The 144,179-nt window shown below is 35.0% G+C and overlaps 1 protein-coding gene across 5 annotated transcripts; it reads right to left on the bottom strand.

The window, feature by feature from the left end:
• Window positions 1-15,228: 15,228 nt before the first annotated feature.
• LOC129894134 (fatty acid amide hydrolase-like) lies at window positions 15,229-91,683 on the bottom strand. Of its 5 annotated transcripts, XM_055969669.1 has the most exons (20): window positions 91,455-91,682; window positions 89,028-89,137; window positions 88,788-88,848; window positions 86,425-86,585; window positions 78,064-78,193; window positions 70,089-70,166; window positions 58,820-58,967; window positions 58,458-58,570; window positions 53,448-53,523; window positions 53,208-53,279; window positions 53,057-53,108; window positions 52,848-52,919; window positions 52,698-52,778; window positions 52,412-52,515; window positions 52,164-52,256; window positions 43,195-43,263; window positions 42,488-42,552; window positions 16,010-16,071; window positions 15,679-15,774; window positions 15,229-15,493 (listed from the first exon to the last, which is right to left on the bottom strand). In XM_055969669.1, exons 1-20 carry the CDS (start codon window positions 91,552-91,554, stop codon window positions 15,434-15,436), a joined length of 1,803 nt encoding a protein of 600 aa, XP_055825644.1. In that variant the 5' UTR covers window positions 91,555-91,682; the 3' UTR covers window positions 15,229-15,433. The 5 variants fall into 5 exon arrangements, with proteins under 5 accessions (XP_055825644.1, XP_055825648.1, XP_055825646.1 ...); XM_055969673.1 differs by lacking the exons at window positions 88,788-88,848; window positions 91,455-91,682 and having other exon boundaries at window positions 89,028-89,115; XM_055969671.1 differs by lacking the exons at window positions 15,229-15,493; window positions 16,010-16,071 and having other exon boundaries at window positions 15,684-15,774.
• Window positions 91,684-144,179: the final 52,496 nt, after the last annotated feature.

Raw genomic sequence — 144,179 nt, forward strand, 5'->3', positions numbered from 1 at the left:
AAATCTGATCTAGGCTTTGGAAATTTGTTTTCATATCTACTAGCGTTTTCCTTATCAAGTCTTTCCCAAGTAAAAGCAACACAAAATAATTTCAAAAAGTTTTTATGTTGCAGAATTGTCACATTCTTTCTGATGGAACTATTCAACCCATATTCAAATCTCCTACACTTATCTTTTTCCTCTTTAATAATACCGCCAGCATAACGAAAAAGTATTAGAAACTTTTGTTGACTCGGCAATAGATATGCCTCATTGTCTTAATTTTAAAAACTCCTTTTTCTTAGCATTACAATACTCAGGTGGGACATAATTCATATGAAATTCCTTAACAAAATCATCCCAAGTAAGATTTGAAGGTTTTGCCTTGTAATTCATAACACTTACCCACCATTCTTAAGCATGTTTTTTGTAATAGTGAGATGGCATACTTAAATTTGATAAATATGAACACTCTAACTACTTAAATACCCTCTTCATGAGCTCCAGCCATTGTTCAGCATCACTGAGATCAATAGTACCTTCAAACTCAACTCAATCCATTTTCCATATTTTCTCAAAGTTTATCCCGTTGGGATCATGCATCATTTCAGCCATGTGGTAGAAGAATTCAACCATTTATTGAAATGGAGGATTCATAACCTGAGTACTATGGCTCATGTAAGGATGTGGTCTAGCTCTTACACCTAGATGGTTTTCCACTTCAAATCCACTGGCATGGGAAACATATTGATCTGAGAGATGCTCTCCAACCCCTTATAGGGCATAAAATTGGGCATTAGAGTTACCTGAACCTTCACGATTAGCTTTCATAGGTCTATCAGAAGAAGAGGACATAACTTAATTCCTACAAAAGAGAAGATCACATTGTAGTAGGAATATTTACATGATGTATATGCACTCTATATCAAATAAAATAATATTAACCGTGTAACTGAGTGAATAATAAAATCCAAAACCTTCTCAAAAGAAACAAGTACACAATCAATTCACAACAAAATTCTTAGAACCACCAACCTAGTCTCTAATACTAACATTTGTGGTGGCCCTCTTGGGAGAATGCCACTTCTTAAAAAGAAAACTTATATAATACTTGTCAAATTTATAAGGAGATTAACATAAGACATATTGATCATAATATAGTAGTGAAATTAGGCCCATTCAAAATAGTTAAAGGTATAAAATTGTATCATTTAAAAATTTATTTGATCTCACATTTAAACAAGTAAAGATTTCCAAGTTATGGCGGATGAAATTTTCAAAATAATTTAAGAAAATACTTTATGAGATTTCTATGTATAATTCATAAATATTAGATAATAGATAGATTAATAAATAATTAGGAACAAAGGGATTTTTTTAGTGAATGTATCACAAGCTTACTCCTATCCACGTTATAAAATATTTTTAAGCTTACGAGTACCGAAGTTAACTGGTTCATGCTTCCTACAAACATCCAAAAACAAACAGTAAATTTAGTACATAGTAAGACTTGGGCTTACACACCCCAAAACAATAAAATATGTCACCAAATTTAAGTTACAAACCATGGTTCATGATCAAACTAGATTACAAAATTACATATACATGTACAACCCATGAATCAAATACATGTCTCAAAACTACTACTAAATTTAGATGCCTATATGTAAATATCTTTCTTAAAGCTCCCAAAAACACTATCTCCATTGGACAACTTCAAGCATCCCCTCGAACATTCCCTATGATAGAAACAACTATCGCTAAGCATAAACCTTAGCGGTGTAAAAACTATACATTTTGAGCTATCAGATTTTCCAATTCACCTTTCTCAAGTCATGGACAGCATAATTGAAACATATATAAATTAATCTAGTAAAAAAAATATATCAAGAGTATTAAATTCAGTATTTAAAGATTCAAGTGTCAAAAAGCTCATAAAACCATATTTACTAGAGATTAAATAACAAGTTTCGCCCAATATGTATGTTAAGCCATCACAGGAAACATAATCAAGTATCAAGAAGGACTAAAGCCCTGTATCAAGAAGGGTTAAGACCGAATAATCAAGAGAACCAAGAACCATATTGAAAATACATTTCTAGTTCATACTTAAATTGTATGACTTCCATACTTAAAACGAACAAACAATCAAGAGTCAAGATGGAAAAAGATACAAATCAAGAGGCATTTCAATAGTGATTAAGTCAAAGCCACAAGAAAGACAAAGTCCCTATCACCACCCGATTCCTACAGTTATGATGACACCTACTATAACTCACTAGTAGGTAATCCTACATGTATCTCGAAAAAGAAAGTAATATGATTTAAGGGTAGAAATGAAACAATAATAAAACAATAACAGGAATAACATGAATAAGCGAAAGCACATAGAATATATACAATAAAACATGAAGATCCCACCCAGAACCTGGAAGTCACAAGTACAGAGCTACTACAAAATATATACAATTTCCAAAAGTGGACAACAAAAATAAAGACTTGTCTCATAAAGAAAAAGATAGTCAACTATATACTGATGGAGGCAGGAAGATCCCAAAACGCCAAGTGCTCACCTTTACCTCTGATGTAGACTGCAATTGTCCTAAATCAGCACTAGTAACTAGTGCTCAGACCTACATCACAAAAACAGATGCAGAATATAGTAAGAGTATCAAAAAATAAGTACCCAGTAGGCATCATAGGCCGATTGAGCTTGAATAGTCAAAGTAATAAGGAAAGTTAGAATCTAGGAAAATAACAAAGTTGATAGAAAGTAAATGAGATGCACATGAGTGTACGGAACTAAAAGACTAGGTACAACTAACTACACCTAACTAGCCCCCACAAGCCCAGAAGGTACACGCATGCACAAGTTTAATTAAAAAATCAAGCGGACCCTCATAAGCCTGATGGATACACAGAATAATTAAACTACTAAGAATATGCAGTGGTGAGTCCAGAACTGGAAAAGAAAACCTCGAACCGGGGATAGCCTCCTAGTAAATAATAGTAACAACCCTGCTAAAAAGTCCAGCGCCTGGACCTCAAACTGCAGATGCGTCTCAAAGGGAAAATCAATAGTAGTCTCCAAATGATCAAGTAATGACAGCCCAGCTAAGAAGTCCAATTTCTGAACTTCGAACTGTGGATGTGTCTCAAAGGGGCAATAGTTCAAATCCAGGTGGATCATCTCTATAGAGGATAAGAGGGCAGCATGACTAGACCTTGAATCTGCGAGAATAGTGGTTGTCAAATGATATCATGTCATCGTAAAACCACCATGGATTGGCATCCACTCATAGTCAATCAACCAAGCACTCCAAGCTCGATCTAAACTCAATCCTGAATCATCGAGCTAAGCCTAAAAGCTAAATTTATCCACGTATGGGCTGTAAGAAGGGAGAGAGTGGTAGAAAGTCGCTAAAGTTGAGGCAACTCCTAATCTAAGGCTCAAACTATCAGACCCAAGTCTGCTATTCTAGTCTACAGTAAGCTAAACCGTCCGAATCAACGTATGAGTAAAAGTAAAGGCTAAAGGATCCAATTATCGTAAGTCTATGGAAAATACTAGTAGAATCCTAGACTAAGTCCAACATACTCAATAACATCATAAAATATCAATTATGAAGCCACAAGTCATGGATGATCAAAATAAGATAGGCAGCATGCTCACAAATACCCGAGACTACCCAGAAGCAGTCTAAAACTGGATTTCTCTACTAATAGGCATGATCAAGCACCTAACCTACCCAAATTCTAAGAAACCTTCATGTTTTCACATAAAAAAACTCAATATAAGGAGAGGGAAGTCATAGCCTAACTGTAGGATGATCACGCACACTCCAAAATTAAGGTATCAAAGATTTCCTTTTTAGAACGGCCTCTGAATATTGTCATGCTATCAAAAATAGGTTCACAACATCAATATGGTCTTTTATACGTTAAAAATTACTAAAAATAGAGACGGATTAATTTTGGAATCTAAAATGGGAATGTGGGACGTGTGCCAGAGTTTTCAAAATTGAATTTGTAAAAGGGTCCTAAATAGTCCCCCAAATTTGTGTCCCAAAATGGTACACAATTCGGGGATCGGGACAGCCCAAAAATGACACGAGCAAAATAACACCATTTAAAGCTTCAAACTAAAACATAGAAGCAGCTAAATTACTGAAATTACCTCCACCAAAGTCTCCCCGCCACATTCCGACCATCACCCACATAGCCACAAAGTTTTTGAACCCATAGGACTTTGCATCAAAAAAATGGACTTAAAACGAGGGAGAAATCAACTTGGAAAATTTTAAACAATGGTTTGTTCGCGTCTAGTTTTTAAATAAAAGACTAGGAATAATGACCTTCGCGAACACGGCTAAGGAGCCTACGAACGAAAGAAGAGAAGCCTAGACGTCCACAAACTTGGCCCAAGGACCGCAAAAGTGGAAGCCAGCTGCCTAGCCCTCCATGAATGCCTGGGTCTCCTCAATTGTGAAGACAAATTCACTTGGCCTTCACGAATATGGCCTTTTGTCCTTGAACCCGAAGGGAAAATTACCTTGCACCACCAACTGCTGCAACTTTGAGTTTTGACATTGTCTAAGTCTCCGATGAGATGCTCAGAATTCATTTGAATTCTTTTGCACACAAATGGGATATGCTACACTACTAAATATGACATTATAGACTCAACGATGCAGTCAAAATTTTCATATGATGTCATTTTGACAAAAAGTGGGTCCCAAACCTAAGTGTTGTGTTTAGCCAGTTCATCAATGGACCTCGAGATTAGATCAAAATCCTCAAAAAGTGCACAAAATATTATTCTAGACCAAACTTGACATTCGATAGATAACTAAGCTAAATAAATTTTCATCCAATCACATTTTTCTAAGAATGTTGACCAAAGTCAACCTTAGGCTAAATTTCTAAGGTTAAAATACCTAATGGTCTAAACTCGCATCAAAATCCTGGGACTCATACAGACCATGCTACTAGCCTAAAAAGACCATTGATGAGCTTATGGAATCGTCAGAATTCCATTCTGAGGTTCTTTACTTGACGTTTTAACCAAAATTAACTTTTCAAGTTTCAAAAGCTCTAAAATAGGAAAACGAGCATGAATACCAAACGAACGACCAAGCAATCAAATAGTCAGTACCAGCAATTCATAAATAACTTGTAATCTCTATAGAAATTCTCTAAACAATAAAAAAATGCACTATCATAAAAATGACCTAGAGGGTCACTACAGTCCCAACAAGAATGCAAGGTGATCAAGCAATCTGTACAAGTTGGTGAATTAAGCACGTGTCTTGCAAGTCCCAAAGAATACGAACATGATAATACAACATGACAAGAAGTAACCAACATACCAATATAGCCTTTCAAATATACCCAACTGGTAACAAGAGTACAACCACAAGTTTATACACAAATCTCAACCTTTTAGCATAAAAATAGTCCAACACAACTTCAAGAGTTCAAACCGTAGATCAACCAATGTATTAAATTCCTCAACTCGTACACGAGTATAAAAAATCTTGAAATAATATTATCATCAAAAGTAAGCATGCCCTATGTAAATAATACTATGCTACCAAAATAGTAAATCTTGCTAGCCCTAGTACCTCATATCGTAACTTAGTTTTAAAAATGTGAACAGCCAAACTGGACTTTATATCCTTCATGAAAGATGTAGGTATATGTGGTAAGGTTGCAAACAGTATCGAATCACCAAAAAATATGTTTCCTATGGGTCGTCAACCTTCCGACGGGTCATAGAGACCTCTTGTCCTAGCAACATTTCAAACGTTAGAATCTCTGAGCCTCTGATCACTTCCTATGAGTCAACTCTACAGATCATAGAAAATTCTATGGTCCATAGGTCCTCTTTATAGAGTTATCGGACACTTGGTGAAATTTTATTCCTTGAGACTCCTTTCTACGAGCTTTTCCTATGGCTCATCAATGTCTCTATGGGTCATCAACTTCAACTGGCTCAAACTTTAAAAAATTTCCAAGTGTTGGGCTTCCTACGGCTGCCTTCTTATGGCCTATAGAAATTCCTATGGTCAGTAGGTTGGCTTGTAGGAACCTGCACCAGGAATTTTCTGCACCTTTTTCATGCATCATTTTCTTTTGTTTTGCTTTCGAATTTCTGGAATCTTACATATGAGGAGAGATATTATGGACTATATGTCCCCTTTCTTATGTTGTCAGCAGGTGAAGGCCAAGCATTTGAGTCGTGGTGGTGAGTTTCAGAGATTAACCATTCTAGAGTGGAAATAAGAGCGCATCACCATGGACTTCATTATAGGTTAGCCTCGGGTTTCTAGAGGTGTGACAGTGTCTCAGTCTATCATGACCCGACCTAAGACCTAGTCATAACATGGCGATTAGAATTCCAAGGACTCCAACCAAGCCTCTTAGCATAACATTTATGAGCATACATAAGGAAATTAAGCGATAAAGCTAAACCAAGATACGAAAGTAAAATCTCAAATAGAACATAAGTCTCAAAACGAGAAAATGACAACATAGACTCCTTTCTATCTAACATGCCTCTACTACTAGATGGGGGCATAATACAATCTCCTAGATCATCCAATATAAAAAGTAAAAGATGTCATAAACTCATAAGAGATAAAATGTCTCATCCTTGGAATATGAGGACTCACCAGTAGCATGAAAGTGCGAACTCTAGCCACAAGCAGGATGAGGATGAATGTGATCATCGGTCCCTGCATAATGATATAATATAGGCAAAAATTATCCCTTTATTATATGGAATACACTAAGTATATGAGAATATGCATAAACAATAAACATAAGACATAATCAATATGAATCATAAGAAGCAAGATCAATATTTTTAAAACATGAGTGAAATCATAAAAATATTAAAATATTTATCTCATTGGTGAATGCATTAAAAGAATCTCATAATCATCATAAGAACTCATACTCAACTGAAACTGCGTGGGATAGGACCTTTAACTGACATATAAGACCATGCAAGCTAATACATGGAATGCGATGACTCTTGCATTGAGACAAGAGAGGCTACCTTGCCAGAGCATACTACATTAACTAACTCTTTTAACTGGGCTATGTGGATCCAATAGCTTTGCCATATTGTCATATGTAAACCTACACGGCCAACGTAGTTTGCGACTAAAAGTTGCTACTAGGATTCCCTTGGATAACTAACTGCGTTACCAAATTGAACCTCACCTAAAAGTCCTCTTGGTGCTTAGTCAATATCCCAATAGAACTCATAAAATATGATCAAAACACCATAGGGAAAGATAATAACTAACATCAACCTATTTTTGTAAAACATCATAAGAATAGCTCATTTAGCATCATTATAGTAAAAGCATAGGATTAACTCATCTATCGTATAACTCATGCAATGTGGGTGTAGGCCTTCCATCATTATATATATTTAATCATAAAAATCTTTAGGGACTTAGATTGCCCTATCTTTAAATTTGCTTGAAACATGATAGAGTCATCATCCATGAGCTTCTTTGCATAAAACAACTTTAATTCATAGCATAAAGCTTTCATAGAATATAACTTAAAAATTATGATCATATCTCATAAATCATACTTGAAATCATGCAAGATAATGTGAATTATGCATAATTAGGCTAATAGCATTGAAATATATCATAATAAATAAGACTCAATGCAAATCATGAAATTGGGGATTTTAGATTAAAAAAATCATCAAGAAATTAGACGAAAAACTTTGGGATTCCATGGGTGAAAGGTACCTATGGATGAAGTCCCACATACCTTGACCTTGATGATAAGAATGGAATCTTAACCTTGCATAAAACCTTTGAGTTGCTTGAGGAAGAAGAAGACCTTAGAGAGAAAACTTGGGAAAGAAGGTTTTATGATTTTGGGAATTATGGAGAGAATGAGAGGGTTAAAAGACTTTAGGGTAGTTAATGGGTAGAATCTAGTCAAAATATCCATCCATATTTATTGATGAAAGTATAGGGAATGACCAAAATACCCTTCATTAAAACTGAATCCAGATTCCAAAATGGGCCATTACCATAGACCGTGGTAGATAATACGGTTCGTGGTCCCCTCCTTGGTAAGGGCCTTAGGATTTTCTAAAAGGGGTTTTGGGAGGTTTCCCAACACAAGACCCACCATGGCCTATTAAGGGAACCATGGTCTGTGGTGTTCTTTCGCGGTGCTAGACTTACATTTGAACTTTTGGGGGTTGGCAGGAGAGTTTTAAAACTTCCTGCATGGAGACCTTCATGGTCCGTAGAGGTCACTATGGTCTGTGGAGGTTACTATGGTCCATGATACAAGGGCGTGGTGCAGGGTCTACAGGAGGGGATCACCACGGAGGCTATTAAGGTTTGTGGACTGCACCACATATCGTGGTGGCCTATCATGTTCCTTACATCAGGAAAACACTTGGTTGGGCAGGTACCACAGTAGCCTTTCACATCTCGTGGTCCTCTTCATGGCCTATATTAGGTCTCATGAAGACCGCCTGGTACCCAAGAGCTATGTTTTCTAAAATTTCATCTTTTGTTTCTCGTTTTTCGACTTTCCAACTTCTGGGATCTTACAATATCTCCCCCTTGGGAACATTCATCCTCGAATGGGAATCAAGATAGTATGAATAGAATAGAAAAGGAGCATAACAACCCAACATGAAAACAAAACATCTCAATAATGCATAAAATATGAAATCTTTAATATCAAGCTAAAACATGACTTTAAAACTCATTTCATGAACATAAATGCATATGAAACCATTAGAACACATGATTTGGGCTGATCGAACCATGAAAGGACTAAATACCTCAACTAGGCACGAAAGGAAGAAGATGAGGATATTGGGACATCATATCTGCTTTGTCTTCCCATGAAGCTCCCTCAACCTCTTGGTTCCTCCATAACACCTTACCTGAAGTTATTTCTTTGTTTCTCAACTTTCTAACTTTTCGGTCGAAGATCTGAATTGGAACATCCTCATATGAAAGACTCTCTTTAACTTCAATGTTGTCCAATGGCATAATGGAGTTAGGATCACCAATAAATTTCCTCAACAAGGACTCGTGGAACATCGGATGTACTAATGTCAAATAAGAAGGCAAATTCAACTCATAATCCACCTTACAAATCCACCTTAAAATCTTCTATAGGCAAACATAGCAAGGACTTAGCTTCCCTCTCTTACCAAAATGCATCACACCCTTCATAGGTGAAATTTTTTTAAGTAAACTCAATCATTAACCTCAAATTTAAGTTCCCTTTTTCTCACATCCGAATAGGACTTTTGTCAGCCTTAGGTTGTCTTCAATCTTTCTCTAATGAGTCTAACCTTTTCCATAGCCTCAAATACCAAGTCGGATCCTATTAAAGCAGCTTCACCTACTTAAAACCAACTGATAGGGGATACACCGCCTACCATAAAAGCCTCAAATGGAGTCATCTCAATACTAGAATTATAACTATAATTACAATTAAACTCTATTAATGGCAAAAGATCATCCCAATTTCCTTTAAAATTAATAACACATGCTCTCAACATATCCTTTAATGTCTGCATGGTTTGCTCATCCTGACCATCCATTTTTAGGTGAAAAGTTGTATTAAGCTTCATTTAAGTACCAAGACCCTTTTGAATGGATCTCCAAAAATAATATGTAAACTGAGTACCTCGATCCAAAATTATAGACAATGGAACAGCATGTAGCTTAACCAATTCTCGGATATACAATCTAGCATAGTCCTCAGCTGAATATGAAGTCTTAACGAAAAGAAAATAAGCCGACTTGGTTATTCAGTCAACAATCACCCAAATAGAGTCATGTTGCCTACGAGTACGAGGCAAACCAGTAACAAAGTCCATATTCAAGGCTTCCCACTTTTAAGTAGGAATCTCAATGTCTTGAACCAAACTTTTTGGTTTTAGGTGCTCAACTTTCACTTTTTGATAATTAGGACACTTAGCCATGAATTCTGCAATATCCTTTTTCATACCATTCCACCAATACACTACCCTCAAATCTTGATACATCTTTGTGGAACTAGGATGAATAAAATACTGCAAACTATGAGCTTCAAAAAATATCATATCTTTCAAGCCTTCAACATTCGGAATACACAATCGGCCTTGATATATCAAAATACCATATCCCCCTTGGGAGAAAGCCTCGATGGCTTTTTCGGCAACCACTTTCTTAAATTCAACCAAAGAGGGATCACTATCTTGCTTTGTCTTTACATCCACCACAAAATATGATTCGGAAACATTTTGTACAATAAAACCACCACTCTCGGAATCAACCAATCGAAAACTCAAATAGGCTAATCTATGCACATCCCGAACTAGCTCTTTCTTCTCATCCTCAATATGAGAAACAATGTCCATGGACAACCTACTAAGAGCATTAGCAACCATATTTGTCTTACCCAGATGGTATAGTACACTCATATCATAATCTTTCAGCAACTCAAGCCGTCTCCTTTGTTGAAGGTTCAAGTCTTTTTAAGTGAACACATATTATAAAATCTTGTGATCGATAAAAACATCCACATAAAAACCATACAAGTAGTGTCACCACAATTTCAAAGCAAATACCACCAACACTAACTCCAAGATATGAGTTGGGTAATTTTTCTCATGTGCCTTCAGTTGCCTTGAAGCATAAGCTATCACCTTATTATTTTGCATTAGAACACAACCAAGACCAACTCATGAATCATCACAATACACAATGAACCCATCCAAACCTTTCGATAATATCAACACTGGAGCGGAGGTAAGCCTATCCTTCAATTCTTGGAAGCTTTTCTCACATGCCTTAGACCATTGGAACTTTACCTTCTTTTGAGTCAAAGTAGTCAAGGGTGATGCAATGGAAGAGAAACCTTCCACAAACTATCTATAATAATTGGCTAAGCCCAAGAAACTCTAAATATCGTAAGGAGACAACGATTTAGGCCAATTCTTAACCGCTTCGGTCTTCTTTGGATCAACCATAATTTCTTCTCCAGAAATAATATGACCAAGGAAACAAATTGACCTTAACCAAAATTCACATTTGCTAAACTTTGCAATAATTGACGGTCCTTGAGAATTTGCAACACAATCCTCAAATAATCTGCGTGCTCTTTCTTATTTTGAGAATAGATCAAAATATCATCAATGAAGACAATCACAAATATATCCAAGTATTGCTTGAATACCATGTTCATCAAGTCCATAAAAGCTGCAGGGGTATTCGTTAGTCCAAAAGACATAACCAAAAACTCAAAGTGACTATACCAAGTTCTAAAATCCATCTTCGCAATGTCACATTCCCTTATTCGGAGTTGATGATAACCTGATTGAAGATCAATCTTTAAAAAGTAGCTTGCTCCTTGAAGTTGATCGAACAAGTCTTCAATCCTTAGAATAAGATACTTATTCTTAACTATGACTTTGTTCAATTGTCGATAATTAATACACATACAAAGAGAACCATTCTTCTTCCGACAAAGAGAACCAGAGCACTTCATGGAGAGATACTTGGTCTAATGAAACTCTTATCTAGCAAATTCTTCAACTGATCCTTTAACTCTTTTAATTCTGCCGGAGCCATGCAGTAGGAGAAATAGAGATAGGCTGAGTATGGGGAAGGAGATCGATACTGAAGTCTATATCCCTTTTGAGAAAAATACCTGGGAGATCTTTGGGGAAAACTTTTGGAAACTCATTAACAACTGAAACTGACTCAATAGTAGGAGTTTTGGAATTAGTATCTCTAACCCGAACTAGATGATAAATGCAACCTTTGGAAATCATTTTCCGATCTTTAAAACATGAGAAGAATTGACCCTTAACCACTGAATTACTACATTTTCATTCTAGGACTGGCACATTTGAAAACTAAAACTTAACCACACGGGTTCTACAACATATATAGGCATAACATGCATGAAGCCAATCTATATCGAGAATAACATCAAAGTCGGTCATATCAAGCTCTACAAGATCAATGGAGGTGACCTTATAAAAAATTAAAACTAGACAATTTTTATAGACTCTTTTAGCCACAATTGAATCACTAATGGGGTATAGACCGAAAAAGGCTCTAGCAAGATCTCGAGACTAACAATAAATATTATAGCAAGATAAGGAGTAACAAATGATAGAGTCGCACTCGGATCTAATAATGCATAAAAATCTAAGTCAAAGACTTTCAACATACCAGTCACAACATCGGGGGAATCCTCTAACTCCTAACAAGTTTAGAGGGCATAAAATTTGTCTTGGCGCTGACTTCCACCTGAAGTAGTAGCACGCTGATCCAGATGACCGATAGCCTGAGTCTGAACTTGGGGTCTATCCCCACTTCTACAATCCCTTGTATTATGACCAGGATTTCCACACTTGTAGCACACATCTAATCCCGCTAAGCACTCTTCCTTATGATTTTTCCCACATTTCTTACATGGAGGAATAACTTGACCACCCGGAGCTCCACCTTGTACCTCGGGATTTGGCACCTTGTCCTTCTCAAATTTTGGAGCTGGAGTATTTGAAGAACCTTGACCTTGAAACTTTTGGCCTTATCAGAAATGACTATCTCCACCTCCGGATTTGTTGTGAGAAAACCAACCTTCATACCGATCCCTTTTAGACTCCCTTGCACTCATCTCCTTAAGATTTTCTCCTTCAATTTGTTCCGCATAAGTCATGAGTCTAGAGATGTCCATCTCCTTGATAAGCATATCGATTCAGCATTCTTTCATAACCAAGTCTGATACTCTAGAAATAAACTTTCTCATTCAGGCACGGGAGTCGGCTATCAAGGATAGAGCATACTTGGACAACTTTGTGAATTTGAGGGCATACTCCCGTACACTCATGTTTCCTTTCTTGAGGTTGATAAATTACAACACCTTCGCTTCCCTTAACTCAAATGGGAAGAAATGATCAAGAAATGCATTTGTAAAGAACTGTTTGAAAGCATTTGTTTTGCACCTTTACTATCATGTATTGTTTTCCAAAATAAAAGTAAGTTTTTCAAATAATTATGTTATCCCTTTAAGAAGAGTTTTTAGGGAATATTTAATATTCCAAATGCATTATTTTCACAGTAAAGCATGATTAGTTTTAAAGAAAGCATAAACAGTTTTATAAAGAAGTTTCAGTTAGTTAAAGAGAAAGTTTAATATGATTACAAAGAAGTACTTTTGATTATTAACTCAATACAGATAGTAATATGAGCTTTATTACATGTTTTTGGAATGGTATTGAGTATCGATTTTGGCAAGGTAATCGAAACCCCATAAGATGCGCTGCTAGCGTAGGATAGAATCGTGTCGTTGATTCAAGCAACTCCTCAAATGGACCCTAGTAAGGGCTTAGATATTGATCCATAAATTCAGTTCGTCCTTTACCCTAGCAAAGTATTGGATGGCTCTACTAATGTGGTCAAGACATTGTATCATCAAGATGCTCATAGTAATGGTTGTCCATTAAAGAACTCCCCAGGAAAAGTAAAGTATACTATTTTTTGTATTTTATATTATCGCATTATCTCAACTGTAAAGCTTTACTATTTTTATTACACATATATGTTTTACTTTCAGTTGAGTTACTTTCAATTTCCTTTCAGCATACATATTCAGTATAGCCCATTGTTTCATTCATCCATATTATATACCGTACATTCTATGTACCGACATCATTCGACGTTGCATATTTTAATGATGTAGATACAGGTGTTCAGGATTGACATCAGGTGCTTCGTTGAAATCTTCATTCCATCAGCTTTTGGTGAGACGTCATTGCTTTCAGAGGGCTTCGATTATTTATGTCTTAAGTTTTAGTGGAATTTTAATGCCTTATTGAGGTAGTCGTACGTCTTGTCCCAACGCCTATCTTTAGTTAGTAGAGGCTTCATAGACAGGATAATGAATCAGTTAAGTTTGATATTTCAGATGTTTTAAACTTTATTATCTATACTGAGATTTATTTCAGACTTTGCATGAGGTATCTTTAATAATTTTAAATGCTCGTTTTTATAAAGCTTTCATATATATAGTTAGTCTTTTGCTCAGTAGTCAACCAAGCCAGGGGTTCACTTGATACCAACAATAGTTTTCGAGTGTCAGCCATACCTAGGAGGCTTGGGGTGTGACAACCAACTAGTGGTACCAACAGCTTCTTGCAAAGTCCCAACAGACTCCACTTGGGTGCTCGGGATTGGTAGTGATACCCATGCACACAAATGAACTATGTTATCCCACCAAATTCGACATTTTAGACTCAATGGAGAAGTCGAAACTTCCATTGAAGGTCATCTCAACAAGAAGTGGGTCCCACACCCAAGGATCTTCTTTAGCCATAAGCCATAAGATTGCTCGAAATGAGTCTAAAAGCCTCGGAACCCTAACCAGGGGTTCTTCTAAACCAAAGTCGATGTTCCGGAGCTAACAAAATCGTTAAAATTACATTATGAGGTCCTTTTTTAAAAGTTTTGACCAAAGCCAACCATTCGAACTTCAAAAGCTCCAAAATACATAAACTTGTACAAAATCAAACGAACAATCAGGTGATCGAACTATCAATCCAGTAAGTCATAAATGACTTAGACCGTTATAGGAAAGCTCTAAACGCCAAAAATACACAAAATATGGAAAATATTACCTAATGGGTGATTACATTATTATGGTTGAAACAGGTGGGGATCCCCAAAAGCAATAACTATTGATATCCAATGAAATATGCCCACTTTTCCACGATTGTATCTATAAAATCTTCACTTGATTACACACAATTTAATGATTAATCTCTATAAATACGATTATTCATCACCGCTCGGTCACTACTCTTCATAAATTCAAATCACCTAAAGAAGAGAATCAATAAGAAACTGTTTCTCTTTTATTTGATCAATTATGTTTCTTTAATTATCTGCATTTTTATTCATATTACTTTGTTCTCACTCTATACACACTATCGATGGATTAATATTATATGGATTGATTACTTTGCTTGTGACCTTATTCTGAATAATTTAACTGATTAACTTAATTAAAAAAAACTTAGGCTTAACAATGAAAATCATTGATAATATTTACCCTTTTGAGTATATAAAAATCTAATTTTAGTTGAGGTTGTGTCAAAAGCATAATTCACTTTTTGGGTCATGATGAGAAATGAAGAAGAGATATAGAGCTAAAAAGTATAAAATAAGTTATAAATTTCTAATATCGGGGAGGAAAAAACAACTTCTTATACTTAACTTAATAAAGCATGCATATGGGAGATCGAGGCGAGTCGTAAGGGATAGTTTAGACCATTATTTAAGATGCATAGATCCTATATATAGTATTAACTAGACAAAACGCTAATTGCGTGAATCCAGTGGACCAATTCCCAACTGTATGCCTTGAAAATCAAATTAACTGAATTCAATTAGTTGCCCAACAGATCCCAGAAAACCTCTGGTTTTTTGTATTCTGAAATACATAATGCCTGAAAAACAAGATAAAAAGGATATGATATGACCAATAAATTAAATCAGAACTAGATGAAGAAAAAAAATAAAAAGGAGTGACAACTGAAATTGAATATTAAAAATGAGGGGAAAAAAATACTTACGCAAGTTAGTTAAAAGAAGAATAAATTAAATATGATGAGGGATTCAAATGTTCACTTACTTGCATGGCAAAAGCTAGATGAATCAATAAGGATTCATCCCATGGCTTCCCAATAAATTGAAGACCAATAGGCAAATTGTACTTATCATACCCAACCTACCCAAAAACAAAAACATCAATGAATATTAATAGTTAATTTAAATCAAATAATTAATTTAATTTTAATAGTTAAAAATTAAATCAAGACAAAGTGATAAATGTGTGCATCCAAAACATATCTTGCATTCGCATAAATAAATTCTAATCATTTGAAAATTTTCAATAATTAATGAATTAAGTCCCTAATCAAAAAGAAAAAAAGAAAAAAAAAAGTAGAAATTGAAGAGCATACTGGTATAGTAATAGCAGGCAATCCCAAAAAGTTTCCTGCTATCTGGTATCGAACTAGTGCAGCTGAAACAATGAGGCATATATAATCAAGTTTTTTGCTAAAACAACTTGACAATAACAAAGGGCAGGCACAAATGATAACTATTTATGAATAATACAGAAAATTTTAATCAATAATTAAAGTTACATTTTATATAAGTAGAGTTCTTGTGACCCCTCTAAACTTGATAAGTTTTAGTGGATACACGTGTAAATTATTTTGATCTTGATTATCCCTTTGAACTTGGTAGTTTAATAGTAAGACAAAAGAGTATGAATATACTCTCTTTTTGGCGCACATAATTTCCATAACTTTTTGGTTCTACATCTATCTTGTCTGTTGATGTTTTTATTCTCTTTTCATTTCCTAGACCAAGATTGAATCTCCTATTTATTTGTTCTCTTCAATTTGCTTCTTTTTTATAATTATTTTTTTCTTTTATCCTTCTTTCTAGTCAAAACTTTTTCATGTTTAAACCTTTTTTTTCCTCTCACAATCATTTAACTTTTTTCGCTAAGTAATTTGTCTTCCTTGTTTTATGTATGATTTTGATATGATAGCCAATATATAAGCATAATTTCAATTATTTTTATTGAAAATCCAATGACATACATTTTTATTTTTTCTATGATATAAAGGTGTGAAGAAGTGGAATGATCAACGTATTATGGTCATTTTTTAAAAAAACTGCATTGCTTATACTTATGCTTTAAGCTTCAAAGCTTGGCCACAAATTCTGAATAACAAAAAATTCAAGTCCTTTTTTCAATAATATGTCAATCGTGTCCCAAGTGATGTAATATCTCAAATGGACCCACATTTTTCCACTGCAGCTCTCCTTAAATGCTTGTGTCAGTATTCATCCCTTTTCATGGGGTGAAATTTTTTGTATTGTTTATTTAAATGTGCGCAAAAAAAAGATAGAATTAATTTTATTTGCACATTTAAATACCTAAATAATAATTATTGTAATAGAATAACAAACAAAGATATTATCAATATTTGGAAGGTATTCAATTGCACATTGAAAATTTTCATATATTTAGAGATAATTTAAAGTATAAATTAGCATCTATAGAAAGTATTTATAAAAAATGAGATTTGTAATTCAAAAATAAGGCAGATTATACATTACAATAAATAAAACTTAGTAGCGTAACTTTTTTTACACTAAAAATATATATGAAAAGCTCATTTAGTATGTATTGTTTCTACTTAATTAATTTTTCATGAGTAATTTTCAGTTATTAATAAATTGTCTTAGAATTTATCTTTTATAATTTTTAGATCATTTTAGTATGAAAATTAACATATGATATATCTCTATATAAAAATTAAGTACTTCATAGAATTACTATAATTGATTTCACATCAATTTTTGTTAATATCTTTTGGTTTTCTTTATTGGAGTAGTACATTGTTTCATTATGTATGCAAACTCGTTTAGAAACTTTATTTACTGATTGTACTTAATTATTTTCTTGATTTTGTTGTGCATAAGAGTCCGTTTGGATTGGCTTACAAGTTGTTGATAAGCTGTTTTCAGTTTTTTGAATGTTTGATTGATCAACTTAAAGTCATTTTATGTTTAAAATAAGTCCAAAAAAATAATTGAGGCTACCCAACTTTTTTTTTTACTTATAATTGTTTTAAATAAGTTGAGTCAAAACAGATACTAAGAAAAGAAGTAAAGCAAGAGTTTTTTAAATCTTTTATCAATTTATAAAGAATAATGTAGTTCGTTCTAACTTTCATCAAGTAGGTAATTATTTTCACTGATTAAACACTAGCAATATAAATTTACGTGTATTAAAGATTATTTTACTGATAGGTTGATACACTGTTTGCTTCGTCTAATTCTATAAAATTTGTTAATATTAATGACATGTATCGTTGTAATCTATTTTTTTATGGAATTTTCAGATACACTATGAGAAGAATACCATTGAAATTAATTATTTAATTTGATGTATTTTTTTAATTAAAATTAATTTGATGTATGTTTCATACATAATATTTAAATGAGAGTCAAAACACATAAGGAGTCATTTGATACGAGGTATAAGAGGAGATAATATATGTATTAACTTAGATATTATTTAATCCCTTATTTGGTAATGTTTTCTATTTATGTATAACTAATACATGTTATATATATATAGTAAATCACGACATTAACAAGACAGGGGTACGTACAATGTAGAATTATCAATCTTCAACTCTATTTCAATTCCAACACACCCTATTTTGTACTATTTTTATTCATTTAATACTACGAACTAAATAATTGATAAGAAATAATGGAAGCATAACTAATCTCAATATTACCAATTCCAATAATACGAAAATACTATATTTACTTCTATTCTTATACACCCTATCAAACAAACTCAGAATGTTTTAATGTTAATTGTGGTAACATAGAAAAGTTATGAGTTATTGTTTAATTTTATAAAAATAGAAAAGATAATTTATTATGAATTGTGATCCCCATTATATTTTCTATCATGCTTAGCTGAAAATATTAGTGATCAATTTATTTTTTACAAAAATAAAAATAAAAATTGAACAGTTATAATATTAAGATTACAATATTGGGCCCATAAATAGATCTTTTCACATCTAGTAATAAATAAAATTTTCAATTTATGTTTGGTCTTGCACAAGTCTTGCAATTTAGTTCATTGTTAACAAAAATATGAAAATAACAAGGGAAAACAAAACATGAATATAACGATTTTATTGGACTTAATAAATTTTGATGATGGACAAAGCGAATTGGGCCGAACTAAATGGATTGTACTAAATTAGAGCATGAAGCAAGTGAAAAAAAAACACCTAAATAAGTGACATGGTCCAATTTTGAATCCAATCAAGACAAGACTACTGAAGAAAGGAGGACTCTGATGAAGCATAGAAGTACGAGATAAGTTGTACTCAGAGTTGAATTCCAAAGATCACAACTACAACTACGATCTTATTGTTCGGTCTTTGTGACCAACAGACATTCTATCATGTTCAAATGCATATGTGAAGATCTCTTATTGAAATAAAGTTACCCACTTACACTAAGAGCTAAATGAAGAACTCAAATAAATAAGCAAGAGCTTATTTGATAAAGGTTTTTGACATATTATTCAAGTGCTGCCTCATACAAAGAATCAAATTGAGGAACATGTTTCATGCTTAGGTGTTTTACTGTCTTTAGGTAAAGAATTTTTATGTTAGAGTTGTGATCGAGTTGTACCTATTTCAGCTTTCCTAGAAGCAATTGCTTAGATATAAACAGTAGAGGAATTTATCTTCAAGTTAATGGAAACTTGAAAGTGACACAACAATTTATGTAGGTTGTTGTAGAAGGAATTAGAGTTGGTTCCTACATTTCAATTCTTGTAACCTGTATTATGTTGAGACTCACTTGTTGCAGTGAATTTGAGATAAATCTTATAAAGGTGTAGGTCATAGTTTTTTTACCCTTGCAAGTCGGGTGTTTTTCATATAAAAATATTATGTTATTACTTTACTACACTTATAATTCTACAAGTTAGTAGTACGGAACATATAAAGTTACCCGGTCCATCACTTAGGCATAAATCATGCATAACCCAATACACCTCCTTTCTGTTATTAGGATGAGCACAATATCAATTAATATCATAGTGGGTTATCTTTGAAAGGCAAACACCTTAAGAAAATATGAAGATGAGTGGTGCAACTCTAATTAGACACTGTGATGATCAATCCACGACTATGCCTCCATTTCTCAAAGGAAAATACTTCATCTGGTGGAAAGCTCTCATGAAAGACTTCTTGTAAGTTGAAGACTATGAACTATGGGATAGGGTTACTGATGGACCAAATATGCCCATGAAGAAAGACACGGAAGAAAATGATGTATGAAAAGAAAGAATTGAATTCACTCTTGAGGATCTTATTGCACTTGAGAAAAATACCAAGGCCAAAAATATTTTTGTATGTGGTCTAGGACCAAATGAAAGCAAAACAAATTTATAGCTACACTACAGCTAAGCATATTTGGGATGCACTAGTGAATGCTCGTGATGAACCAGTCAAATAAGAAGTCCAGAGTTGTGATGATATTTACTGAGTATGAGACATTCAAAAAGAAGCTGGTGAATCAATGAAAGACATGATCACTAGACTGACATCCATTGTTCATGAGTTAGTGTCTCTCGGAAAGACGATCACCACGGAGGATTTAGTTAACAAAATGTTAATAACTCTTTGATATGTGAAATTAATTGTCATCAGGAAAATCAAAGATTTAGCAACCATGGCGCTGGATAAACTAAATAGAAACCTAAAAAAACTTATGAAATGAATATGAAAAACTTCAAGATAGATGAAAAAAAAAGTATCTAGATCTAAAATCCAGATGCAGTGATGGTTCTGATCTTTATGATGATGAAATGGCATTCATCACAAGAAACTAAAAGAGGTTTCTAAAGAAAGGTAAATGACAAGGAAAAAAGGTTCAAATTGGCATACATAAGTTCTCTAAAACAAAAAAATTGATCACATGATAAAGAACTGCCCATTCTGGAAAATTGAATGTTTTCTCAAGGCATATGACTGGGGATAAATAAAACTTTATTTCACTAAGCTTCATGAAAGGAAACAATGTGGCCTTTGAAAATGATAAATAGTATAGGTAAGATTGGAAAATCAGGGGAGCAAGCACTATAAGAAGTATAACATATAGATGATTAAAGAAAAAATTGCTTAGTGTATCCTAGATGTGTGATAAGGGGGAACAAGGTAACATTTACTTCTACAGGTGGCTAAATCAAAAAGCTTGACACCGGAGAAAGTATGTTAACTGTCAAAAGGTATAAAATGAATATAGAGAAAACATAATAGGAATTCATGTTCTATGTTATTATATTCACGCCCCTATAAAACTCATGTGTTATGTCATTCTATGATCTATGATCTCATGTTCCATGTTATGTCCTCCATGTCTAAATAAAATCATGATACGTTATGTCCATGTAAAGTCCAAATGTATCATGTTACTTGTTTTCACGGTTACCTTCCTCTATGAAATTTCCAAATCCCTTACGATTATGATGAACTTGATAGGAGATGAAGATATAGACTATTCGGTGCGTTGTAAGGCTTATGATAAGGTTATATCTATCCATTTAAGAGTTCCCAATATCCCATGTTAAGCATTCAAGAATGAATGACCATAACAGGGAGATAGGGTAAGACCTCGTATGTTCAGACTATGCATTGGACCATTCATCACCCAAAATTTGATTAGCAAAAGGCTTATGTATTGAAATATACAGAGATGTAACCACATCTCGCTCATGCATGCCGCATCTCATTTCGCACAACAATCACTCTTGCTAGACATTCTGCTTCAAGTTGGTGAAGGTCCATGCGGTCGCATCTAGTATGTTGTGAAAGTCTAGACCTTTCTTAAGAATTTAGAGTGTATAAGGTGTAATTATATCGTTCCACCGACGATGTAGGCTCAAGGCATGACATCTGAAATATTACATACCTGCTTTCTACTTTGTAGTTGTTTATTCAAGTCTTCTTTAGCTTTGTCTAATCTTTCTCTATTAGTTGTTCAAGGTACCAATTCAAATTGCATTTCATGCACTTGGATCACCTCCTCAAGAGTAGCTATTTTCTTAAAGATATAGACAAATGTTTCTCTACTCTATTGTATTAGAGCCTTCTTTACCTTTTTGATCTTATAATGAAATAAGATAAACGGTGTTGCTGCAAATATTCTTTTCAATGTTGTCTAACAACATCCAAATATAAGTCCACCTTTAGATGAAAATTTGATGAATTTAAACGATTTCTTTATATCTTCTGTGGTATTACTATATCTTAGTAACATAGGAGCATGATCAAAATAATTTTTTTAATAGGTATTCAACTTCCATAATACGGAACTAATTTTACGTTTTAAAATTACACAACACTTTGTTTGGTCTTTTGGCGATACATTCCTCAACTGACCTTCCATTACATCGAGTATATTTACTTTCTTTAAAACCTTGATCTATCATATTACAAGTACTAATGCAGTGGATAAACTCCTCTACCTCTGCAGTTGTCACTAGAAGCTCCTCCCCCCCCCCCCCCATTTTCCTCTTCTACAATTATTACATTAAAGTTCCGTTCAATTATCCATGGTATATCCCCATAATTCCAATTTATCATTCTGAATATTTTTAGCACTTACCAATATCACAACCAACGCTTTTCTCAAATCTTGAGTAGATAATTTCAAAGAGAGTTATTGTTCTTCATCTAGTATGATTGTATATTATATTGTTGCATCTAAGAAAGTCCAAATTTTACCTGATACATTATATATGTTGATTGCATCCTCAACTTTATCCTATATTTTTCAATTGTATGTCCTTGAATCTTGGAAAGGTTCCATCATTCTTATAAAATAAAATTAATGTCTTTTTTGTAGTGTGATCAATATTGTAAATGTTTATTGTGTATTACGGACCTAATATTCTATATTAATGCATTCATTGAGATTTAATTTTTGATAATGTAACCCTTGTTTGCATTCCCCCAATTTGAGATTCATTAGTATCTTTTGTGCTCTTTTTTCTGTTTCTCTACATTTGATCTCATCTGCTCAATTATTTGGGAGATAATCTCCTGCATTTGCCACATTCATGATACTTTTTCCTATCTTTATCAAGGTTCCCTCCTTTATTTCCCTCATCTCTAAGGTCTTTGATGATGTCTTATATTACCATTGTGATATCCCTCTCTTTGACAATAGTCAAAGCTTGTAAGTTCTCTTTGTGTTCCAACATTTCTATTTCATCACCCTTCTCCTGATTATTATCTAGCTTCTTTATCTCTTCTTCAACTATCTGTGTTCCTTTCTGTTGCTTGATGATATTGAGTTCAGTTATTGCCTATATTTCTGCCCCTTTTGTTTCTGACGTCACTTTATCTCTAATAATGTTGCCCTTCTCTGCATGATTCTCCTAAATTTTGACTGGAGTATCTTGTTGATTAACCTTCTCATCAATCTTCTTCTTATCTAGTGATTTAGAGATGTCAAAGCTTCTAGTTAGCCAATCAGTAGCTGATTCATTAGTTTGTTAATATATTATTGTGAGTTGTTGTGGTGTCTTTTCTATCTCCTCATTAGTTATCTCCACTTTATTGTTATCTTCATAGTTTCTAAGGCTTCAAAGGAATTATTTGTTTGGACTGGGACTTCAACATTCTAATCATTTATATCTATGCTAGTTTATCTTGTTTGTATTTAATTTTACGTTGCATCCATTCCTGTTGTAACACCTCGAAAGTTAAAAATATAAGTTAGAAAGGAAAAGTTGCAGAAGGTCATTGATGCAACAGATCTACGAGTGTGATCTATAGTCCGTACAAGGTCCTACGATCCTAGATTGTTATCATAGGAAGAATCCTGAAAGTTGAAAAATTTTGGGTATCTGAACTTGACCTATAGAACAACAGAACAGTCCGTATAAATACCTATGGCATGTTGGAGTGATCGTAGGCTGTCTCAGACTCAATGGATTTCAGTAGTTGGTTTCTACGAGAGGTCCTACAAACCATAGGAGTGGATTGCAGGTCGTAAGTGATTCCGTAGATTGAGATTCAGAGAGTTGGTTTTGGGCTCCACCAGACGAAGGGGTCTACTACCGTAGGAGTATCTACGGCCCGTAGGGGGCGACCATAGACCAAACTTCAGATACATGTAATTTTTTCTTGAATTCCACAAGCCCATGGAAGATCCATAGAAGGATCTATGTACCGTAGGTGTGTTCGTAAAGTTCCTCCGATAGTTATTTTCTCAGAGTTATTTCAGTCTTTTTCTATCCTTTTAAGTCCTAAACTATGTCGTTTCTAGACCATTCCTAAGATTTATAACTGTTTCTAAGACCCCAAACCCTTCTCATTCACTCTGAACCCAATCCCCTCTTCTCCAAAGTTCTCTCCCAAGGAAATCTAGGGTTCTTCAAGCTTCAAGTTTCCTGAAGAGATATCTTAGGGCTTTGAGTCGATGTATGTGGGAATTCATCAATAAATCTTTTCCATCCATTAAATCCCAAAAATTTCTCTACTTCTCCATAGTTTTCAATTCAAATTCTGGAGTTTTTGCAAGTTTCTTATGGGTTCAACTATTTATGACTAAATTCATCCTATTTGATCTTATTATGCATGATTCGATCTAAATATATGTTTTCAATGATTTTCTTATGAACCCGTGCATCATGCCTATTTTATGATTATGAACTACGTTTTGAAATTAAGCATGCATCATAATTGAAGAACCTATGATTTAAGGATGCTTTTAGATAAAGTAGCAATATGAATTTTATGAAAACAAGGTTGCTTTTGGATTGAAGTATTCTCACTATGAAAGATCTATATGATTTAACCACTTCCGATTGAAGTGTGATTTTGTATGAAAGCTTATTATGATTTAGATGCTTTAGATAAGTGTCTCTTATGAATTGATTATGTTATGAATCATGATATGTTGAAAGGAGCTATTCTTATGTTTTTAAGTATTTTATGATGAACTTGGTATTACTATATTTTTATCATTTTCAAAGACTATGACATGATCGTAACTATTCTGTTGAGAGATTACTTAGCACCGAGTGGACTTTGGGATGAAGGTTCACTCATAAGCAGAGGCGGTGTTCTTTAAAAGCAATCTCCTAGTCCCATAACATCATGCCTCCATAAGACTTAGTCGTAATTGACTCTAGCTAGTGAATTCACAATAACTCATGTTCATAGTCGCTACCTTAGCAAGTAGAACAATCTCTTTTTGGTATGGAAGCAAGACACCGGACTCCATGTAATAGATTACATGGTTTATATCGGTTAATGGTATCTCTCACAAAAATTTATGATTCTCACCTATGTTATGATTATGACTAATTTATGATTATTGAATTGACCATGTATTATGCTTTTAACTCAAATTCATCATATTATGTTATGTTAAAGTTTGGTCATTGTATCATTATGTTTTTAGGCTTATCATATTATATTATTCATGTTCGTGCATCTTTCCTCATAATCAGTACATTCTAAAGAACTGACTGTATACGTTTGCCTATATTATTTTATAATATAGGTCACGACGCTTCTTATAATGACCTTGAGGATTATTTTCAGAATATTTATGTAAAGTTATCATTTTACCCCTATCATTAGTTTCCCCAAATTTTATTGATTCAGTTTGTGTGGTTGAATATATTAGTCTTAATAGTTAGTGAATTGGATAAATTTTTGAGTTTTATAGAGTTAAGAGGTGAAAAAGTAGTTTTCGCGATCAAAAGGAGCTACGGATATCAGAACGGGATTCCGTCAGTTTCATCAGCTCCGGAACATGGAAATTGTTCTAGGAGAGTCATCAAAATCAGATTTGGGGTTGATATATAAATTTGAGGTCTTAAGTTGAAAAGTTAATTTTAAATGAGTTAAGTTTTACTTTGGTCAACAAATTGAGTTTGGAGACTTGAATTAAATTTCTGATTATTGCAATGATTTCGAGGGGTGATTCTAATGCTATAAATGGCTTCGTTGTAATTTTAGAGGTTCCGAGGGTATTTCAGATATTTCAAGTGCCCAAATTAGTTAAGTTGCGACTTATCGGATTTTGGGTAAAGAAAACCTCGAATTCAAATTCTGATGGTTCCATTGAATATGGAACATTGAATTTAGTTGGAGTGCATATATTTTTTGTGTGTACGGGATTCTGAACAATTTCTGAGGGTCAGATCGAAGATTTGGAAATTTGGTTTTGAGATGTTTCTGTGTTGCTGATGCAGGGGTCCGCTTAAGCGGACTAGGTTCGCTAAAGAGAACCTTCTCTTTAGCGAGACCCATCACTTAAGCGAAGGGGCTCACTTAAGTGGGGTTCGCGAAAGAGAACCTCCGCTTTAGCGATATCTGAGAGGTCGAAGAATGGAATTTGGGTCTTTTCTTCCATGTTTGGTTTCCAAGAGCTTGGAGGGGAGATTTGTGAAGTATATTTTCAGAGAATTTCATTTGGATAAGTATTTCTAACCTAAATACTTTGATTTCGTTCCATTATCTTGTGATTTCACCTTGAAATTCATGGTTTTGAACTCAAACTTTGGAGGTTTTTCATGAAACTTTAAATGGTGATTTCTACCTCAAATCTTACTCCATTTTATGGGTTTTCACCTATTCACTCCAATTTTCGTGTAGAAGTTGATTTTGAAATAAAATTTAAGATTTGACCCCCTTTTGAAAATGATTAATTTTTGGACTATTTTACCCTCAATTTCGAAAGATATCAATATGGGTGTCATTGGACTCTTTATGACGCGTATTTTTCATTTTTGATAGTGGGCTATTATTTCGGGAGTTGAATTCAAAGGTTGATCATCCGATAGAGCGTTCGAGTGCGGTTTCGATAATTGAGGTAGGTTTAGCTATCCTTCTTAAGGCTAAGTTGGGGTGATTAGTCAAGTTCTATGTTGTAGACTTTAGGATGGGGTCGTGAGTAGTTTGGGACTAATAATTTATATTGTGATTCCCATATGGGGGCATATATGTGTTGTGTAGTTCGTGTGGATGCCTTATGTAATATTTTATCTGTGATTGGACTGTATAATCTATGACTTGAATGAATAGAGATGTGAAAAGGTTATTTAACTTGTAATGGTCATCTGAGGGGTTGAGTTGAGGGTTTTGAGCATGCCTGAGTATTGATAAATTATCGAGAAAGGAGTAGACACTTAAATCGAAGTACTTTCTTCCCATTACTGTCTATTGAGGGTGAATATCATGCTTAGGTTAAGTTTTGAGAATTTTGAACCTTGTACTATATATTGAGTTGAATATTATCTCCATGCCTTATATATTGTGATTGCATTCATTCTAATTCATACTATCATTGATCATTCGGAAGTTGAGAACTGTGGAAATCCTTATAAGATAGAAAATATGACATCTTTTGTATCCTTGACCACTAGTAGGTGGCAAGCGAATGAGATATTAGTACCACGAGTCCTTGGCCAGGAGTTGGGTGGCAATGTAGTTGATACATTGATATTATGATGAGGTATATGGCCTGCGACACCCCCATGGGTCCTGCTTGGTAGCATAGCTAAACAGGTATATACGACAGGTTGTGCGACAGCCTTGATCCCATCGTACCATCATATAATTGCATCATTATAATGCATTTCATTGCATTGGTACCTCTAATGATTTTCTCTATCTATTTAATTGTGATATTGAACTGTATTCATGTGCTTACCTTATTTCGCGTCGTTCTATATAAATTGGCGACAGCGTAGCTGGAGTGGGATATTTCTGCATTTAGGTGGAAGCGTTCCTTAGTTTATTTCATATTTTCTGTTTAATTCATTATACTCAGTGGTTTAAACCTACTGAGTACATGTGGATTGTACTCACCCGTACTTTTGTGTCCTTTTTGATGCATATCCTAGTCAGGGTATCCCGCATGTCAGTTGATGTCCTCTTCTTATGGATATTTACTACTCAGATCAGCGATGAGATCTTGGAATCCAGATCGCCACTAGTGCATTTTTTATTTATAGTCTTTTTTATATTTGAGAACTTATACCGTGTATTTAGAATCATATTTGTATTTAGATGCTCTTAAACTTATGACACCAGGTTTTGAGACATTTTTGTTGTTGTCCTTTATTTTATGTTTATTCGTGGCCTGACTTTCCTTTGGGAGTCTCATATGGTTTTACTTTTTGTCTTACAAATCGGGATAGAGTTTGGGATGTGTGCCATCATGACCCCAACTTTTGCGTCGTAACAAATTGGTATCAGAGCGCTAGGTTCAGCAGTCTCATAAGTTAAAGAGAAAAATGTCTAATAGAGTCTTTCGGATCGGTATGTAGACTTCCGTACTAATCTTCGAGAGGCTACAAGATACTTGTTAGGGTAAATTCATTCTTTTGATTCCTTTCATGCAAGTTATTCATATCAAGTATTATATACCTCTAATCTATTCCTTCTTCGCAGATAGAGAGGACTAGAGCCGGAGTCGCTGAGAGTGAGGTTGCACCTACTACTCGAGCCCTAGTTTGCGAGCGAGGTAGAGGATGTGGTGGATTCAAGGAACGAGGTCGTACTAAGGGAGAGGCACCTGCTTATGGCTGAGCTAGAGAGTTATCACTTGAGCCAGTGTATGAGAACGAGGATCATTATGAGTAGCAGACTGAGGAGCAAAGGCCAGCCCAGCCTATAGTGGTTCCTGATAGTACTCTAATGCTTCAGGAGTTATTGGTTAGATTATTAGCTAGATTGGATGGTGCTCCGACTCTTGGTATTCTCCCAGGTACTTCAGGCTCTCCTATAGCAGTTGGTACTACGCCACCAGTTCAGGGGCCTAGTGTTGGGTTCCAAACCCCAGGATCTTCTTTTGTGCCTTCTATCATACCCTTAAGATTTGCATCTCCATCAGTTTCTGCTAATACTGCTATATCGGTAGCTGAGCTGAAGAGCTTCGAGAGATTTGTTATGTTGGCACCTCCCAAATTTGATGGTGCGGCTGGATAGAAGGCTTATGATTTTCTGATTTAATGCCCGGACAGGTTATTCAACTTGGGTATTCTTGAGTCACATAGAATGGCGTACACTTCATATCAGTTTACAGGGGTGGACAAGGAGTGGTGGAGATCGGTTATTGCTCGTAGGCATGCTGGTTCCCCTATGATGAGTTGGGAGCAGTTTTCAGAGGTGTTTCTTGAGAGATTCGTGCCATACAGCCTCTGTGACCAGCACCGAGATGAGTTTGATAGATTGGAGTAGGGCTCCTTATCCGTATCTGAGTACGAGGCTCACTTCCATGAGTTGTCTCATTATGCCATGTCTAGTATTCCTACTGAGTTTGAGCAGATCCGCAAGCTAGTGAAGGGATTCTTAGGTTATCTGCAGGAGGCTACAACTTTCCTTATACTATCCAGTTGTACTTTCTAGAATGTTATTGACCACGCCAGAATGATAGAGAGCATTCGGCATGCTTGACAGGGCGGGGCCAGCAGGTTTCGTCGATAGGGTCAGTTTGGTGGTCACTCCTCCAGAGGTAGAGAGTATTTGGTTTCAGGTACCCATGGTTATCATGGCAGACCAATTCAGGCAACTATTCAGGGCTTAGATGGTACAGGTGGATGTAGATCGGGTCAGACTGGTATAGTGGTTCTTCGGGCTTCGGAGGACGTACTGACACTTCTAGTTATTCTCTACGCAGTTCAGGACCTCGAGGCTTTTTTGTATGTCATGAGTTTGGGTACAAGACCCAAGATTTCCCTAGATGTGGTCCTTCCACAAGATGGCCCAGGACGTCGGCTGTTAATTCTACTCTTGCTTCAGCCGCGTGAGGTACTACACAGGGTATTAAAGGTGGCACCAAAGGTGCCTAGGGTGGAGCTAGAGTCGTCGCTCATGGTGGATCGCAGGGTAGAGGCGACCGTTAGCTATTCTATGCTATACCTGGTAGATTTGAGGCGGAGGCCTCTAATGCAGTTATTACAAGTATTGTTTTAGTTTGCAAGCATCCTGCTTCAGTATTATTTGATCCATGGTCTACCTACTCTTATGTGTCAACCTATTTTGATGTGGGTAGTGATTATGTATGTGAGCCTCTTCTATGCCTATTAGCATTTCTACCCCGGTAGGTGAGTCCTTAGTGGTGGATCGTATATATCGAGGGTGTTTGGTGATATTTTTGGGTAGAGAGACTCGTGCAGTCTTGATTTTATTAGACATGATTGATTTTGATGTGATATTAGGTATGAATGGTTATCTCTTTATCATGCTATATTAGATTGTTATGCAAAGATCGTGACTTTAGCTAGTTCCAGTTTACCTAGCTTGGTGTGGAAGGGTAATCCGAGTTTATATCCGAAGTGGGTGATATCTTATATTCATGCTCGTCGTCCGATGGATAAGGTTTGTTTGTCTTATTTGGCTCATGTACCTGATCTCATTACAGAGTCACCTCTTTTAAAGACTATGAGAGTGGTGAGAGAGTTTATGGATGTGTTTACCACAAATTTGTCGATGTTCCTCCTGACCGTGATATTGATTTTGTGATTGATTTGGAGCCAGGCACCAAGCCCTTCTTTATTTCTCCTTGTCTATATTGTTTCTGGTGAAGATTTCGTCTAGACCTTTGTATCATTCCGATATTCAAAGTTTCTTGGGCTTAATCGGTTATTATAGATGATTTTTGAAAAGATTTTCTTCCATTGCATTATCCTTGATTACTTTGACTCAAAGAAGGTAAAATTCCAATGGTCTGAGGCATATGAGAAAAACTTTTAAGAGTTGAAAGATAGACTTACTTCCACTCCGGTGTTGACTTTACTGGAAGGGTATGATTGGTTTTTTATTTATTGTGATGCTTCAAAGGTTGGTCTTGGTACATAGGTCAAGTTGAGCACAACTTTCACCCTCAGGACGATAGTCAAGACGAGTGTACTATTCAGACCTTAGAGGACATGTTGAGAGCTTGTGTTATTGACTTTAAAGGTAATTGAGATGGACATTTCTCATTGATCGAGCTTGCTTACAATAATAGTTACCATTCTAGCATCTAGATGGCTCCATTTGAGGCCTTATAGGGTAATAGTTGCAAGTTTCCTATTGGCTGTTTTGAATTTAGTGAAGTTACCTTGATAGGATCCGAGTTAGTACATGAGGCTATGGAAAATATTACACTCATTAGAGAAATATTGAAGATTGTCCAAAGTCGACAAAGGTACTATTCAGATGGAGGAGAAGGGAACTTGAGTTTGAGGTTAATGATTGGATTTACTTCAAAATATCACCCATGAAGGATGCGATGCATTTTGGCAAGAAAGAGAAGCTTAGTCCCTGATATATAGGCATATATCATATTTTAAGGCAGTTTGGCAAGGTGGCATATGAGTTGGACTTACCTTCAGAGTTGGCATCGGTGCATCCTATTTTATGTTCCATAGTTGAAAAGTGTGTTGGTTATCCTAGCTCAATTAGTCCTTTGGACAGCGTTGTTTTAAAGTAGAGTTTATCCTATGAGGAGGTTCCAATTGAAATTCTAGACCAGCTATCTTGGAGGTTGAGAAATAAGGAAGTAGCTTCCGTTAAGGTGTTGTGGAGAAACCAAGAGGTTGAGGGTGCTACAGGGGAGGTCGAAGCTGATATGATGTCACGATATCCTCATCTCTTTCCATCCATTTCTCATTGAGGTATTGAGTTCCTTCATGATCTCTCCTTCGAATTCATGTGTTTTGGTCATTCTCATGCTTTCCTACGCATAAATGTTCATGAAATGAGTTTTAAAGGCATGTTTTACCTTGGGATTGAATATTCCATATTTTATGTATTTTGATGTTTATTGCATTCATGTTGGGTTGTTATGTCTCTCTTCCTACTCTATTTGTGCTAGCTTGAGTCCCATTCAAAGACGAATATTCTCAAGGGGAAAATATTGTAAGGACCTGGAAGTTGGAAGGCCGAACAAAGGAAAAATATTTCAGAAAAATTACAGAAAACTGATCTGGTGCGGGCTTCTACGAGATGACCTATGAGATGTAGGAAGTCCTACGAGCTATAGAAAGGCACTCGTAGAAATCCCAGCATTTAGGGAAAATCTTAGGTTTTAAAGATGAGTCAAGTTGACCACTCATAGAAAGTTCGAGGACCCGTAGAAGGGGCTCGTAGGGAAGGGTCCTGAAGAATGAAATTTTACCAAGTATGTTCCTACGGACCGTAGAAGTTCCTATGACTCATAGAAAGGACATGTAGATGACTTTCAGAAAGTTGGGTACTGAGTTTTGGAAAAAATGAGAGGACGAGAGGGTCGACCCGTAGAAACTTTGACGGACCGTAAACTTGGTTCGCAAAGTGGCTCCTAAATTATGGGAATTTGACTAAGTGTTAGAGGGTTTTGATGGGCCATTCGACGATCCGTAAAGAAGCCTACGATTCGTAGACTTAGTTCGTAAGGTCAACGGGTGCAGTTCCAGTAGCTTGAATGTTTGTGCACCAATTCGACGATCGGTTCCTATGACCCATCTCCTGACCTAAAACCCATGGTTCCCCACTCGTAAGTCAGTCCGAAAGACTTTAATGAGGGGTGTTTAAGGCATTTTCTATATCTCCTACACCTGTACTATGTCGCTTTGGGGTATTACACTAAGTCTATAAGTACCTAAATCTTTCAAATTCTCATTATTCCCTCTCATTCACTTAGAAATCCCAAGAGAGCTCAAGTCTTCTTCTCTAAGGATCCTCCCAAGGTGAATTAGAGTTATTCAAGCTGCAAGATTCCTCTTCCGAACTTCAAGGCTTCTATTCATCAAGGTATGTTGGAAATTCATCCATGGAGTCCCAAATATTTCTCTCTATTTCTATCAAATCCAATTCAATGATTCTAGGGTTTTTATCAATTTTACATTGGGTCAATTTAATAATGCTTTTACTTAATTTCAATGGTCTATTCATGCATGATTTAAGTTCAATTACATGTTTTCAATATATTTTGCAGGAACCAAGGCATTATGATATGAATTTCAAGTTTTAGACCATGAATTTATAATCAAGGATTTATGAATGATTTATGAGAGTTATATATTATGATTCAAGTATGTTTTCAAGTATAAAACCATTTATTTTGAAAGGTTTTCTCACAATATGCAAAATCTCATGATATGGATGCTTAGAAAGGTAAGTATCCATAAGTTCAAGTTATGATCATTGTTTTTAAGGTTCTATTCTTATGATATATTTTTATAATATTTGAATGGTTGATTTACCTTTCCTAATGACTATATTTTATGTATTCCATTGGGATTAACTTAGCACCGAGTGAAATTTGTGGTGGCGATCCATGAAAGAACCTTAGTAGCAACCCTTAGTTCCAAAACTATGTGCCACTGTAGGTGCCTTAATGGCTTAGCTAGTGGATCCACATATAGCTCGTGTTATATTTATGATACAGAGTCTATCTTGGTAAGTAGCCTCTCTCTTCTTGGTGTGGGAGTTACATCGGATTCCAAATCATAGCTGGCATGATCTTACGTGCCGATTAAAGTTAATATCCCACATATTTATATGCTATATATCAAGTTTAAATGATTTTTTAAGATGCAATGACCTTATGATATGTTTTCAAGTTTTCTTCATGTTTTCATGATATTGGTCATGCGTCACATGTTCATATTGACTATGTCTGATTATCTTTGTTCATACATGTTTCTAACATACTTAGTGCATTCCATATACTAACACATACTTTTTGTTTATATTGTATCATAATGTAGGATCTGAGGATCATCACGCACATTCCGTTCGTGGCTAGAACTTGAGTTTACTATTTTTCTATTGTTGGTGAGTCCTCATGATTCGAGGATGCGGCATTTATATTTTCTTATGTTCTTATAACTTTTCTTTCTTATATTGGTGAGCTATAAACTTGTTCTACCCCCCTCTAAACTAGTAGAGATATGTCAAATTTGTCATGGAGTCTATGTTGTCCTGTTATTTAGAGATTGTAGCTTGCTTTTCCTTTCTTATGAGATTTCTTTACTGAGACTTTTATTCCGCTTTTATGATATCTCTTGTTATGTTCTTTTTTACCTTATGTATGTTCATGTATGATATGCTAAGAGGCTTGGTTGGAGTCCTTCGAGATTCTAATTGCCGTGTCACACGTAGAGCTTAGATTGGGTCATGACATTCTCTCAATGCATTTACTTGACAATTCCAATGCGTTCTCAAAGATAGTAAAACTCTTTCTCTAGAAAGTTCTTTGGTGAAGATGTCAGCAAGTTGTTCTCCTATCTGGAAATAATGCAACTGAAATTTCACCTTTCTCTTATGCTTCTTGAATAAAATGGCACTTGATGGAAATATTCTTTGATCTTTCATGGTTGACTAATTTTTAGCAATGGCAATCATTGATTTAGTATCGCAATACAAAATAGTCCCTCTTTTTTGTTTTTCACTAACGTATTCAAGAATTCTCCTTAGCCAAATAGCTTCAGAAGTAGCCTTAGTTGCTAAGACATATCTACTTTAGTAGTGAATTGAGCAACAACACTTTATTTTTTTGACAATCAAGAACAAATACTTGAACCAAATAAGAAAGCATAACCAAAAGTATTCTTCATGCCATCTATACTTCTAGTCCAGTCACAATCAGAATAACTAATTAAGTCCAAATCTCTAACAAATTTTTACATTATCTTATAATCCATTGTTCCTTGAAAGTACCATAATACATGCTTTGCAGCTCCAAAATGCACTTGACTTGATTTTTGCATGAATCCAGATAATAAACTAGCAGCAAACATAATATCAGGTTTTGATGAAGTAAGATATAGCAGGCTTCCAATCAAGCTCCTGTAAAGTGAGCTATTAGTATTCTTTGCTCCAACATCTTTTTTGAACTTCCCATTTACTACTAATGGTATGTTCATAGACGTGCAATCTATCATTCTAAATTTTTGAATAATATTTTTAGTATACATCTTTTGAGAAATAAATATTTCTTCTTTCACTTGAGAAACTTCAATGCCCAATAAATGATGTAGCGATCAAAGATTACTCATTTCATAGGTTTGCATCATATTTTGATTTAATTTCTGTATCCATCTTCATATCATTTTCTGTAAAGATCAGATAATCCACATAGAGGCAAACAATAACAATGCTGCCGTGTTCTTGCTTCACCTTCAAAGTGGCTTTACTTTTACTTTTTTAAAAGTTATTTTTCAGAAAGTATGTATCTATGTCATTGTGTCAAGCTCTTGGCGCTTGCTTCAGCCCATAACCTTTTTTAGCCCGTACACTTTCTCTTTTTCTCCTTGAACAAAATATCCTTGAGGTTGCTCAGTATAAATTTCTTCATCAATTTTTTCATTTAGAAATGCAGACTTAATATCAAGTTGAAATCTTCTATTTCTTTTGTGTAGCAACAGTAATCACAGTTCTAACTATCTCAAGACGTTCAACTGGAGAGAGTTTCTTAAAAATCAATACCTGACTTTTGTGTGAAACCTCTAGCAACCACTTGCTTTGTGATTTTGAATATTCACTTCTTGATTGAATTTGATTTTGTAAATCCACTTTATACTTACGACTTCTCTTTCTTTGGGTACATCCACAAGGTCCCGAGTATTATTTGTCTCAATCATCCGAATTTCTTCTATCATGATTTTCTTTCAAAAAAATATATTTTATTACCTCTGTATATTTATATGTCTCAATATATAGAAAGATGCATATTTGATAGATGTCACTCAACATTCTTGTTCCTTTTGGAGGTGGTTCCTCTGTTTTGGATCTGAGATCTCTTCCCCTTGAAGGACACCTTCCTCTTCTTGACTTGCCCATCTAACAAAAAATTTGTTAGTTTTGATATCAAGACGTTTATAGCCTTTTGTCACATCACTATAATCAAGAAATATACCTTTTTGACTCTTTTCATCCAATTTTATTCTTTTTTCAGCAGATATATGAGCATAACAAATAACTCAAATTTTAAATAACTCATAGAAGGTATCATTCCACTCCAAGCTTCAACTGGTGTCGTCTTTCAATGTATTTGTCAGGCACCTATTGAGGATGTACATTGTTGTATGTACCACTTTTATCCAAAAATATTTTGGCAGCCCATTCTCATTCATTAGCGTTCTGGCCATTTCAACAATGGTTCTATTTCTTCTTTCAGATACATCATTTTGTTGAGGATTCTACTTTACTATAAGTTGCTTCTCAATGTCTTCATTTTCGTAATATTCTTCAAATTCTCGACGTATGTATTCACCTCATCTGTCACTGCGAATGATTTTGATAATGTCATTTTGCTTTTCAACAAAGGCTTTAAATTTCTTGAACTTAGCAAATGTTTCTGACTTTTCTTTCAAGAAATAAAATCAAATAATTCTTGAAAAATTATCAATAAAGATTAGAAAATATCTTTGGCATCCTAGAGATGGAGTCTTCATTCGTCTGAAAATGTCTGTATTGATAAGTTCCAAAAGTACACTTTCTCTCCAACACTTCCCTTTCAGAAAGACTTTATAAGTTACTTTCGCATAATACAACTTTCCCATGAATCCACCTCAGTATGTATCTCAGGAAGGCCTTGCACCATTTATTTTCGCTTGAGAAGCTTCAAATCATACCACATTCCTTTGGAAATCGACAAAGTCATCTACTTCTTTTATACAGTTCTCTTTACACCAAAAGAGCAGAGAGACTAGGCATTTCCATTTTACATCATACCACATTCCTTTGGAAACGGATGCTTCTCATATGACCTGTCTTTTGCTTTTTCTCATCCTTGTTTTTGAGTTCAAGTACTATCTTTGTTTTTCCGGCAACTATACGCCGGTCTTCTTCTCCCTTTTCCGGCGAACACAAGAAACTCTGGTCTTCTTCTGCTTCTTTCTTTTTTTCTGGCGAACGCAAGAACAGCTCTAAAACATTTTGTTTCTGCCGGCGACCAAGAAACCAGATCTGTCCAGATCTGCCCACAGAAACTCCCAGCAATATCCGGCGACGGCGAGCATTTTTCAGCGACCTCCGACATTGCAGCGCTATCAGATTCCGGCGAAGTCCAAGATTCCAGTCAGGCATTTACTCACAGCTTTCTCCGGGCCAGATCTGTTCAGATTTGGCCTAGATCTATTGATTTCCAACGTCGTCTCGCGGTTTTCCATTTTCTGGCATAAATCGGGTTCTTTTCAACTGGAGTTGGTACCTCCGGTTTACCTATATTTTTGATCATACACTTATCGTTGCATTTTGCTAACTTTAGATTTTTGAATAATTTATTAATTCCTACGTATTTTCGTGGCTTTAGATAGTGATGGTAGACTAAGGTCATGTTCTCATTCAGGGACGGGGTCGGAGTCGGGGACGAGGGTAAGGAGGGGTAAGTGGGTTAAAGGAGCGTCTAGACTGAGATTTGGTTCTTGGAATATTGGTACGTTAACGGATAAATCCATAGAGCTAGTTAAGATTCTAAAGAAGAGAAAGATTAATATAGCTTGTGTCCAAGAGACCAAATAGGTAGGTTCTAAAGCTAGGGAGGTAGACGGGTATAAGCTTTGATTCTCAGGTAGATCGAAATATAAGAATAGGGTAGGCATTTTAGTAGACAATGATCTAAGGGATCAGGTGGTGGAGGTTAGGAGAGTCAACGATAGAATAATGTCGATTAAGGTGGTCGTTGAAGGGAGCACATTCAACATTATTAGTGCTTATGCGCCACAAGCGGGCTTAAGAGAGGAGGATAAGAGGCGCTTTTGGGAGGATTTGGACGAGTTAGTGGGAGGTATACCACCTACTGAGAAGCTTTTCGTGGGAGGGAATTTCAATGGGCACATCGGGTCTATTTCAGGAGGGTATGATGATGTGCATGGAGGCTTTGGCTACGGGGTCAGAAATGGAGGAGGCCTTTCACTTTTGGAATTCGCGAGAGCTTTTGGGTTGGTCATAGCCAATTCGAGTTTCCCAAAGAAGGAAGACCACTTGGTAACATTCCATAGTTCGGTGGCTAAGACTTAGATAGACTTTTTACTCCTGAGGAAGGTTGATAGAGGTCTGTGCAAAGAATGTAAGGTCATTCCGATCGACAACCTTACAACCCGACATAAGCTTTTGGTGATGGATTTAGGGATCAAGATGATGAGGAAGAAGAGGGTTAGGGATGATCAATCTAGGATCAGATGGAGGAGTTTGACCACGGAAAATGCCCTGGAGATGGGAGAGAAGTTGAAGGTCATGGGGGCCTGGGATAGTAATGGGGATGCGACCAGTATGTGGGATAGGACGGCTAGTTGTATTAGGACTGTGGCAAGGGAAGTGTTGGGAGTCTCGACTAGTAGTCGTAGTCGGCATCGAGGAGACTGGTGGTGGAATGGAGAAGTGCAAGAAAAGGTGGAAGCAAAGAAGATGGCGTATGCAAAGTTGATAGAAAGCACGGATGAGGTGGAGAAGTGGACGAATAAGGAACTTTATAAGATAGCGAGAAAGGAGGCGAAGTCGGCGGTTTCGACGGCAAAAACAACAGGTTTTGAACGCCTTTATGCTGAACTAGAAGAGAAAGGTGGGGATAGAAAATTGTTCAGGCTAGCCAGGGCGCGGGAGAGAAGGGCACGAGATGTGGACCAAGTGAAGTGCATTAAGGATGAACATGGAAAAGTATTGGTGGATGAGACCCTCATTAAACAGAGATGGCAGTCCTATTTCCATAAACTCTTGAATAAGGAAGGGGACAGAGACTTTGTGTCGGGAGATTTAGAACATACAGGGAGGCGTCGCAATTTTGGGTATTGCAGGAGTATTAAGGTCGAGGAGGTTAAGAGTGTCGTTCGTAGGATGCGCTGGGGAAGAGCAACCGGACCTGACAAGATTCCTGGGGAATTTTGGAAGAGCACGAGCTCGGTAGGTTTGAAGTGGTTGACTAGGTTATTTAACGTCATCTTTAAAACGGCAACGATGTCCGAAGAATGGAGGTCGAGTGTAATGATCCCTCTATACAAAAACAAAGGGGATATCCAGAGTTGCAACAACTATAGATGTATTAAGCTACTAAACCATACTATGAAACTGTAGGAAAGAGTGGTAGAGATGAGGGTGAGGAGAGACGTGTCTATTTCAGAGAACCAGTTTGGATTTATGCCGGGACGCTCAACTACAGAAGCCATCCATCTTATGAGGAGACTGGTGGAGCAACATAGGGAGAGGAAGATGGACTTGCATATGGTATTCATCGACCTAGAAAAGGTTTATGATAAAGTCACAAGAGAAATACTATGGACATGTTTGGAGGCTAAAGGTGTACCTGTGGCATACATTAGGGTGATCAAGGACATGTACGAGGGAGCCAAAACCAGGGTAAGGACAGTAGAAGGGGACTCAGAGCACTTCCTAGTGGTGATGGGGTTGCATCAAGGATCAGCTCTTAGTCTTTTTTTATTTGCCTTGGTGATAGATGGATTGACACGACAAATTCAAGGTGCGGTGCCATGGTGTATGCTTTTCGCGGATGACATAGTCCTGATCGATGAGACTCGCCGCGGAGTTAACGCTAAGCTGGAGGATTGGAGACATACCTTGGAGTCTAAAGGGTTTAAGTTGAGTAGGACAAAGACAGAGTACTTAGAGTGCAAGTTCAGTGAGACACCTCAGGAGGTTGGCGTGGAAGTTAGGCTTGGTGCTCAAGCCATCCAAAAGAGAAGTAGTTGCAAGTATCTTGGGTCTATCATGCAAGGCAGCGGAGAAATTGACGATGATGTCACACATCGTATTGGGGTAGGGTGGATGAAATGGAGGCTCGCTTCCGGAGTGCTATGTGACAAGAATGTGCCACCAAAACTTAAGGGCAAGTTCTACAAAGTGGTGGTTAGACCAGTTATGCTGTATGGGGCGGAGTGTTGGCCAGTTAAGACTTCTCACATTCAAAAGATGAAAGTTGCTGAGATGAGAATGTTGAGATGGATGTGTGGGCACACCAGGAGCGACAGGATTAGAAATGAGGCTATTCAGGACAAGGTAGGAGTGGCCTCGGTGGAAGACAAGATGTTGGAAATGTGACTGAGATGGTATAGACATGTGAAGAGGAGAGACACAGATGCCCCAGTGCGGAGGTGTGAGAGGCTAGCCATGAATGGTTACAGAAGAGGTAGGGGTAGGCCGAAGAAGTATTAGGGAGAGGTGATTAGACAGGACATGACGCAGTTATAGCTTACGGAGGACATGACCTTAGATAGGAGGGTGTGGAGGACCCACATTAGGGTAGAAGGCTAGTTCATAGTCTTGTTATTCTTCTCTATTCATAGGCGTAGTAGTGCATTACGATCTCTTGCGCTTTGACTTCTGATTTCTGTTATTTCTGTTAGTATTTATTACTTTCGATGCTTTGATTACTCTATTTTATCTGTGACGCTTTCATTATTTATTTATTCGTTATTTGTTATTTGTATTTATTTGTTATCTATTCGTTATTTGTTTGTTGTTTTTCTCATAAACTTGTAATTTCCTATTCTTATCTAACATTTTTTTATGCATTTATACATTTATGCTTTTACTGAGCCGAGGGTCTCCAGGAAACAGCCGTCCTACCTTGGTAGGAGTAAGGTCTGCGTACATTCTACCCTCCCCAGACCCCATGTTGTGGGATTTCACTGGGTTGTTGTTGTTGTAAGCTTCAAATCATAGAAATTCAAGTGAAGAAATTTTTGTGTCAAAGTCATGAATCGTCTACAACTTTATTTTTGAATGCATTATAATGAAATTGTAAGTGAAATTTTATTTTTTTCATCTTTACTTCAACAATGACTTGATTTGGCTCAAATTTATCATAAATATTACAATAATTATTTCTAAGAACAAAATAATAACTATTTTCCATGAGTTGACCAACACTAAGCAAATTTTCTTTTAAGCCACGAACATAAAGAACATCATGAGTTTGCTTACCACTCCCTTTTCTGTTGATCAAATTGATAGTTTTACCTTTTGCATCAACTAAGGCTTCATTCCTCATTCTCACTTTATTAGTGATGCTAAGATTAATCGAGAGGAAAGTCTTTTCATTTCTAGTAATATGATTGATACAATCGTTATCAACATACCATTCATTGCTTTTTTGTTGAAGCATCATATTGAGAAGCAAAGAAAAGGTTTTCTTCCTTTTCTTTAAAATGTTGCTTCACATAAATTTGCTTGTTGTCGTTGCATGTGACTATAATCCTTCTCAATATGATTAATCTTTTTACAAAACTTACATTGGAGTTTGCCTTTATTCCAATACTTTTTTGTATTATGATTAGTCTTTTTGTAAATTTTATAAAAAAAGACTAGTACTTTTCTCACCTTTTTCTTCAACCTTCTTAGTAGAGCCATCATGATCTTGCTTCTTTTTGGATTGTACTCTTTTTTGTTTGATCTTTTGAGAAATTTTGGAAATTTTCATTGGTTCTGGACTTAAAAGTCATCTCTTTAAATTGATCTTCACAAAAAAATCTTTGGTTATCGTGTGCACAAAACAATTTAACTAGCTGATGAAATCTTAGAGAGATACTTCATCTCCTTAGAACTAGCAACAATATACTCATATTGTTCTGTGACACTTATTAGAATATTTTCCACAACTTGTTGGTCAGAAATTTCATCATCATGATTTCTCATTTCATAAATAATATTCATGACTTTTGTGCAATATTAATATATTTTTTCAGATTCTATCATCTTCAAATTTTGAAGATTGATAGTGTGTACCTTTTTGTCACCATACATCTGAGCTTCCAGAGAGTCCCTAGCTTTCTCTACAGTCTCACAACTAATTTTTTGTTCGAAAGAGTTTTTGTGTTTAGTCCTTTTTCGAGGGGTGCAAAATGCAGACTGATCACTATGTGAAGAATAAACGGCCAAATCAAGATGGTATTTCCATAGTCTTTTGTATCACTAGAAATTTCTGTAGCAAACCACATCTCACAGTGCATATGAGGATTGCAAAGGAGGAAATGATGCAGTTACATGAACTATATTTTGAAGTGGTACACAAGATGTTCGTGCCCATAAAGAAGAGAAAGATACAAGATATTTTGACATGACACTAATGGAACTACAGGACACTACGATCCTAAATAATTTGCATAGTGTTGTGATTCAACACATGACAAGGGTCATTCACTTAGATCAAAAGGATCATGTTCTTCTTTATGGGTTCTACATGGGGGTTGTATTAAAATGATTGTAGGTTAAGGTAAATTCTAAGAGCCTCATACCACTAAGGATGTTATCAGATTTATGGACCATGTTGTTATACCTAGACCAGGGGTTCTAATTTTCAATTGTAAAAATTGAGGGTTGCACTAAAAGTAAAAAATGCAGCAATTGAGTTCTTCAAAACTGCTCATAGGAATGTTATTACCTAGATTCATGCATCGTATATGATCGAATAACAAGAATTTTTGGGCATGATCAACAGTCTACAAGTTGAGCTTGATCAAGAAAGGGCCGACAATTTTGAAAGTTTAAAGGGTCTTTATCAGCTATTACTAAGAATAGTTACTTTAGATGGTGCATAATCTAAGCTAACATTTAAAAAATATGGATGAATAGAAGTTCTCCTCTAACAATATTAATGAAAAATATATAAATCTTGCAGTCCTTTGCCATCATCTTAAAAGTTAAATATCATTGTTCATGTTTTGTATAAAGAAATCCAAGTTGTTTCTACTTAATTAACTGATTTTAACAGTATCATAAGTGGTTAATAACGAGATAATTTAAAGGGAAAAAAGTCATTAATTTGAACTATATGAAAACATATCGTTACATAATTAAAAAAATAGTGATTTTCTTAAGTTATCATTACGTACTTCAAAGATACTGAATGTCTTAATAAAAGGTTTATACCTCCATTTATATAGTCGAGTTCCCCGGTCTGTCGAGTGTCGTTCCCTATGGTGTAAGCAGTAACCCTACACAAGTATTTGAAAAAATAAATATATAAAGAGTTGACTTTTATTAAAAAAATAAAAGTAATGTTATTTTAATATTTTTGATTTGATTGATCAACTTATCCTTTGTTCGTGATAAATTGATATATAAAATGTTTCTTATAAATAGATTATTATTATGAAGCCTACTTCTTAAGGATAAAATTCTTGTACATGCTCTGTCATATTCATTTTTCCTCTAATCTTTGTTATGGTCAAGACTCATTTTAGTATTATTATGTGCTAAGATGAAATTTATATAATAATGAACTTTTCCGCCTCAATAGCTAGATCTTGGTGTGAAGTTCTTCCTAGATCGTAACAACAGCCCTTTACTAACCATCCAAGCACACCATCAGATTACCTAATCTCATTGGACCTCACAATTATTACGTATATTCTATGATCTTCATTATCTTACACAAAACTACATATGATAATCATTCTGATTAGCGCTTAAATATTCTATACCTGAGATTTGATGAATAAAGATTAACCTTAACTAATTTGATGTATAAAAATAAACCTTCATCAAGTATTCTAAAAAAAGACTTATCATTTATAGAAATTTTAAATTAATTAAAAATAAGGATTTTTTGTAACCAAATGCACATGTATACGTACCCTATTGTTGGTGTAACAATTACATCTGCCTTGCTAAATATTTTTTTGTGAAACTGCAGTTGCCGATTTCTGAAAATGAAATAGAAATAAATGAGCGTCTGATTTTATCAGAAAAGAAGCAACACTTGATTTATCTAATGATTGCATGATACCTCATGTAGTGTGGTCACTAATGCAACCAGTATGAAAATAACTGATTGTAACTAATGTAACATATAATATATTACTTAAAAATTAGATATCCACATTGTGAACAAAGAAAAATTAGCAAATAGAAAAATTAAAAATATCCCTAGTATAAAAGTTAAATTATTAAAATATTCTTTCTACCAATTTTTAGTTTAATAAATAAATAAAACCTTGAAAGGAATTCCCACTTTTCATATTGTTCTGAAAAACCTATTTCTATTGTCATCTAAACAAAGAGAACGTTGCTCCATCCAAAAGTTACAATAGTTTATTTTCGTTTTCTCTTAAAATCAAATACCTCATGATATTTTCTCTCTAATCTTCCATCTTCTTTGTTATTCACATGTTTTATGTCTTATTGTTCTTTTATCATCTCTTTCCTTCATCAATGTACTTTTATATTTAAAGTGCCACCTCTTTCCTTAGTCATTTTTTTACACTATTTTCCTTTTGCACTTGATTGTTATAGTTTCGGCCCTGCTACTATTTTGTTCATCTTATTCATCTCCGATTATGTAACACCCCATACTATTTTAAATTAGATCGATCCCGAAGTGTCAAGAGAAAAGTTGAATTATTTTTATTTTAAAGAATAGTTTGAGAATAACTAAAAGGAAAAAAGTGAAAAGTGGTGTTCAATTTATGTCCTAAACTTTTTTTCTTAATGGGTGTTCAATGCCTCAACAATTAACTTATTTTGAAATGAAAGGAGTATACTAACTACAATTAGGTAGAAAGTTTGAAAAAAAAAAGGAGATAACTTAAAGTATAGGAAATGGCTCACACGAGTCCTTTTGGTGGGATAGTTGTACCCCCCAACAACACCACAATTCAAAAAAACTACAAAGTTGGGGACGTGCTACAAAATAACTCATGGAATATTGAAATATTTCTTTGGAATTGCTGAAACATATTAGACTTTTGATTGAAGGTACCTACTAAGTTAGCCAGATGTCAAGGCTGTTAGGACTTCTTTTAATTCTATTGGAATAATTCTGTTAGAGTTTGTTGGAGGTAACACGTGATTGTGATGAAAGTTAGTTGGATGAAAGTCAATCTACATACTCTATATATAGAGGCATTTTGTGTACTGATTTAGTATTGAATTGTAATGTGATTTCCGGTAAAGGTAGAATGTAACTTCTTCAATAGATCAAAGAAATCACCAATTTAGCCTCTCTGTAGTAGATATTACAAAGTTATTATGGTATCAGAGCACTGATTAAAGGACCAATTGTAGGTTGAAGTTTTCATTAGAAGTAGATCCACAAAAATATCACAATCATCTCTTCATTTACAAGCATCAAATACTCCTAATGTTGCCTTGATTCCTATGAAACTCACAGGTCCATAGAATAATGGAGTGTGAAGAAGATCGATGCGTTTAGCATTTCTAGTCTAAAATAAACTATGATTTGTTGATGGCACATGTGCTAAGAGCTTGTATGAGAGAGACTTAGCAATTAGATGGGAGAGATGTGATGTGGTTGTATTGTCGTGGATTAGTGCAGCAATGAAATCAAAATTAATGACTAGCATCATGTACGCATCAAATTCAAAGAAGATCTGGAGTGATATCAAGCAGCAATTTGATAAATTAAATATGACTAGAATTTTTCATCTATGATAGGAGATCAGTATGTTGAATCAAGGAACATATACTATAACATCCCTATTACTTTAAAATGAGGGATCTATGAGATGAGATGGATGTGATGGTACCCTTCCATTTCTGTGATAGTGTGGAGTCAAGCTTCATGTTGAACATGTTAAACAACAGAGACTATTGCAATTTCTGATAGGAATGAATGAAAGCTATGCACAAGTAAGGAGTTCTGTTTTACTTGGCTCAATAGTTCGTGGGTGGAAATTTAGAGGAAATGCGGATATTTTAAGGAGGAAAGGAATCTCTTACAATGTTGAAAGAAATAATCAGCCGCACAATTTCCAAACTCAGACTCACAACTTTCAAGATAGGAAGTCTCAAAATCAAAATTCACGAGGAAAGAGGTTGGGTCTGATTTGTGAACACTATGACTACAAAGGCCATACCAAAGACAATTATCATAGAATTGTAGGTTTTCCTGCTTATTTCAAGAGTAGGAGGAAAATGTCTTCAAATGAGGCTATTATGCCTCAAGTCAACCTTTCAACAGTTGATTCAATAAGCTCAGAAAAGGTAGAAGACTCAGGATCTCAGTACTTTTTCTTAGGAGGTTACTTCACAAGAAAGAAGTATGACCAAGTGCTCAAGATGATGGCTCTTCCTCCACCAATAGAAACTTGCAAGGATAATGCTACAACACGTATACATGCTTTAACTAGTAGTGTTAGTGGTAATACAATCAGGTGGATTATTGATTCTGGAGCTACACACCATATAACATACTGTGAGAGTATTCTAAATGAGAGTAGAAAGTTATCAAAATCACACCATAATAAAGTGCAGGTGCTAACAGGAAATAAAATTCATATAAAACATGTTGGGAATGCAGTGATTCTGGGAAATTACAAACTAAATAATGTTCTACATGTACCAGACTTTAGATTAAATTTATCGTTAGTTTCTAAACTGATTAAGGACCTGAATTGCAGGTGTCCTTTTATCTTAATTTGTTTGTAATGCAGGCTCTCTTTACTGGAGAGGTGATATGGATTGAAAAGGAAGAAGAAGGTTTATACATTCTAAAGCATAAAGTAAAACCAATGGTTGGAGTAGTCCTTAGAGACAAGCAGTCATCAGAACAAAAATTATGGCACTTTAGGTTGGAACATTTGTCTGTAAAAGTAGTTAAGCATGTATCCCTTTTTAAGAATAATATTGATAAAATAGTGCAAGAAGATTGTGTGATCTACCCTTTAGCCAATGTAGACTTGAATTTCCTTCTAGTATTACTAAAACTTCTAAAATGCTTCATCTTGTACATTTAGATGTTTGGGGACCTCATAAGCATCCCAATTATGATAGAAAATATTATTTCCTGACTATAGTTGATGATTTAGTAGATTCACATAGATTTCTCTATTGCAATCTAAGAAGGATATGATGGTTGTATTGAAAAGTTTTATGTCCATGATCTGTAATCAGTTTGATTGTGCAATAAAAATTTTGAGATCTGATAATGGTAATGAGTTTTTCAATAGTCAAGTTATTGAACTACTATCATCTTTAGGAATTATACATCAAAATAGTTGTCCTTACACACCACAACAAAATGGTGTTATTGAAAAGAAATACATATAGGAAGAGCATTGAAGTAACAATCTCATATTTCTAGTAGATTTTGGAATGATTGTGTGCAAACAATAATATATTTGATCAACACATTGCCTACAACAATGTTGGATGGGAAATATTCTTATGAGTTGTTATTTGGAAAATTCCCTAGACTGGAACACATAGGCTTTTTGGTTGCTTATGTTTTGCTAATACATTGCCCAGAGATGACAAGTTTGAGGCTAGAGCACAGAGAGTTGTTTTGTTGGTTTCTCTACTACACAAAAAGGATATAAATTATATGACTTGGATAACAGAATAGTGTTCATCAGCAAGGATGTTGTTTTAAGAGAATGAAGTATTTCATTTTAAGGTTATGCAGTCACATGATGAAGGCCATTACCCAATACTCCCACCTTTTATAGAATATGCATATAGTGCTAACACGCAAGAACAAGATCCATCTGTTATGGACTCCTTATTCCACCCACCAGATATGAGTCATGTAGAGTCCACTACTTCACATTCTCCATCTGTTGCAGACTCCATTCAGATCGTGCTGTTAATTTAGAAGTGCCTCATGATGAGGCTTTAGTACCTGATAAACCAAAGCCAGTTCTTGAAGATCGCATCCATCCACCTAAGGTGACACATGGTGATGTTGGTCCTAGGAAAACCAGTAGAACAAGCAAGCCTCATGTGTGAATCAAGGACTATGTTGTGCCCAAGAAATCCAGTACCCATTTCATTTCTAACCATGTTTGTTATGATAATGTGTCCACGGGTTATTAGACATACTTACATGCTTTTTTTTAGCAACTTTAGAGCCTCAATCCTACCATGAGACATCTCAATACAAGCAATGGATTGGTGCCATGCAGCAGGAAATACAAGCTTTGGAAGATAACGATACTTGGGCCATTGTTGACTTACCACCTGGTGAGATGGAAATTGGTTCAAAATAGGTATATACGATTAAGTATAAGTCCAATGGTGAGGTGGATATATACAAAACTAGATTGGGTGCTAAAAGGTACTTTCAAAGGAAAGGCTTTGATTATCGTGATACTTTTTCCCCAGTTGCCAAAATGGTTACCATCAGAAATATTCTCAGCCTAGCAGTTTCACATGGTTAGGAACTTTCTCCAATGGATGTCAATAATTCTTTTTTACAAGGTGATTACTTGAAGACATTTATATGGTTCTTTCTCTTGGATTCTAAGGAAAAGGGGAGATTAAGGTGTGCAAGATGAAGAAATCATTATATGGCCTCAAGAAGGCATCTAGACAATGGAATATTAAGATTACTGAAGCTTTGTTGGCAGCAGGTTACACTCAAAGAGCTCATGATCATTCTTTGTTCATAAAAAATGATGAAAATGATTTATTAGTAATTTTAGTGTATGTGGATGATCTCTTGATCACTGGAAATAGCTTTCACATGATTCAAGAGTCTAAAGACACATTGCATCAATATTTTAAAATGAAAGACTTGGGAAATTTCAGATATTTCTTAGGAATAGAAGTTTTGAAGTCAAAAGATGGGATATTGTTGAATCAAAGAAAGTGAGCTTTGCAACTTATTTCTAAAGCTGACTTAAGTGGAGAAAAAACTGTAAGCACTCCCTTGGAATTCAATCACAAGTTGACTAGTATGTAATTTGACCAACACTTTGGTAATTCTACTGATTCAAAATTGGGCGATGTCACAACATATCAAAGACTGATTGGTAAATTATTGTAGTTAACAATTACTAGGCCTGACATTTGTTTTAGTGTGAAAGTTTTGAGTAAATTCATGCAACATCCTAAGGCCTCACACTGGGAGGCTGCAGTTAGGGTTGTGAAATATGTCAAAAGATCCCCATGGCTTGGGGTACAACTTAAAAGAGAAACTGGTTATACTGAGCTCACGGGATATTGTGACTCAGAATGGACTTCATGTCCTAATACACGAAGTTCAGTCACTGGATATATGGTAAAACTTGGAGATTCTTTGATCTCCTGGAAATCAAAGAAGCAACAAAAAATTAGTAAAAGTTCTTCTGAAGCAGAATACAGAAGTTTAGAAGCTCTTGTTGCAAAGTTTGTATGATTAGCAAGGCAACTTAAAGAATTGCACTTCCCTGCTACCACTCCAACCTTGGTGTTTACAGATAATAAATCAAATATTCAAATAGCTGAGAATCTAATCTTTCGTGAATGTACAAAGCACATAAATATTGATTGTCATTTCATTTGAGAAAGGGTGAAATCCAACTTCATTAGTCCTCAGTACCTGTGTTCCAACATGCAACTTGCTGACATCCTTATTAAAGGGTTGGGTGCTAATCAACATCATCTTCTCTTAACCAAACTTGGTGTTTTAGATATCGTCCATCCTTCGATTTGAGGGGGTGTATTGAGTTAGCCAGCTGTCAAGACTATTAGGACTTCTTTTAATTCTGTTAGACTAATTCTGTAAGAGGTTATTAGAGGTAACACGTGATTATGATGAAAGTAAGTTGGATAAGAGTCAACCTACATCCTTTATATATAGATGCATTTTGTGTATTGATGTAGTAGTGAATCGTAATGTGATTTACATTTTATCTAGAATGTAGCCTCTTCAATAGTTAAAAGAAATCACCAATTTTGTTATCTCTATAGTAGATATTACAAAGTTATCAGTACCTTTGTAGACACAAATGAATGGGAGGACACCTTAGTGTAGACTCATAATCCATTTGGATAGTTCTCAACTAATCAAGCTATATCAAGTGATCGTAAATAACTCTAAAAACCGCAACATGGACAGCCCAGACTAAATTTAGATCTAAAAAAAGTGCCCCATCAAAACTAAATTCTTGCTCTGGATTAGTGGGGGCAAATGGGTGGATTGAGTTAAATTTGGACCGATTGAAAATGGATAAGCATTCAACCCGCTCATATTTCATATGGCTAAAAATTGAGTTGACGAGAACCGTTCAGGGCATCAAGATCTATCTAGATGAAGAGATACTTGGTGAAATTCTTGTGGTGCCTACAGAGGAGATCATGTCAGTTGAGAAGTCCTCTTTGCCGCCTCAATTTATCAAAGAGATTCGAAAGGTGTCTGGTTTAAACTGTGCTGGGGTATTGAAAAAATTTATAAAAGGGGAATTTCAACTGTTGTTCGAATTTGTGAACAAGGTCCTACTGCCACGCTTCGAGAAGCATATTGTTGCCTTAACAATGATCCTGTTCTTAATGGAGGTTCTAATCAAATTAGAGGCAGGCAGTCTTCCAGAATTCATGCTTAAGAATATTTACAAGATCATAACTTTCAAATATAGACGACACGGACTGGCATATGCCTATCTCCTAAATAGAGTCTTTGCCCATTACAAGATCAAATTAAGCATAAGGATGGCAAGGAAAATTAACAATCCTTCTCACTCACCACTCTCATTAGGTGTGAATGTGTTGAAGGTAATACAGGTAATAAGAAAAAAATTGAAGTGTCAAACCTTCTCGAACAACAAGAGAAGTTTAAGGCAGATCTAGAAGAGATGACGATTGCAATGGCACAGCGTGATGTCGAGATAGCTCGATTGAAGGCCACCTTGCAACAAGGCGTGACTCAGGGACTTGATACTAATGAGACTCTTTAGAAAGGAAAATATTGATTTGAAGGCATAAGTTGATGCCTTAACTGCTAAAAATAAGAGATTCACCGATAAAGTGAAGGACCTAACCAAAAAATTGTTGAATGCTCATTCGGCTGAAAATGAGTGCATGACTTTGGTCCTTCGTTCCCTAGCCCCTCAGTCTCCCTCTTCCTAAGTCCTGTTGTGTTTTTGTCCCCTTCCCTCCCTTTAGTGAATCTTCTATCCACAGTTGGCAGTGTTTATTATGGTTCTCCTCTCTATTTTTTTGCAGTGTTTATGATATACATCTTTTTTTTAATTATTAATGGACTTATCTTGTGTCTACTATAACTCTTTTTTTTCTTGTTTATTTGTGTTAGTGTTGTTCCAGTGGCCATGGATTTACCTAGATTGCATGTTATCTTGCCTGGTTTATTGTTATTACTTTTTTATAATGTCAAAAAGGGGAAGATGTATTGATAACAAGTGAGCTAGTTTAGATCAAGGGATCTAGTCCTTTTGACAGGGGGAGAATGTTGATAGGGGGAATTTACAAGCAGAAGATATGAGAGACAGGAGGAATAGTTTGTTATTATCAAAAAGGGGGAAAATATTGTATTTTGGATTTTGATGAATTAATAAACTATAGAGTAAAGGGGCCTAGTCAAAGAACCTAATCTTCAGAGTTCTCTTCTTAAAGTACAAGTCAATAGTGTTCAGCTGTAGAGCTACAGACACTGTAGTGGTTGGTTCGCACTGTAGCGTAGGCGCGAAAAGGACAGTAGTCCTCGACCAATGGTGTATGACTAGGTATTTTGTCTCACTTATACAAAGAGCATATTGACAAGATACAACCTAGTTTTTGCAATCAAGAATATTCAAAAATATAAAAGTCATTCTCGAACAACTCTCATACACAGCGAGGGATCTGATCAAATGTTGCAACGTTCTTAGTGATTATTTGAGTTTAGTTTCTTATGCTCTCATATTACAATATCTATTTCTATGCTATAAATGATTATAAATCGCTTCAGTTATACCACTGTGAGTTGAGTTTATGGCTAGAGTTAGCCGGATTGTGCGGTTGAAGTCTATATTAACTTAAGGTAGTTGATATTGTGGCCAATAGGGTTATTGCTTTGTGTCTTGTAATAGAGGTGTTATAAGGTGTGTAGGATTAAGAGTTTAATCCATCGTAAGTATTCGACTCTGAATTTACGAGTTTCTTGAAGTTAATGGAATTTTGAGAAATCCCGTGTGACAGGTCATGATTTTTTTCCCTCCTTGAGCAAGTAGATTTTCACGTAAATATTTGTGTTCATATTTTAAGCATTTTCTTAAACACTTCTGCTTCTAGTCAAGTTAGTCTCTTGACTTGTGGTGGACTTATACATGCCAACACTATAAAAGTGGATGGGTGAAGCAACCTGTATATTTTGTCTATATGATACCCTTCGTCGATTACTTTAGTGATAATTGCATATATATGCACAATCAACCCATTTTTAATCAGAGGCAAGGTCTAATTCTCCTTTTTTGTGAGATAATAATATATCACAGTCAGTCTTACACTGAAAAAATCCATTAAAAGATGATCAAATACTCTTCAAAAGTTGAACATATCTGTATCCTTTCACAGAATACTATTCTTATATAGTTTTTGTAAAATTTTATAAACCTACATTTCAATAAATATGCGATAAGAATGAATAACCTTAGTGATAAGCTTTTCCTTAAACATTAATGTACAAAATTTTAAGAATACTTTCGAATTAAAACTAACAATCATAATGATAATGCAAATTCCCATCACCCTTCTTCTAACTTGTTCATAAATGTGATAAATGTAAATAAGACCAAGACCAAAAACTAAAGATATCATATATAATGCGATAGACATACAAATTAAAACTTATCAAGAAGAGTAAATAAAGGAATTCTCAATTTGTGCTTACCTAATTCTTTGAGCATTCAAATACTCCTGGCTACTAAAAGAACCATATACAGAAAGTGCAATTCTAGCATCCCATCCTAGTTCTTCTTTATTCCTATGTCAATATTCAAAATAAATTATTATAAGTATATAATTTAGGAGAAGAGTAATATAATTCATGGAACAGAAAATCAAGTATATGGTTTCAAATTCAATTTCAAAATTTTGATATGTATGCATATCATTGAGATACAAAGAAATAAAACTTACAGCTTTTCTAGTTGAGGAGCAATTGAAGTAGTGCATTCAGATCCAATTGTCACATAATGTGCCAAGCGCATAACCTCTATCTCTGGGATTGTAACTTGTATGGTCTTCAAAATAAAAATTAAAAGATAAAAAAGAATGTTAAAGAGGATTAAAAAGATGCTTCCTTGTTAATACTTTAGTACTAGTGAGCTATTTCTAATTGCCTTTAATTTGCAAGTGTCATATCAGTCCTTGTAAGAAGTTTAGCTTCATATTGTTTGAAGAAAAAAGGATATGATTGAATTACCTCCCATCCATAATTGTGGTGCAATTTTGCTAAAGCTCGAGAACAACAAACTCTTATTTCATCGCTGCAGTCATTAAACCACTAAAGAAAAAAGAAGTCAAGTTTGACTCACTTGATGAGTAATAGAAAAAGGAATAAAAATAAACAAACCTCCTCATATTTGGCTAATCTGATATTAGGTATAGGCTTTGGTGACTTGAGCAGAGGGAAACATGGTTTTGGCTGGTATATAAGAAAGGAACTCCAAACAGTTATAAATATATATAATTACTTTAGAATGATTACGGCTAATAGGCGAAACAAAGAATATAAAAAAATAAAAAATTCAAAAAATAAAAGGCAAATGTCTCATTTTTTACCTGACCGGTTTCAGAATGATGTGATGATTTGGGTCCACTTATAGCTGCATAACTGGAAATTAATTAATGTAAGTCAATTTAATTAGCTTTGCACATTCTAAATTAAATTTGATTTTTTTAAAAAAAAAAAAAAAAATTTAAAGCTACTAACACTAGAAGTGCATCTTCAACTGTACCAGCCAGTATCCCTACCATTCCAACTGTCCAATTCAGAGGAAGAACACTGACAAACAAGAGAGGTTATAATCTGAAATAAAATAAATAAACAGATTTCTGCAAAATCTCTCATAATGCTGATGTATATATGTTCTGGAGTTACACAAGTGCACTGAAAGCTTTAGGTTTTATGTATAAAGTAAGTTAGTATAAGAAGATTTAAACAAGTACATACCCAGAGTGTGATACACGTCCAAAGCTTGGCTTAAAACCAACAACTCCACAGAGAGCAGCAGGCATTCTTACAGAACCTAAACTTATTCAAAAAAGATTAATAATAAGGCATGCTAATCAAGTGAACATTTAATTAAGAGTAAATCTCACTTGTCTCTACGTATCAATTTGAATGGTTCAAATTTTGGTCTATTTAATGCATATGTTTACATTAAGCTTTAAACACTAATTAATTGGTTTGAATAGGTAATAATTATAAATATCTTAAATGGATGATGGTGTGTAAGGCGTTGTGATCACGAGGATGATTCCGCAATCGCATAGAGGAACTGCGTGGGTTGTACATCGCGATCCCAAAGGAACAAGTTATAGGGGGGCCGCAATTGCGAAAGCCTTGAACATGATCATGAAGAAGGATCCCTTGGTGAATATAGTTTTCCCTAAATCATGATTAGACATTTTAACATATTTTGAGCTTTGGCCTCGGATTAGAGTGATTTTTGAGATTCATCGTGTGGTAAGAATCTAACCTCCCTTTTAGTAATTATTCATGCATTCTTACGGACTTTAATCATTTAATTCTTGTTTTGGATTGTAAAATTAGGGATTTAAATCTCAAAGTTAAGATAAGGAAACTGAATATTTGGAGGTCAGTTAGTAATCACGTCTGGGTGAATTTTGAGATTTGAGACTTCTAGCTTATGGGCAAATCAATTTTGAAAGAAAATTTTAGTTTGGAGGTCAGTTTGTGATCAAAGTTAACTTTTATTTTTTTTAATTGTTTATTTTACTTTTGTCAGGCTCTTTTTTAATTTTGATTTACATTTATGATACTAACCATTTTGGCAACCTACCTAATGTTATTTTCCCAAAAAATTAATAAGTGGCCAAAAAGCTAAAAAGAGGAAGAAAGAAGATTGAATTTCGGTCGAGAGATTGTGTTTGGGTTCAATTTTCTCAAGCAAGGGGAAGAACAAGTTGATGCCTAAAGGAGATGGACCTTTCCAAATCCTCACAAAAATCGGTGATAATGCATGAAAAGTTAATTTGTTGTTCAATGTTCAAAATTTTTTAAATGACTTCTTTTTGATGCAGTAGGTGAACCCATGAATTCAAGAACCAATTCTCTTCAAAAGAGAAGGAGCCATTAATTTTTATTTTACTTTTTCGAAGGTTCCCTCGTAAAGGAGATTAATAGATAAATAAAAGGAGTATGGAAGGAGTGTAACCTAACCTAACCTTTTTGAGAATTACAATAGTAGGAGGGCACATTCTTAGCCTCTAACTTATCAAAAAAAAAGGCAAAGAAAAAGGAGGGTGGTTTTTCCTTGCGCTTACAAAATATTTCTAGAATCCTTTTAACTATAGTTAGAAGTAACCAAACAAAATTCAGTCACGATTGGATATGAAGTTACCCTTCTTCACTCAAATTCTAATGTTGAGTTTGTCAACTATACCATTCTTCAAAGTGAATGTTACCTTAGAAAGAAGATTTATAGCTTCGGTGAAAAAGATAGTTGTTTCGCAATGTTCATCCATATTTGCAAGCAAATCAGTCATAGTGTTACCTCATTTGAAGGTGTGAGTGAAAGAGAAATGACCAAGTGAACTCTAGACCATTAATTTTCTAGATAAATGTTAATAAAAAATCAAAGAGAAGCAAGAAAAATCCAAAGTGAAGCACAAGGTTTGAGAGAAGAAGAAAACAAGCAAGAAATTATAAATTATTCACAGCCTCAAAGATTTGAAACAACATCATGTTATTTACCATTGTTAGAAACGAAAATAATTAGGTATCATGCAGAAGCTAACAAAGCAAACCTCGAAAGATCATGAGTAAGAAGTCAAACGAAATATATACTAAAAGAGACACAAATATTTAACGTGGTTCGGTCAATCGACCTACTTCCACAAGAGGAGATGAACAATTCATTATAAACATGAGAGTACAAAATATCGAGGGAAATAACCTCACACAATTCACTCGGAATACAAAGAGGTTCACACAAGTGTTAACGTAACACTTGTGTCTCACCGTTTCTCCCCCTACTCAAAACTCTCAAAGACCCTAGGACTACATTGTGAATGTTATCATGTTAAAAGGAATGAGCATATATTTATAGAGTCGTAAATATTTTCCTACGAGAAAAAGAACTAGTCAAATGTGGAGACTTTATGTTTTCCTTTTAAGAAAAGGAAAACCAAATTATACTAGGAAAGTCAGGAAAAACACCCAACAATTCTACCACTTGGCCTAAATTTCTAACAAAATAAAATTTGTTTCACCTTCTTCACATAATCTTCAACGTTGAATCTCCTTTTTTGAAATTTCTCCAATAAAATATTCTTCAGTACTGGCAAATAGGTTGCGCTAGAATTGAACCCGCCAAGATGAACACCCATTTTTATAATGTTGATCTAATACCACTTGTTAGGAACGAATATAATTAGGTGTCATGCGAAAGCTAGCAAAACAAACCTCGAAAGCCCATGAGTAAGAAGACAAACGAGAAATATACTATAAGAGATACAAATATTTAACGTGATTCGGTCAACCGACCTATATCCATAAAAGGACATGAGCATTCACAATGTAGTCCTAGGAGCTTTGAGAGAAGAAAGGAGAAAGGGGTGTTTTCTGCAACAGTTCTTCCTCTCCAACCAACAATCTTCAAATTGTGTTTCCCGATTCGTTAATTGTTGTATTGGACTGAACTTTTTACTGAGTGTTCCTAACACCTTGGTAGTTAATTTTAACAATGGATAGTGTTGCCTCATTTGAAGGTGTGAGTGAAAGAGAAATGATCAAGTGAACTCAAGACCATTAATTTGCCAGATGAATATTAATGAAGAATCAAAGAGAAGCCTAGAAAATCCAAAGTGAAGTACAAGGTTCTAGTTAGAAGGATTCTAGAAATTTTTATTGATTATTCCTATCGACAAATCCTTGATAGACAACCAAGTCTCTGATACCACTTGTTATGACGAAAGGATACAAACACAAACACAAAAATATAGAAAATAAAGAATATCAAATAATGTGGAGAAATCCTTCAAATCGAAGGTAACAACCACGGGATCGTCGAGATCCAAATTTCTCCACTATAACAATAAAAAGGTTACAAATATTCTCTTAAATGGCTACACAACAATTATCAAATAAGGAGAAGCAATAGCTACACCAACAAGAGTAAATAGAAAGAAAAAGACCCAAAATAGAGCTACTGATTGAGACCTAAAATGGGATATTTCTAACCTCCAAATATGATCTTTATCGTTCAAATCAAATTCCAAGGTGTTAGAAAAACTGAGTAAAACTTTCGGTCCGATCTAACGGTTAACGAATCAAAAAACATAATTTGAAGGTTGCTGGTTGGAGAAAAAAATTATTGCGGAAAATACCATTTTCTTTTCTTTTCTCTTCTCTCTTGTTGAAAGCTCTCTCAAAAACCTCTCTTATGTGCTAATATCTTTCAAAGACTAATAATAATGAGAAATTGAATAGTTTTCTCAAATCATCCTATTTATAGAATGGTACTTTTTCCTCAAATCAAAACCAACTCCAAATAAGACTAAAATTTCATTTTTTTTTCAAATAGGATTGGGAACCAAAAAAAAAAGAGAATTATTCCAATTCTTTTCCAAATAGGATTAGGCCATGGGCCTGTGGTTGGAACATGGATCATAGCTCAACAAACTCCCCCTCCAGGCAAGGGGCTAAATGGACTTCAAGAGGAGGAACTCTTTAGGGTGATTGAGACCTAATTATTTTCATTCCTAACAACCACCCTAAAGAGAAACCATGAACCACACCTCCTAATTCCGGAATTAATAAAGCTTAGGCTATTTTTATGTAATTTTGGATTTATTTTTAACGTTAGAAATATTGATCAGTGTGTCAATTTGTTTGTTGTCTTTTTGACTTGGTACCAAGTTTAAGAAAGTAAAAAAGATTTTTGAATTTTGTTATCTAATTAAAGATATGCAAATTTCGTGGTTTTAAATATGTCGTGTGAAAAATTGGAATTAAAAAGTTATAAAAAAAAAGAGACATTCTTTTTCAAATAAACCAAAAAGATAGTAAGAGCAAACAAATTGAAAGAGGGAATATTTTAAGCAAGGCTATTTCCTTGTTGGTTGTCAAACATCCATTGGTGCTTGCTAGAGGATTCATGCCCCAAGTAGCTTAAGTACATGTTGATTTCCATATTTAGGAAGTAAATGAATAGTTAAAATTTTATACCTAATTGAATTAATTATTTTTAGCCTTCATATATTTTTTTAATTTTTTTTGACAACTTTCACATAAGATACATTCAGTTTTAAATTTATTAAAATATTACATGCTAAATATATTATAATGAAATTATGTTTAAACCGTACATATTTCACAAATATAACATGTATCTTCACATGTTATTTATTTAAATTCTGCATAACCATGATATATTTCTGGTATAAATTTCTAATAATCATATTCATCCATATACTTATAATAAGATTAGACTATGCTTGTTGTACTGTAAACATTTCAGAAAATATGTCACATACATCTTTTGTTTTTTTCTTTACAGCTTCGCATATCTATTGTATATTTCTGGTACAACTATTTATCTTTATAATATCATGAATTATACATGTTTGTTAGTGTGTTATCAATATTTTCAAAATATTAGTGTTGTTGTGTTCTGATGGTAAGAAATATCAAATATATTGAATATAATCGATATGGAACCTAAAAATAGGAAAAAGAAAACATTAGGGGTTGTTATTTAAATAATATGGGCATCTGTTATGATATGACTATCTTTAGTTTCCATATATTATTAATTTTGTTCAATTTCTTAAAATATTTTATAAAATACAAGCAAAATGATCATACTTCTTGGTTGAAAGTATATAGGGGGGAATAGAGAAATAAATGTCATAAATCTTATGTTAGAAAATTAGGGGGAAGGGGAGAAGAAAAAAAAAAGAAAGAGAATTAATTGAAAGTTTAGTGAATGATTACCTCCTCCATCGACGCCAAGGGCAGCAGGGCATAAGCCTGCCGCCACAACAGCAGCAGAACCACTAGAAGAACCGCCGGCAATCCTTTCAATATTGTAGGGATTTCTAGTAGTTCTATAAAACAAGAATGAATCAAGTAAATATATAATTACTGTACTATGATATTAGTACAAGATTCTTCACCCCTAACACAAATTAATCATATTACATATGTGCTTTATAGCTATATTCTTCAAAAATAGTGAGGTCTTTAGGCTAAAAGCTACATATATATATCGACCCTTATAATTTATTCCTAATAAAAATAAATGTAATACTTATGTTAATTAAGAAAGTAATTTTCACAAATATAATTGTTCTTACCCATGATGAGGATTTATACCACTAGTTCCAGCACCAAGCTCATGCATGTTTGTTTTCCCAACCAATATGGCACCGCATGATCTCAAACGTTTCACACACTCTGCATCATCCTTGCATTGTCTTACCTTGTGCATCCATTTTGTGCCTCCTGCATGCCCATTAAGAAAATCATAATTGGTAACAAATGTAAATGGAATTCACATGTACACCTATATATGGTTTAATTGGTCCAGGTTCGAGTACCGACAAACCTTGGTGAGAAAAGGAAAGCAAACAACCAAATGGAAAGAAAATAAAAGTTGAAGCCATTCAACCAATTGAAAGTTTTTTGTTTGATTTTTAGTCATTTTTTGTAGTTACCTAGTTGGTGTTTGGGATGTTGTTGGAAATTAATTTCTTGTTAGAACTTAAATATGTTGAGATATAGGATTATTTTTTTTCAATAGAAAAAAGAAAAGCTTCTTTTTGTTTGTGAAGACAAATTAAGTTGTTTGAGTGCGAATTTATTGATCATTAAGTTAGGACCTTAGTATCATTTATTGAGTTTTGTTAAAAATATCTACTTTTAATTATTTTCAAAAAGTTAAAATTCAAAATTTTAAATCTCTTTAAAAAATATAAAAATACTAAGTGTTTGGTATGAAGGAAAATATTTTCCTAGAAATTGTTTCCTTGGAAAATAAGTTGGTTTTTAACTTATTTTCTCATGTTTGGTTGGTGAGAGGAAAAAAATATTTTCTAGAATTTGGTTGGTAAATGAAAAATATTTTTCAAAAATATCTTTAAATTTTGCTAGAGAGTAGAAAATACTTTTTAGAAAAAAGTTTTTGACTCAGAAACCAACCCCGAAAACCGATCCAAGATTTGAACCCGACATACGAATCGAGACAGAACCTCGTCGATGGATCCAAGATCCGACCCTGACACCCGATCTGGGACAAAACCCCGACCGCTGATCTAAGACCCGACATTCGAATTAGGATCTGACCTTGACCACGACATATGAACCAAGACACGATCCCAATGATAGATTCGAAATTCGACCCCAAGACCCAACCAAGGACCTCACCCTAACACCCAATCCGGGACCCGACACTCGAACTAGGATCTGATCCCGACTCTTAAATCAGACCCAACTGTGGAACTAGGACCCTGTTAGACCCTCAACTTGATGGTTCGAGTGGCTCGGGCTTGACTAGGGATTTAAATGATGAGCCTAGTCAAGGCCCAATGCAATTAGTCAAGATTAAGTTCAATTGACAAAACCTTGGCAATGTCGTGGCTAAGGCATGCAAGGCAAGATGTAGCTAAGGAATAACAAGGGCTGGGCAAGCTAAAGCAAGGTTAAGACATGCAAGGCAAGACGTGGCTAAGGCATGACAAGAGCTTGGCAAGGCAAGGCTATGATCGTGGGAAGATCATGGCCAAACAAGTGGGTTAAGTGCTGGACGTAGGGGTAAAGACTGAGGAGACTAGACCACAATGACAAGTTGTGAGAGGTAGGACCTGGGCTAGTGCAGGCACGTGGGTAGGCATGAGTTGGGGAGGCCAAAGAATGATTTTGGCACCAGAATTAAAGGTTTCTCGTGTGTGCCTCGCACATGCGTGGGCAGTTGGGCGGTTGGACAGTTTCTAGCCATTTTGGTCTTGTCAGCATTTTGGATAAGCTTGTTTATTTCAAATTTTGAATTAACCTATTAGTTGGGGATGTCAACTGACTTTGTATGGCACATGACTGGCATGTGAATGGGTGTTGTGGCCTATTTAATGTCACAAGCAGAGAGTCATTGGGTCAGAATTTTGTAAGGCTGATTTTGTGTGCTTCTTTGTGGCACGAGTTTAATACAAAGTTGAGACTTTGTCCTGTATGTGCTGGTGTGTTTCTATGTTCGTAGGCATTGTCTAAGTGTGAAACGAAATTGAGGGAAAGGAAAAAAAGGGTTGAGTCTAAGTGTTAGGCTGCCGAAATAGATTAGATCATCATGAGTTAACCCCTTTACAGATCTGACCTTAAAACCTGACTCGAGACCTGACTTCTAAATTAGGACCCAACCTAGACACCCTATCCTGAATCCCAATTCATGACCCAACTTTCAAACTTGGATCCGACCTTGACTCCCAACTCGAGATCCAACTTCTAATTAAAGATTTGACTCCAACAATTGATCCGAGACCTGACTTTCGAACTAGGATATGACATTCGAAAAGGACCTGACCTTTACCCTGATACTTGAACTACAATACGACCCAATGATCGATCCAAGATCCGACTCTAAGACTTAATCTAGAACCTGACCCTGACTCCCGATTTGGGACCTAACATTCAACCTAGGACTCGATGTTGACTTTGACACCCGACTCGAGATCTGATATTTGAAATGGGACCCAATCCTGACTTTAACACCTGATTCGAGACCTAACTTTTGAATCGGAATCCGACCTTGACACCCAACCTTAACGACCAATTTTGGATCTGAACCCAACACCTGATTTGGGACCTGACCTCGAATCCCAATGTAAAACCCAACTCAAAACCCTAACTTGATACCTGATTTGGGACCCAACCCCGACACTCTACTTGGATACAACCACAAATCCTAATTTGAGACCTAACACCCAAATCAAAATTTGACATCAATCCGACCCGGGACTCGGAAGTTGGGTCTCTAATCAAGGTCGGAAGTCAGGTCTCAAACGAAGAATGAGGAGTTATATCCCAAATTAGTATCGAGAATCGAAACTGGAGGCTTGAGTTAGGGTGGAAAGTTAAGGTGTTAGGTTGAAAAAGAGTTTTGGAAATTATTTTCGTTACTTTTTAGAGGTAAGTCATTTTTCTTAAATTCGAGAAAAATTAGTTGATTTGAAAAATATTTGCCAAACATTTAAACCATCCAAACATGAGAAAATCGGACCTTCATACCCAATAATGCCATTGCAATGTAATACACACCAAGATCTAGAGAGGATAACTAGAGAAGAAAACTGATTCTTGTGTCATAAGTATGAAGAAAATTAGTTTTTCTAGAAAATATTTTCTTGAAAAACAAGTTAGTTTCTAACTTATTTCTCATGTTTGGTTGGTGAGTGAAAAATATTTTCTAGTGTTTAGTTGGTGACTGAAAAATATTTTTCAGAAAATATTATTTATTTTTTGCTAGAGAGTAGAAAATATATTTTAGAAAATAGTTTCTGACTCAGAAACGAACCCCGATAACAGATCTAAGATCCGACATAGACACCTAAATTGAGATCCAACCCCGAAGATCAATCTAAATTGGCAATGTCGTTGCTAAGGCATGCAAGGAAAGACGTAGCTAAGGCTTACAAGGGCTGGGCAAGCTAAAGCAAGGTTAAGGCATGCAAGGCAAGACGTGGCTAAGGCATGATAAGAGCTTGGCAAGCTAAGGCAAGGCAAGGCTATGATCGTGGGAAGATCGTGGCTAAACAAGTGGGTTAAGTGCTGGACGTAGGGGTAAAGGCTGAGGAGACTAGACCACAATGACAAGTTGTGAGAGGCAGGACCTAGGCTAGTGCAGGCACGTGGGTAGGCATGAGTTGAGGAGGCTAGAGACCGATTTTGGCACCAGAATTAAAGGTTTCCCGTGTGTGCCTCGCACATGCGTGGGCAGTTGGGCGGTTGGACAGTTTCTAGCCATTTTGGTCTTGTCAGCATTTTGGATAAGCTTGTTTATTTCAAATTTTGAATTAACCTATCAGTTGGGGATGTCAACTGACTTTGTATGGCACATGACTGGCATGTGAATGAGTGTTGTGGCCTATTTAATGTCACAAGCAGAGAGTCATTGGGTCAGAATTTTGTAAGGCTGATTTTGTGTGCTTCTTTGTGGCACGAGTTTAATACAAAGTTGAGACTTTGTCTTGTACGTGCTGGTGTGTTTCTATGTTTGTAGGCATTGTCTAAGTGTGAAACGAAATTGAGGAAAAGGAAAAAAAGGGTTGAGTCTAAGTGTTAGGCTGCCGAAATAGATTAGATCATCATGAGTTGACCCCTTTACAGATCTGACCTTAAAACCTGACTCGGGACCTGACTTCTAAATTAGGACCCAACCTAGACACCCTATCCTGAATCCCAACTCATGACCCAACTTTCAAACTTGGATCCGACCTTGACTCCCAACTCGAGATCCAACTTCTAATTAAAGATTTGATTCCAACAATTGATCCGAGACCTGACTTTCGAACTAGGATATGACATTCGAAAAGGACCTGACCTTTACCCTGATACTTGAACTACAATACGACCCAATGATCGATCCAAGATCCAACTCTAAGACTTAATCTAGAACCTGACCCTGACTCCCGATTTGGGACTTAACATTCAACCTAGGACTCGATGTTGACTTTGACACCCGACTCGAGATCTGATATTTAAAATGGGACCCAATCCTGACTTTAACACCTGATTCGAGACCTACCTTTTGAATCGGAATCCGACCTTGACACCCGACCTTAACGACCAATTTTGGATCTGAACCCAACACCTGATTTGGGACCTGACCTCGAATCCCAATGTAAAACCCAACTCAAAACCCTAACTTGATACCTGATTTGGGACCCAACCCCGACACTCTACTTGGATATAACCACAAATCCTAATTTGGGACCTAACACCCAAATCAAAATTTGACATCAATCCGACCCGGGACTCAGAAGTTGGGTCTCTAATCAAGGTCGGAAGTCAGGTCTCAAATGAAGAATGAGGAGTTAGATCCCAAATTAGTATCGAGAATCGAAACTGGAGGCTTGAGTTAGGGTGGAAAGGTAAGGTGTTAGGTTGAAAAAGAGTTTTGGAAATTATTTTCGTTACTTTTTGGAGGTAAATCATTTTTCTTAAATTTGAGAAAAATTAGTTGATTTGAAAAATATTTGCCAAACATTTAAACCATCCAAACATGAGAAAATCGGACCTTCATACCCAATAATGCCATTGCAATGTAATACACACCAAGATCTAGAGAGGATAACTAGAGAAGAAAACTGATTCTTGTGTCATAAGTATGAAGAAAATTAGCTTTTCTAGAAAATATTTTCTTGAAAAACAAGTTAGTTTCTAACTTATTTCTCATGTTTGGTTGGTGAGTGAAAAATATTTTCTAGTGTTTAGTTGGTGACTGAAAAATATTTTTCAGAAAATATCATTTATTTTTTGCTAGAGAGTAGAAAATACATTTTAGAAAATAGTTTCTGACTCTGAAACGAACCCCGATAACAGATCTAAGATCCGACATAGACACCTAAATTGAGATCCAACCCCGAAGATCAATCTAAATTGGCAATGTCGTTGCTAAGGCATGCAAGGAAAGACGTAGCTAAGGCATAACAAGGGCTGGGCAAGCTAAAGCAAGGTTAAGGCATGCAAGGCAAGACGTGGCTAAGGCATGACAAGAGCTTGGCAAGCTAAGGCAAGGCAAGGCTATGATCGTGGGAAGATCGTGGCTAAACAAGTGGGTTAAGTGCTGGACGTAGGGGTAAAGACTGAGGAGACTAGACCACAATGACAAGTTGTGAGAGGCAGGACCTGGGCTAGTGCAGGCACGTGGGTAGGCATGAGTTGAGGAGGGTGATTAGTTTCGAGAATTGGTACTCGAGACTTGAGTTAGGTTGAAAAGTTGAGGTGTGAGGTTTTAAAAGAGTTTTGAAAAATATTTTTCTTACTTTTTGGAGGTAAGTCATTTTTCTTAAATTTGAGGAAAATAAGTTTATTTGGAAAATATTTTTCAAAATACTTAATCCAATCAAACATGAGAAAATTGAAAAATATTTTTCAAAAAAAGGTTTCTTCGTACCAAACACACATAAGTGATTATAAATGGAGACAGTTAATCAAAGCTAACCTCCTATCTAGATATTTATATACTGTAATAACCAACTAACATCCCAACTAATTATGTTATTAAGAAAAGAGCTAATTCAACTTAATTACACAACTTGTACATACACAAGTTCCCTACAGGCTATTTTAGTAACTTTTTAGTAACTCTTTCACATCCCCACACACACACCTCAATCTAGAATTAATGAAGATGCTCTTCATCTCTAACTTGGATATCAAGTACTCATGTTGAACACTAGAAAGATGTTAGTCAATATGTTGTTCTGGAGGACAGACATATTATGTCAATGAGCCCAAATTGTAGCTTTTACTTGGTGAAATGGCAATAATTATCAATATGTTTAGTCAATCATGGAACACATCATGATTTGTAGCTATCTGAATATAAGATTGATTGTCACAATGAATGGGAATAGGTCATTCAAATTCTACACCAAGTTTCTGAAACAAACCAACTAACTAGACTAATTCAACAATAATGGGGGCCAAACTTCTATACTCCACTTCTGCTAAGCTTATGAAAATGATATTTTGTTTCTTGCATTTTTAAGAAACCACCAAGCTCAACAAAGTATCCTGTAATGGATCTACTTGTACTTGGAAAAACACCCTAGTCAGCATCATAGAAAGCTTAAAAGTCTGATAAAATGATGAGATGATATCAAAACATCTGTATCGGGGCCCACTTCAACTATCTCACAACTCTAAGTAAGTTTCTTATTTATCTCAAGAGTAAGAAGTGGTTTACACTGGTTAGTCCCACACTAGAAATCAATTGTCATGCATACTTTTTCTAATGCGTGAATATTTCTTCTCTACTCCAGAAAAACTCAATTATCAAAAAATAGGTAAGAGGACCGGACCAAGGTCCATAATATTGAAAGCATCATGCAGAGCTGAATGTTAATGAAAAGACGACAACAACAACATACCAGTGAAATCCCACAAATGAGGTCTAGGAAGGATAGGATGTACGTAGACCTTACTACTACCTCATGGAGATAGAGAGGTTGTTGGTAAAAACAAGAAAGCATAAACCACTAAAGAGAAAAAGAAGTTGATTTTGAAAGAAAAGAGAAAAGAGAAAAGAGGAAGGCACTTCAAATAGACCAATGACGATTACAAAGTGTCCTCTCCCCTTTCCATAGAGACAGCAGAAGAGCAAGGATGATGACAGGTTCAGGAAGTTCTTTGATATCTTCATGAAACTGCACATAGAGATAATGTTGATTGATGCGCAGAGAGACATGCCAAAATATGCAAAATATCTCCAAGAGATAGTGACTTGTAAGAGGCGTTTGGGAGACTTTGAGATAGTAGAACTTACTAAGGAGTCAAGTTCACGAGCATTGAGAAAGCTCCCTAAAAGACTTGAGGATCTTTGGAGTTTCACCCTCCCTATACACATTTGGTTAAAGTGATGTTTGACATGCTCTATGTGACTTGGGGGCAAATATCAATCTAATGTCCCTATTTTTGTTTAAGACACCCGGCTTGGGAGAATAGTGTATGACCAACATCACTTTGTTATTGGCTTATTGATATGTATTTCTTCAAACAGGATAGTTGAAAGAGTGCTCATCAAAGTAGGTAAGTTTGTGATTTCTGCCGATTTGATAATTCTTGATTTTGAGGCAAATGTCAAGATTCTATTCATATTAAGGAATCCATTCTTAGCCACTTGAGGGGAGCGGTATTGAAATAAATGCAGTTGGTTAGAATTAGTTAAATATGTCAGACTGTTAGTGTGCAGTTAGTTACATAAAGTTTTTTTTATAGATGCTGAGCTTTCTAATAGTTGTAGTCACAAGTTAGTTACACGCATCACACATATCAGTAGCTAATTGATATCAATTGTAACAGATACACACATATAAAAATTATCTTCTCCTAATAGTGCAACTATTTGTCTCTTCGTGTTCATAAGCTTGAGGTCAGTTATCTGATCCTCATAGCTTCAACTTACAAAGTTATCATGGTATTAGAGCAGTAATTTCTGGAGTAAATCATTTTCCGCAAAAGCAACAATCTCACTTCTCATAGGTTCATCAATGGAGGCTGTGACAATTGCTACTCTAGTGCAGAATCATCCCATGTATTTGTATTCTTAAGATACAACTAGTGTTGCCTCGATTGGATCAAACTTACATCCAGAAAAATATGGGCTATGGAGTCACTCGATGAGGCTAGCACTACTGGTAAAGAACAAGCTAGGTTTTGTAGATGAAACCTGCCTGAAGAGCTCCCACACTTGAGAATTAGCTGTTCAATGGGAGAGATGTAACGTTGTAGTTCTGTCATAGATAAGTAGCACAGTAGCGCCCAATTTGTTGACTACAATTGTGTATGCTTTGAATGCCAAGAGAGTCTGGAGGATTTCAAAGAGAGATTTGACAAATCGAATCTCACAAGAGTTTATCAACTCTGGACAGAAGTAGCAAGCCTCAAACAAGGTACTGAATTTGTCACTGAGTATTATTCCAAAATGAGAGATCTATGGGATGAGTTTGATGTGTTAGTTCCATTTCCATGATGTAATTGTACTGAAGTTAAGGCCTACACTGATCATCTTCATCAACAGAGATTGTTAATGTTCTTAATGGGGTTAAATGAAACATTTTGTTACACCCCACACTTTTAAACTTAGAATGTCTCTTAAGTTCCTTAGCCATCATCATGTAAGACGGGTAAGCTACGACACTATCAAACGACTCTAAGGAAGGGAGAATGTGATACCCCATAGTAGAGAAGGTTGGAAATAGAGTCATAAGAATACGGAAGGAATTGGAGGCCGAGTAACGAGTCGTAGGAATCGATTTACCTACGTAAGCTACTAATTTAGAAGTCGTATACACTTGAGCTACTTAAGTACATACTAAGCTTGCGTAACATGGATTACATAGGCTCTTAAAATAGGACGAGATTACGAACCCACGGGGAAGGGAACAAGATGACATGAGGCAGCCAATAAGAGAGTGATACGTGGAAGCACCTCAAGCAAGGAGGTGACCCCCCTACCTGCTTGGGGGTAGGGGTGGACCCCACTGCCACGTGGTAGCCCCTAAGTGGGTGCATAGTTACAGTGGTCCAATAAGGGTTGGACACGTGTCACCCTTAGAGGATGACACGTGTCACCTCCTAAACCATCCTACATATATATGTATTGTGACTAAGAACTTCAGTTCTTAGCCAAAACTTCAGCAGCCAAAGAAGAGAGAAAACGTTAGAGCAAAAGGAGGCAGCCGTGGTTTAAGAGAAAACTAAGGTAAGTTTCCAAGTTTCTCCCCATAAATTACTTACCTACAGTGTTCCTTAACCACGTGGAGGTGTATATATGTGTCTTAGGATGCCTACGGAATCATGTTTTCAGATTTACACTTGGAACAAACAAGAAAAAGTTGAAGGAAAACTTAGAAAGCCAAAACGAGAGGGTTACGGGTTTGGTCCATAGAAAAGGTAAGGTCCAATTTCGTTCCGAGAATTAATTATTTAAGGTATATCACAGTGGTATAATGATGTGTTATAGAAAGAAATTCCAACTTGGGGAAGCGGAGAAGTGGCACAAACAGTCCGCAACTTTCAACACGTTAAGGGGGTTTCCGAAGTTAATTTTCAGCAAGTTTGGGAAGCCGTTTGTTAAAGTACGGCTTGGTTCTATTCTCCCACTTTTTTGTAAGGGTTTTTAAATGATATGAAGGTATTAATAATGAAAAAAATGGCTTGGTTCAGCACCAAATGGATAATAAATAGTCCGCGCGATTTCAGCAAGTTTGAAAAGTTTTCGAGTTGCAATTTGGTAGTTTGGCCAATTTCGGGTGAGGTAAGGTTTCTCCTTTCAATTTGGACTTTATGGTGTTGTTATGGAGTGTGTTATACTCCCTATATGTTGCTGGAAATATGGAAATATCATAGAAATGCTTGACGTTCGAAATAAACTAAATTGGAATGGCTATAATTGAATTATCGTCGAAGTAAAGTGTTGTGTTTGTGGTGTACTGCTGCAGGTGTGTGGGGATTCTTTGCATGGACTAAATGTGTTCTAAAAGGGGTGTGGTTACTTCTGGTTTCAGCCACACGACCCCTCGTTTCATATAATTAAAGGCCTTATGAAATAAAGACTAAAAACCTATTTTGGTATTGTAATTTTAAGCAAGTTGGTTGGAGTTTATATTGTGTAATGTCGCCATGTTTTACTTGTAGATAAGCTGCAGGTTGTTGTTTTTGGTTGGCTGTAGTAATTAGGTATGTAATTGGAAATTTGGATAGGGCATATTATAGGGGAGATGCTGCCCGATTTTCGTTAACTCTTTAACTAGTTAAGGAACTAGTCGAGAAGGCGAGAGCGAAGGGTTGAGTTCTATGAATACTTATGGGTAGCCTAAGGTGCTGGAAAGCCAAGGGTTGTTAATACTCATATTTCTTTTATGTTACTTAGGTTTAAAGGATGACGAGATGAACAGGATAAGAAGTAACCCGTAACAGGTATGTGAAGCCCTCTTTTGGCATATTTTTGACATAGGTATGTAAAGCCTATTCTTTCTCTTTCTTTTGGCATGTCGTAGAGGTAAGTAAAAAGTAATACGATCTCTGAAGTAATTCCATTCTTAAATATCTCATGTTCTCTTCTGTATTGTGAACTCTCACTGTAGTTGAACCACTTTCCTCGAACTTACTATATGTTAAACAGACAATGAATATACAGGTTTCTAATCGGAGAGACTATATGACTACATGTACTCTGAAATCCTTAAGCGGTTAGAACTACTTTGGTATGTATCTAAGGACCCCGAGATGTGAATTAATATAGTCCTAATGGCCTTTAGAGGACACTTGAGCTGATCATATTACCATCCTGATTCTCAGACGCTAGTTTAGCTTTCTTATTCTATTGAGTCTCCAATAATGAGTTAAACTGCATATAGTTACTCACTACTCTACTCGTGTATACTGTAGCACTTCTTTCACTAAGTTCCGGACCGGGAATAGTAATCGTGCATAATTCACTGCATTGTCCACCGAGTCCCTCACTAGAGGGCCGGGATACGTATGTATATATATATATATATATGATGATATGTTGTAATAAGGTGGTGATGGCACTGGGTTGTGATGATCTTACAGGTGTATCCACCGGACCCCTGATAGGGCCGGCTATATGATATAATTTGAACATTCATGTTTTTATGATTCACAGAGTACAGGTACAGAGGCTTCTTTTATAATGTACTGGATTCCCTGCTTCTCCGCTTCAAATATGTTTTCAGTTATGCTATGTTATGTTGTGTTAATGTATCACAATAAAGGGGGAAATTGTGAATTATTTATGTTCAGAAACAGAATATGCATGATTTGCAAAATCATATAAGAAGAAATAACTAGATGCTTAACAAATGTAACTGGCATCAAAGTATTTACCTGTGGTGGGATAGGGCATACAATCAATTTCATCTTTTATTGCAATTGGAACTCCATCCAAAACAGATAATGGTTCACCTGAGAAATAATCACATTGCCAAAAAAATTAAAAACACGATCCACTTAATTTTTTTCTAATATATAAAGAGATAAGTAATCACATTACGCAAAATATCATCTATTTTATTTTATCTCCCACCAAACCAAAAGAAAACAAAGGAAGAGAAAGTAATTAATTTACTCCTTTCATGCATTTAAGGTAATGATATTTGACTAAGCATAGAATTATAACAATCATAAGAAATTTTTAATAAATTAAATATATGTGAAGTACTAAAAAATTTCTCTTAAAAGAGTTATGATGTTACTTTCACATGTCTTCTCATTTTTTTCTTTCTTTTGTGGTAATGAACTCTAATATCGAATGAGTTCTACCAATTATAAAATGAAAATATTAAAATTAAATAATTTTCACAAGAAATATGTCATTCATTTATTAGTATATTTTGGCTAAATGAAATGTAAAATATTTTTAACTTTTGCATCATTTTTGAATAATTATAAAAAATTGAGGAAGGCAAAATTGTATATCAATATTGTCCCAGTGACTTTAATAATCTCAATCACACAAATAAGTTTCAAATAGTATTAATGTGAAAATTATTTTATTTCAAAATAAGTGCCTGAATTAAGGATGTATTTCATTTTACCGAAATAAGATAAGTTACAATTCAATTATCATAACTAGTCCTTTTTCAAGTGATTATTTTACTTTGTTAAGTTAAAAGACTTGATCAATTAATTAGGATGAATTATTAATCTCAATTTTTATTTCAATTACTTTACTCTAAGATGAAGCCCCTTGTTTTCTACGTACTGAGTCTGAGGATGCTTATGAGTTCATCATCAACTATCACGAGAGGCTCCATAAGATGGGGTAGTGGAGAAATATGGGGTGAAGTTCTTCACTTTCCAACTAATGGGGGATGTTAAATTATGGTGGAGGGCATATATTGAGCATAGACGCGTCAGTTCACCTCTGCTAATATAGACACAATTTTACTCCATCTTCCTGGAGAAGTATGTTCCTCGTACTCTGCAAGATCGAAGACGCAATGAGTTCAACATTGTAGAGTAGAAGAATATGTCTGTCATAGAATATGAGGCTCGTTTTCACTCCTTATCCAAGTATTCTCTACAACTACTACCCACAAAAGAGGATAGGATCAGACAGTTTGTTAAAGATCTAAATGTGAGACTTCATCTTGCAACTCCGCAGATGGTATCTTCTAGTAAGTCAATTAGGAGGTAGTTGAGCATGCTAAGAATGTAGAGAGTGTGAAGTAAAATTTTTATGCTAAGTCTTTGGACATAAAGGTCAAGAAGGGTGGTGGTTTTAGTGGGTCTTTTTCTAAGGGACCAATTCCTTTGGCACCAATTCTCAGGGGAATTTTGAAAGCCTTATTTAGTCACCTATTCAGGTATCATCTGGGGTTCCATCTAGAACCAATCAGCAACCATAAGGGCAAAGGGGATATTCCTTCTTTTTTATTTTAATGTAGAGGCCGCCTTTGGACCGAGTTTTCTAGGAGTGTGGACAACTAATACACATTCATAAATAGTGTCCCAGATTTAGAAAGACTGGTAGGTAGCTCAGCAACAGCAGACTTCTCAAGCCATTATTATAGCAAGTAGAGGAGAGAGTTCATTTAGCAAAGTTCTTCCTTAGCTTAGGCGAGGTGGATACACAACTGGTAGAGGTGACACTCAGCCTAGCAGCGTGGTGGTAAGGCAGGTAGAGGTAGTACTTAGCCCGAAAGAAATGGTGCATAGACAAGGGACAATGCTCATTTTTATGCTTTTCCAGGTAGACTTGAGGCAAAAGCATCTGACATAGTGATCACATGTACCTTTCTTTTTTATGACCGGATGGCTCATCTTTATTTTATCTCGACTCTACATTTTTTTCTATGTATCTACTTACTTTGTATCTGTCTACGCATGATTTTAGAGTCTCTTGATATTTTTATGCATGTTTCTACTTTGATGAAAAATTTTGTGATTGTTAATAGAGTCTATCGCTCTTACCTCGTGATTTTTATAGGTTATAAGGATTAGGTGGACTCAGTAATCATATACATGATAGATATACATGATAAAGTTTGATGTCATCTTGGAGATGAGTTGATTGTCTCGATATCATGCCATTCTTGATTTTCATGCTAAGACTGTATCTATTTTTATGTCGGGATATCTAGATTAGAATAATGGGGAGATTGTAATTCTTCTCCTAAAATATCATATCTTTATTTTTGTGCTAAGAGGTCAGTAGAGAGGGGGTGTTTAGCATTCTTGGCTCATCTCCAAGATACTAGTATAGAATTCCTTCAATTGGTTTGATTCCTATGGTATGTGAATTCTTAAAGGTGTTTCCCGCCGACTTACCTGGCATGCCACCAGAATGGGATATTGATTTTATCATTGACTTAGAGCCGGGGAATCGCGCTATTTCTATTCTGCCATATTGGATGACACTGATTGAGTTGAAAGTTTTGTTGCAAGAGTTTTTCAGTAAAAGGTTTATTCATCCGAGTGCATCTCTTTGGGGTGCTCCTATCTTGTTTGTTAAGAAGAAATACGTGAGTATACGTATGTGCATTGACTAACATCAGTTGAACAAGGTCACTATTTAGAATAAACATTCTTTTCCTTGTATAGATGACTTATTTGATCAGTTACAAGGTACGTCAGTCTTCTCTAAGATTTACTTGAGGTATGGGTATCATCGACTTAAGATTTGAGCTGAGGATATTCCCTAGACAGCTTTTTGGACCAAATATGGACATTATGAGTTTTTGATTATGTCTTTCGGACTTACTAATGCTCTTGCAACTTTTATGAGTTTGATGAATTATATTTTCAAACCATATCTGAATTCATTTATTATTGTGTTTATTAATGAAATTTAGGTGTATTAAAAGAGTAAGGAGGAGCATGAGAATCACCTCAGGACTATGTGGGGTTTGCTAAAAGAGAAACAGTTGTATGCTAAATTCTCTAAGTGTGAATTGTGTCTGCATTTAGTCTTCTAGGGCATGTAGTTTCAAACTAAAGAGTGATGGTTGATCCATAGAAAATACAAGCAATTAAGAACTGGGCTAGGCCCATATTAGTTAAGGGATTCATATTCTCGTAGGGTTATACAGTTATTATCGTTAATTCATGAAAAGAAATGCTCATAAGTTGACCTATTTAACTCAGAAGGAGGTTCCATTTTAATGATCCAATAAATGTGAGAAGAGCTTTCAAAATCTCAAGACTTTGCCAATCACAACACCTATTCTAGCTCTGCAGGTAAAAGGTAAATATTTTATGGTTTACTATGATGCTTCAGTTCTGGTTTGGGTGTTGTTTTGATGTAGGATAAGTAAGTAATTGCATGTCTCTAGAAAGTTTGAAGGTTAATGAGAAGAACTATCTCACTCATGATGTAAAGCTGACAACCTTTGTATTTGCTCTAAAAATTTGAAGGCAGGTATCTGTTGTAAGGTATTCACTGATCAATACAACCTTCAACAGATGTTCACAAGAGATATTTAAATTTGAGATAGCAAAAATATATGAAATTACTCAAAGATTATGATGTGAATCATTTGTATCATCCTTGCAAGACTAATATATAGTAGTTGATGCATTGAGTAGGAAGTCTGAGAGCATGGGTAGTTGGCTTATTTTGAGGTTACTAGGCATCCGCTGGCTAGAGATGTCCAAACTCTGGCTAACAATTTTATGAGACTTGAGTTGTTAGATTCTGATGGAGTATTGTCTCACTTTAAAGCAGGGTCTTTATTTATAGATAGTTTGAGAATGCTAGTTAAGCAAGATTCTTGATAAGGTTTTGTAGGGGAAACTAATGAAGCAGTGATAGATGATGAGGGTGTTCTAAGGATGAAAGGGCGTATGTGTGTGCGCCCCAAGTTGATCATTTGATCAAGACTATTTTGACAGAAGCTCACAATTTACTATATTTTATATATCCTGGAGCCACCAAGATGTATCGTGACTTGTGGCAGCACTACTAATTAGGTCAGATGAAGAGTGATATTATTTATTTTATTAGTCAATATCCAAATGGTCAGCAACTTAAGTATGAGCACCAGAGGCCCAGATCTACACTTCAAAGGATGTCCATTTTAAAATGAAAGTGGAAAAGGATTTCCATGAATTTTCTGGTTGATCTTCTATGATCTTTGGTAAGTTTGATTTTATTTGGGTGATCATGAAAGGGTTGACTAAGTCTGTACACTTCATACCCATTTAGGTGACTCATGATGTAAATAAGTTGTCAAAGATTTATCTTCATGAGACTTGATTTTGGAACAACTTTTCATTCTTAGATCGATGGGAAGTTTAAGCCAACTATTCAGGTATTTGGAGGACATGCTCCACACATGTTTGATAGAATTTGGTGGTAAGTTGGACTAGTTTCATTAGTTGAGTTTGCATATAATAATAGTTATTACTCTAGCATTGATATGTCTCTGTTTGAGGTGTTGTATGGAAGGAGGTTTAGATCTCCCATTAGGTGATATGATGCATTTATGGTGAGACCGTGGGGTACTGATCTTCTGAGGGAATCTTTGGAGAAGGTTAAGATGATTCATAATAAGCTTCTAACATCTTAGAGTAGACAAAAAAATATGAAGTTCACAGTAGAAGAGCAAGTTTTTCTCAATATTTTGCCAATGAAAGGTGTAATGAGTTTGGAAAGAAGGGTAAGTTGAGTCCGTAATTTATTATCCGTTTTAAGATTCTTAGACATGCGAGGAGGTAGCGTATAAGTTCGTCTTGCCTCCATATTTTTTAGGTGTTCATCTAGTATTTCATATGTCCTTGCTAAAGAAGTTTCATGGTTATGATAACTATATCATTCAGTGGGACCCTGTATTATTTGATGATAGTTTGTCTTATAAGGAGGAACCTATGGCTATTCTAGATAGGGAGGTTCATAAGTTAAGATCGAGAAAAATTCTATCTATGAAGGTCTCGTGGAAGAACCATCTTATGGAGGAGGCCACTTGGAAGACTGAATCATACATACGTAGATCTAGAAAGGTCCATAAGTTAAGATCCAAAGTAATTTCGTCTGTGAAGATCTAGTGGAAGAACCATCTTGTAGAGGAGGCCACTTGAGAGACTAAATCAGATATATATAGCAGATATTCTCAGTTGTTCGTGGATCAGGTAATCTTTTCTTCCATCTTTTCCTTCCTGTCCTTCCCTTTTGATGCTCGGAGATGAGCGTGTTTTTAATTACTATCTGATATAACAACCTCTCCATCGCCAGTTAATCTTTTTTTTCTCCATTTTTTCCTTCCCAACCTCCCCTTTTGACATTCGGGAATGAATGTGTGTTTAATTGGTATCTGATATAACAACCACTCCACCCCCCCATCACTCGTACTAATAGCCAAAACTATTTTTATTCCCTTGAGTTCGACCCCAACTCTAAGTTGAATAAATATATCTTGTAATGATTGTGTACACTTCTTATTTTAGTGGTGGATTTGGACGTGACTAGAGGCTACTCATATTTTTTTAGTTTTTAGTTAAATTTTGCAATTTTAATTTGTGGATAAGTTTTTTTTTTCTATCAAGTTTCATAATTTGAAAACTTATTTGAGTTGATCATTCTACGAGAGCCTCCAACACAACAGAAGAAGGTAACTTATTTGAGTTGAGGTACGACAAATCTTTCTACTATATTACGAGGTATGGGTATAGTTTAAAATAATTACGGTTCGCAGCAAACATATTTATTCGGTATGGCAAATCTCGTTGTCAGATATATAATATATATGTATATCAGTTACCATTATACAATTTTTCTGAAAAATATACATATACTATTCGATAGATATACATATACAATTCGCCTCTCTCCTCCCTCTCTCGATTTCGCTCACCTCTCACCTCTCTCTCTCTCAATCTCGCTTGTCAGATATACAAATACATATGTATACCAGTTACATTACGCGGTATGATAAATATTTCTACTATATTATGCGGTATGGGTATAGTTTAAAATAATTACATCTCGCAGCAAATATATTTACTCGGTATGACAAATTTCGCTGTCAGATATACAATAAATATGTATATCAGTTACCATTATATAATTTTTCTGATAAATATACATATACTATTCGACATATATACATATACAATTCGCCTCTCTCCTCCCTCTCGCGATCTCGCTCGCCTCTCTCCTCCCTCTCTCGATCTCGCTCACCTCTCTGCTCCTCTTTCTCAATTTCTCTTGGCAAATATACAAATACATATGTATACCAGTTATATATATATATATATATATATAATTGTTTAAAAAATATACATATACAATTCGCCTCTCGCTCACCTTTCTCCTCCATCTCTCGATCTTGCGCGCCTCTCTCCTCTTCTCTCTCAATCTCGCTTGTCAGATTTCAAATACATATGTATAAATAATTTGTGGGTATAGCGATTGTATAATTCGCTACATCTTTTGTATAATTCGCTACAATATTTGTATAATGACAAAATTTATGCTTGTCATTATAAGTAATTAGAGAAACTATACCCATATAAAGTAATTATACTTAAAAGGTTTGTCATATCTGAAAATTTTCCAAGAAGTTGAAGGCAACATCCAGGCCCATTTGTCAAGGTCAGACGAACAGAGAGAAGGAAATGGGACCAAATATAAATGAAGATTGCAGGCTAAATCTTAGATCAGACGAAAATAGAGATTGATTGGGCCCAAACAGATTTACCTATATATTCAAAACGAATTTGATTTTAAACTTTTAATTACCATGTTATAGGTATTTTTGATGTTTGACACTAATATTTTATTTAATGAATCCCCATAATATAATTTGAATGATTCAATTATTTTCTTATGGCATCTGTTGCTTCAGACACTATTAAGATGCATGAAAATGGATTAAGAAAGTAAGAATTTAGATTTTCAAAATCTTAAATTAGGCAAACAATTAAACTCAGTAAAATAAGTAGACTTTTTAGGAATCACCTAGTGTAGAAGGCTAATTACCATCCCTACCCTTTTTCAATTTATAGAAATCCCTCAAAAATATGGTAATCCGGATACATTAATTCATTAATTAGGGTTTTATATATTAGCAGGTAGCATTTAAAACATGATACATTGAATATAGAGATAATTTATGAATCAGAATTAATGTATCCGGATTACTGAATTAATGCATCCAGATGGAAAGAAGGAATTTTTGCAATTTTTTGAAGTGGATGGAAATAATGAAAAATATGATAAATGAAGATGTGTAATTAGATAATTTTTCTATAAAATAATTTGTGCAATTCACCTATGTCTCTTCAGAGTTATTAAGAGGTTTTAAATTTTAAGTTTTATGAAAATAACTTAAGAATCTCTTATATCCTTTCATAGTTAATAAGTAAAGGGTTATTCTATATTCACATTCAGGAATAGGACTAATTGTTTAGTTCAAGGTCTCGACTCAGATAAAAATTGAAAGTTAGATTTATTTTGAAATTTGGACATTCAAATGAATGAGTGACAAATAGATTCTACTCATTTAAAAGAAGTTTTTTCTATAAAATAACTTGTGAAATTTTCAAAGTTAGCCGAATATGTTTAAACAATTAGTAACTACATTTTACAGATTTTTTAAAGGTGCCTAATCCTTCGTTAAAAAATTATTTGAACCATTATCCAATTCTGGTCTAATAAAAGGTTTTTCAAATACACTTTTAAATAATTTCTTAATTTCCTAAAAATTAGATGGAGACTTTGTTTTCAGAATAAATCGGCCAAGTTATGAAATTTTTTGACTTAGTTCAAAAATGATCATAACAAACAATATAATTTCCTAGTTGAATATAATATATCAAAATTTGAGAAAATGTTTAAAATGAATGGGGTGATGGTAGGTACCTTGTTGGTATCGATGAGTTGAGTAAGTAGCTTGTCTCAAGATATCGTGAGCATCAAAATTGATAAAAAATGACATTTGCATTGAAGGAGTGGATGAGTGCTCAACGGCTAATAAAAACCTTTCCATTACCTGTCAACAACAAAAACAGAGAAGCATTTTCTAAATTAAGTATTTTATTCTTTTATATATAATTTTATTTTAAAGATAGAGGGAGAGTGCTAGAGAAGACAAGAAAAGGGATTGAGGGGGTGAAATTTTCCATGGAAGTGGTGAAACAAAGAGAGAACTTTTCTATTGAAAAATAATTGATAAGAAGAAAGAAAATGTAATAAAAATAAGTCATAAATTCAAGTAATTCTTTATGTTTGGAGCAGTGTTTTAAAGGCTGTAGGCACGGGGCGAGGTGTAAAATTCGAAATATGGAGCACAAGTATCATAGGGTTACGGGTACGTATCTTCAATTTTAAAATTTTATTATTAAGAAAATAAAAAGGGCAGTCCGGTGCACTTAAGCTTCTACTATGCGCAGGGTTCGGGGAAGGGCCCGACCACAAGGGTCTATTGTACGCAGCCTTACCTTGCATTTCTGCCAGAGGCTGTTTCCAAGGCTTGAACCCGTGACCTCCTGGTCACATGGCAGCAACTTTACCAGTTACTCCAAGGCTCCCCTTCTTTACTAAGAAAATAAGCAAAAGTAAAATTTTTAATAATTTTGTCAATAAATTCAAATAAATCACTAATAATATAGAGAAAAAAAATAATACTATAATTATTATTTGAGAAAGCTAACACAAAAAAATGATAATAGTCGAGATAAGTTTTAAAATAAAACCATCATCCATTTAATCATCGATCTCCACATCTACTAGTCTTTACCTCCGTCAACTAATTTGTGCACTGATTATTATTTATATATATCAAAAAATGAGAAGGATAAAAAGTGTAAAAGCAGTGACAATAGATGAATAAAGTTGTCTTAGGAACATAGTGTTATGGAATATTCTCTATCCTATCAATTAAGGCATGATTATCTATGAAACTATTTATGACATTATCATTTTGTATGAAGGATACTTTCTTTATTTATATATTTTAGATAATATCACTACAACATGATAACATAAAGTATAAACATCATTGCACTATTAATAAATAACATGATTTATAGCAAAAATATTTTTAAAATAATAATAAAAATTAAATTAAATATTGCCATGTCATAAATCTGATTGGCCAAAAAAAATATGTCCTTATCACTATTCCTCCGCCATGTCACTTAAATCTAATTGACCGAGGAAAAGATTGTACTCATCATTACTCCTCCATTCTACAACTATAATAGGGGTCCTCGTCCTCATAATTTAGACTTCACACCAAAATTATAACAAGAAGCCAGAGAGAGAGAGAGAGAGAGAGAGAGAGAGAGAGAGAGAGAGAGAGAGAGAGAGAGAGAGAGAGAGAGAGAGAGAGAGAGAGAGAGAGAGAGAGAGAGAGAGAGAGAGAGAGAGAGAGAGAGAGAGAGTGTTCGTGGATCAAAACCGAAGATTTCTCTACAAGCTACAAATTCAAGCATTCACGCACTCAAGCATTGAAGTTCAAGAATAACTCAAGATCAAGACCATTAGATTAAAGAACAAGCTTAAAAGCACTTGATTCCACGTATAAGTCAAAATCAAGTTTATCAAGATTTAAGATCAAGCTCACGAGCCCTTGAATTTATATTTAAAAAGACGAATAATACGAATCATAGAGAATGTAACTCTCATATTTGAAATCAAATACTACGATTGTTGCGATATTTTTTTTCCAGTCTTAATTATTATTTTCTTGGCATGAATTTTATTGTCTACAAATTTTGGCACGCCTAGTGGGACCAAATTTTCCCTTCATCTCTTCTCTCACAAATCAGATTTACAAATCTGAAGCCACAAAATTGCAAAGATGGAAACTCCATTTTTATAAATACTTCAAGTTTCGTCTTTGAATTTTATCCTCTGACAAGCCTTGAAGTAGGGGGCATTTGTAGACATTGAAATTTTATGGGACTCTACAAGACTATTTCAATTTTAATTAGGGTTCTTGGAGGCTACTCTACCATAAACCCTAACTCATAGTTATATAAAATTTAACATATTTTCTTAAAGAGGGATCTCACAAATATTTCATCAACTATTGGATATTCATAAAGTAATTAAAATGTAGCCAAACTCTTCTTGACAACTAAATATTTCAAGAAGATTCACAAAATTCTTTCATGGAGATAAGATAAATCGCAAGGACTCACATCATCCTGGTTCGATAAATACGCTACTAATGACCTCGTATCACGAACAAATATTAGGAGAAAAGAATTAAGGAATAACAGATTTGTACCTACATTGTTTTATCAATAAAATTATGTTTTTTATTTTTTATGTGTAATTACAATTTATTTTTTACTTTAAAATTAGTTGCCAACAGATTCATCCCTAAAGTATATTTAATATATGAAGACTAAAAACAATAGCTTTAATTTTCTTTACCTTGAGTCATGGCCTTTGGGGTGGATTTTGATGGAATGGCTACAAGTAACATTCTTACCAAATACCAACTCAAACTATAATTGAAGTTTGATGGAATGGCTAAAAGTAGGGGCGTTCACGGGTCAGTTTGGATCGGTTATTGGTCAAAATTAAAATTAAATTAATTTAATCGGTTTTAAAATTATTAAAATCAAACCAAACCAATTAAAATATACATCCATCGGTTTGGTTGTTATCAGTTTCAGTTTGGTTTGGTTTGGTTATTAACCATACACAAAAATAAAAGAAATGTTTCGTTCAAAAGAGAAGAAAAGACAATAATTCATTCAAAAAAATAAATTATCTTCTTACCATTTTGGATCTTATAATTCTTATACCAGAACTTTAATTATGTTTAACTCCTGCTTATATTGTTAGCTAATCTAATGTACTAAACAACATAAACTTACTGAATAATGCATAAACTAATGATATGGTTGTACAAATAAATAATGTATCATACCTTACTAGTTTAAATAATGTATCATACCTTACTAGTTTAAATTAGTGTGATGTATTTTTTGCATAAAAAAATGTTCATAAAAAATAATATTATATATATATATATAATATGTATATAACTTATCGGTTCGGTTCGGTTATTTCTTCATTTTTTTTTGAAAAAACTCAAAAATCAAACTAAATATTATCGATTTTTAAAAATGTAAAACCAAATCAAACCAAACCAAATAAAAAATTGATTTATTTGATCGATTTGATTTGGTTTTTCGATTTGGATCGATTTTTACCCAAACCGTAAACACCCCTAGCTACAAGTAACATTCTTACCAAATACCAACTCTAACTATAATTGAACTTATAAATCAGTTATACTAATTTTCAGCAGCAAGTCACAAATCTATATTTCTCGACTTTTTTTCCCTTTTCCTTTTATATCTTTGCGATATTGGAGCCAACCAGGGGTGTTCGAACAAGACCAAAAAATCGATCCAAACCGATAAATCAAGTCAAACCAATTTAATAAACTGAAAGCCGGCTTGGTTTGATTTGGTTTTAGATTTTTAAAAATCGATAACATTTGGTTTGATTTGGTGTTGCCCATAAAGAAAATCGAACTAAAACGAACCGAACCGATAAATATGTACATATTTAAAATATTATATATGTTTATCAAACTTTATCTATTTTTTAACTTCTTCATGATTTAGGACCTTTCCAAGAAAAAGTCTAGCCCATGTTCCTCAAGCCCATTTAGGTTTAAAGTAAAATAAAAAACCTTTATTGAATAGTTAGCATAAATAATTTTTTCCCTCATTAGATTTTCAGTTCCCTCTTATTTCCTCCCAAATCCTGTAGACCTCTATTTTGCTCTCAGTCTCTCACGATAACAATTGAGTGCAAGAAGCTTTAATCCCTGTAAGTCTGTAACTTTTTCTTCCCTTTACTTTTTTGGTTACTTTTTGTATGTTCCCTACTCTTTATTTGTGTAATTATTTTTGTGTCTTTGAAGTTTTACTTGAATGAATTGCTTCTCTAGTCTTTCATATTGTATGTGTTTTTTATTTTATTTCTCTGTTATTTTAGATTTTCTCCATTGATTTAGGTTTTTTCTGTTGATTTAGTTTTTATCTAATGATTTTGAATTTCTCTATTTATTTAGATTTTCGGATACTTTTTTTCAGATGGAAACTACAACTACTCAAAAAGAGGTGGAGCCAGTGGAGGTAACCAACAAAGTATCTCCAACTACTTTGCTGGAACCTGAGTTTGACGGTGATAAAACTCGTGATATTACTCCATTCATCGTAAAAAGCGGAAACAAACAACTATTTGCGACCCTGATCGTAGCCTTGTGAGTAGTGACATGAGAACATCCGGCGTTTGGAAATAATATACTGAATATCTTGATAAATGGGGTAAGAAAAGGGCGAAATATAACTACTATACTAGTAATTTTGCTTCTGAAAGTACGAATGAGACCTCAACGCTATGGAGACATTTAAATGAGGTTTGTCCTAATTTCCCTCTTAGAATTATTGACAGAAATCAATCAAGAATCAAGATAGTTAAAAAAGGGGAACAAGCATATAGTACATGTATTGTAGAAAAGGTTGTGATTAACGTCAGTGAGATTAGGAGAGTCATTGCTTAGTTTGTCATTATTAACGAACGACCTTTTAAAGTTGTTGAAGGGGAAGATTTTAGGATATTAATGGCAGTTGATTTGCCTAATTTTCAATTACCTTCTCGCTTGACTGTTGCTAGACAATGTTTGAAAATATATCAAGAAGAGAAAGAAAAGCTTAAAAAGCTTATTCATAATCAATGTGTATGTGTTACTAGTGATACGTGGACATCACTTCAAAATTCAACTTATATGGTTGTCACTGCCCATTGGATCGATGATGAGTGAAATCTGAAAAAGAAAATTTTCAACTTTTTCCAAACATCAGATCATAAGGGTGAAATAATTGCTAAGGGGATTGAGGCGTGCTTATTTGATTGAAAAATTGATAACATATTCACGGTGATCTTAGATAATACAACTGCTAATGATTCTGCAATTAAACACTTGAAGAGAAGAATTGAGGATTGGAAAGGAGGCATCTTAGAAAATGAGTTCTTACATGTTAGATGTAATGCTCATATTCTAAATTTGATCGTGAAAGAAGGACTCGGTGAACAAAATGAGTCTATTTCTCGGGTAAGAAATGCTATCAAATATGTTAAGTCCTCAGCTGGAAGGTTTGATTCCTTTAAATCATTTATCGAGAAGGTTAAGATTGACACTCATTGTCTTTTGACTTTAGATATTGAGACTAGGTGGAACTCCACATATATGATGCTAGATACAACTGTAAAATTTGTAAGGGCATTTTCAAGAATGTATGATGATGATCACAAGTACCTCAAGTATTGTTTAGAAACAAATAATGTGGGAGGGCATCCATCGATAGATGATTGAAAGAATGTTAAAGTTTTCATTAAGTTCCTTGAGATTTTCTATCAGGTAACTTTGAAATTCTTAGGAACTTCATATGTTACTTCCAATTCTTTCTTCCATGAGATCTTTAATCTTCAAAAGATAATTTTCAAATATGTTCGTAGTGAAGATTCTATTTTGAGTGGTACGGCTAAAAAGATGGAGCTTAAATTTAACAAATACTAGGTACTTTTGAAAGTATGAACAAGTTATTATTCATTGCTGTTGTTTTGGATCCTCGATACAAGTTGAAATATGTGGAATATCTGTTTAAAAACTCTTATGGTTGTTTGGTGGGAGCCAAAAAATTGAAAAAGGTGATGGATACTTTGAGTCTCTTTTACTACATGAGTTCTTTTTGTGGGACTCATACCGATAAAATTGGTGGTCAAACAAGCTTGAATGATGAAATTGATACCATGCATAGTGACGAGATGTGACAATCACAATGGGAGAAATATTTGGCAGATGAAGACAATACTAAAAATAAATCAGAACTTGAGAAGTACTTGGTAGATAATTTGAAAAATACTAAAGAGTTAGATATTTTGGCTTGGTGGAAAGTTTCTTCAGCTAGATATTCAATTATTTCTAGGATGGCAAGAGATGTTCTTTCTATTCCTATTTCTACTGTTACTTCTGAATCAGCTTTTAGCACCGGTGGTCAGATTCTTGACTCTTATCGAAGTTCTTTATCTCCAAAGACAGTAGAAGCTCTTTTTTGCACTCAATAATGGTTAAGATCAACTTTCAAAGAATGCAAGCTTGAAGATCTTTAAGAAGAAATTCAGAAACTTGAGATAGTTGAAAAAGATAAATTTACACATTTAACTCTTTATGAATATGTCTTCTATGTTTTAAAAAGTTTTAACGCCTACTTTGTTAAACTTTCTTCTTACTTTTTTCAGAATATGCTGGCACAACCTTGAGCATTGATTAGTTTGGATGTTGCAATTGAAATTCGTAGTGCAACTGTTTTGCTCTTTGATAGTTAATTTTTAGGTTTTTGCTGCTGCTTCACCTGAAGTACTTTTGGATTATGCTATTGACTTATTTTTTGTATTTAATCACATTTTTATACAAGCAATTAAGTGATCTTTCTCTGATGACAGTTGGGTATATGGTTCTTTTGTGTTGAATGTTGATCATTTGGAGGACTGTTTAAAGACCTTGTTATTATTCTCAACTTGATTAATGAAAAAGTAATGTATATAATTAACCTTTTATGGTCTAGCCTTCTTAATTTTGTTGTTGTGGAGGTTGTACTACTATGAAGTAGTTGCTATCTTCCTCACGGTAGAAATTTTGTAATTTCCTTCGAGACTATTTTTGCATATGTTGTTGTGCTGATCCGTACTTTCAGTTTTCTTTCAAATAGTTTCATCTTGGAGAAAGGTAAAGTAACAAGTTTTCTATTGGCCACGACTGGAATGCTTCAATTACTTCATGCAATAGTAAAAAATGATGCTTCTTGAAGGACTTCTTTTTGTTCTGGTGGTTCCTCTTCTCAGATTCGGTATCGAACTTGGACAGTCAAAATAAACTGTCATTTCTTTATTTTTGAAGTCATTTCCTTCGTGGACCGTAGGAGTTGAACAATCCACTAACTTATGGATTTATGTTGCTGATATTTTGCCCTTTTTAGAGCTTATCATTTTGACTTATATACTTTACAAGAACATCAGACATAGTTCCAGTCACGACATATTCAAGTTTGTTATTATTGGAATCATATTTGCTTCTCTCTTATAGCTCTAGCTTGGACTTTAGATGGTAACTTATTTAGCTTATATACTTTTCTTGTGTCTTCACTGTCTCTGAACGAGTTCAGGTATCTTTGAAGATTAATGACAGTTGTTTTGAAATTCTATTGATTTGCAGTATGAAGGTAGTAAATAAGTTTGTCAATTTTTTTGCATTATAAAATATATTATTTCAACCCGTAAAAAACCAATCAAACCGATAAAACCGATAAAATCAATAAAACCGAAACCGATAGAATTTATACTATAATGGTTTGATTTGAATATTAAAAAAAACTGCCTTAATTGGTTTGATTTAGTTTTAGCCAAAAACCGAGTCAAACCGGACCATGAACACCCTTAGGGCCAACTATCAAGTTTATAATTGTTTCAAAAAAATAATAATTAGTGATGCTATACGATATCTTTTTCAGATTCTATGCATCTTTAGTTAGGAACTCAGTAATCATTTTAATATTATAGTCAAGGCGGCTCAAATACATCAATGACCTAAAATTAGATATTAATTGGAGGCTTTAAAGTTTTATTTTTTATTTTTTATTTAAAGTTTATTCTTCTAATTTTTTAAGATGCAGAGTTGTTATATATTTAAAATTATTTTTGAGATGCAAAGTAATTCCTTTCTTTTGAGGAAAAGATTTACTTTTTCTATAAATAATACTACATCTATTTCAAACGTTTTATCGGATTTTGATTTGACACAAAATTTTAAAAAGTAATTTTTTTTTCAAATTTTATAATCTTAAACTAAAGATAGTATAACACCAAAATATCATTTAATCTAATGGTCTTAAACATGACCAAAAAAGAAGAAAGAAACATTTTTCTAGAAACGAACTACAAAAATAATTTTATTATTAAAAATAAAATAAAATGGGCTCCTTACATTTGTGGTCTAAAACAAATGCCTTATTTTCAAAGGCATTGAACCGGCCCTGATTATAGTACACAAATTACTTATACAATGGTTAATGTGAAAAAAAATATTATATGATGGTTCATAATTGTTATGTGTGTGAGAAATATTTTCAATGTAAGTGACACGATATAATATATAAGAGTAGAAATGAGAAAAACAATAATAATTAATACCTTGGTGGGTGTAATAAGTTTGGAATTATAAGCAGCTGAATAATCCAATATGGTCCACCTACTGAATCTGTATAGAGGCTTTGGAGGTCCCATACATGCCAACGCCTGCCTAACTTGTTCCCTTGGAGACGCTCCACTTTGATTTTCTTCTTCTTTTCCCCCTGTTAGTTGTAACCAATTACTTACTCTATAATTTTTTTTTTTTTTAAATAAGTAAATGCTTTACGCCTAACTATTAGATTAGGCCTAATTTAATATTGTTTAATAAATGCTTTACTCTGTCCACTTTACCTCTTTAGCATTTGAAGGTCCACGTATTGAATAAGAACGATAACTCTCTCATATAATATTTTTTGGTGAGACTTTTCTGTTTTTGAATAAAGATCTTTTTTTCTTCTCTAAAACTGAAATAAGAATTTTCTTTTATTTTGACTCACTGCTAAAAATCTTACAATAGAGGGAAAAAATTCTTATATACAAAATTCAATAATTTTAAAGTGAAAATTTTAGAATTTCTTCTGAAATACATATTAGATGCAGAAATTGTTGTTATGTAAAATGTTAATTTATTTGTGTGTTCTTTGTATTCTAAAATTATTAGGTTATTAAACTTTACTTATCCTGAAAAATTATTTATCCATGAACAAAAAAATGGATGGATTGGGTTGGTTCTTTATATATCAAATTTAATTATTTGTGTTGAGTTTTTAAATCTATAAACCAAATCAAATTAATAAAAGTCGGGGTTTTTAACCTCTGTTTGTTTTATATTCTCGGATTCTTGGGCTTTTTTCGGTAAACTCTTCATACAAACATATAATTAACTTGTGTATCAAATATATCCTTAGTCTTACCAAGATGCAACTATCTAATTAGGTGTTTCTTAAGAATATACCAGAAAATACGAGATGAGTGATGCCACTAAAATATTCAACAAAAATAAATAATAAAATTATATAAAATAAATATTGTAAATTAATAAGTAATAATGAAAACGATCATAATTTTAAAATACTAAGTCATGCGAAATTAAGTCTAATAAGTATTAATTAGATCATATATTTTAATTTGCTAAACCAATGTAATACTAAAGACATATATCCAAATTAAGTGTTTTGAAAATAAAAGTTAATAATCAAACTTAAGTGTTTTAAAAATAAAAGTTAATAATCAAAATTAAGTGTTAATGTTTCGTAAAGATGTGTTTATAAATATAAAAAAAAAGTAACTAGATTTTATCTAATACTAGGTATTCAAGATACATATTATTTTAAAGAAAATATAGTATTAAATAATTATAAATTTATAACTAATATTGTAAAAAATTATTGAATACATAGAGTTTGAAATAAATAATTATTAAATTAATTGATAAAAAAATTAATCTGAGTGCACATTTTGCAAGAACAACATTGAATTTATATTTGACAAAAATCAATATTTAGAATCATAATTTCAAAACAATGTTCAAATATTAAATAAAAAATTACCAATTGCAACACCATTGGTTATAAGCCAAGTTTGTCTACAACCTCATTCAACAAAAAAAACCAATTTTATGACATCACTCATTATAAACCAAGTTTGTAGATGACTCATTCTTTCTAATATTAGAATGTTTAATTTCAAAAATATAATAATAAATAGAATGATAATATAGCTACAAAATGTAGAAAACAAAATAAATAGGAAAACAATAAAATACGAGAAATTATATAAAAGCACCCGAAGTAAAATTGAAAAATGAAAAGTAAAGAAATAAGAAATAAAAAGTATAAGAAATAAGAAATAAAAAGTATAAAAGTTAACTAAATAGAAACTAAAAGTAAAACAAAAGATGAAAAAATAACCTTATAATTACATCATGTAATTATCATTAATTCTCAACTCTTTCTTTAGAATTGAAAAGTGTCCCCCTAAATTACGCACAATTAGATATTGATCAAGTAATTATTTTTTCGGGTAAATATGTTAAAATAGTGTAATTATATTTAAATTCAAGAGTTTAAAGTGTTTTTGAAGTGCTTGCCTTTTTAAAGAAAAAAAGATATAATTTCTTAGATGATTACTCAACTAAGAGTTCTTCCCTTAAAAAGTCACTCAACTTTCTTTTATAACAACAAAGTCACTCAATTAAGGATTTTCTATCAGAAACTTAATTTTCTATCAGAAAGTCACTCAACTCTTATTATAACCTCAAAGTCACTCAAGTATGCATATTTTATCTACAAAATCACCCAACATATTGGAGTTATAACCTAGTGGTTGTATCTTCACCCACTAAAAATGCAAGATTAATCCAAAAATGCGCCCCACACTTGTAAGTATATAAAAGAAAACAAGTAAAGGGAAATATCATAAACCTTCATAGTAGTGAAGAGGAACATAGAGAGGTGACTCTTGCAACTCAGCAAATGTAACAAGCTGCCAAATGAAACTATTTCTCGGTAAAATACACACTACTTGAGAATATATATATATATATATATATATATATATATATATATATATATATATATATATATATATATATATATATATATATATATATATATATATATATATATATATATATAGCTGAATATGAGATAAAATTAATGTACCTTGTGAATTAGGTTATTTCTCTTCAGAAAATAGAGCATAATGGATCCAAACACGGGCGTTTCCAACAACCATGCGAACACTTTTACTAGGAACCCGGCCATCCGAGGGGCTGCGTATAAATATATTATAAAATTATTAAATTTGTAATTTATAATGAGAACAATAACATATTCAATGTAGTCTCACATAACGGGTCTGGAAATGAAAGAATGTACGCATATCTTATAACTATCTTATAGGTGAGATAAAAAAACTGTTTTCAATAGAACCCCAACTCAAGACAAAAACAATCTAGAAAAAAGACATAATGAAAGTACAACAAATAATAGATAGTGACAAAAACAACAAATAATATTAATTATAACGAAAATTACAAAAATCGTATAATTTATCACGGGGAAAGGAAAAAAATCTTATAATTTATGACTGGAAAGAGAATTTTTTTATAATTTATATTTTCCTAGTTGAATTTTGAAAAATTTTACACGCTATAATCAATACAGAATAGGGAGGGTTTCACATCTATCAATTCAATTAAATAGATCGAGCAATTGCCACTGTTTAAAAATATTGAAATGAATGTCTTCCCACATTCTATGAGACTGATGCAACATAAATCAAAAGGAGTGTCCTACTCTTTTTATTTTTACAAAATGCAAATTGTCTAGGCACAAAGCTAAATAAGCCCACATTAAGTTCAGTTTTTGCTCCTTCTTTCTATTTTAGCCTACCCCATTTAAGAATTAAAAGACTTGGTAAATTTAATTAGTGCCAAAAAAATCTTCTTGGCGGAAAGTCAAAAAATCTACCACACAAAAAAATAGAATCTAATTAGATTAATTTAGGGGATAGAAAATACGAAATAGGGAATATGGATTCTTTCACATCTCTATTCCAACTCTGTCCTACATGTTTCCTTCATAAAGAGTGAAATCATTCCAATTGGATCCACCTTTGGATTTCATGCCGTCACCACATTGGGTTTATCTTTTTTAAATTTTTTTCTCTCGCCAAGCATAAATTCAAGTTCTATAATAAAATAAGAATACCACACAAAACAACTGAAAATCCTAGAGTCCTATCAGTAACACAATACCTTCCCTGACCAAGTTTGATGGGGGAATCAACTCCAAAAAAAGGAAAACGATAGGCGTGTACATAGTTCGAGTTGATTCAAATTTTTTAAGTATCAAATCAAATCAAATCAATTGTGTCGTGTTTCTAAAATGTAAATCAAACACCGTATTATTTTTTAACTAGCTAACAAACATTAGTATTACTTATGCAGAATTTAATACATACATAATTCACCTTTTAATCAGCTACCAAACAATCCCGTATTGGTTATATAGATTTTCAAATCGCAAATCAAACGTCTTATTAATTTTATACATGAATACTTTAATTTTTAACTAGCTATCAAACGTTGTATAATTTAAACAAAAATTAATACATAGATAAACCTGTTTATTAGTTACCTCAGTACCAAAATTGAATAATGAAAAAGGAAAATTAAATTAAGTTAAACAACCCTCTCCAACAATTATGATCAATCAACCATATTTTATGGCCGTTGCTTTTTCATTAAATGCTGAAACGTATACACTATACACCTTTCACCTCCAGGTTTTCCCCCATCATATCTTTACTTGCATAAAGTTTTTCATTTCCGTCTTTTCCGCAACGGATTTTAATTAAGGGGATTAAAATATATGAAAAAGTAATTAATATATGAAGAACATTCAATATTTATATATAATTTTAATCTTATATATATTATAATTTTTCAATGAAATAAATTCATCTAATGATCAACTTTCAAAAAATTTTAGTTTCAAAATAAGGATGTTTCTAATGTAACAAAATTAAACCATAAAAACATGATTCATCCTATTTATTAACTCAATCTATTTTGATCTGTCCAATTCAACTCATCAATCTCTAATAGTCATAATAAAAAAAATTATTTTAATTAAGAAATCAAATAAAGAAATTTAAACATGGTAAAAGTTGAAGATTGAGTTTTAGCCAATTGTTTGGCTTATTTTGGTGCAACTCATCTCCATATAAATAACCTTTAGGTGAATTAATAACTCAGCCGTTTCTTAACTCCATCTAAATCCAACCCAATCCGTTCATTTAATATGCGATAAGATCCTATACTTTGTGAATCAAAATCCAGCTACAAAGCTAGGAAAATCTTTAGAAAATAAAACTGTATACAAAATCATCCAAAAGTTTTTTAAAAAATTTCTCTTCTTGTATTTATCAGTCAGTTATGATTTTTTTTATATCTGGCAAGATTTTAATTCTAACATTTTTTTAGTTTTCCCCTTAACATTTTTATATGATTGTTGAACTCATCTCAAAAGAGAAAAATGAATGGAGAAGAGAAAAAGGAAAAGAAAACAATAACTAAGATGAACCTTTGACGTTGGCTTGGAGATAAAATTCATTACTATTGGGACCAACATCAACATCCTCAGCATCTCTGTAAATCTCTCCTATAGTCTTCAAAAATCCCATTTTTGCCTTCAATTTCTGTTGGAACAACAATTTGAGAGAGAGTGGGTGGAAGTTGGAGAAGAAAAAGACATGGGGTGTTATATAGCAAGTTTTAATTTATGGGACAAAGAACAAGTGAAGTTACGTTGCCCATGCAAATTTCTTTCTTCTATAAAAGTAAATATATAATAAATATAGGGATGTTTCTGTAGTTTTCTCTATAACGGGGATCTTTGTAAAAAAAAGAAATTAAGGGAGGGTCTATTCCAGTTCCAAGACAAACAATTGTTTGACATTTTCTAAGCAGAAGCGTTACAAACACTGACTAATTTGTCATTTTCCATTTCTCTTCTCATTCTTACTCTCTTTTTCTTAAAACGAAAAATGATCAAAATTACTCTTCAACTATTCAAAATAAATCAAATATACTCTTTAATTATTTTTTGGGTTCAAAACTTTTCCTCTTCCATTTAACGGAATAAAATGTGGCACTCAATGTGTAAATTATAATACCAGACGTCCACCTATGAACACCCACCCCACCCATTAAAAATCCAGCATACCTAATAATCCTAATTTCATCCTTACTCCATTCACTTCTCCAATTTACACATTGAATGCCACTTCTTATTCCATTAAAAGTAAGGGTAGAAGTGATCCAATAATTAAATGAGAGGGATAATTTTAAGCCCAAAAATAATTGAAGGATATATTTGGTCTATTTCAAATAGTTGAAGAGTAGTTTTAATCCTTTTCTGTTATTAAAACAACAAACAATATTAGTAGTACATCGCAGGTCAAGTGGCGCACTCATTAACCATAGCTAATTAAGAATGCCACAAGAATTATTCACCTTTTTCCTACCATTTTTTTCACTTTATTTAAAAATCAATGTTTAATTATGAAAATTTTTAAAAACACTTACAATTTTGTGTTTTTTCACTTTCATGATATTTTTTCTCTTTCAAATTGCATCCTATATTTTTTATTTATGACCCTATTTGTATCATTCCATTCGACAACCCCACTCATTTTTCTTTTGGACAAGCTGTTGCATGCTCTACTAACTGTTACCCAATTTTTTCAACTTCATTGAAAAAACTTTGACACTCTTCAGGAGTTGATCAGTGTAGAAAAATATAATAAGGTTAGAGTTAACGAATATTACTTTTATATATTGCAAAAAATAATAAAGAATAGAGTTAACAAATATGATTTGGATAGAGGAAGAAAAAATAAGGATGACAAATTCGGGTAAATTATTAAAGTTGAGTAGTTTGTGTCACGACTCTAGTCTACACCCTAGTCGAGACACGATACTCAAACTAACCTTTGACACTAGCATATCTAAGCATATTATATGAAAACTAAAGCAGAAGCTGAAACATAAGCAAATGAATATAGCGGGTTTAACATTGGTATAGATGAAGAAATAAAAGACAATCCATGAATTGAATACTAATGTCAAAAATGCACCTCTAGGGTTCAGGATGAGAGAAATAAGTCTGCTGGGACATGGTCTTCAGCTACCAATAATGAATAACTGAACTAAAGCAATGCTACTAACTATCAACTAATCCATAAAGTCCTCGAATGAGGAGGACTCACAAACCGCTGACTGGAATACTGCAACCTGACTAGCCACGAGTCTGAGGACAGGCGCCTGAATCTACATCATGAAAGGATGTAACACAAAGAAGATCAGTATGTGAAATGTATAGAGTATAAGATAGTAATGGTGAAATGTATAGAGTATGTAAGATGACACTAAAGATAATCGTAACAGGTGACAACGTATAATGAGAATAAAAGAAGTTTTAATAATCGTAATCAAAATGAAATGACCGAAAAGACATTATGAAATCAGTGCACAAATATCATTTCAGAATATGCTTTAAAATACATATATATGAGTCTATATGATAGCTCTGCATTAAACAAGTGTATACCACGCCATATATGAAAGATCAAAATGATAAATTAAAAGTGTAACATAAAAATACATTTACGGGGGAGTTTTTTATGACTAACATACACGTTGTGAGCTCATGATGTCCAACTTATAATTCTAGTTGGAAGGGTTGCCCTATACCTTGCCAGGGTATAAAACCTATTATAATGAACCTTCAGGTCATTTTTGTGTTTTTTTTCATCGTATAGGGTGTTCCTATAGAGACTCTAAGTCATTCATGACTTGTTGGCACTGTCTGTTCGATTGCTTGGCTGTTCATTTGGTTTTTATGCAAGTTTTTATGTTTTTGAGTTTTTCCAACTTGAACGGTTGACTTTGGTCAAAAGTTCAGGAAGACAGCTTCAAAATGGAATTTTGACGGTCCTGTTAGCTTTATACAATGGAATTTGATCTAGAATGACCCTTCGTGTGCTTTTTGAGGCTTCCAGGCTATTCCAAACTCTCTTGTGGATTTTGAATAAAATGACGCTTGGTGTGAGATACACTTTTTTTCAAGACGACCTCGAATAGAAATTTCAACTGCATTATTGAGTCTGAAATGTCAATTTTTTGGGGTAACATATATCATTTGCGTCCATAGGGTTCCAAATGAATTCTGAGTACCCCGTCGGAGAGTTTTTGGACTTGGCCAAATTTTTTGGTGCCTAGTGCTTGTGCCACCACTTAAGAGGCCCTGACATTGCTTTAGCGGTTCTCACTTAAGCAGCCAAGGGCTCATTTAATCCGGTAGAGCCACCTCAAGGCTAACCGCTTAAGCAACCCTGTCCTTCTCTTTTGCGGCCATCACTTAGGCTTGTTGCTTAAGTGAACCTGGCCTCACTTTAATTTTGACCGCTTTAGTAGCTAGAGGCTCACTTTATCGAGGTCCGTCCCTTTAATTCCAACTGCTTTAATGATATTATGGACGCTTTTGCGGCGTTTAGGTCTATTAAGATCCATTTTTGGGGTCCTTTTCTCAAAGTTTGGAGATTTGAATTGAAATTTTTTAAGCTTGTTACTTGGTGTTTATTTCTTTCTGTTGCGGGAAATTATTGGAGAGTTGTGTGGGAGTTATTGGGGAGGGGTTGCAGTATCGTTACAAAGGTTATTCCTTGCTTTTTTAACCTCTATTGACATCTAATGGTGATCTTGATGTTGGACTTCTTGAATGTTTAATTGTGGGATGTTCCGAGTCCGAATTATGTTCCATTGTGGGATACAAGTTCGGGGAGCTAATTAGGACCCTTTGATAGCGTCAATTCCAAAATTTTTGGCGTTGGTCCCACAACCCCATTTTAGAATCCAAAATTAGTCTGTCTCCATTTTAAGTGATTTTGATGTCAAGAAGCCCGTATTAATATCATGAAACTATTTTTGATAGTGTGTCATCGTTCAGAGGCCCTTCGAAAGGGAAAAACACCAGAATCGTAATTTTGGAGCGCGCACGATCTACTTTGAGGTAGACTATGACTTCCCTTGCTCTAGATTGGGCTCGAGAATGTGAATTCATGTTGATTAGTTGGAATTTGGGTTGGTTAGTTAGTTGATCATGCTAGTTACCTAGAATTCATATTTTAGGCTTATTTCGGGTATTTTTGGGAACTTGTTGGTATGTTGTTCTCCATTGTTGATCATTCTTACCATGTGGTGTGCCTTACTATTTGATTATTATTGGTATTGAAGAATCTTTGGCCTTATTCTAGGTGTATACTAGTTCTTTCCTTAGACTTGTGTATTTCTGACTGATAGGCCTTAGATTTGCTCTGACGTCATTTCAATTGACTTAACTCCCTCTAGATTGATGTACCAGACATGAGTCTAATAGCATGAGCCTTATTTAGGCAGTAACTCAGCTTCAATAAACTTTTTCATGCCCTGAGTCTACACCCTAGGTGTGGTTGGGACTCAAAAATATTGCTGGTCCCAAGTGAATCCTTGGCCTGCCTAACTATTCAGTGGGAGACTTAATCTCATATACAATAGTTTAACAAGATGGGAATGCAAAGTGTAAAAATATCACTTCTCAAATATAAGTCTAAAATACTCTAAAATATATGAAATGAATAAACTTTTAAAACATCAATAATGAAATACTGGACTGACTCTCCACACTCTCTTTGAAGCCTCTAAAATACTATAGATAGGAATCAAAAAATGCCCACGGCTACCTCAAAAGAACTAATAATATAGAATAAATGAACTAAAGAAAAGAGTTCCTCCGAAAGCAAGGAGGTCTCATCAAAAGCTGGAGAAACATGATCTTTAATAATGTGCATGTTGAGGATCTTTAACACCTATACCTGCATCATAAACTGATGCAGCATCGAAAGACGTCAATACTTGGAATGTATGATATGTAAAATAGATGAAGGAAATATACTCATAGAATATTAACTGAAATAAAGGCTGGTATAACTGACTGAAAGTAAATCATGCAAGTGTAATGAAAACTTCAAAACTTTACAATAAAAATATGACCATAGATGCAACTCATAAAAACATACTTTTTCTCTTCTTAGAGAGTTTCTCTAACCAACAACCATTACTATGATCCTCATGATGATACAATGTACTGCTCACGTTGCCAGATCCTTCCATTACCTTACCGGGATAAGGGATACAAATTTAACTCATGGATCCATATAGAAGTTCTTATCAGGCCGAACCAATGACACAGACCTATCCTACATTGGCTACATAGTTTACGAGGTTTGAGTTATCTAAACTCTTATCCAGATTGGTGCTCAATACTACTCCCAAAATCATGCATTAGTGTCATATATTAATGTGAGTAAAATACTCAAAATATATCTCTTTAAGTCTCATTGAACATAAGTCAATCTAACTCAACTCTTTCTCAAACTCATGTATTCTCTTTAAAATAGTGATACTTTATCAATCTCAGGAAATGCATTTAAAATAACCCTTGTTTCTCAAACTCTTTTTCAAGATAACTTAATGCACAAATGCTTTAGTTTACTCAAACGCTGAAAATCATGCATAATTTAAAGCAAAGTTTAACTTCTCAACTAATGCAGAGTACATAGGAGGAATAATCATGAACAAAAACTCAAGTAAAATAAGAATTTCCATAAGGAGGAACCTATACTCAATAATAATAATAAGTCAATACTAAAAATATGATAGGACGAATGTTATCCCAATTCAAGAACACAAGAAACTCGGGTTTAAACCCTGGACTAAATTCTTACTGACTGAATTTAGATGTAGGGCATGTTGACAAACTTTTTCCAACACTTTGAGTAGCCTTACATACTTGGAAGAATGATGTTATTGGAAAAACTTGAAGAACTCAAAGAAGGTGCTTGAACCGTAGCTTTTTTTGCTCTCCAATCCTTTCTCTAATTCTTTGAATTGATTATGAGGGAAAAGGCTCGCATGGTACTAATAAGTGACTCAATTTAGTCTCAAAATGTCAGGGTTTTGACTTGAAAATGGTGGGAAAAAGATGGAATTACCCTTCATTTAACCTGACAAGGGTTGTCTACGGGGAACTCCTACGGACCATAGAAGTTTCTACGGGCCATAGGAGCCCTTTTGTAGAAACTTGGCACACTAAAGAAGCTCACTAGAATCGCAAAGTTTGTGTCGATGGATCCCTTCTACGGATCGTAGACCCTCCTACGTGTCGTGGACCTTTCTCATAAAAGTATTTAGAGTGGGGTCTTCAGTACTTGGTTTGTGGGACCTCCTACAATTCGTATACCCTTCTACTGATCATAGGGGCCCTTGTTATGTTCACTTTGAAAAAACAAGTCACAAGGCTTGGTGTACTGGTTGGGATGGTCCTTAGAAGTATCTATGATTCATAAAATTGATCCGTGGCTTCACCCTCAAGTGAAAGTAGCTAAGGATTCCTTCCACGAGCCCACCTACGGTCCGGAAACTTCTATGGCCGTAGGTGCCATCCGTAAAAAGACATAGGAAGTAAGAATCTCAACTTCTCTTTGGTCTTTTGGACTTATCTAAGTTAGAATATTTTGGGATATTACAATATCCTACCCTTGAGATTATTAGTCCTCTAATGATGACCAGGCAAAAACATTTTCACGAGGCACAAATGCAAGGAAGAATTTAAATACTCAAACACTCAAGAAAACACTAAATTTGAGATGCGGAAAGGAGTATTACCTTCAACATCAACACTAGGAGAAATTAATGTATGAGGGTATTTAGCTTTCATATCCTCTTCGGCTTCCCATTCTTCAACAAACTAATTCCTCCTCAAAACTTTGACTAAAGCAACCTCTTTGGTTCTCAACTTGTCAACCTAACGGTCAAGAATCTAAACTAGTATCTCCTCACAAGACAAGCTATCTTTCACACCAATGCTCATTGTAGGAACTATGAGCGAAGGATCTCTTAAGCACTTCTTAAGCGTAGAAATGTGAAATATTTAATGAAAAACCGCTAACTCTAATGGTAGCTTCAACTTATAAGCTACATTACCAACTCTCTTTGTAATCTAGTAGGGACCAATGTAATGGGGACTGCGCTTCCCTTTCTTCCAAAATCTCATAACACCCTTCATGGTTGAAACCTTAAAATATACCCAATCGTTCACCTCAAACTCTAAATCTATTCTCCTAACATCAGTGTAGGACTTTTGATGACTTTTTGGGTTTTCAACCTCTCTTTGATGATCTTAACCTTCTCCATAGCCTAATGAACCAAGTATGGCCTTATTAACTCAGCATCACCAACTTTGAACCAACTAATTGTTGATTTATATCTCTTCCTATAAAGATCCTCATAAGGAGCCATCTAACTACTTGAGTGATAATTATTATTGTAGGCAAACTCTATAAGAGGTAAGTGGTCTTCCCAACTACCTTTAAAATCAATGACACAAGTTCTTAACATGTCCTATAGAGTCTGAATAGTATGCTTTTCCCGACCATCTATCTGAGGATGGAATGCAGTACTAAGATTCACCTTCGAACCTAGACCTTTCTAAAATGACTTTCAAAACTGAGAGGTGAACTAAGCTTCTCTATATGAAATAATGGACAAAGGAACTCCATGAAGTCTGACTATATCACTATTATATAAGCTGACGTAATCCTCAATTGAATTTGTAATCTTAATCAGAAAGAAGTGGATGGATTTAGTCATTTAGTCTACAATCACCCAAATCAAATTATGCTGTCGATAAAAACGCAATAAGCTTGTAATAAAATCCATATTGATCATCTCTCATTTATTTTCTAGAATTTTATATTCAGAGCTACACCACAAGTCCTTTGATGTTCAAGTTTGACTTGTTGACAATTTAGACACTTAGAAATAAAGTTCTTAATAACTCTCTTCATGCCACTCCACTAATAGACTTCTATAAAATCATGGTAGATATTTGTGGAACCTGGATGAATTAAATATTTAGAGTTATGGGCCTCTTTTAGGACTCTAGTTCATCAACATTCAGAACATACAATCTAGTTTGATATCTCAACACACCATCTTCCCCTTGTGAAAAAGCCATCACTTTCTGCTTATGAACATCTTTCTTTAACTGAAGGAGGATGGGGTCTTGATCTTGCTTTTCCTTCACTTGTACCACTAGTTATGATTCATCCCTATTCTGAACAATGACACCACCCTCATTTAAGTCCATAAGATGGAGTCCTAAATGTGCAAGTCTATGCACTTCCTTAGCCAACTCCTTCCTTTCCCTCGACATGAGAAGTACTCCCCATGGATAACCTGCTAAGAGCATCAATAACAATATTAGCTTTACCAGGGTGATAGAGAATGCTTATGTTATAATCTTTCAGTAACTTAATCCATCTCCTCTGCCTCAAGTTTAGATATTTCTGACTGAAGACATATTAAAGACTCTTATGGTCAGTGAACACATCTACATGCATACCATAGAGATAGTCACACCATATGTTCAAAGCAAATACCATTGCCGCCAACTCAAGATCATGACTCAAGTAGTTTCTCTCATGGATTTTAAGCTGTGTGGAGGAATATGCTATAAAATTACCTTTCTGCATCAACACACAACCTAGTCTAACTCTTCATGCATCACAGTAAATAACAAAACCATCTATTCCGTCGGGTTGGACAACACTGGAATAGTAGTTAATCTAGTTTTCAACTATTGAAAGATTTTCTCACAAGCTTTAGACCATTGAAACTTAGTCTTCTTCTAGGTCAACTTTTTCAATGGAGATGATATGGATGAGAAACCTTCTACAAACCTTCTGTAATAACTGTCCAAACCAAAGAAACTCTTTATATCAGTCAGGGATGTGGGTCTGGGCCAATTCTTTACTACCTCAATCTTTTGCGAATCAACTCAAATACCTTTACCAAAAATAATGTGGACTAGGAATGCCATAGATACAATCCAAAACTCATACTAAAAAAACTTAGCATATAACTCTCGATCCTTGAGAGTCTGGAGAATAATTCTGAGATGGTCGACATGCTCTTCCTTATTTGTAGTGTAGATTAGGATGTCATCTATGAACATGGTAACAAACGTGTCTATATACTTATTAAACACTCTATTCATGAGATCCATGAATGCTGCAGGAGAGTTAGTCAAACCAAAGGACATAACAAGGAACTCATAGTGACAATCATAGGTTCTAAAGGTTGTCTTTAGAATGTCACTTTCTCTTACTTTCAACTGATGATAGCCTGATATGAGGTCTATCTTAGAGAAACAAGTGACACCCTAAAAATAGTCGAACATATCATCGATTATGAGAAGATGGTACTTATTCTTCATGCTGACCTTGTTTATTGGATGGTAGGAGAAACACATTGTTAAGGAACCATCTTTTTTTCGTACGAAAAGGATAAGAGCTCCCCAAGGTGAGACACTCGACCTAATAAAACCCTTATCAAAAAGATTTTTCAATTGCTCTTTTAACTATTTCAGTACGGTTGGAGTCATTCTATAAGGCAGAATAAACATAGGTTAAATATTAGGAAGATCATCTATTCTAAAGTCTATCTCCTTATTGGGAGGGACTCCAGGTACGGCATCAGGAAAGACTTTTGGAAACTCATTCATGACTAGAACTGACTAAACTAACTTTCTGGTCTTAAGGTATGAAATAAAATGACCCTCAGGCACTATTGGACAATCCTTACACTCTTTAACTAGCTTATTTAAAAACTGAAATCTGACAACTCAAGTTCTACAATCAACTGAGGCATAATAAGTATAAAGCCAATCTATGCCTACAATGACATTAGAATCTACCATCTTAAACAACTGAGTCGGTTATGGCTTCTTTATAATAGATGGAAAGTGTACAATCTATACAAATTCTATTAGCTAGAATGGACTCAACAATAAGAGTAAAAACACAGAAGGGATCTAGAAGACATTCAGGATGAATCCCAAACCTCATGGCAATATATGGAGTCACAAAGGATAAATTGGCACTTTGATAAAGTAAGGCATAAATTTCCATAGAAAAGATTTAGTCATATAAGTGACAACGTCTGGCGAGTTCTCTTAATCTTAATGACTAGCCATGGCATACAGATGATTTGAACATTTGCCTATCCATGAAGTAGTACCCCTTCGGGCAACTCTACCTAATGGTGCTGCTGTTGAAGAATGGGCCTTGATGCCCTCTATACTTTACTTTTCCATCGGAAAATATCTGATATAATGACCCATATCCCATACATGTAGCATCTACTAGTGTCATCTCGACACTCCCTATAATATTCCTCAAAATGCTCACAAGTACCTTAAGAATGCCTTGAGAATAGGCCGCTCATGTAATGCATTATCCTTAATCCTTTTGGAAAATACGATTCAGAATATTGATCAGGGGGTCAAGACCTATAGGAGAATAGTTTCGGTGGATTTTTAGGATCCATAGATTGAAAGATAGATTTTTCAAGGAACTGCGCAAATCAGTAAGGTGCACGACAAGTCCGCGTCGTGGACCTGGCGATGATTTTCTAGCCAAATTTAGTTTTTAGCAAGGGCATTTTAGACTTTTCTCTAATTATTAGCTAATGAACCTAGATGTTTTTAGGACCTAATTCAACTCTATAAATTAACCTAAACCTCTAATTCTATTCATTCTTATATAATTCACCTACTCAAATATTTCTCTCTCTACAAAAGACTCTCAAGGACTCCATTGAAGACTTCACGTAAATTCACTCAAGCTCTCCATCAAAACTCTCAAGTTCTTCCAAACTATTTGATGTTGTCACTTAAGGTATGTGAGTATTGATTCATGGATTCTTTCATCCATGAAGCCCAATTAATTCTTCAAGATTTTCTATCAAATTAAAGTATGGTATTTTATGGGTTTTATGATCTCTATTCCTATTGCATGAATTATGATTCAAAGTATGATCATGAGTCTATTTTGATATAAATTGATGGTTATTGCATTAAATTGAAGAGTTGTTACATGAATTTTCCTATTTTGATTTCTAGGGTTCATGATGTAAAATATGAGTATTTTCAATTATACTTTCTAATGATATTATCTATATAAATTATGTATGGGCTGAAAGAAAGTTTATGATCATTCATGTTTTCAAGTCAATTTCATGATTTTCAAATTAATTGATCATGCATTCATGTCTTACCCTAATTTCATGTATAAGCTATGATTATGAATTTCCAAATATGAATTATGATTATGTATTTCAATTATGATCATGGACTATAAGTATGTTTAGAATGATGATTTTCATGCAAATTATAGAAAGGGTGACTTAGGAACCTAGGTGGTGACCTAAGGCCTAACTATATGAATTATGCAAGTATGATTTGTAATGGGGAAGGACAATACCCGCATTGCACTTATGTTATGAAAATGAGCTACTCTATGATTTTCAAACCTATGATCATGACTATGATATATGTCAATTATGATTTCTATGCTATATATATTCCATGGGATTTGACTTAGCACCGAGGGAACTTGAGGTGAGGGTCCTACCAAAAGCCCCAGTAGCAACCTCATGTCTCTTGAACTATGTGCCACAGTAGGAACAAAGGAATTAGAGGCGAATACCCAAATTTCTAAGAGGTAAGTATCTGAGTCTAAGAACTAGGGGTGAGTACCCGGTTCATATAACCTCTTAGTGGATCCACTTAGGCATGTAGAAGTCTACCTTGGCAAGTAGTCTTTCCCTTTCCTCCGGTGTAGGGATACCATTGGGATTCCATGGTATAGCTCACATGGTTTTATTGTCGGTTATGATTCCTATCCCATATATGTATGGTCCTTTTCATGTTCTAAATAACTAATCCTATCTTTTACTTTATATGATACTCTTATGGTTTATTGTGCATTGATCCTTTTAAAGACTACTTATGATTTTTACTACTTCTCCTATCATGCTATCTAAAATGGCCATTTGTACAAACATGGTTTTCTATGCATTGCATTGCCTACATACTTAGTACATTCCAACGTACTAATGCATACTTTTTGCCTACATTGTCTCATAATGTAGGGGTTGAGGTTGAAGATCATATTCGTCCACGTGACTAGTTAAGCTTTTCTATCCGGCGGTATTTATGGTGAGTCCTCATTTATCAGGGACTAGTCATCGAGTTGGTTATTATTTCAAAGACTTTTTGTTATATTTTATATTGAGGGTGAGCTAGGGACATGTCTTAGCCCCCGCCCATATTCATGAGTAGAGGCATCTAGTCGGACAAATGTTTCGAGTCTATGTTGTCATGTGACATTCTTCATTTACTATTCATGGTTTAGACTTTCTTATGATATTTCCGCTTTTACTTTACCTTATGCATGCTTATGATATATACAAAAGGCTTGGTTGGAGCCCTTTGGGGTTCTGATCGCCGTGTTACGACTAGGCTCTAGGTTGGATTGTGAAACTCCCCTAGATGGAGTCAACCACACTTACCACAAGGTGGCTTTCGCGAAGAACCTTGAGGCACACTTCCTTGCTACTGTGAAACCTGAACTCTAAAGTTCTGGTTACTCTATGACCTCTGATCATTCTTGTTGTTTGGCGCCAGGGCACTTGCTGATGATGGTGCATAGCTAGAAGACCTCTTCTGAAAAAATGACCAGTTTCCATTACCATTCTTCTGGTGACTAGGCTTATGTCATGCCAAATTTTCTCTTTTACTCTATTTCTCCTCTATATCCATCTTCTTATCCTCATCAACCTATTGTGAATAAATCATCAGTCTGGAAATGTTCATGTTTGAAATCAACAAAGTGGCCTTGCACTCTTTTTTCACATGCTTGCCCAATTTGGAGACAAACTTTCTCTTCTTCGATCTCACATTAGGACCCATCTCTGGAGCAAAACTGGAATACTAAATGAATTTAAGCCTGTACTCCTTCACTGTTAACCCCTCATGCTTCAGTGTAAGACCGCGTAAGATGAAAAATCAAACGAAAGGAAAATTTTAAAAGATTTTGAACTGACTCAAGCCTATGAGTCAGTCTACAACTCGTATAAGGGAGTTGTAGTGCAGGTCTGAAATCCTGTAACTATGAAACTCCCAGAACCTCTTCTATGACTCGATAGGATGAGTCGTAGAGAGGATTACAACTTATAAAGGTGAGTCGTACGCAAACTTTAAAGACTTGTTTTTCTCAAGGTTATTGAGTACCTGTAGGACGAATGAAGTTTAGTCTTGTAGACCTGAGAACGAGTCATGTCTGTTCAGAGACTCAAATTTTAGGTCTTTCATAGGGCCTGTAGGATGAGTCATTCCTGCAACTCATGACTGCCTTTATGAATCGTAGAGTGCCACTCGTAGACCCTTTTGACTTAGATTATTGAGGGGTAGTTTAGTGTTTTCCTACATTCTACCAATGTATTTGGACATTTTTAAGGGCTAGATTCATTAAGTATTATGTCCTAAATACTCCTAAACTCTTTTACTCCCACATTATTTCCCCAAACAAATTCTAGACTTCTCTCCCAAAGTTCCTCAAGAGTTCATCAAGCTTTGGTTAGGGTTTCTTCAATATCAAGCCTCCTTTCTCAAATTCAAGTCCAATTTCAATCAAGGTATATAGATAACATTCAATTACACATCTCAAAAGAGAAATAGAAGATCGTTATAAGTATATTTTACCCAACTAAGAGTAAGGGTTGAACCCACAGAGAATAGGTTGAAACAAGTTCTATTAGCTATCATTATTCATTCATAGTTGCTACTTCCCAATAATAAACTTGCATAAAATAAAAGAGTGTGTGTGTGTGTGGGGGGGGGGGGTTATGATTTAAGAACAAACAACAAAGTAATAACAAGTAAACAAGATTTAGGTTATAAATAATATGAAGACTAGACTTGGATGGTGTTCCCCATGACTTGTAAATTAATAGGCTAATCTTATTCATGATGTCGTTCAATGTATTGCCTACAAAATCTAGCGAGTTGGGTAATATCTAATTTACCTTTTGGTACTTCTTAGACGTATCTTATTTATCTCCTTTCGATCTCAGAATATATATTTTACTAACCCTTACCTTGGATCCCAGAGTACTATCTCCTCCGGTCTTAAGTAACTTAGACGAAGTTTATCCCTTCTTTCGAAGCCAGACTCTTCGAATTTCTATGGTGAAGTCTTTTCCTAATCACTATCTCCCTTCCAGGAAAGCAATGAATATGGGAAAGTTATTAATACGTTCACTCACTAATAAAGACTTTTGAATGAATAAATCACAATACATGCAAAGACAATTTATAAATATCAATCCTACGTTTGCCTATTCTAGTTAAGTCCTCATGGTTCCCACAACCCTCGTTGTGGGTTTAGCCTTGCATAATTATGATGAATAGCTCAATGAAAAATGAATGATACATGAATTAGAAGGCTTATAAATAACAATGCACCAAACTCACAATTTAAGAATAAGATTTAGAATTAAATCACCAAAACTAGAACTCGAAGAATCTAGGTTGTGTGTTCTTGTTCCAAATCTATCTAGTTGCGTGCGGATGATGAACCAATGGAGTTTTAGTCATGTAATGTAGCTTCTAAAAAGTAGGAAAAGTGTCTAAAAAGTGCGTCTCCAAGTCCCCTTAAAAACCTAGAATAAAATAGGATATTTATAGAAGTTGAAATCTAATTCTAAACAAACTAGGAAACCAAAGTCTTGTTGGGGTCGGATTGTTTTGTATGGGCACTACCACGGCTCGTGGTGGTGTTCCTTTGAATTTTGTGGCTGGAAAAACCACCACGGCATCCTCCACGTCCAGTGGTGAGCACCACGGCCAGTGGACATGTTTGTGGAGTTTGCCTTAGCCATTTTGATGGCTTTTTCTTAGTGGCTGCCTTCTTCACGGATGGAAGCTCCCCTTCACGGCCAGTGGTGTGCACCAAGGATTTTGAAGGATCTCTTTGTGTTAACCCTTTGTCCAAATATGTAACTTTCACTTCCATACATCCAAACCAAGGTCCTTCAATGCGCGGTGAACTTCGTTCTTTGATTTCTCCTTTCAAGTCATCCTAAAACCTCACCAAGATCAAGTCAATTTAGCACTTCTTGAATATTTTTTTTCCTTGTGATCTCTCCTCAACACCAAGCTACCAACTAACTCCAACATCAATCAAATCTCCATATAAACTAAGTCAAAGATAATCAACCCAAGCATACTTCAATTTCCCTCAAAATTAACCAAAAGCACATATCAAACTAACAAAATGTTCTTGAGAACTTACAATAATTTTATGTTTTGAGCGTCGTAAATGTCGTATTATGGTGATACATCAGCATCTCAAATTATGATTATTTCTTGTACTCAAGCAATAATAAAATATCAAACCAAATGACATGCAAATACAAGTAACTCATAGGAAACATATAGCAACCCTATAACATCAACCTCATGCCCAACTTCACTTGATGCACTCATGCTCTAACTAATATTGCAAGGCTTACTTCATGAAATTGTACTATCCATATCTTAACCAAATCAATGCAAATAGTCATAGACCAGTCAATGTAGCTACCAAACAACACAATCACAATGCCCTACTATAAAAATGTCTCTTACATAGTGTATATAAGCAAAACAGAGACTGAAACAAGATTACTCGCACTCTCAAAAGAAGTTCAAACAATGCAAAAGTAAATACCATAGGATTTTCCTTATTTTCAACACTTCAACTCTTGAATAACCTTTTTAGGATCACAATAGGACCTTTTAAGCTTGTAACGTAGGCTCGGGTTTAGGTAGGATGCATTTAGGATAAAAGTGACTACTTTTCCCCTCCAAACGCTACTTTGGCTTAGCTACTTAGTTTTTCAGCCCCCCAAACTCTTGTTGTTCCCTTATTTCCTTATCCATTGTTCTTGGGAGTGATTTCCTCTTTTGTTCAATCTTATTCTTCTCTTTATGACTCATTTTTATTCTTTTTTCTTTTTTACTTGTGGCCACAACTCATAATTTTCTTTTTTTCTCATTCCACCATTCATTTCATACCCTAACTTCTCTACTTTCCTCATGGTAGCCACCCTCAACTTAGGCTTTCAGCCTGGGTTGAAGTACATAATCACCTAGGAGGCACCAGGGCTAAGATAAAGGTTCACAAAATTGATTCTCCTTATAATAGCCACCCTCAACTTAGGCTTTTGGCCTAAGTTGAGGTACACCTTATCCTTGGAGGGACCAGGGCCAAAACAAAGATTCTCAAATAGTAAGGGAAGGTAAATTTTGATTAATCAATGAAAAGGTCCATTAAAGCTCAAACTTTTGGTTCAAAGGGTATAATTTCGTTTGGTTGGTTAAATTTAGGCTAAGTGACTCATTACCAACAAAGGACTATGATCCTGTCCTAATCCAGCTGTCCAATTATTTTAGTGAGACTAACCAGGCCAGTTCTAGCTTACAAATGCATCAATCAAACTACACAAATTTAGATCACCCACACACGGCACTGATCCTATGCTATTTAGCACTAATAAACACAGTCATAATTATAAAATCACCATGTACAATGTTACAAAGATCCTAGCAAATCAATTATCACATTTGAGATACAATCACATAATCATTTACAAATTTTTGAATAGGGGCCAATTTTTTTCCCACAAACTTTCTACAAACTCCTATAGATACTTGCATTCACACCCAGTTCTACTAGATAATACACCTTCAGAAAAAAGAAACATGACAAAAAAAACTCCAAAGGGTTTCAGGATACCCCACTCCCAACTAAAAGTTGTGCATTGTGCCCAATGCACTCAAAAACTCCAAACTTAAATACAAGGGAAGTGATCATACCTGCGATGCCCTAGGCATCAATAGTAGGTTACCTGACTACTTAGACTTCATCAAGTATCCACATGGTTTGCCTCTCATGAAGCGCTTGATTTAGTATCGCGGCCCGACATAATGTACTTGATTACTCAGACTTCATCAATTTTTCATATGAGCCCTGTACTAACCACAAACAAAAATAAAAAATAAATAGTAAAACTAGGAAATAGAACTACTAACTAAATTAGCAACTAATAGAATATTTCAATGCTGTATTCCCCAGCAACAATGACATTTTGATAACTCTCAATTATATCTCTCAAAAGAGATATAGACAAGCGTTTGCAGTATATTTTACATAAATAAGAGTCGGGGTCGAACCCAGAGAGAGTCGGTTGAAACAAGTTCTATTAGCTATCACTATTCAGTCGTAGTTGCTACTTTCCAAAAATAAACTTGCATAAAGTAAAAGTGGAGGGGAGGGGTTGTTTATGATTTAAGAACAAATGACAAAATAATAAAAAGTATACAAGATTTAGGTTGTAAACAATATGAATAGTATACTAGTATAGAGTTCCCCATGACTTGTAAGTTAATAGGCTAATCTTATTCATGATATCGTTCAATGTATTACCTACAAAATTAGCGAGTTGGGTAACATCTAATTCATATCTCAGTCCTTCTTAGACGTATCTCATTCATATCCTTTTGATCTCAGAATGTATACTTTACTAACCCTCACCCTGTATCCTAGAGTACTATCTCCTCCCGGTCTCAAGTAACTTAGATAAAGTTTATCCCTTCTTTTGAATCCAGACTCTTTGAATTTCTCTTGTGGAGTCTTTTTCTAATCACTACCTCCCTCTCTGGAAAGCAATGAATATGGACAAGTTCTTAATGCGTGAACTCACTAAGAAAGAATTTTGAATAAGAAAATCACAATACATGCAAAAATAATTCACAAATATCAATCCTACGTGTGCCTATTCTAGTTAAGTCATCATGGTTCTCACAATCCTAGTTGTGGGTTTATCCTTGCATAATTATGATGAATAACTTAATAAAAAATGAATGAAACATGTATTATAAGGCTTACAAATAAAAATGAGCCAAACTCACAATTTAAGAATAAGATTTAGAATGAAATCACCAAAACTAGAACTCGAAGAATCTAGGTTGTGTATTCTTCTTTCAAATCTGTCTTATTGCATGTGGATGATGATCCAATGGAGTTTTGGTTGTGTAATTTATCCTATAAATAGTATGAAAAGTGTATAAAAAGTGCATCTCCAAGTCCCCTTAAACCTAGAACAAAATAGGGTATTTATAGAAGTTGAAATCTAATCCTAAACAAACTGGAAACCAAAGTCTTGTTGGGCTCGGATTGCTCTGGATGGTCACCACCACGGATAGTGGTGGTTTTGCTTCATTTTCCTTGGCATTTTGTTGCTGGAGAACCCACCACATCATCCTCCATGGCTAGTGGTGAGCACCACTGCCCGTGGTGATGTCCGTGGAGTTTGCCTTAGCCGTTTTGATGGCTTTTGGTTGGTGGCTGCCTTCTTCACGGATAGAAGCTCCCCTTCACGGACAGTGGTGTGAACCACAGACCTTGAAGGGTCTCATGGTATTCAACCTTGGTCCAAGAATGCATCTTTCACCTCCATACATCCAAACCAAGGTCCTTCAATGCACGGTGAAGTTCATTCTTTGATTTCTCCTTTCAAGTCGTCCTAAAACTTCACCAAGATCAAGTCAATTTAGCACTTCTTGAATATTTTTATTTCTTTTTGATATATCCTCAACTCCAAGATTCCAAATTGCTCCAATATCAATCAAATCTCCACATAAACTAAGCCAAAGATCATCAACCCAAGCGCACTTCAATTTTTTTGAAAATTAACCAAAAGCACATATCAAACTAACAAACTGTGCTTGAGAACTTACAATTATTCCATGTTTTGAGCATTGTAAATATCGTATTTTAGTGAAACATTATATGTGTGGATTTATTCATGAGTCCCTTCCACTCATGGAGTCCAAGGCTTATTTCAAATATCTCATGAATTCTCATTACTTTTAAACTTCAATTTTGGTGAATTGTTTTGGGGTGTTTATTTTACATTTTTAATTATTTTGAATGATTATTATAAGTATGTTTCTATTTAAACTACATGATTTCAAGATAAATTACTAATGCCCATGTATAAAGCTATTTCTATGATGAAATTACATGAATTATGATTGGGAGGTTCAATGATTTCAAAGTATTCTATAGTTTTCAATCCAATTGATTATATATTCTAGTTTCCTTCTAAATTCAAGTATGAATCATGACTGTGGATTTCAATTATGATCAGATTATGAAATTCATGCAAGTTATGAAGAAAGGTGACTCAGGATCCTATGTGGTGATCTAGGAACCTCATGATATGTGATATGCAAGTATGACTTGTAATGATGAAAGGCAAATTCTAACATTGCAATTATGTTATGAAATCAACTACTCTATGATTTTCAAATATATGATCATGCCTATGATATATGTTCATTATATTTTTATGCTATGTATGTATTTCGTGGGCTTTGAATTAACATCGAGCGGACTTGAGGTGGGGGACCTACCAAAAGCCATAGTAGCAGCCTCTTATCCCTTAAACCATATGCCACCATAGGTTTTCCTTCATGTCTTAGTTAGTGGATCCACATATAGTGTATGTACATGATCTGCCTAGCAGGATGGAGTCTACCTTGACAAGTAGATTTCCATTTTCTTCATTGTACGAGGAGACAACAAGATTCCATTTATAGCTCGCATGGTTTTATTGTCGATTATGGTTTCTATTTTACATATGTATACACTCATTATGTTAATTTATGACTTTCAACTAAGTCTTTTAAAATGCTTTAAATATCATGTTGTCCTAATGGTTTTACGAATCTTCTCTATTATATACATCCTTAATTATTGCATCTTATGATTTATGTTGCATGACATGCTTACATACTTAGTATATTCAAGCATACTAAACTATATTTTTTGCTTGTATTGTCTCATAATATAGGGATTGAGATTGAGTATCACACTCGTACACATGGCTAGTGAGCTTTTATTCCAGAAAACTTTTGGTGAGTCCTCATCTATTGAGGACTAGATATTAAGTTAGTTATTGCTTTCAAAGACTTCTTGTTATGTTTTATTTTGAGGGTGAGCTAGGAATATGTTCTAGCCCTCTCCTTTTTTCATTAGTAGAGGCATGTGTTGGATAAAATATGTAGAGTCTTATGTGGTTGGATTTTATTCCCTTTACATTCTATGTCAGACTCTGTTTATGCTATGTTCCACTTTATTTTACCTTATTTATTCTTTATGATATGTCAAGAGGATTGGTTGGAGCCCTTCGGAGTTTCGATCGCTGTGTTATGACTAGGCCATAGGTCAGGTCATGATAAACCTTGTATCAGAGCATAATGTTTAAGATGTCCTAGGGTGTCCAACATGATGCATCACGTAGATTAGTATTCATGGTTCTGAAGTACGCCACATGTATGAATAGGAGGCTATAAGGCATTTTTGGGAATCCTCTCTTCTTTCATGGTCTATGTTATGCAATAGAGTGTGTTCTAAGACTTCTTTTCCCTAATATTTTTCCTTTGTGGTTTTCATAAAAATGCCTCCAAGAAGACCATCGTTGCCAAGGGGGAACAATATTAACGAAGCCCAAGATCCTCAGGCTTCTCAAGACAATGACCCTTTGCCTGAGAAAGTGGCACATGCGGAGTTTCAGACTGCTTTTACCATGCTAGCCCAAGTAGTGACCAACCAAATGGTTGCGACTCCTCCTAATATTCCTACTCCATCCTCAAGAGTAAGAGATTTTGCACGAATGAACCCTCCTTAGTTTTATGATTTGAAAGTCTATGAGGACCCCCAAGAGTTCATTAATGAGGTCTATAAAATAGTGAGTATCATGGGGGTGACTTTGGAGGAGAAAGCAGAGTTGGAAGCCTATCAAATCAAGAGTGCTTCTCAAGTTTGATACACTCAATGGAAGTTGGAGAGGGTAGACGAAGTTCCAATAAGATGGGAAGCCTTCAAGCTTGCCTTCCTTGATCATTTTTTCCCTCTTGAGTTAAGGGAAGCTGAAGTGTTGGAGTTCATTAACCTTCGGCAAGGACACATGGGAATGACAGACTATGCCCTCTAGTTTACTAAGCTATCCAAGTATGCTCCTTCACTGGTTGCCGACCCATATGCCCGAATGAGTCAATTCATATCAAGAGTATCTGACTTGGTTCCTAAGGAATGGCATACCGCTATGGTTGTTAAGGAGATGGACATATCTCAGCTCATGACTTTTGTTGAATAAATTGAAAGAGAAAAGCTCAAGGAGATGAGATGAAGGATTCTAAGAGGGTCCAGTATGAAGGTGGGTTCTCCAATGCTAGGACTGACAATTGAGTAAGGTCATCGTAAATATCAAATATCCAATTCCAAGGATAAATGATTTGTTTGACCAATTACAAGGGTCTAGTTACTTTTCTAAGATTGATCTCATTTTCGGTTATCAACAATTAAGGATAAGGGAGTGTGATATTCCTAAGATAGAGTTTCGAATAAGGTATGGTCATTTTGAATTTTTAGTAATGTCGTTTGCGTTGACTAATGCTTCCGCTATTTTTATGGATTTGATAAATCTTAATTTCAAGCCATATTTGGACATGTTTGTGGTGGTGTTTATTGATGATATTTTGATTTACTCTCAAAATTAGGAGGATCATAATGGTTACTTGAGTATTGTGTTGCAAACATTGAGAGATAATAAACTATTTTCCAAGTTTAGTAAGTGTGAATTTTGGCTAAGAAAAGTTGCATTTATTAGCCATGTGGTGTGTGGTGATGGGATTAAGGTTGATCCAAAGAAAACTGAGGCAGTAAAGAATTGGCCTAAACCATTATCCCCTTCGGATATTAGAAGCTTTTTGGGACTAGCCAGATATTATAGTAGGTTTGTTGAAAGGTTTTCTTCTATTTCTTTACCTTTTACTAAGTTGGCTCAAAAGAAAGTTAAATTTCAATGGTCGGAAGAATGTTAGAAGATTTTCCAAATATTGAAGGATCGTCTTACGTCGGCTCCTATTTTAACATTGCCCGAAGGTTCAGATGAGTTTGTTGTTTATTTTGATGCCTCATACATTGGTTTGGGTTGTGTTTTGATTCAACATGGTAAAGTTATAACATGTGCTTATAGGAAATTTAAGGTACATGAAAGGAATAATCTGACCCACGATCTTGAACTTGCGGCGGTTGTATTTGCTTTGAAAATTTTGCATCATTATTTTTATGTGGTTCATGTTGATGTGTTCACTAACCACAATAGCTTTCAACATGTGTTTTTCCAAAGGGAATTGAACCTTAGGCAAAGGAGGTGGCTTGAACTCCTAAAGGATTATGATATGAGTTTGTTGTACTATTCGGGTAAGGCAAATGTTGTAGCCGATGTTCTTAGTCAGTTGTCCATGGATAGTGTTGCATATGTTGAGGAATGTAAGAGGGAGTTGGTTAATGATTTCCATAGATTGGCATATTTAGGAGTGCATTTAAGTGATTCCAATGATGGAGATGTTCTTGTGCATAATGGCCTGAAATTGTCTCTTGTGGCAGATGTTAAGGCCAAATAAGACAATGATCCGGTGTTGGTTGACTTGAATAAGTAGGTTGCCAAAAAATCCATTGAGTCTTTCTCCTAAGAATGGAGACGGATACTTCTCTACCAAGGTCATTTGTGTATTCTTTATGTGGATAGACTAAGGGAATTGATATTAAATGAGCCCCATAGTTCTCGGTATTCAATTCATATGGGATCCACCAAGATGTATCATGATTTGAGGGAAGTTTATTGGTGGAATGGCATGAACAAGGAAATACAAGAGTTTGTGGTAAGTGTCCAAATTGTCAATAAGTGAAAGTTGAGCATAAAAAATAAGAGGTTTATCTCAATACATTGAAATTCCTACTTGGAAGTGGGAAGATTTGAATATGGACTTTGTGATGAGTTTGCCTCGTACTTGAAGGAAATATTATTCTATTTGGGTTGTAGTGGATCGAATGATTAAGTCGGCACATTTTTTACCGGTTATGACTTTTTATGCTGCCGAAGACTATGCTAAGTTGTACATTCATAAATTGGTAAATATTCATGGTGTTACCTTGTCTATTATATCGGATCGAGGTACTCAATTCACTTCACCCTTTTGGAAGTCATTTCAAAAGGGTCTTGGTATGAAAGTCAAATTAAGTACCTCTTTTCACCCTCAAACCGATGGACAAGACAAAGAATGATCAAAACTTTGGAGGATATGTTGAAGGCGTGTATGATTGATTTTCAAGGAGATTGGGATTAGCATTTTCCATTGATTGATTTTGCCTACAATAATAGTTATCACTCTAGCATCCAAATGGCTCTTTTTGAAAACTTGTATAGAAGGAGATGTAGGTCCCTGGTGGAATGGTTTGAAGTAGGTTAGATGACATTGATTGGTCCTAATTTGGTAGTAGATGCAATGGAGAAGGTAAGGCTCACAAGAAAAGGATTGAAGATGGCTCAAAGTCGCCAAAAGTCATATTCGGACATAAGAAGGAGAGCCCTTGAATTTGATGTGGATGATTGGGTGTATTTGAAGATTTCACCCATGAAGGGTGTAATGCATTTTGGTAAAAAAGGCAAATTGAGTACTAGATATGTAGGACCCTATAGGATATTAAAGCGTGTTGGCAAGGTGGAATATGTGTTAAATTTACCATTTTTGAATTGGCTATAGTTCATCCGGTATTTTACGTGTCTATGTTTAGAAAGTTTGTGTGTGAACTAAACTCTATTGTGCTATTGGAAACTGTGAACGTTGAAGAGAATTTGACTTAGGAGGAGGTTTTGGTCGAAATCTTAAAACGGCAAGTGAAGAGGTTAATAAATAAAGATGTTACATCCGTCAAAGTGTTGTGGAGAAATCAACAAGTAGAGAGTGCTACATGGGAAGCATAAACGGATATGATAAAGCATTATCCATATCTCTTTCCTTCCACTCAAGCCTAAGGTACTAAGTTATACATGATCGAAATCAATTAAAATCATACATATTCAGTCCCTCCTATGTCATTCATAGGCATGCATGTTCATGAAAGTTGATTTTCAAAGCCATGTTTTATGTTAAGTATGAAGTTTACATGTTCTATGCATTTTAAAGTGTCCCTATGTTCATGTTGGGTTGCTAGTCCTCATTCCATGTATTTTATATTCTATGTAAATCTCATTTAAGGAAGAATATTCCCAAGGGGGAGATATTGTAAGACCTTGTAAGATGAAAAGTCGAACGAAAGGAAAATTTCAAAAGAATTTGAATTGACCCAGACGTATGAGTTAGTCTATAACTCATTTAAGTTATTACGGATCGTAAACTCGACTCGTGGAGGTGAAGTAAAGAATTAAAAATTTCTCTAAGGCAAATTGAGAGTCTACGAGTCATTTGACGACTCGTGAAAGAGTCTACATCTCATAGAATAGAGTTGTAGTGCAAGTCTAAAATCCTGTAACTATGCAACTTCAGAACCTCTTCTACGACTCGACAGGATGATTCATGGAGAGGACTATGACTCATAAAGGTGAGTCATATGCAAACTTCATAGACTTGTTTTCTTAGGGTTTTCGAGTAGCTGCACAATGAATAAAGTCTATGACTCGTAGACCTGAGAGCAATTCATAGACATGACTCATATAGGAAGTTCAGAGAACTCGATTTTCAGGTCTTTCGAAGGGCCTGCAGGATGAGTCGTTCCTATAATTCATTACTGCCTCTACAAATAGTAGAGTGCCACTCATAGACCCTTCTAAATCAGATTAATGAAGGGTAGTTTAGTCTTTTCCCTATATTCTACCTATGTATGTGGACACTTTTAAGGACTAGATTCATTAACTATTATGTCCTAAATACTCCTAAATTCTTTAATTCCCTCATTATTTCCCCAAACAAATTCTAGAATTCTCTCCTAAGGTTCCTCAAGAGTTCATAAGCTTTGGTTAGGGTTTCTTTAAGATCAAGCCTCCTTTCTCAAAATTAAGTCCAATTTCAATCAAGGTATGTGTGGATTGATTCATGAGTCCCTTCCACTCATGGAGTCCAAGGTTTATTTGAAAATTCTCATGAAATCTCATTAGTTTTAAACTTCAATTTTGGTAAATTGTGTTGGGCTGTTTTGATTACATTTTAATCATTACAAATGATTATTATAAGTATGTTTCTATGTAAACTATATGATTTCAAGATGAATTATGAATGCCCATGTATAAAGCTATTTTCCATGATGAAATTACTTAAACTATGATTAGGAGGTTCAATGATTTTAAAGTATTCTATGATTTTCAATCAAATTGATTATGTATTGAAGTTTCTTTCTAAATTCAAATATGAATCATGATTATGGATTTCAATTATGATCAGATTACAATATTCATGTAAGTTATGAAGAAACGTGAGTTAGGATCCTATGTGGTGACCTGAGAACCTCATGATATGTAATATGCAAATATGACTTGTAATGATGAAAGGCAAAGTCTCACATTGCAATTATGTTATGAAATTAGCTACTCTATGATTTTCAATCGTATGATCATCTCTATGATATATGTTCATTATGATTTCTATGCTATGTATGTATTCTGTGGGATTTGACTTAGCACCGAGCATACTTGAGGTGGGGCCCTACCAAAAGCCTTAATAGAAGCCTGTTTTCCCTTAAACTATGTGCCACCATAGGTTTCCCTTCATGGCTTAGCTAGTGGATGTAGCTATAGAGTATATACATGACCCGCCTAGCGGGGTAGAGTCTACCTTGATAAGTGAATTCCCCCTTTTTATTATACGGAGAGACAATGGGATTCTATGTTATAGATTGCATGGTCTTATTGTAGGTTATTGTTCCTATCCCACATATGTATACACTCATTATGTTACTTTATGAATTTCAACTAAGTCTTTTAAAATGCTTTGATTATCATGTTATCCTCATGGTTTTATCGATCTTCTGTATCATGTATATCCTTAATCATTGTATCTTATGATTTATATTATATGATATGCCCACATACTTTGTACATTCAAACATATTGCCTATATTGTCTCATAATGTAAGAATTGAGATTGAGGATCACATTCGTACACGTGGCTAGTGAGCTTCCATTTTGGCAAACTTTTAGTGAGTCCTCATCTATCGAGGACTAGGTATTGAGTTGGTTATTAATTTCAAAGACTTTTCTTAATCTTTCATTTTAAGGGTTAGCTAGGGACATGTCTTAGGCCTCTCCTATTTTTTATTAGTAGAGGCATGTGTTGGACAAAATATGTAGAGTCTTATATGGTTAGATTTTATTCCCTTTACGTTCTATGTTAGACTCTTTCTTATGATATGTTCCTCTTTATTTTACCTTATGTATACTTTATGATATGTTAAGAGGCTTGGTTGGAGTCCTTTAGAGTTTTGATCGCCATATTACGACTAGGTCCTAGGTTGGGTCATGACATTCAAATTCACAAACTCTTCCACCTTCACCTCTTTTAACTCTCTAGGAAGTATGGTCCAAGAATTCACTCTCAAACTCGTCCCATACAGTTGGTTTAAATCTTCACCACGACTCTCCTCCCACTAATTGTACCATATGTTAGCTGCATCTTTGAGCTAATAAGAAACAAACTCAACTCACTTGACCTCAGTAGCATATATGGCCTCGAGAATTTTCCATATCTCATCAATGAAATTCTAGGGATCCTCTTCTACCTTTGTTAGGACCCAAGCGTAGGGCCTACATGTGACATGAGAATTGGGATTATGAGGAATTCCAACCAAGCCATCTTAGCATACATTGCATTTATAAGGTAAAGAAACATAGTCAAATAAGCGGAAGTAACAACTCAAAGGTGTAAGTATAAATGATGGGAAACTCAATCAATGTCCAAACGAACTACATCAAGATAACATCTAAACATGCCTCTATTCTTGATTTGGTGAGGGCTTAGGACAAGCTCTTATCTCACCCAAAACATAAGAGAATGTAATAGTAGCAATGTGCAAAGAAAGTCGTATGCTCAATGAAATGAGGACTCACTAACTCTTTGATAACTAAATAACTCTAGCCATGAATAGGATGATCGTGTGTGTCATCCGTCCCAACATTATGAGACAAGGTAGGCCAAATATGCATTAGTACATAGAAGGTACTAAGTATGTGACATATTCATGAACAAGTAAAGAAATGTGAGAAATATGACATAGATGCATGAACATCATAGTGAACATGAATAAGGCTTAAAAAGAAACATTTAAAAACATATTAAACTTGTGGTCAATGCATCATAAAAATTCATAGTAAATCTCATATCTTGGCATTCAACTTGTGTGGGATAAGACCTTTATCCGACATCTTAAGACCATATGACCATATCGAGAAGAGAGAGGCTACTTTGCCAAGGTAGACTCTGTGAGAAACAACTTTAGCTTTGTTAGCTATATGTGGATCCACTAGCTAGGTCATGAAGGCAACCTACGTGAGCAACGCAGTTTGGGACTTTAGGTTGCTCCTAAGATTCCCTTGGATAACTACCTATGTTACCATACTGAACCCCATCTATAAGTCGTATTGGTGCCAAATCCATATCCCAATGCATTTTATTAAATATGTCAATATATCTCTTATAAAACATATTAGTAGTAGCTCATTAACTTTAGTGATTCATAGGAATCCATAACTTTGGTGAGAATTGTCCTTATCACCAGCTTTAAACATAATTGTGTGAGAATTGTACTTATCACACCTTAATAACTATAGTGGATCATAATTTATCATCATTATAGTTTTTCATCATTAAATCATAAATCTCAACTTTAAATCATAAAACTTTCCTTGAAAATCATTGAACTCAGAATCAACTCATAAAAATCATCTTTAAACCTCAAAATCACAATTGATATAACTTTATGCATGGGAAATCATAATTCATCTTAAAACCATGAAAATCATGTAGATATATGCTTAGAATAGTCATTGATCAAAATTCAAAACGAAATTGAAACAACCCAATACAATTTATCAAAATTAGGGTTCATAAACCATTGAAAATTTAAGGAAACTTTGAGAAAACTTTTGGACTCCATGGGTAAAAGGAACTCATGGATCAATACCCACGTAGCTTGATTGAAATCACTTAAAATTGAAGAAGAAACCTTGATGGAAATCTAGAACCCAAGCTTAAAACTTGGAGAGAAACTTTGAGAGAATTGAGTTCTTGCCTTAGGAGAATTTAGATGAATGATTTTAGAATGAGGGAAATGTCAAAGGATTAGATAGATATAGGCTTGAACTTAGCCGAAATAGTATCTAGGTTCATTGAACTAAACTTGAGAAAAGACATAAATACCCTTCATTAAAGCTCGAATATGACCTCATGAATTTACTTTTATGAATCGTACTCAAGTCTAAAACTCGTAGACTTGAATTGTCGTTGCAAGCCCGAGGAAGGTTTGTTTTCAGGGCCTCTAAATTTGAATCTATGAGTCATGTCTATGACTCGTCTTCAAGATTATGAGTCGTCAATAGTACTCATCTTGCAGGTCTAAGAAAAGGTCCTGAATTTGAGTCTCTAATTATTTTGTATGAGTCATGTCTATGACTCATTTTCAAGTTTACGAATTGTAATATGCATTCGTCCTGCAGGTTTTGAAAACCTGCAAGTTGAGCATCTCCGATCTTTTGAAATGTCTCTCTTTGATGAATAGTCAACACTCCTGTGACTTGTCCTATTGAGTCGTAGGGTGTCATCTGAGGTTTGTTCTAGATGGACCCATAGGACTCACTCTATGACTCATTCTTATGAGTCGTAGGAATCTCTATGAGTCATAGAAAGCTCTACGAGTCATTGAGTGAGTCGTAAACATGAGGGCAGTCCAAAATTTTTGAGAATTTCTCCTTAGGTCTAACTTTTCAGCTTACGGGGTCTTACAATATCTCCCTCTTGGGGACATTTGTCCTCGAATGAGATTAACTCATCATAGGAATGACGCAAAAAGAGGACTAGAAGCACATCATGAATATAATGACACCTTTAAGTACATAGAACAAGAAAATTTCAAACTCGACATAAATAATGACTTAAAATTATCTCTCATGAACATGGATGCATATCAAAGACATAGGAGGAAATGAATACGTAAGATTTCAACTAACTTAAATAAGAACAACTTACTACATTAGGCTTGAGTAGAGGGAAAGAGGTACGAGTATTGTTTCATCATATCCGCCTCCGTTTCCCAAGTAACACTTTCTACTTATTGATTACTCCATAATACTTTGATGGACACAAATTCTTTCTTCCTTTGCTTTTTCACTTGCCAGTCTAATATTTCCATGAGATCTCCTCATAAGTTAAATTCTCTTCAACACTCATATCTTCCAATGGTACAATGGAATTTGAATCACCCACGAACTTCCTTAATATAGATACATGAAACACCGAGTGAACTATGGCTAATTCAAATGGAAAATCTAAATAGTAAGCCACCTTGCCCATATGTAGATATGTTATAAGGTCCAAAATATCTAGGAATCAATTTCCCTTTCTTACAGAAACACGTTGCACCATTCATGGGTGAAACCTTCAAATAGACCCAATCATCCACCTCAAATTCAAGTCTCACCTTCTCAATAGCATCGATTACTAAATCTGGACCAATCAAGGTCATCTAACGTACTTCAAACCATCCTATTAAGGACTTGTATCTTCTTCCATATAATGCTTCAAAAGAAGCCATTTGGATTTTAGAGTGGTAACTATCATCATAGGCAAACTCAATGGATGAGGGAACACTATGAAGTCTTACCAACTCATGAACATACAACTTAGCATAGTCTTCTGCACCATAAGAAGTGTTAATCGGTAGAAAATAAGCCGACTTAGTCATTCTATCTTCAATAGCCCAAATGAAATCATATTGCTTCTTAGTATGAGGAAAACCCATTAAAAAGTCCATATTCATATCTTTCCTCTTCCAAATAGGGATCTCAATATCTTGGGCTAAATCTCTCGGTCTTTGATGCTCAACTTTAACTTGTTGGTAATTTGGACAGTTAGCTACAAACTCCTCTATGTCCTTCTTCAGACCATTCCACCAATACACTTCCCTAAAATCACGATACATCTTGGTAGAACCTAGATGAATCGAATATTAGGAACTATGAGATTCATTTAATATCAATTCCTATAACCCATCAATATTAGGAACACATAAACGACCTTGATAACGAAGAACACTATATCTCCCTTGGAAGACCGCCTTAATAGATGTTTTAGAAACCAACTTCTTTAACTCAACCAACACCATATCATGGTCTTGTTAGGCCTTAACATCTGCTACAAGAGATGATTCTGAGCCATTATGAACAAGAACACCTCCATCACCGGAGTCAACCAACCGCACACCTAAGCGTACCAATCTATGGATATCTTTGGTCAATTCTCTCTTACCCTCCTTAACATTTGTAACACTATCATTAGAAACTATATTAGCTTTGCCCGGATGGTACAACATACTCATATCATAGTCATTCAATAATTCAAGTCATCTCCTTTACCGAAGGTTCAAGTCCTTTTGCTTAAACACATATTGTAAAATGTTATTGTCGGTGAATACATCCACATGGACACCATAAAGATAGTGTCTCCGAATCTTCAAAGAAAACACAACCACCGCTAGCTCTAAGTCATAAGTCGGATAATTCTTTTCATGCACCTTAAGTTGCCTAGAAGCATAGGCTATCACCTTACCATGTTGCATCAAATCACAACCAAGTCCTACTTTGGTAAGGGTTTGAACATTTTATGAGGGTGTTAATAAAGTAAAGTTAAGGTTTGGAGCAGCACCAAGCGGACAGCAAGTAGCCACGAAATTTCAGCCGCAATTAGAGAATTTCTGAGGTGAATTTTGGCAAGCTTTGGCCAATTTTGAGTATGGCAAGGTCTTTCCTTTCCATTTGGAGTTTATGGTGTTGTTATGAAGTGTGTTACACGTCTTTTATGTGGCTGGAAATATGAAAATGTCATAAAGATGCTTGACATTAGAACCAATCTAAATTGAAGTCGTTATAGTTAAACTGAAGTTGAGTAGGTTGTTGTGCTTGTGGTTTTGCGGATGTAGGTGGTGTGGTGGTGCATTTAAGTGCATAAAAGTATTATAAAATAGGTGTGTGAGCTGATGGTTGCATCCACACGACCCTCCGCTTCATACGGTTAAAGGTTTTATAAAACAGAGACTAAAAACCCTATTTTGGTATCGTAATTTTCAGCAAGTTGTTGTGAGCTTGTGTGGTGTAATGTTGCCATGTTTTATGTGTATATGAGATGCAGGTTATTGTTTTTGGTTGGATTTAGTTCTTAGGGATGTAATTGGAAATTTGGATATGGCATGTTATAGGAGAAGTGCTGCCCGATTTCAGGTAATGCCTTAACTAACCAAAGAATTAGTCGAGAAGACGAGCGAGGAAATGAGTTCTATGAATGCTTGGGTGCAACTTAAGATGCTGAAAAGTCAAGGGTTGTTGATATTCATATTTCTTCCATGTTGAATAGGTTCAAAGGATGACGAGGCAAACGTGATAAAGACTAACTCGTAAGAGGTATGTGAAGCTTTCTCTTAGCATGTTTTTGGCATAGGTATGTAAAGATAACTCTCTTTCCTTTTGGCATGTCTTAGACTTAAGTGAATTGTATATGAAATATGGGGATAATTCCATTCCCATAACTCCAAGTACGCCTTATAATCCCTATCCACAGCATGATGTTGGAACCCCTGCAAGAATTGAGTATTGCTTTTCAAGGCTTCTACGGGTTAAAGAGTAGTATATGGGAAACTATCCTTTCTTTCACCTGAGGTGTATTTGGCATGAAAATGAAGTTATGATGCCATGGTTGTTCACTAAGCCCCAAGATGGGCCGGGTACGACATATGTACATAATGACCACCTAAAGGAAAGTACAGACTATATAGAGCTTATTCTCTTTCTTCTTTTGGCATGTCTTAGTTGTAAATTGAATATGATATGAGCTCCGGGGTAATTCCATTCTTAAGCATCTCATATTTACTTTTGAATATTGAACTTTTATAGTAGTTGAACTATTTCCCTGGGAACTTCTATATGTTAAAAAGATAACAAATGTACAGGCTCCAAGTCTTAAAGACTATATGTTAACAAGTGTTTCTTGTTCCATAAGCTATGTGGTTTTGCTTTAGTACATGTATAGGGTCCCCGAGATGACAACTGACATAGCCCATAATGGCATTTAGAGTACACTCGAGATGACTACACTCCTCCTCGGGTTTTCAGACGATAGCTTAATTTTCTTATACGACCGAGTCTCTGATAATATTTTAAATTGCATATGGTTACTCACTACTCTAATCGTGCATACTGTAACCCTTCTATCACCAAGTCCCAGGCCGGGGTATGTAGAAATGAGCAGTTCACTGCATTATCCACTGAGTTCCTCACTAAAGGGCCGAGTACACTATACGAGGACATGATAATGTAATGACATGAAAAACTCACCGAGTCCCTCACTAGAGGACCGGGTATGTATGTATATATATAATGACGTGTTGTAATAAGGAAGTGATGGCACCGGGCCTATGATGGTCCTACATATATGATTTACCGGATCCCTGATAGGGCCGGCTATATTATGTAATTTGAGCATACATATTTTTATGATTCACAGAGTACAACTATAGGTTTCTGATTTGATATTTTATCCCCTGCTTCTCTATTTCAGATATGCTTAAGTTGTATTATGTTATGTTTTACATACTCAGTACATATATCGTACTTACCCTCTTTCTTCAGGGGGCTGCATTTCATGCCCGCAAGTACAGATATAGGCTTTGGGAGTCTGTTAGCTTAGGATTCCGCTCAGCTTAGCTGGAAGAGGCTCCCTTGTATCGGAGCCTAGTTTTAGTACTGACCACGGATGTATATGACTACTTTTATTTATTTACGGGTACGGCGGGGGACCTGTCCTGCTATATATTGTCATTAATATTTTTAGAGGTCTGCAGACATGAATATATGGGTTGTGTATGTCAGTTTGGTTCAACTGGGTCTACATGATATATGGTACGTATTGTTATGTTATGACAGTCTTGTCGTCTTGCATGCCCTTTCATGATGTGATGCAAATGAAAGAGGCTACAAGTTTATGAAAATATTATCACCCAATAGGGTTCTATTGCATGGTATTATGTTGTTTATAGTTTGGCTTGACCATAACTGATAGATATGCATATGGGGGTTCAGGTCGGACCCCAGTCGCAGCCTACGGGGTTGGGTCATGACACCTTTTTTCTAACAAACAAAATGGGATCACCCCATGGAGATATACTTGGTCTAATAAAACCTTTGTCTAAAAAGTCTTTTAATTAATGCTTTAACTCTTTTAATTCCGCCGGAGTCATTAAAGAGGAATAGAAATGGGTTGAGTACCTAGAAGAAGGTTTATACTGAAGTCAATTTCCCTTTCAAGAGGGAAATGAGGTAGATTATCGGGAAAAACATCCGGAAACTCATTAACAATGGGGACCAACTCTAGAATATGGGCTTCAGAATATTCTTCCCTATCCCTCACAAGATGGTAAATAAAACCCTTGGAAATCATTTTCTAAGCTGTAAGACACGAAATGAATTGAAATTTGAACACAAAATCACTACCCTTCTATTCTAGGATCGACTCATTAGGAAATTGGAACTTTACTCCTCAGGTTGTACAATCAATAGAAGCAATGATAACATCAAAATCAGTCATCTCAAGCTTAACTAAATCACATAGAGTAAGTTTATGAAAAACGAAAATCGAATAACTTCAATAAACTCTTTTAGCCACAACCGACTCCCCTATGAGAGTAAAAATGGAAAAGGGATCTAACAATTTTTTCAGGGCTAACATCAAATCTCAAGGCCACATAAGGAGTAACAAAAGACAAATTTACACTCGGATGATGTAAGGCATGAACATCATAGTGGAGCACCCCTTTTTTGTACTTAAGAATCTTGAGCAACTTGGCCTCCATGAGCAACTTGGCCTTGAGGATGACCATCTTTTACCTTACACTTTTTAGTATGATGGCGCGGCTTACCATATTGATAGAACATATTCAAACCCACTAGACACTCACCCTTGTGGTTCTTTCCACACTTCTTGTATGCGGGGGTAACTTGGCCAATAGGAGTACCTCTTTGAGGCTTAGGGTTGGGCAACCTATCCTCATCAAACCTTGGATTAGTAACATTGGAAGACCCTTGACCGGAGGTCCTTTATACAAAAATGAGGAAGCCCACCATTTTCGGACTTAGCATGAGAGAAATCACCACCATCAGTCCTTTCCCTTTTGGACTCCCTAACACTTTTCTCCTTAATCTTCTTACCCTCTATTTTCTCCTCATAGGTCATAAGTCTAGAGATGTACATTTATCGAATCAACATAGGCATCTTAAACTCCTTAGAAACCACATATGACTCACCCGACACAAACTTACCCATATAAGCTCTTAGGTCAGCAACCATGAATGGAGCATATTTCAACAATTGGTTGAACTTGAGGGCATATCCCTCACACTCATACAACCTTTTTTAAGGTTGATAAATTCTTATACCTTGGCTTCCCTTAACTAGAATGGGAAAAAGTGATCAAGAAATACTCCTTTGAATTCTTCACAAATCACGGGATCCGCCTCTTTTGGCCCCTCACTTTTCCATTAATCAAACCAAATATGAGCAACACCCTTCAATAGGTAAGTATCTTACTCCCCCCTCTCAACCAAGCTAACCCCCATAATCTCCACATCTTGCTTGTGGATCATCTTCCACATTAGAACCCCAAAACTCTAGAGGATTCACTCTCATGAAATCATGAACTCTTGTTGCCACTGTACCCATATTTGGATTCATGAGAGCAACCACTTCACGGTTAGCTAGGGCCATAATGGCTTGAGAAAGTACTTTAAAGACCGCTCGAAACTTAGCATTAGAGACTTGGTCATTTAAGGGATCATTTAGAGCTTGTTGCTCCTCTTCAACCATATTCATTTGAGTGGGGTATTTTCATGGAGGAATTTTTTAAAAATCGCAAAGGATAAGTGTTGGAGGGAAAAAACTTAGAGTACCACACTACCGCATGATATAGATTATGAAAAAAGTGAGGTTTTCCTAAGACGTTTTGTAGGATCCTATTTATGGATGTGGCGGGCTTCACACCAATAAATAAGACTCTACTTAACAAAGCATGTTAGACTCCCTAGGACACTCCTAAATTTTATGCTCTGAGACCAAGTTTGTCACGACCAAGCCTAAGGTATAGATGTGACACGGGGATTGGGATTACGAGGGATCCCAACCAAGCCATTTTAGCATATATTGTATTCATAAGGTAAAGAAACTTAGTCAAATAAGTGGAAGTAATAACTCAAAGGTGTAAGTATAAGAGACGGGACACTTAATAAATGTTCAAATAAACTACATCAAGATAACGTCTAAACATGCCTCTATTCTAGACTTTGATGAAGGCTTAGGACAAGTTCCTAGCTTACCCAAAACATAAGAGAATGTAATAGCAGCAATGTGAAAAGAAAGTCATGTCCTCGATGAAATAAGAACTTATCAAATCTTTGATAACTAAAATATTCTAACCACGAATAGGATGATCGGGTGTGTCATCCGTCCCTACATTATGAGATAATGAAGGCAAATATGCATTAGTACATAGAAGATACTAAGTATGTGAGATATGCATAAACAAGTAAAGAAACATGAGAAATATGACATATATGCATGACCATCATAATGAACATGAATAAGGCTTAAAAATAAACATTTAAAAATATATTAAACTTATGATCAATGCATCATAAAACTTCATAGTAAATCTCATATCTTTGCATTCAACTTGTGTGAGATAAGTCCTTTAACTGAGATCTTAAGACCATGCAAGGTATAACATGGAATCCTATGTAACTCCCACATCAAGAAGAGAGAGGCTAGTTTGCCAAGGTAGACTCCGTGAGAAACAACTTTAACTTTGTGAGCTATATGTGGATCTACTAGCAAGGCATTGAAGGCAACCTATATGGGAAATGTAGTTTAGGACATTAGGTTTCTACTAGGATTCCCTTGGGTAACTAACTATGTTACTGGACCAATCCCCACCTATATGTCCTCTTTGTGCTTAGTCCATATCCCAACGGAATTCATTAAAACATAATCATAACATTAAAGGGAAATATAGTAACTACCTATCAATCCATCTTTATAAAATATATTAGGAGTAGCTCATTAAATTTATGATTCATAGGAATCCATAATTTCAGTAAAAATTATCCTTATTACCATCTTTAAGTATAATTGTGTGAGAATTGTACTTACGACATCATAATAACTATCTTGAATTATAATTGAACATCATCATAGCTTTTTATCATTAAATCATAAATCTCAACTTTAAATCATAAAACTTTCCTTGAAAATCATTGAACTCAAAATCAACGCATAAAAATTATCTTTAAACCTCAAAATCATAATTGAGATAACTTTATGCATGGGCAATTATAATTCAACTTAAAATCATGCAATTCATGTACATACATTCTTAGAATAGCCATTGATCACAATTCAAAACGAAATTGAAATACCCCAATGCAATTCATCAAAACTAGGGTTCATAAATCATTGAAAATTTAAGAAAACTTTTGAGAAAACCTTGGGACTCCATGAGTGAAAGGAATCCATGGATCAATCTCGGCATACCTTGATTGAAATCACTTAGAATTGAAGAAGAAACCTTGATTGAAATCTTGAACCCTATCTTGAAACTTGGAGAGAAACCTTGAGAAAATTTAGTTCTTGCCTTAGGAGAATTTAGATGAATAATTTTAGAATGAGCAAAATTTCAAAGAATTGGGTAGATATAGGCTTGAACTTAGGCTTGAACTTATACAAAATAGTGTCTAGGTTTATTGAACTGAACATGGGAAAAGACACAAATACTCTTTATTAAAACTTGAATTTGACCTTACGAATTCATCTCTACAAATCGTACTCAAGTCTACGACTCGAAGACTTGAGTCATCATTAGAAGCCTAAGGAAGGTCTGTTTTCAAGGCCTTTGAAGTTGAGTCTATGAGTAATGTATATGAATCATCTTTAAGATTATGATTCATCAATAGGACTCGTCCTGCAGGTCTGAGAAAAGGTCTTAAATTTGAGTATTTAAAGTTTTTGTACGAGTCATGTCTATGAATCATTTTTAAGTTTATGAATCATAATGTGCATTTGTCCTGCAGGTTTTGAAAACCTTCAAGATGAGGGTCTCTTCTATTTTGAAATGACTCACTTTTATAAATTGTAGACACTACTATGACTCATCCTTCTAAGTTGTAGGGTGTTATCTGAGGTTTGTTCTAGATAGACCCTTGGGATTCACTTTATGACTCACTCTTATAAGTCGTAGAAAGCTCTATGAGTCGTAGAGTGACTCGTAAACATGAGGGTAGTCCAAAATTTTTTAGAATCTCTCCTTGGGTCTAACTTTTTAACTTCTAGGGTCTTACATTCTTAGACTCAAATACTGGTGGATTCATCCTCAAGAAATCTGTAATCTTTTAGTAGCTGAAGACTCTTGGGAACTAGATCTAGTGACTGGAGTGCTCTGATAGCCTTACTGGGCAGACATCTACTGAGTGAGCATAGTGATCACTTCTCTGAATTCTGCCTTAGAAGCAAGGGGAGGCTATGGAGCAGGTGACTGTGGAACCCCTAAATTCTAGCATCATTAACTTGATCAGAAATAGGAGTTCTATTCCTGGTCTTTATCTTTGAAGGTGGAGATATGGTAGTTTGTGAAATCTCAGCTGGCGATGTTCTTTTAACTGACAGTACACTTTGGAGGCAAGATCTTAAAACGTGTAAACACATGAGTTAAAAGGAAATTTTATTGGGTTAAACTCTAGCGCACGAATTTAGAGTATGAAAAAAGGGTAATACTTCCTAAAGTCTTGTAGCCTCCTTATTATAGATGTGGTTCACTTCACACTGATATGAAATAATTTACTAAACACGACTTCTTAGACATCGTAGGACCCTTTAACTATGTGCTATGATACTAAGTTTGTCAAGCCCTGATTCTATACCCTAATCATGGCCCACACCTGAAAACCATTATTGGTCCCAAGCTAACCCTTGTCCTGGCTAACTACTTAGCAGAAGACTTAATCTCAGATACATCATTTTAAAAAGATGGGCATCAATGTGTAAAAATATCACTTCTCAAATATAAGTCTAAAATACTCTAAAATATATAAAATGAATCAAGTTTTAAAACATCAATAAAGAAATACTATATTAATTCTCTACTCTAACTATGAATCCTCTAAAATACTTTAGATAGGTATTGGGACATGAAAATTACTACTTTGAAATAAATAATAATACTAAATACATGAATTAAAGAAATAAGTTCCTTTGAAAGCAAGGAGGTCTCACCAAAAGCCGGAGAAATATGGTCTTCAATGATGTGCCTGTTCAGGATCTCTAACACATGTATCTGCATCATAAATAATGCAACATTGAAAGACGTTAGTACATTGAATGTATGGTATATAAAACAAGTGAAGGATACATACTCATAAAATACTCAATTGAAATGAAATATGATATAATTGATTGAAAGTAAAGCATGCAAGTGTAATGAAAACTTTAAAACTTTACAATAAAAATATGACAATACATGAAACTCATAAAAACATACTTTTTCTCTTCTTGGGGAGTTTCTCTAACCAACAACCATCACTATGAGCCTCATGATGATATAACGTTCTACTCACATTGCCATCTCTTTCCATTACCTTTCCAGGATAAGAGCTACAAACTCAGCTCATGGATCCATATAAAAGTCCTTATCAAGGACTGAAGTGAGGAGTCGCCTGAATAAATGACATAATCCTATCCTATGCTGGCTATATAGTTTATGGAATTTCAGTTGTCTAAACTCTTGACCAAATTGGTGCTCAATAATACTCCAATAAACATGAATTAGTGCTCATATATTACTATGAGAAGAATACTCAAAATATATCTCTTTAAGTTTCATTGAACTTAACTCAGTCTAATTTAGCTCTTTCTCAAACTCATGCACTCTCTTTAAAATAGTGAAACTTTCTCAATCTTAGTAAATGCATTTAAAATAACTCTCGTTTATCAATTATTTTCTCAAGATAAAGTAATGCATAAATTCTTTAGTTTACTTAAACTCTGAAAGTCAAGCATAATTTAAAGCAATGCAACTAGTTTAAATTCTCAACTAATGTGGACTTCATGGAAGGAGTAATCATTAACTATAACTTAATGAAAATCAAAATTTCCAAATGGAGGAACATATACTCAATTATAATAATAAGAAAATACTCAAAAGTGCAATAGGACGAATGTTATCCTAATTCAACAACTCAAGAAACTCAGGTAAGAATCCTAGACTAAACTTTTACCGACTGAATTTAGATTTAGAGCATGTGAACAAACTTAATCCAACACTTTGAATATCTTTACATACCTACAAGGATGATGTTCTTGGCAAAACTTGAAGAACTCAAAGAAGAGGTTTGAACCCTAGCCTTTTATCCTTTCCAATCCTTGCTATAATTCTTTGAAGAGATTATGAGGGAAAAGGCTTGTATGGTACTGATAAAGAATGCAATTTAGTCCTAGAATGTTAGGGTTTTTACTTGAAAAGGGTAGGGAATAAAAGGAATTACCCTTTCTTTAACTTGACGGAGGCCATCTATTGGTACCTCCTATGATTCATACAAGTTTATACGGGCTGTAGGAGCCCTTTTGTAGAAGCTTGGCACACTTAAGGAGCTCATTGGAATTGCAAGGTTTGGGCATATAGATTCCTTCTACAGTTCATATACCCTCCTTTGTGTCATGGACCCTAGTCGTAGAAGTTTTTTGAGATATGGTTTTCAGGATATGGTTTGTGGGCCTCTTACAGTTTGTAGACCCTTCAGCAGATCATAAGGGCCTTCGTCTTGTTCACTTTGAAAAGCAAAGTCTCTGGGCTTGGTCTTTTATTACGACCTGACCCTAGGGCCTAGACGTAACACGATGTTTGGGAACACGAAATATCCCCACCAATCCATCTTGTCATATATCACAAACATAAGGTAAATGAACATAATTGAAATAATCAGAAGAATCAACTCAGCATAGAAGTCAAAGGAACTACATCATGTTTCAACATCTAGACATACCTCTATACTAGATGATGGGGGCTTAGGACAAGCTCCTCACTCAGCCCAATCATAAAAGAAGTCAAAGTAACATAAAAGAAAGTCCCGTCCCCGATAAATGAGGACTCACCAATAACAACTCAAGAATGCTAAGTCAACTCTAGCCACGATTATAAGGAGAGTGAGTATCCTCCATCCCTACATTATGAGACAATGTAGGCAAAATATGTGTTAGTACATAGAAGATACTAAGTATGTGAGATATGCATGAACAAGTAATATCACATGAGCAATATGACATAGGATGCATGACCAATCTTAAATGAATGAACATGGATAAGGTATAAAAACATTTGAAAGCACATGAAAACTTATGGTCAATATATCATAAAACTTCACAGTGAAACTTACATCTTTGCATATAACTTGTGTGGGATAAGACCTTTAACTGATATCTAAGACCATGAGAGTTAAGGCATGGAATCCGATGTAACTCCCACATCTAGAAGAGAGAGGCTACTTGCCAAGGTGTACTCTGTAAGAATAACTTTAACATTAAAAGCTGTACATGGATCCACTAGCTAAGCCATACAGCAACCTACAGTGGCAACGTAGTTTCAAACTTTAGGTTGTTAGTAAAATTCCCTTGGGTAATTAATATATTACCGGACCGAACCCCACCCAAGATTCCTCTCGGTGCTTAGTCAATATACCAATGGAATTCATTAAAAATATTAGAGCATCATCATGGAAATAATTATTAGAGTAGCTCATTAACATTAGTGATTCATAGGAATCCATAAACTTTATTGAGAATTGTCCTTATTACCATCTTAAATCATAATTTGTATGAGAATTATCCTTATCACACCATAATAACTTTCTTGGATCTTCATTATAACTTTGATCATTCAATCATAAGTCTCAACTTCATTCATAAAAGCTTTCTTGAAAATTATTGAACTTCATAATCATAATTCATTTAAATCATCTGTTACACCCCACACTCTTAAGCTCGGAATGCTTCTTAAGCTTCTTAGAAGTTATCAAGTGAGTCAAATAATCTACTACACTATCACACAACTCTAAGGAAGGGAGAATATGATACCCCATGGTAGGGAGGGTTGGAAGTAGGTTAAAAGCATTCGAGGGGAGTTGGAGGCCAAGTAATGAGTCGTAGGACTCAACTTACCTACGTAAGCTACTAACTTAGAAGTCTTACATATTTAAGCTACTAGAATACATACCAAGCTTACATAGCACGAATTACATAGGTTTTTAAAATAAGACGAGATTACGAACCCACGAGGAGGAGGAGAGAATGACACGTGGAAGCATAAAAAGGTGACATATGGAAGCAGGTGACCCACCTTCTTGGGGTCAAGTAGGTGACCCAACTTCTTGGGGGGAGGGGTGGACCCCACTGCCACGTGGTAGCCCCTAATTGGCAATATGTATATGTTGGCCTAAGGGGGGCTGGACATATGTCGCCCTTAGGGTATGACATGTGTCACCCCCTAAGGCAACATATATCTACATGTTAAATGACTCTTAGTATCATTACTTATCCAAAAACTTCAGTGAAGACAAGGAACAAAAACCCTAAACTAAGAGAGGAAAATGTGATGACCTAGGGAAAAAAAGAGGTAAGTCCCGATTTCGTTCCGTAAATTAATTATCTAGGGTATACCATAATGATATGTATGTATTAATAGTATAAAATCATGGTTTGTATCATCACCAAATGGATAGCAAGCAGCCATGACGTTTTAACCGCATTAGAAAAGTTTCCGAGGTGAGTTTTTGTGAGTTTTGACCAATTTCGGGTAAGGTAAGGTCTTTCTTTTCAATTTGGAGTTTATGGTATTGTTATGAAGTGTATTACACATTGTGTAAGTGTCTGTAAACATGAAAATTCCATAAATATTATTGACGATTCGAAATAAACTAAATTGGAGTCGCTATAGTTAAATTGTAGTCGAAGCAAGGTGTTATGCTTGTGGTGTGCGGCTGCTAGGTGTGGTGGTGTTTTGCAGGGACTAAAAGTATTCTAAATGAGGTTTGGGATATTCTGTTTGCATCCACACTACCCTACGCTTCGTACGGTTAAAGGTTTTACAAAATAGAGACTAGAAACCCTATTTTGGTATCATAATTTTCAGCAAGTTGTTTGGAGCTTGTGTGGTGTAATGTTTCCATGTTTTGTGTGTATATGAGTTGTAGGTTATTTTTGTTGGTTGGATTTGGTGCTTAGGGATTTAATTGGAAATTCAGATAGGGCATTTTATAGGGGAAGTGCTACCTGATTTCCGGTAACGCCTTAACTAACTAAAGAACTAGCCGAGAAGATGAGAGAGAAAATAAGTTCTATGAATACTTGGGTGCAACTTAAGATGCTGAAAAGTCAAGGGTTGTTGATATTAATATTGCTTCTATGTGGAATAGGTTCAAAGGACGACGAGGTGAACGTGATAAAGAGTAACTCATAAGAGGTAAGCGAAGCTTACTCTTGGCATGTTTTTGGCATAAGTATGTAAAACTATCTTTCTTTCCTTTTGGCATGTCTTAGTCTTAAGTGGTTTGTATATGAAATGTGAGGGTAATTCCATTCTTACGAATGTCTTATTTATTTCTGAATATTGAACTCCTAGAGTAGTTGAACTATTTCCCTGGAACCTCTATATGTTAAAGATATACAAAATGTACAGGCTCCAAGTCTTAAAGACTATATGATAACAAGTATTTTTGTTTCCTTGAGCAATTTGGCCTTATGTTAATATATGTATAGGGTCCCCGAGATTACAATTGATATAGCCCATAATGGCACACTCGAGATAACTACACTATTACTCGGATCCTTAGATGAAAGTTTAATCTTCCTATACGGTGAAGTCTCTAATAATGTTTTAAATTGCATATGGTTACTCATTACTCTACTCATGCATAATATAACCCTTCTATCACCGAGTCCCAGGATGGGGTATATTCTCGTACATAGTTCACTGCATTATCCACCGAGTCCCTCACTAAAGGGCCGCACACTATACTAGGACATGATAATGCAATGACATAAAAAATTCACTGAGTCCCTCACTAGAGGCAGGTACATATGTATATATATGATGATGTGTTGTAATAAGGTGGTGATGGCGCCAGACCTATGATGGTCGTAAAGATATGATTCACCGGATCCCTAATAGGGCCGGCTATATTGTATAATTTGAGCATGCATACTTTTATAATTCACAGAGTACAGGTACAAGTTTCTGATTTGATATTTTATTCTCTGCTTCTCTATTTCAGATATGCTTCTAGTGTATTATGTTATGTGTTACATACTCAGTACATATGTCGTACTAACCCCCTTTCTTCGGAGGGCTGCATTTCATGCCCACAGGTACATATACAAGTTTTGGGAGTCCATCAGCTTCGGATTTAATTTAATTCAGCTCAGCCAGAAGAGGCTCCCTTGTATCGGAGCCTAGTTTTAGTACTGACCGCTGATGTATAAAACTGCTTTTATTTATTTAGGGGTACAACTGGGGCCCTATCCCGCATATGTTGTCATTAATATTTTTAGAGGTTTGCAGACATGTATATGTGGGTTGTGTATGTCAGTTTTGTTTAGCTGGGTCTATATGATGTATTGTACGTGTTATTATGTTATAGCAGCCTTATCGGCTTGCGTACCCTTTCATGTTATGATACAAATGAAAAAGGCTATAGATATATGAAATGCTATGACCCATGGGGGTTCTCATATATGTATCATGTTGTTTGTAGTCTAGTTTGACTACACTTGATTTTTATGCATTATGTGTCTATAATTTGACTTGACCACAACTGATAAATAGTAACGGGGGTCTAGGTTGTACCCCATTCGCGGCCTACGAAGTTGGGTCGTAACAAAAGTTATATCAAAGTAGTTCGTCCTTGGATTGTCTGAAGACCGTGTTTAGTAGAGTCTTGCTTATCGATGTGTTGCGCGCCACATCTATTAATAGGAAGCTACAGGACATTTAGGATGTTACCTTTTTTTTTCACAGCTGATATCATTCTATAGATCCGAGTCATAGGAAAACTTCTTATACTAACCTTGGATCTTAACAAAAGGACGACATCAACAGAAGAAAGTAATTGATGACATGGGAAGTTATGAAGAAAGCAGGTAAGTAAAGGCACGAAAGATATCTATTGGGTAAGGTATTGAAGAAAAATTGAAATGTAAAGTCAAAAACTGAAGGGAAAAGTAGACAGGAAAGTGCAACAGATGTAGTTCGAAGTTGGACATATGAGGTATGTCCATTATTTTTATACTATTATTGGTATTGAAAGCCCTGTGTGGCTGTGATATGAGATGATATTGAAAGCCCTGTGTGGATGTGATGTGATATGAATATATATATATATATATATATATATATACCTGTGAGGCATTGTTGGTATTTTCTGCGTGCAGGTTGTATAGCAGAAACTCTGCTGAAATTTTCCCAAAACAAGAAAAAGGAATAAAAATTAGATTCTTAATATGTCTTTGAAATTGATGCTGATTACCCCTATTATGTTTGACTAAAGCTGCAAGAGGTACTCTCCATGTCGTCGATAAGGGGCTTCCTTTTTACTTGGGGAATTTTATTTTGGAGAGACAAAAGCCTATCTGAGCAGTAAAGTTCAGACCACAGTATCTCTAGCCGTATTTATGTTGTGGAAAAAAAGCTCAGGTTGAAGGATAAGATGTCCAGCGATTGAGTTTCACTTCTCTTGAAAAGTACCAAGCCTCCAATTCTTAGCTGTAAAATAGATAAGTTGTTCATGACTCGAGGATAGACTCAGAGGGAGATCATGTGAGTTAAGTGTTAAGAAGTACTGTGATGTCTAAGGGATTCTAGTTTTCCTCTAACGGTGGTTGGAAATTGTTCTATGATAACAGTTTATTAGTTCTCCATCAACTAATTGGAGAAAGAAATTCTAACAGAATTACCCTAGGGAGATGTCATGAATGGAATGAGTATGAACTGAAAGGGGGATACGTAAGTATGAATTTAAAGGTATGATACAACAATACAGAGATAAAGTAAAACCGGTAGTAAGACGCACTTGGTATGTGTTGACTAAGTTAAAAACCTGTGTTGGGCACCCAGTAAGGGCAAAGGGCATAAGGTATAAATGAATGATGCGTGTACACAACGTCGCCCCGAAAATAGTGGAACCCTTAAAAGACAAAGACGGCAGACTTAAGGAATAAATGGCGTAACTTCCATTCATCCCAAGAAATAAAGGATATAGGTTGGAATAAAGTTACTAATCTGAGAGAATCTTAGACGGTCATTGTTGGAAAGTGTTGCCTAGTTAAAATTTAAGATGACTACCAGTTAGTATTAACCTTTCATAAAGATAAGTAGAAGGTGGCCTTGGATGAGTTGTTTCCTGGGTCACATTATTTAAGTACTGATTAGTAGATGAGATATCACATTAGGTATGGAAAGGTTCTCTTCGCCTCGTGATTTAGCCAAGGTTCCGTACATAGATAATCAGGTTATAAAATATGTAAAGAGACGGAGACATGATACAGTACCAAGTAGATTGGAGAAGGAGATTAAATGAAATTGACACTGGACATGGAGACGTAGAGCAAGGTATAGGCAGATAAAGGTGTAAGTACCCTTTAAAGGGGGGAAGTCAATGAGAAAAATTGCAAGGGTAAGGTGGAGGCAATTGACGTGGCAACATATTTAAGATGGATGCTTAAACTTCAATAAGATCCCTTGTTGAACCAAGTTAGGAAGGTCTGGAAGTCACCAATAATTGGATAAATGTCAAAATGCTATGTAAGGCAATGTTAAGAAGTTTTCATCAAGACATTGAATGACAGCATGCTAGACAAAAAGCCAAAATCATCTACTACTTATGGAGTTTACCTATAAGAATGGCTACCATTCCAGTATCTAGATGGCCCCATACAAGACGTTGTATGGTAGAGTGTGTAAGTCCCCCTATTGGGGAAAAGACTAAAAGGCCCCGACATGATTAAGCAAGCTGTTGAGTAGCAGCCTAGAGTAGGCAGAAGTGACATGCAGATAATCGACATCGATAGTCAAAGTTCAAATTGATGATTAGGTGTTCGTAACAGGGTCACCCAGGAAGGGAGTAATAAGATTCGGCAAGAAAAGGAAACTTAGCACAAAATACGTTAAACCTTATCAAGTTGCTTGTAAGAGGGACAAAGTTGCCTGTAAGTTGAACTTACCACCTGATTACAAAACTTTACACCCAGTATGTTTAATACGGATACTTCACAAATATACTGGTGATCCACCCAGAGTATGTCCCATAGATGATGTCTACGAAATAGAATCCTATGAGGAATAACCTATCGCCATCTTAGATTGGCAAATTAGAGGGTTGCATACTAAAGACGTGCCTTTCGTCAAGATATTGTGGAAAAACCAAAACCAGAAAAGGGATGACCTGGGAAACTAAAGAGGAGATGAAACACAAGTATTCGTACCTATCCCCGATGTCTATAGGTAACCCCAACTCCTAAAACTCATTTATTAATTACTTGGATGAAAGTATGTGTTATGGTAATAACAAAGAATCTCCCTACAATCTGTATAAAGTCTTGAGGGAAGTTTTTTTTAACATTCCAGGATGAATGTTCTAAAGGGGGAAGGATGTTACACCCCATACTCTTGAGCTCGGAATGCTTCTTAACCTTCTTAGAAGTTATCAAGTGAGTTAGATAATCTACTACACTATCACACAACTCTAAGGAAGGGAGAATGTGATACCCCATGGTAGGAAGGTTTGGATGTAGGTTAAAAGCATTCGAGGGGATTTGGAGGCCAAGTAATGAGTTGTAGGATTTGACTTACCTAGTAAGATGCTAACTTAGAAGTCTTACATATTTAAGCTACTGGAATACATACAAAGCTTACATAGCATGGATTACATAGGTTCTTAAAATAAGATGAGATTACGAACCCACGAGGAGGAGAAGAGAATGAAACATGGAAGCATAAGAAGGTGACATGTGGCAGCAGGTGGCCCATCTTCTTTGGGGGGGGTTGGACCCTACTGCCATGTGGTAGTCCCTAATTGACAGCATGTATGTGTTGGCCCAATGGGGGCTAGACACGTGTCGCCCTTAGGGGATGACACATGTCACCCCCCTAAGGCAACATATGTATACATTTTAAATGACTCTTAGTCTCATTCCTTATCCAAAAACTTCAGCAAAACAAGGAACAAAAACCCTAAACTAAGAGAGGAAAAGGTGTCGTCCTAGGAAAAAAAAGAGGTAAGTCCCAATTTAGTTCCATAAATTAATTATCTAGAGTATGACATGATGATATGTAGGTATTAATAGTATAAAACATGGTTTGGAGTAGCACCAAATGGATAGCAAGCAGCCACGGCGTTTTAACCGTGTTAGAAAAGTTTCCGAGGCGAGTTTTGGCGCGTTTTGACCAATTTCGTGTAAGGTAAGGTATTTCCTTTCAATTTGGAGTTTATGGTGTTGTTATGAACTGTATTACACGTTTTTTAAGTGGATGGAAACATGAAAATTCCATAAATATTATTGACGATTCCAAACAAACTAAATTAGAGTCGCTATAGTTAAATTGTAGTCGAAGCAAGGTGTTATGCTTGTGGTGTGCGGATGCAGGGTGTGGTGGTAGGTTGCAGGGACTAAAATTATTCTAAAAGAGGTGTGGGAGCTTCTGTTTTCAGCCACATGACCCTCCACTTCGTACGGTTAAAGGTTTTACAAAATAGAGACTAGAAACCCTATTTTGGTATCGTAATTTTTAGCAAGTTGTTTGGAGCTTGTGTGGTGTAAGGTTGCCATGTTTTGTGTGTATATGAGTTGCAGGTTATTTTTGTTGGTTGGAAGTATTACTTAGGTATGTAATTGGAAATTCGTATAGGGAATATTATAGGGGAAGTGCTGCCCGATTTCCGGTAACGCCTTAACTAACTAAAGAACTAGACGAGAAGACGAGCGAGAAAATGAGTTCTATGAATACTTGGGCTTAACTTAAGATGGTGAAAGTCAAGAGTTGTTGATATTCGTAAGAGGTATGTGAAGCTTCCTCTTGGCATGTTTTTGGCGTAAGTATGTAAAGCTATCTTTCTTTCCTTTTGGCATGTCTTAGTCTTAAGTGGTTTGTATATGAAATGTGGGGGTAATTCCATTCTTAGGAATCTCTTATTTATTTCTGAATATTGAATTCCTAGAGTAGTTGAACTATTTACCTAGAAACCTCTATATGTTAAAGATATACCAAATGTACAGGCTCCAAGTCTTAAAGACTATATAACAACAAGTATTTCTGGTTCCATGAGCGATTTGGCCTTATGTTAATACATGCATAGGGTCCCCGAGATTACAATTGATATAGCCCATAATGACATTTAGAGGGAACTCGAGATGACTACACTACTACTCGGGTCCTCAGACAAAAGTTTAATCTTCTTATATAGTCAAGTCTCTGATAATGTTTTAAATTACATATGGTTACTCACTATTCTACTCATCCATAATATAACCCTTCTATCACTGAGTTCAGGGCCGGGGTATGTTCTCGTGCACAGTTCACTGCATTATCACCGAGTCCCTTACTAAATGGCTGGGTACACTATACGAGGACATGATAATGTAATGACATAAAAAACTCACCGAGTCCCTCACTAAAGGGCCGGGTACGTATGTATATATATGATGATATGTTGTAATAAAGTGCTGATGGCGTTGGGCCTATGATGGTCCTACAGATATGATTCACCGGATCCTTGATTTGGATGGCTATATTTTATAATTTGAGCATGGATACTTTTATGATTCACGGAGTACAGGTACAGATTTCTGATTTGATATTTTATCCTCCGCTTTTCTATTTCAGATATGCTTCTAGCATATTGTGTTATGTGTTACATACTCAGTACATATGTCGTACTGACCCCCTTTCTTTGGGGGGATGCGTTTCATACTTGCAGGTACAAATACAGGTTTTGGGAGTTCGTCAGCTTAGGATTCTGTTCAGCTAAACTAGAAGAGGCTCCCTTGTATCGGAGCCTAGTTTTAGTACTAATCGCTGATATATAAAACTATTTTTGTTTATTCAGGGGTACGGCGGGGGCACTGTCCTGCCATATGTTATCATTAATATTTTTAGAGATATGCAGACATGTATATGTGGGTTTTGTATGTCAGTTTGGTTCAGCTGGGTCTATATGATGTATCGTACGTGTTATTATGTTATGGCAGCCTTGTTGACTTGCGTGCCCTTTCATGTTATGATACAAATGACAGAGGCTATAGATATATGAAATGCTATGACCTATGGGGGTTCTCATGTACGTATCATGTTTTTTGTAGTACGGTTTGACTACACTTGATTTATATGCATTACGTGTCTATAATTCATTTTGACCACAGCTGATAAATATGTATACGGGGGTCCAAGTCGGACCCCAGTCGCGGCTTACAGGGTTGGGTTGTGACATCATTATTGAAAATAGCTTCATTCATAGTCATCATAATGCAACTTGAAATTATACAATTAATGTAGAATTATGCTTATAATGATCATTGATAACAATTAGAAACATAATTGAAACAACCTAATGAATTCATCCAAATTAGGGTTAGAAAATCAATGAAATTTAAAGAGGTATTTGAAGAGAACATTGGGACTCCGTAGGTGAAAGAAACCCATGGATCAATTCCCACATACCTTGATGAAACCAACCCAAAAATTGAAGAAGAAACAAATGACTCTTGAAACCCTAGTTTGATTGAGTGAGAGAACCTTGAGAGAATTGCTTAGTCTTGAGAATTTTAGGGGAATGAATTAGAATAAGAGGGGATTTGAAGGGTTGGGTGTTTATAGTCTCTGAACTTGGCCATAAAAGTGTCTAGATATATTGACCCTAACTTGGGAAAAAAAACAACATTACCCTTTATTAAACTTGGATTTTTAGAACCACGAATTTGACTCTACAAGTCGTAATAACTTCTACGACTCGTCATCTCAAGTCTTCGTGAAGGTCTAAAGATCATTGAAATCTTGAGTCTCTAAAGTTGTCTCTACAAGTCATTCTTACAACTCGTCAAAGTGTTTACGGTTCGTAGACCCTAGTCATATAGTAGGCCTGCAAACCTTCATAAATCTGAGTCTTTGAAGTTTTGTTACGAGTAAATCTTATGAATCGTCAACAGGACTATGAATCGTGCTATTGATTCGTAGGACTTCTTCTAAGGATGGTCCTAAACAGGCTTAATATCTCCCTCTATGACTCATTTCTATGAGTCATAGGAGTGACTATGAGTCATCTGGGGAGTCGTAGACTCAGAGACCATTACACTTTGAGAGATTTTTCTTATGTTCCAACTTTCTGACTTCTAGGGTCTTACAATATCTTTCCCTTGGAAACATTCATCCTCGAATGAGATTCAACTAGTATAGAAAGGATCCAAAAAGAGGACTAGCAAATCAACATGAATACAATGGCATAGTAAAATGCATAGAACAAGAGATTTTAAAACTTAACATAGAACATGACTTAAAAAAATCTTCATTAGCATGCATGTATATGAATGACATAGGAAGAACTGAATACGTAGGAGTTCAATTGTTTTTAATGATAAAAAATTATTACCTTAGGCTTGAGTAGAGGGAAATAGATACGGGTATCATTTCATCATATCCGTCTCCGCTTCTCATGTAAAACTCTCTACTTGTTGATTTCTCCACAATACCTTGACGGACACAACCTATTTGTTCCTTAACCTCTTCACTTGCCCGTCTTAAATTTCCACTGGAACCTCCTCATAAGTCAGATTCTCTTTGATAGTCACATCTTCCAATAACACAATGTAATTTGGATCTCTCACAAACTTTCTCAACATCTACACGTGAAACACCAGATGAACCATAGCTAACTCAAATATCAAATCTAACTCATATGCAACCTTTCCCATACGTCTCACTATCTTATAAGATCCAACATACCTATGACTCAATTTCCCTTTCTTACCAATACGCATTATACCCTTCATGGGTGAAACCTTCAAATAAACCCAATCTTCCATATCAAATTCAAGTTCTCTCTTCCTAACATCCGAATAGGACTTTTGATGACTTTGAGCCATCTTCAATCTCTCTCTTATGAGTCTCACCTTCTCCATAGCATATAACACTAAATCTAGACTGATTAATGCCATCTCACCTACTTCAAACTATCCCACTGGGGACCTACACCTTCTTCCATACAATGCTTCAAAATGAGTCATTTGGATATAGAGTGATAGCTATTATTGTATGCAAACTCAATAAATGGAAAATGCTCATCCCAACTTCTTTTAAAATCAATAACACATGCCCTCAGCATATCCTCTAAAGTTTGGATCGTTTTTTTGGCTTGAGCATCGGTTTGAGGATGAAAAGTGGTACTTAGCTTGACTTTCATGCCAAGACCCTTTTGGAATGACTTCCAAAAATGTGAAGTGAATTGAGTACCTTGATCCGATATAATAGACAAGGGGACACCATAAAGCTTTACCAATTCATGAATAAACAACATAGCATAGTCTTCGGCACTATGAGAAGTCTTAATCGGTAGAAAATGTGCCGACTTAGTCATTCGGTCCACTATAACCCAAATAGAATCATGTTTCCTTCTAGTACGAGGCAATACAGTCACAAAGTCCATATTCACATATTCCCACTTTCAAGTAGGAATATCAATGTCTTGAGCTAAACCTCCTAGTTTTTATGCTCAACTTTCACTTGTTGACAATTTTGACATTTAGCCACGAACTCTGCTATGTTCTTCTTCATGCCATTCCACCAATAGACTTCTCTCAAATTATGATACATCTTGGTAGTTCCCTGATGAATTGAATACCGAGAACCATGGGCCTCATCCAATATCAACTCTCTCAACCTATCAACATTAGGTACACACAATTGTCCTTGATAACGAAGTACACCAACTCCCCCTTAGGAGAAACCCATAATGGATCTTTTAGCAACCGACTTCTTCAATTTAACCAAAACCAGATCATGGTCTTGTTTGGCCTTAACGTCCTTCACAACAGATGATTTCAAGTTCTTTTAAACATGGATAACTCTTTTATTGGAATCAACCAATGGAATACCTAATTGATACAATCTATGCACATCTTTAACCAATTCTTTCTTACCCTTTTCCATATGTGCAACATTATTTATGGACAACCTACCAAGTGCATTAACAACCATATTAGCTTTACCAGAATGGTACATCACAGTCATATCATAGTCCTTCAATAAATGAAGCCATCTATTTTGTCAAAGGTTCAAATCCTTTTTCTTAAACACATATTGTGAACTTTTGTGATCAGTGAATACATCCACATGGACACCATAAAGATAGTGTGTCTAAATCTTCAAAGATAACACAACGTCCTAGAAGCATAGGCTATCGCCTTACCATGTTAAATCAAAACACAATCAAGAGAAACCCTTAAGGCATTACAATACACAATAAAATCATCGGACCCTTCCGGTAAGGTCAAAATAAGAGCACTAGTAAGATGATCTTTCAACTCCTAGAAACTCTTCTCACAAGCTCCTGACCATTGGAACTTCACTTTCGTTTAGGTCAACTTTAGTCAAAGGTGAAAAAATTGATGAAAACCCTTCTACAAACCTTTTATAATATTCGGATAGTCCCAAGAAACTTCTAATATCCAATGGTGACAATAGTCTAGGACAATTCTTTACTTCTTCCATTTTCCTTGGATTAATCTTAATCCCATCACCGGACACCATATGATGGAGGAATGCAACCTCCCTTAGACAAAACTCACACTTACTAAATTTGGCAAATAATTGCCCGTCCCTTGAAATTTGCAACACAATCCTCAAATGATTGGCATGCTCCTCCTCATTCTGAGAGTAAACCAAAATATCTTCAATAACACAATTATAAACATGTCCAAATATTGCGTGAAGACTATATTCAACAAATCCATGAATGATGTGGGAGCATTGGTCAATCCAAATGACATAACTAAGAATTCATAATGGCCATAACTTGTTCAAAATGCCAT

This window comes from Solanum dulcamara, chromosome 7, assembly GCF_947179165.1.
Source record: "Solanum dulcamara chromosome 7, daSolDulc1.2, whole genome shotgun sequence".
Lineage (NCBI taxonomy): Eukaryota > Viridiplantae > Streptophyta > Magnoliopsida > Solanales > Solanaceae > Solanum > Solanum dulcamara.

Coding starts and splice junctions, on each gene's coding strand:
- LOC129894134 (XM_055969669.1), bottom strand. CDS start 91,554: ATGGGATTTTTGAAGACTATAGGAGAGATTTACAGAGATGCTGAGGAT. Junction 70,167..78,063: donor AACTCATCGATACCAACAAG/GTACCTACCATC, acceptor ATTATTTCTCAG/GTGAACCATTATCTGTTTTG. Junction 43,264..52,163: donor TTGAATGCTCAAAGAATTAG/GTAAGCACAAAT, acceptor TTTCATTTTCAG/AAATCGGCAACTGCAGTTTC.